The sequence below is a fragment of the Carettochelys insculpta genome, chromosome 4 (assembly GCF_033958435.1).
Source record: "Carettochelys insculpta isolate YL-2023 chromosome 4, ASM3395843v1, whole genome shotgun sequence".
In the NCBI taxonomy this organism is placed as follows: Eukaryota; Metazoa; Chordata; order Testudines; family Carettochelyidae; genus Carettochelys; species Carettochelys insculpta.
In genome coordinates this window covers 131,757,817-131,873,790 of record NC_134140.1, presented here as the reverse complement: position 1 = coordinate 131,873,790, position 115,974 = coordinate 131,757,817, and the positions used below count along the sequence as shown (strand labels likewise).

The 115,974-nt window shown below is 48.4% G+C and overlaps 2 protein-coding genes and 1 long non-coding RNA gene across 6 annotated transcripts; 2 read left to right on the top strand and 1 right to left on the bottom strand.

Annotated features, from left to right (window-relative positions):
* Nucleotides 1-6,084: 6,084 nt before the first annotated feature.
* Nucleotides 6,085-8,943, top strand: LOC142012214 (uncharacterized). The gene is made up of 3 exons (XR_012645287.1): nt 6,085-6,218; nt 6,697-6,796; nt 8,832-8,943. It is a non-coding gene; the product is annotated as an uncharacterized LOC142012214 (long non-coding RNA).
* A 24,636-nt stretch (nt 8,944-33,579) lies between these two features.
* Nucleotides 33,580-80,348, top strand: CSGALNACT1 (chondroitin sulfate N-acetylgalactosaminyltransferase 1). 4 transcript variants are annotated; one of them, XM_074993851.1, is made up of 8 exons: nt 33,580-33,855; nt 43,021-43,925; nt 65,748-65,964; nt 67,991-68,092; nt 70,053-70,231; nt 70,725-70,819; nt 75,510-75,591; nt 78,303-80,348. In XM_074993851.1, the coding sequence occupies exons 2-8, from the start codon at nt 43,292-43,294 to the stop codon at nt 78,584-78,586; spliced, it is 1,593 nt and encodes a 530-aa protein (XP_074849952.1). In that variant the 5' UTR covers nt 33,580-33,855; nt 43,021-43,291; the 3' UTR covers nt 78,587-80,348. The 4 variants fall into 4 exon arrangements, with proteins under 4 accessions (XP_074849952.1, XP_074849956.1, XP_074849955.1 ...); XM_074993855.1 differs by lacking the exon at nt 78,303-80,348 and adding an exon at nt 77,704-78,265; XM_074993852.1 differs by lacking the exon at nt 33,580-33,855 and adding an exon at nt 38,112-38,195.
* Nucleotides 80,349-80,484: 136 nt separating this feature from the next.
* On the bottom strand, nt 80,485-107,130 carry SH2D4A (SH2 domain containing 4A). The gene is made up of 9 exons (XM_074993856.1): nt 106,501-107,130; nt 103,060-103,210; nt 101,452-101,617; nt 97,030-97,110; nt 95,652-95,787; nt 93,893-94,109; nt 91,450-91,580; nt 88,967-89,187; nt 80,485-84,333 (listed from the first exon to the last, which is right to left on the bottom strand). Exons 1-9 carry the CDS (start codon nt 106,673-106,675, stop codon nt 84,241-84,243), a joined length of 1,371 nt encoding a protein of 456 aa, XP_074849957.1. The 5' UTR covers nt 106,676-107,130; the 3' UTR covers nt 80,485-84,240.
* Between the last annotated feature and the right edge of the window lie 8,844 nt (nt 107,131-115,974).

The following is a 115,974-nucleotide window of genomic DNA, read 5'->3' as shown; positions in this document are numbered from 1 at the left end:
GATGCTGAATTCGACAGATCCTTTAAACTATTCAGGATTAGCTGATTAGTCTGGCTGGTGTCTAGTCCACTGTGGTCATTGGATATTACTACATCTGCCAGCCTTGATTCAATACAGTCCCTTTCTTCAGCTCATTGTGCTAGGACATAGGTGTTGCTGACAGAGTTCCCAACGCCAAAGCAGCCTGCAGTGGTATCTGCTAAGCTCCACCTTTGCCAACTGAGGTGTTCATTAATCTAGTTTGTTAGTCTGGTAAAATTAGAGCATTGTTGGCCTACAGTAATATGCACCTCAACCTTATAGGTGTGAGACATCACCAAGGTGAGGACTGGTGACACTGGTCCTATCATTACTAGCCGTGGTTCTAGGACAGAGGTTTGCTCAGGGCATGATATACACTCAGGGAGTTCTACTCTATCCTTTATAACTTGGCCGATGGTTTCCAGTTGAGGGCACTTCAGAGTGGGCCATCATTTAACGAACGATTGTCATGTCTCTGGGGCTACTTCTGTTTGGGCTTTATGCGGTAAACCCCAGCGGGAGTCAGTAGGACCTACTCCTATAGGCACCAGGCCAGTGTAATTGACACATGATCTGGTGCTGGTATTGGGCTTCTGTCCTACAATATCCCACACAAACTCCAGCATTGAGGACTGTGTGTTTCCCTCAGTGCCTGTCTCATTGCAATATGCAAAGTAATTGTGTGTAAATGAGGGGCAACCCAAGGCTTTATGGTCTCCCTCACTGTTAGTACGCAACTGCCTCTCCGTGTAAGTAATTTGGAGGCTTGATGCATTCATTGGGGTTACTGTTCCCCTTATAGGACTGCAGCGGGGTTCGAGGGTGTCTCTCCTTTGGGCTGAAGAGCCAGTGCAACCCATGATTTTCCCCAAATATTTCCCTCGGGTTCCACGACTTCTGGCACCTGGCACCAGCGAGTAGCTGGACACGTGGCCATTATGGAAAAGGGGATGTTACTAGTTTCTCTGTTTATGCGTTATGTTCATGCATTAGTGTATGATTTTATGTGAACCCTTTGTAATCTACAAGGATTAGTCGATTAGTCTGGCTGGTGTGGTCATTGGCTGATGTGGTCCTCTGTGGTCATTGGATATTACTCATGTCCCAGCCGCAGGTTGACCTTTACTTCTGGCCAGGACTTTGTAAGGATTAGTGTGCAAGTTCTACAAAAGCTAAGTGCTTTGTTAGTATAACAAGTAAAAGGAAGCAGTTCCAGCAGAAAGGGGTTAGTGTCCCTTTTCCAGTTCTCCTCTTCACATGGCACACTTTTTGCTTTCTTGGTCATGTACCACAGGGGCAGCAGGCACCTCAACAGGAACAACTTTAGGATTGTTCATTGATCCTTTTTGAGTATCTGGGGAGACTGGAGAAACATTATTAGTATTTGCAGTTGCTGGTTCAAACATCTTTAATTGATTTTGGTGCCTTCAAAACGTCCCCATCTTTTCCCCAAGTTTAGCACGTGTGTCTGTGGTTAATAGGACCCACCTGAGACCCTATCACCATGGTTTTAGGATTCCTTTAATCTCAGGATAAATGTTACTCATTACCAAATGCCCAATTTAAAATGCTGGTTTATCTAGGCTGAGGCTGCTATTATCATCTTGCTGGATTTGGAAAGAGAAATCTCTGAGCTGCAATTTATTTGCAAATTTGACTCCATTAACCAAGGATTAAACAGAGATTGGGAGTGGCTTGCATCTTACAGAAACAGCTTCTCTGCCCTGGGTGTTAATATCTCCCCATTAGACTCTGACAATGGCTCATATCCCCATGTCTGATCTGACTTGTTTTTTCCTCTTTTGATACGTACTATTGATCATGGGCCATTTCCACCGTGCTGAACAGACCTTGTGGCTCTGGCCTTCCCTTTTACTGGGACCCCATTCTTTAAATACCCCTCTGAAACCCACATCCCCCACTCATGCATCTGATGAAGCTGGTCTTTGCCCACAAAAGCTGATGCTCCAAAATATCTGTTAGTCTATAAGGTGCCACAGGACTTCTTGTTGTTCTCGAAGCTACAGACTAACACGGCTACCTCTCTGATACTTGTCATAATTTGTTGATCATTTTGTCCTGATAAAGTACATAAGGCAACATTGTTGGTAAAGATATAAAATTCTACTGTATATCATTACTGAGACAGGTTCTAAATTGAGTAAAGAAGGCATAAACCATGCCCCAGCAAGATGTCACATTGACTGTCACCTGGTTAAGCAGCAATTCTTTGGCAGGCAAAAAGGTGTGATGTGATTTTCACAGAAAAAGAAGACTATATGAAAGTAAAATGGATGCCCCAAAAGACTCCTCCCTTTCTCTCTGCTCACAGCATCACACGGGAAGGACGAGGAAAGTAACATTCAACAGGAAGAGGCGTTTTAACTGAAAAGGTGTGGTAAGAGAAACTGTTACTTTGAATTTGTTTGTTAGATATTGTGTTTTTGTCTTTATTTATCGTGACCAATTCTGACTTTTATGCCTCAATATTAGTACTTGCTTAAAATCTATCTGTAGTTGATAAACTTGTTTTATCTATACCATTGTGTGTTTGGATTGAAGTGTTCAGAAAACCTCATTTGAAACAGCATTTGTGCATATCATTTTGTTTTATGAAATGATGGACTTTATATGAGTTTGTGTTGTCCTCAAGGGTGCTGGCAGAAAGAGACACTGTGCGAAATTTTGGGACAGGGAATTTGCTGGGGTTGCTCGACAGTGTAATTCATGGGTGATTGGCCATCATGCTCAAACAGTATAGTCAGGAGTAACTCACACAACCTCCAGTAAGTAAGAGCAGATGAGGAATGGTTCTTTGCACAGAGACAACTGAGGGGATACAGCTGTTTAACAGTCCAGATTGTCCCACAGAGAATGTTACACTCCCTTACAGGATCCTAGATCTTAGCACTAACCTAAGCCCAAACAGCTACCCATTAGTTGTACAGCCCTATGTCACCTGACCTGGGCCAGCTGTTGGTGTTTAATTGATGGGTAGATATACCCTTAGAGACCATATGAGACTCATAAACCTCTTTATTTGGTCTGGTTGCTAGGGAAGGACAAAAAACAACGTTAGTAACAGAGAGGTAGCCGTGTTAGTCTATATTTTCAAAAACAACAAGATGTCCTGTGGCACCTTGTAGACTAACAGATATTTTGGAGCATAAGCTTTCATGGACAAAGACACGCTTCATCCGGTGCACCTGATGAAGCAGGTCTTTGCCGATGAAAGCTTGTGCTCCAAAATATTTGTTAGTCTACAAGGTGCCACAGGACTTCTTGTTAACAATGCTAGTGTAATTTTGAATAGCATAGTTTCATCATCTCTTCCCAGATAGCTGTATCTTCTTTAGTCTTTCTCTAGCTGTGTTTCCTCCTTGTTTCTTCTTAATTCTACGATCAAACTTCAATGGGCACTTAAATAACACACCAAACAACAATAATAAGCAGAGCACAAATTGTATGCTACCTAACCCCTCTTGTCCATTATGTCTAATCCCAGTTCTCCTTTGTTCACATGCTATTCTTTATCCTTCTTGAACTAATTCTTTTTTGCAGTTAACTGTGGTTCCAGTAGCATTACTCATGGATTTCTCCAAATATTTTTTTAAAAATCTATATTGATTTCACAGGAGCTGTCAATTATTGTTTTGCAGCACACTGCTGTTCCCAGCTTGCTGGTGTTATACAATCGCAGCTTGCCCTGGCCCATCTGGCTCTCATGCAGGTGCAGCCTAGCAGGTTAATTGTCCTAACAGCCTGCTCTGCCTTGTCTGAGATAGGCACCCTATTACATTGCCCTATTTACTTTGCACCCTCGTGCAAACAAGCTGTTCATTCCTACCCTTTGTTTTCTGTCTTGGAAGCAAGTAACTGGTCCATGAGAGACCTTCCTTTTTACCCCATGATTACCTGCTTTACTTTAGAGTGTTTTGTGTGGAACTTCATGAGAAAAGTCTGAGCTGCCACACAGAGGAAACTGGAGTTTGAGGTTGCCACGGAGGAGTTGATGGAGATGTGTTGAGTCCAGCAGATATCCAACTCTCTGTCCTACTGTTACTATACTATCAGTGTGACAGCCTGGGGTGTGTGCACGAATAGCAGTTTGCCATCATTTATAACTTAGTCCAGGGCTGAGCAAAGTGCAGAGGGAGCTACAGCACAATTGGCTGCAGGGTCTCAGGCTCATCTGTCTCATTAAAGATGTTGAAATATGTGACTACTTTTATGTATGTGTATTCATATTTATATGCCAATTAATGAAGCTTTTACATTCTACACACTTATTTTCTTACACATGCCAAAAGTGGGGGGAGGTTTTCATATGAACACAACTGAAATTTGTCGGTTTGAATTACATTAGACTGGTTGGGGTGCCCTGCTAATTACAGGGGTGAAAAGTGGGGCCTGACATGAATAGTTTGCTCACCCCTGACTTAGTCAAACCTGGATGGATTTTCATGGAGGACAAAAAGGCACCTCTGGCCCCACAGCTGCCTTTCTCCTTATTCTCAGGTCTCCGTTCCAAACCCCAGTTTAAAAAAAAAATTGTGTAGTCCAAAGTACTGATTTTTTTCATTGATCTCATGCTCAAAAACAACTAAATCTTTTTGGATCAAACTTATAAAAATTCAGCCTCATGCAGATACTAGATGGATTGCATTTCAGTCATTGAGGCTGGAATTTCAAAAGCAAAAGGCACCTGAAAACTGCTTTATAACTGGAAGTGTTAGGCAGTCTCTGGTATGTGTGGCTACTGCCCATCCTTTAACTATAGCACTCCTTCCCCCGCCCCCGCCCGGCTATTTTTATTTTACCTCTTTCTGTTCCACCTGCACACAGTGTTGTGATGATACAATTGTTAATTGATGTGTGAATATTCTCTGCATAACTATTCCTGTGCAATACCACTAAAGGCAGTTATACCTGGGCTACCTCCCTGCACACAATGAGTTGGCCAGGTATAACGAAAGGCAAACCACTAACAAATAGTCTGTGAACCACTATGGAATCTCTGTCACTAAGTAAGAGAAGATTGTATAAGTACAGCTCCTTCCTAAAACTAAAAAGGCTCTCCACTAACTCGCGTTAACACCTGTGATTAATGCAGGGCAGCTTTAATGCATTTAAAAATAATGCATTAATCGCAGGAGGGTTAGATGACAGCCCTGCTTTGAAGCGTGCTGGCCAGTGGTACTTTGTGCTCCAGCCAGCTTCCAGCCCTGAAACTGCTGGGGTTCCCTGCACAGCCATGTCCAGGGATGAAGCTACTGGTGGGGCTCCAAGCCCAAAGGCTGCCAGGATTTCCCCAGCCGGGTTTCCAGGGCTGGAGCTGCTAGCGGGGCTCAATGCCCTGTCTTGCTCCCAGCGCAGACCTGACCCAGGTCCCATGTCTGTAGGGGCCCCAGCCGAGGCTGGGGAAACCACAGCTGCTCCACAGCTGCAAGCTGCTGGAGCGTAGAACCCCACTGAGGGCAGCCCCACAGTGGCGGGGACCCTGACTGGGGCAGCCCCACAGCCATGGGGACCCTGCCTTGAGGGCAGAGACCCCAGCAGCCCTGCAACTAATCACAATTAGCTTTTTTAGTCACTTGATAGCCCTGTTTTCTAAGTGTATGTCAAATAACCTGAAGAGTGGGTTAAGCAGCCAATACGGTTCTCTTGACAAGTTCTGGTAATGCAGTGACAAGATTGCCAGTTGGTATATGCATAGATGTTTTCCCACTTCCTATCCATAAATACACACACAAGCGGTATCCAACTATCCTCACGCTATCAGAAAGCCAGCTAAATGGCAAGCGTACTGAAACTGTCCTTCAGTGGTTGTCTCTGGTAGCAGCATGGCTGTTCGGTAAGAGGACTGGGACTGATTCCAGCCTTCCCTGGGAGAGGATGCTGGAAGCATACTGAAGAGCTGTCTTCAGCCAAGGCTCTCCAGTTTAACAACTCAGTTCACTGTTTCTATTGCACTCTGGGCTCTTTGACGCAACAGAAAGCTGCCTTTTTTTTTTTCCTTCTCTTAAATCTGCCTGGCCAATTTAAAGCTCGTGGATTCTTTTTTCCCCCCTCAGGGACAGCTTATGTGAGGATTTTTGGTTTTTTAACAGTTCATTCCATGAAATCGGTTTTTTTGCCCCCTGTAGATTGTTTGCTGTGAGGAAACGTTGAAGCTGAACTCAAGGCTCTCATTACAGGTCAGTGTTTGAACTCCCAACCAAAGCATTTAATATTCAAGTGTTGCTATAGCAAGTAGCGGAGTTTGCTGGGGAGAGACAAGTTAGCAAAGTTATATGATTCCAGCCAATGCAAAGCTGCCTTCTTAGTGAAAATTTTAGTTTAACTCTTCAGTGGTTTGCAAGATCAGTCTGTCATCTTTTTCTTGGAGACAAATGGGCCAAATTGATGCTGTCAATTTGAGAACACGGGTGAAATTCTAAGGGTCAATCTGGCTCTGTGTAATTTAATTCATTTATGGCTTTGTTCACTTAACATTTAATAAGACCTACAAGGAATTTTCAAAACAGCAATCTTCTTTTTCTCTTATTTCGTAAGAATTATATTTTTGAGTTGTAATTTGTTCACTCTGCTTTTTCACTGGTGTTCCTTTGAAAGCCTAGAGCTACTTTGTATAGGTACTCTGCAGGAAAGACACTTATATGCAACTGTCTTTAGTATTTCCTTTCAGATTTCTGTCAAAAGACCTGAAATTAGTTGCATCAAAAAGGAAGGATGTAGGTGTATTGTTGTTTCCTCTTTCCAGTCTGTAACTGAGGTAAGTCACTGGTTCATCTTTCCCTCTCTGAAATTAGTCTTTGAAATTGACTCATTGTTCTCCTCTGTACTCTATTTATGGGCATCCTGATTTTATTTGCTGTTTATTTTTCTACAGTTTAATTAAAAACAGATGGTTGATTAAAGTCAGAATTGTAAAATTGTTTCATTAAATCCTAAACTTTTAATTTCAATGCTATCTACTAAACTGCTTGTTAAAGAGGCATGCACGCTCAGCCTGGCTAATCTTTCCTCCTCCCTCCCTCCCTCTCCACCTCCCAGTATCATCATGATAAAGCGTGAATGTGTGTGGATATTGTGCTGTGCTGGTCCATTCTCACATCAGCTTTGCAAAATGAAAAATATTTTAATTTTAGTATTCAGTACTCTTCTCCTGTGATGATTTTCTGGGAGTGTGTAAATTAAACTGGACTGTTTCAGAACACATTGAATGTATTTCCTACCAGGCATGTTTTTAAAAAATAACATCTTGAAGCCAAAGAGGCAACCCACAAAATAATGATTTCCATCAGGCTGTGGATTTTCATTCCCCTCAATATGCCCTGGGATTATGAATAAACATATAACTTTCCAAAACATCAAGTCAATATTGGTAGGCCCTAGTTTAAGTTGTGGTGTTTAAGTTGTAGTTTAAGATAGTGTGATGGTATTGGTGCTCCACAACTGCTGAAAATGAAATTGTAGCGAAGGCTACTGTTAGTCTGAGTGAATATTTTCTGAGGAACTAAAGAATTATTAATTTAGTTTTGTTTTTCAAATGAATTGAACATTGGTTAGCACTGTGGAGAAACTGATTGTCCTTCTAGAGTTAAGATTATAGCAAGCTTCGGTTATTATGAGTCAGATTTTGACACAGTCTGTAATTTTATCATTAAATCAATCCATTGGGAACTGTATGTGGCACATTTTAGCCAGGGAGTGTAGTGTGAGGTGAACAGTGTGGTGTGTGGAAATGGGTGTGTGTGCAAACACTCTCAGTGTTTCAAATCCTAGCCCTTTCTTTTGGCTCCCCACAGCTCTGAGATGGTTTGCCTGATGATTTCCAAACTGGTCTGGTCTGGCTGAGGAAAGGTGCTTTTTAGTGTTTTATGGGACTTGCAGTGCAGTCAAGATGAGTGGAGGAATTACAAAGCTACAGAGAGATGTTTTTCAAGTGCCTATCACAAAAGCCTATAATTTATAATATTTCCACATGAGTAACTTAAGAAAAAGATACTTAAAGCTCAATAGATTTTAGAACTTTCTTCTACACCGAGCCGAACCTTTACAACCCTCTCTCTCAGATACTTCGGTAGGAGGAAAAAAACCATATATCCTCTAAATTGAAAGATTAGCAATGCACAGCGAAGCCTTGCAGCAGTAAACTGCATATTCATTATTGCACTGACCAGTTTCCAACATGCTCTTGATTTTAATTTTGCCTTAAGTCTTGAAACAATTTAATGAGCTGGTGTCAAAATATCATACACCTTTTCTGAAATGCATTTTCAACAGAATAATTATGACTCTCCAGTATATTACACCGCTGGAATTATACTGCCTTTCCCATTGCACCTGCTCTGGAGTGGGGACTGTACCTCACTCTTTAAAGGGGAACTGTTGGTGGGTGGGGCAAAATGGGGAGGTTAAATGAGACCAGGGTTTCAACACCAACGCAGAGCCACAGGATCACTGCAGGGGAAATGGGTGGGGATTTGCAATTCATTCTCCCAGGGGCCAGATCCTGCCTCTCCTACACAATGCTTAGGTACAGATTCTGCAGAGCTGGTCTCTTCCATGGGTTTTGCTACAGGGAAATGATTTGGTCCAAATGGCTATGCATATGATTCTGGCTACATTTAGTTCCTGTTGCTGCATTTGACTACTATAATCAGTGTCACCAAGACAGGAACAGCTAGTTAGGTTTGATCTTCCTTATATAAAACAAAACCTTTACCTGTTTGCATCTGAAGAAGTGGGTCTGTCCCATGAAAGCTAATCACCATATAAATTATTTTGTTAATCTTTAAATTTAGGATACAGACTGACACAGCTACGTCTCTGTTACTGCTTGGATGAGAACAGCATCAGTATATCTGCACTCTTGGATAAATACCTATCTCCAGCTCAGTGAATTCTTTCAGAGGTTTGTGGATTCTTTTGCATCTTACACTTCTTTGTGATGATAGCAGTAAAAATGACACAACTGGCTGGTAATACTTCATGACTCCAGAAAGACGTTATCAAGTACTTCAATCTTACTGTACAACTGAATTTGATTAATGAAGGACAGCATGTCAAGGCTGCTAACCTCAGGGCAAAGGTGAGCTAATGGTCAAGGGCAAAATCGTTTATTCAGATGCTGATCCTGGTCTCACTAGAATAGGGAGACTGATCAAGAAAGTTATAATTAAAAAGTTGAACCAAACCGAAGCCAAAACCACATTGCCTCTTCCATTTACTAGGAGTAATAGAATAAATGCATGGTTCAGCTTGTAAAACAAGTACCTTCCTCGCATGTTCCTTTAGTTAGAGCAAGACATGTACAGTCTCTGAAAGAAGAAAGGATTGTGTCTCTTGTTCTTGTTAGCCTTGCAGACACAGAATAGCTACAATTTACATGAGCTGAGTTCTCTTCCATTTTGTGCATCATCCAGGGAATTTATCTAGTGCAAGCCAGACTGGGATACTGTGAGGCAAATCTGCAGCTGAACCAGGCCTGCTCACTCAGTTACAAGACTCCTGCCCCTTCTGTGGCATGAAGGATACCCTGCACCAGAGCCCAGCAAAATATGGCCCATGGGCCATATTTGGCCTGCCAAGCCTCCAGATGCGGCCTGCAGATGCAGCAGTGAGCCCCAGGAAGGCTGGCTCTTACTGGGATGTCCCTTGGACCATTTGCATATCAGAGCAGTTGTGAGGATCTTGCCTGTTGTGTCTAAGAGATTGGGATTTTTCTAAGCTATGCTTACCATTTCTAAGATAGGCTTTCTTGGTCTTCCTCTTTGTCTGGGTTGTATCCTTTGGACTTGGTCTAAGATCGTTCTGTGCCACCAAATGTGGCAGGTTGCATTCCTTAACCATTTAAAATCAGTGGCCTCTGGTGAGGGGGACTCTAAAGGAGGCCCTGGCTGCGTACTCCCCCACCACAGCCAACTTCTGCTACAAACCCCTCCTCTCACTGCCCTTGCTCTGCCCCTGCCTTGCCCTCTCACTGTTTCTGGTGAAAATGGGGATGTTTCTGTCCCTCCTCCAGAGCAGCACAGCCTGAGAGAGAGGCAAGCTCACCCCACACTCACCAGCAATTGCATGGCGCTGATGGTGAGTGTTGCAGGAGCAGGTTCTGGGGGATGCCTGTGATGCCTTCCGCACACTTTTGCTTTGTCCCTGATTCAAATGCAGGCCAAATTTCAGATGGCCCCCAAGGAAATCTGAAGGGGAAGCAGACAAAAGAGAGACTATCCATGTCAGAAATAATACCGATCAGAGATCAGGAGAGACCGTATTTCTCTCACAAATTCCTATGGCAAAGGGACAGAATTAATCGATCCTGTATTCCCTTAGGAAGACTCATTCATTCATACTTTCAAAGGATTATATCAGAGCAGTGGTTGCTTTGGACTGTCACTCAGATCCAGGGCAGGATTTTCAGAGGTTTGCCCGTCAGTCAGAGTTGAATCTAATCCCTGCTCAGGGACTGTTTTTTTTTAATTTATAGTGCAACAGCTCCTCAGGAGTGGTCTGCTGATGATCCTGGTTCTGCCCCACTGGTCTTCCTTGACATTTGTCTCAGAGAAAAATGCTTTTTTCTTTGTAACCTATTTTTTAAGTGCTGGATGGGTGAAGTCTATAGCTCCAGTTTACTCTCAGGTGAAACGGAAATGTGTGGACCAAGATCTTCAGCAACAGAAGCCTTTGGTTAGATAATAAAGCTATATTTAGGGACTTTAAAAACAGCTTGATTTTTCAAAAGTGGTAAGCGCCTAGCAGTGTCCACTGATTGGATGGGAGCTCTTGGATTATCAGCACTTTTTTAAAGTCAGGTGAAAGATCTGAGTAAAGATTTTAGAGTAAAATTTCCCAGAGGACCTGAGTGATTTAGAAACCTGATTGCCTAGCTCCGTTGCAAATTGGGTTAGACTGCTCAATGTAGAAAATGTGAACTTTAGAAAATTTTGTCCATTGTGCTTAGGGCAGGATCAGTAAGTATTGTATGTGCCTGATATCTGTGTCAAGCACTTAGTAGTGGAGAGAGGATTTAAATAGCCATCAGTTCTGGCAGATGCGTTGTATGGGTTGGAGTATCAGAGGGGTAGCCGTGTGAGTCTGTACCCACAAAAACAATGAGAAGTCCTGTGGCACCTTATAGACTTCCAGATATATTGGAGCATAAGCTTTTGTGGGCAAAGACCCACTTCGTCAGATGCTCTAATATATGCTGGGGACTGGACCAAGCTCTAATTATTCCCAATATAAGGAGATCACATATGTATCTTACCTCCACTTTTGCTTCTGTTCCCGTCCCTGCACCCATCTTGCTGTGCTGGTGCAGCTTGACCAGACCAAAAAAAAAAAAAAGAGAAATCTGAATTTGTATCCCTGAAGAATGGTCAGCATTAGGAATTTTTGCACGGGTATAGCTATACCAATACATTCCCTCAACACTGGGTGAACATCTCTGTAGCTACATTAATGTAAAATTCCTTAATGCAGGTGAGCCCTGGGAGTTTCCTTTATGCTTAACTGTTGACTTCCACACTGTTCCCTTGCACTTCATTTAGGAGTAATTGGAAACGTGTCTGCCCAACTCTGCCCTGCTTCACTTTGGATATTTTTGCTCATTCCAAAGACTCTCCGATGCAGAGCACATTTTGAGTCTATGTGTGTGTGTGTGTATATAACAAGAAAATGAAACCTTTGAACATCCAGCAAAGCATTTTTAAGTGAAGTAGTGAATTATTGCAAAGTTTAAATGCAGATATTGACAAGATCTACATTATTGTTTAATGTAACGTAAATAACCTACATAATTTCTTCTCATAAATTGCATTTAGATAAAGAGCTTCATAAGGGAATATATAACACACTTGAATGGTGCTTCAAATGCTAGAAAATTAGAAATAAATCAATGAACATTTTAGGTTAACCATTTTACCACAACTGTGGCGTCTGGTTTAGTGCAAAATAAAGTAGGCTAATTTTTGCTATGGAGGCACAAAGACCCTAAAGAAGATGTCACCCATGCTCTTGCTTGTATGACTGTGCAATGTGATTTTTTTCCCCCAGTGTTCAGACCCCATGGTTTTCTAACAACTACCCACATCAAATATACCTATGTTCCTGGGAATAAACTGACCAATGAATATCACAGCTCTCTCACAGCATTTGTCAGGAAATGGAAAACACTTACTTAATGCAAAAGGAATGAGAGGAAAGTGTCTTGAAGTCATAGGGGAGAGAGAGAGAAACAACATTTCAGGCTAAAACTCCCAGCGGTTCATGTTACTAAAGTACCAGCATTAACTCCACAACCTTGGAGTGGCAAGAAAGGGCTTTTAATGAGTGGTGGTGTAGAGCACATCTTAAGCCAAAGAACTATTGTACAAGTTAAATCTGGGCTGCTAGTCTTTCTATAGCTGAGTGGTTTGAGTATTGGCCTTCTAAACCCAGTGTTGTGAGCTCAATCCCTCAGGATGCCATTTAGGGGTCTGGGGCAAATAGATTTAAAAAAAAAAGGTTAAGGATGGTGTTTGGTCCTGCCGAGAAGGCAGGGAACTGTACTGAATGATCTCTGAAGGTCCCTTCTAGTTCTATGAGGTAGGTATATCTCCATAAAGATCTTACAATTCACTTTGGCTCTAAAGAGGGCTTTAAATCACCTTGGTGCTCCCTTGATCCCAAGGCAGCTCTGCTCTCCAGGCACAGCCACGTATCTTGGTTGGCATAGATTTCAAGAAGCCAGTATGTTAGCCATGAGTTGCTGAGGCCTCTGGGAGCCCTGAATATGCTCCTTACAGCAGTTACAGGGATGGGTTTGTACAGCTTTGTGCCACTGGAGAGCCCCCGGTGTGGGATGATTCTTGTCTATTTGCATTGGTGTAACCCCCAGCAGAAAAGAGGTTTAAAGAAGGCTGGCAGGAGTCTGTTCAGAGCTCTGGCCAATTGGAGAGAGGCTTGTAAGGAGGGTGGTTTGCTGGGGCAGCCCTGTGTATATAAGGAGCTGCTCCTCAGAGCAGAGGCAGTTGGGTCCTGACCAGGGAGGGAGCAAGACTGGCTCCTAGCAGAGAAGAAGCACCCGGACAGAGCAGTGCTGGGCAGGCTGAGGGGAGCAGAAGAGAGGCTCCAGACGGACAGCTGCCAGACTGCTTGCCTTGTTATAAGGACCAGGAGGGTGCGAGGGCACTGGGGAAGTAGCCCAGGGAGTGAGAAGCAGTGAAGAGAGATGGAAGGAGAGTAGGACATGATTGCTTCCGGGGGTTCCTTGGCTGGAACCCAGCATAGTGGGTGCACCTGGGTGCCCTCCACTTCTCCTTTGCACTGCACCTTGCCTAAGGACAGTAGCCGATACAGACTGCAACCTTCACCTGCGGCAGAGGGGCTAAACTTTGGCTGCAGTTGGCTACAGTGGCAGATGGGACTGAAGATTGCTAATACCCCTGGAAGGGGGCACAAGAGACTGAGTAGTGGGTAGTGTCCTGAAGAAGGTGGTGTGATCTGGGGAGCAATGTGGTTCCAGAGGAGAGTGACAACAGGTGACACACTGGCCAGGAGAGGGCGTCCTGCTCAGGATCGAGCTAATTCGCAATGAGTCCAGCAGGAGGTGCCACAGCAGTGAGTCACAACCTCTGTTACAGCTGGTCTTAGGGCCACTCTCTACTAATGGAGTGGTACCAGGCAGCTCCACCCCAGGCAGAGCGTGGCCCTGGGAGTTAGACACATGATGTAGATGTGTGTGTACAGTTTAGTCTGCAGATATGGTGTCTGGGTTTCTTTGCGGGTCACCATTTGTTCCATCTGGTGAGTCAGAGAATCTAGGTCCAAGTGGGGAAAAGATTTTTGACTTGGTAGGATATAGTGCAGTCCATTGGTTTCTTACATGCTGGGCTAAAATCCTGCTGGCATGGAGCCACTTGGAAGATCAGTGCCTTTCTGGCGTGTGTAGAGCTTGGGCCGGCTGAGAAACTGGTAATACCATGATCCTTTCTCTCCCCTCCACACTAAGTCTGTGTGACTTTTTTCACTAGATCTAGGAATTAGTGCTCATGGTAGTCTTTGTTTATAGACTGAGCACCTGTCGGAGCAGAGTTTTGAAGAATACTACTGCAGTCTTTCCTTTGGGCCCTGTGGGAGTTTGAGTGATGTACATGTGTTTATACTGATCCATGAGTTTAAATCTTTGAATTTCTCTGAAGTGCAATCTTACTCTCAGATGACTGGGCCACATATTTCTCCATGCAGTGCAGAGTCCATCAGTTCCTGAATCTATTTCCACCCCCACCAAACTCTCTAATCGGTGCTTAATTTCTGAATGCCAGCCCTGGCACTCTAGCTTTAGCTGTTCATAACCCTGGCATCTGTCCTCTTGCTGCATCACTTACAAATGTAAAGAACTGCTTGAGCCCAAGATCTAATTGCTTGAGCCCTCTTTCATGGCAAATTAAGTGCTGTCTCTAACCCTGGAGTCGACTGAAGCAATCAGTTGGCTGGATTTCCTTTCCATTAAAGAAGCAATCAAGTCCAATAGTTGTTACCATTTTTTTCATAGAACAGAGCTGTAGGTGTTGGCATTTGCAATAAGGTCTAGCAGTGCATCTTTGATGCAGAGGCCTTAGGCATCTTTCTTACTGTTCCTGCTTCTGGTACTTCCCAACAGCACAGGGTGGGCTTTTTCCTTAATATCTTTGTTGCTATAAGATGTAAGATTCAAGTTTTAGAGGAGACTGATCAGTGGGCAGACACATTGAAGGGGAAGGAAGGCTGAGTAACAGTAATGAGTGTACAGATAGAAGCCTGCACTGAGGTTATACAGGTTTTGCTGAGAACATAACTTGAAGACTATGGAACTGCACTGGTGTAGCTAAGCTTCTAAGACTCATCGTGATGCCTATGATGGTAGAATCCAGCATTGTTCTAACTGTGCTTGTGCAAACAAGAGCACCTTGGAGGCTAATGGATTTACCAGGTATAAGCTTTCATGTGTAAAACCTGCTTTATCCACGAAAGCTTATGCTTTAATAAATCCATTCACCTCGAAGGTGCTACAAGGAATCCTCTTTGTTTTTACAGATATAGACTAACATGGCTCTCCCTCTGAGACTTTCCTTGTACGCTGCACATTTTGATTGGGAAGTCACTAAGAGATGATAAACTTGGGACTCATAACGCCATTTTATAGAGTCACTTTTCAGAGTAGACCCATGCTTTAATATCCAGCCCCTTCTCTTGCAGGAGACTGTTCTGCATTCATGGGAAGATGGACTCTATAATCTAAGAGGATTCTTCTGTCTCTGAATTCTGGGACATCAGTGGAGTGAGAGGACTACTCTACAGGGTATCTTTTGATCAGAATGCTCCCATATTCCAGTTATCAATAACTACCAGATGCTATTGCAATTATTGGCAATATAGTTGACTGTAATTTCCAGACTGCCTCCATCTCAGTTGGTCGGGCAAATGCATTAAGTTTCTTCTTCAACTGGTATGGAAAGAGCACAGCCCTCCAGGAGGCTAAATTTTAGTAATTCCCTTCTTTCATTAGTGTACGAAGGCACCAGTGGCCTCACCCTGTTCCCATGGAAGTCAATGATGAAAATCCCATTGGCCCAGTGCAGGATCAAGCTCCAGCCTTCCAGGAAGTGAGATTAGCATCTTGTCAAGTGATATATCTACTGTTGGGCTTTGGTCGATCTTCTCTGCTGAATTTTACTCACTCGAGAGAGTTATTTCATAGTCAGTGTTTGGATTTGTTTTAAGTGTAACCCTTTAATCTTAATTTTCTAGACTTGCAGTTCTTGGTTTAGGAGTAATTGCAATGTGCTTGCACTGGGTTTTTTTCTACCCTTAATTTACTGATACATACTAGAGCTGGTTGCCATCTTTCAAGTTCTGAAATTCGAAATGATCAATTTTGGCACACACCCCAAAAAGAAGGATTTTTTTTTGAAAGAGGCAAAATTTTCAAAACTTCCAAATCCCCACATTCAAAAGTGAGTTATACACACAGCAAACAGCCCCACTGCAAGTGGAGGTGTGACTGTAGCACAGGCAGACATGCCTGCGCTAACTTTAATTGTAGCTTTAAACAGTTGTGAAGACTTAGGTTGTGCTGGCTTCAGCATGGGCTAGTAACCTGAGTAGATACCTAGGGTCCCAGTTGGGTTTGTATTTGGCTGGTTAGCCCAAGTACAAGCCCATGCCATCACATGAGACGTGAGCATGTCTACCTGTACTCCAAACACATCTTTACTTTGCTGAAGTTTGCAAAGTCAATTATGGCTTAGGTGCTTTTGAAAAATGTGACCTCGGATCTTCTATCTGTTCTCATCTTTAACTCTAGTGTGGTGTAGCTTCTTGCTGTCTTGGAATATTTCTAAAACCATGTGGAGCCACTGAGCTATGAGATGTAAAGAACTTTCAATACATGCAAAATTAAATTCAATTAAGTACTGTTAGTGTAAGTCGTTAGCACTTCCCTCTCCTCATCTGCTGCACCAGAACGTTGGAAGGAGGTGGAAGAGGAGAAATGGAGACATTATACGTAGGAAGATAAAAACTGGCCTAGTGAATTCGCCCCAACTGGTACATGCGAGTATATATCCCATCTGCCACAGTGGGCAGTCAGTCAGTAATGCTTCAGAGAAAATCAGTCACCACCCTGCTTCACATAGCTCCTAGCCCTAGTAGGCAGTTAGCCAGAGATTTGACTGGTGGGGTTGTGGTACAAGTTGAGGCTTGGGGTTGGGAAGGGGAAGCTGTTGATCTCAATTTCTCTAGTAAAGGAAAGGGCCACTGCACTTGGGGGGAGTCACCTGCTGCCCTGCAGAAAGCTCAGATCTAGGGGAGATCCTTCTTCTTCCCAGGGAGATGGGAAAAGACAGCTGGGCTACATCTTCTCATCAAGAGGGCTATAAAGTACAACCCTCCCATGAAGATGAGGTGAGAGCTAAGGGAAATTCTGCTGATGGAAGACTTGGAGCTTGGGGAACAGCTCATAGATTTGCTGTTTGTTAAGCCTCTCCAGTGCATCCCTTTCTGTGGTCAATACTCTTTGGCCAGCCAAGCATGAGCTTTGCATAACCACTAGGGCTCATTTGTGGAGCCAATGGGGCCAAATTCTCAGTCAGTACACTTTGATGTGGCTCTGTTCAAGTCAGCGATCCTAAGTCAGCTGAGGAGCTGACCTGGCCTATTTAGTTTACCATGGGCATATCTCTAGCAATCAACAGGTAAATCTTGCTCAGAGGAAGGTTTTTGTTTTTGTTTTGTTTTGTTCCTAAGCAATTCTGCTGTGAATTCAGACAGATTAGGGCCGAGGCCTGGCTACAATTCCTTGTTTCTTACGATGCAGAACTGCAAATGTTATTGGTGGTATAATTATCAGACCATTAAACAAAGCCAGCTGTGAATATTTGATTCTGATTTACAGTGACAGACTAAAGACTTCAGTTATTATCTGACTGGCTTACGTGTCTTCTCTTGCTTGCTCCATTGCAGCTGTGACTCACAAATCCAGTGGTTGGTTGCTAATTGTCTTTGTCTCAGGCAGGGAGGCTCACAAAGTACAAACCGTGGAAAAACTGAGGTTTCTTTTTGTTATTTGCCATGAACCTTTTGGAGTTGCAGTGTCCAGCACGTTAGTTCAGGCTCTACCAGTTCACGATGCCAGGGGAACTGGCTTGCACAGGCTACCAGACGTTTTGTGACTGGGGCTCAGGTCATACGCCACAACTGTCGCTGCTTTTTCTCTGATCTGCCGATTGATTTAGGCTGTCATCCAGACTAGTTTGCTGACTTCTTTGCCCTGGAGGAAAGACAGAAATCTGTGTTGCTAATGCAGCAGGTACAATTAATGCTTGTTAGCATTTCAGTAATGCTCTGACATTCTTCACCTCAAGGCCGACCAGTGACTCTCCCCTCTACCACAACCCACTCTTGATCTTCTATCTATTCCTTACTCTAGCGACAAGTGTCTCCAGCTGAACTGGTTAGTGTGGTCAATAGCAGCAAATCTATGTGAAAAATGTAGGTGTTATAGGCCTGGTTCAGCAAAGGTTTTAAGCAAGCAAAAAGGACAATTAAAGCCAGTGTTATTATTGACACACTTAAACTGACACATGTTTAAGACCTTTGCTAGCTGGGGGCATCAGATGCTAGTAGGTGAGATTAGGCATGCTGTTTTGAGAGATGCTAAAGTTTTAAATGTGGGAAATGAGGTGTCTTGTATTTAGGTTTGTATATGACTCTGCCTTTGACAGGTCTTTAGATGCTCTCAAGCTGAAAGGGTAAATTACTTTACAGAAAAATGAAAGTGAAAAGTTTCCTCCATATATTCCACTAGATAACTTCACCAGTTTGACAGCGAACCATTCATAACCTCTTTCTGGCCATGGGCTTTCCAGAGCTGTGCATATACCTTGTAATTTCATATTCTTCTAATTTGCTGGTGAGACTATCCTGTAGAGAAGAACAAGAAGTCCCGTGGCACCTTTTAGGCTAACAGATATTTTGGAGCATGAGCTTTCGTGGACAAAGACCCGCTTCATCAGATACATGACCCCTCCCCCCACTCACGCATCTGATGAAGCGGGTCTTTGACCACAAAAGCTTATGCTCCAAAATATCTGTTAGTCTATAAGGTGCCACAGGACTTCTTGTTCTCGAAGATACAGACTAACACGGCTACCTCTCTGATACTTATCCTGTAGAGCTATCTCAAAAGCCTTACAGCAATCAAAATTTATCACATCTATAGCTTCCCCTGACCATACATTAGGCCAGTGGTTCTCAACTTGCATATCCCTGGGGGTATACAAGGGTCTTTCATGGGGTACATCAATTCAGCTAGATATTAGCATAGTTTTACAAAACAAAAGGTAGTAGCACTGTCAGTGCCAAATGAGAATTTCATACAGGCAATGACTCCTTTATACTGTTCTAATGTAAGGGAGAGGATTGCTTCTGGAGTCTTTTCTTTAAAGCTGGCATTTCGTGAGCTGTCTTCCACTCACCTGGTACAGAGTCTGAGTTAAGCAATAGATACGTACCACAGTGAGTAGCTCTGCAGTTTCTAATGCAGTTCCATCAGAGGTCTTGGGTGAAGATCGTCTGGTCCTGTTGACTCATTGCTGTTTAATTTTATCAGTTTGTTCTGAAACTTTGACAACACATTGTGGGACAGTAGCTCAGATTTGTCACATAAAAATTGTGTCTCAGGGAAGAGGAAGCTGAACTGGAGAGGTCTGAACCAGTCACCTGGCCTTAAGCAGTCCCTTGAAATATGTGTTACAATCTAGTCTACCTTATATTTAGCTGTGATGCTTTGACTATCACGGCCTGATGAGGAGCTCTGGGAAAGCTTGTCTTTCTCTCCAGCAGCAAAAGAAAATATTCCCTCCCCCTTCTTGTCTCTCTAACATCCCATGACTGAAACAGTTACAACAACACTGCATTAATCTTCATAGACTGAACGAAGTCTTTCTAATGAGCAAACCTGCCGTCTGTGAGCCATTCCAGCTGACTGCTTGCTTAATCTCAGGCAAGAGATGGGATTCCACTTTTCCAGCTTATCAAGTGTTTGTCGGCAGCAGCAGGAATTATGCACCACTGCAATTAGTTAGGCATATTTTCTCTTTTGCACTACACCTGGCCCTCTGCAATATCATAGAGCAGGAACATGAATGTTCCTCGTGCAAAATGGTAAAACGCATTTACAAAAGTGGTGTTAATTTCAGCCATCACTACTGTACCACTGGCCCAGGTAAGGAGAGAAGGTGCTGCACTATTCACTCCTCTGGACCTGCCCCAGGAGTACAGCTGCTTAGGGTGGGGTGGAAACAGGGCAGCCTCCGCCTGTAGGGAGTCCTCCAGCCTGTGGGCTCCTGTCGCTCACCTCAGAAAAGCTTCCCTGCCCCAGCTCCACCTGCCCCCTGCAGCTCTGAGCTGGCTGCCCCGAGAGAAGCTGCCCCCTCTGGGAGGCTGCAGGGACAGAAGCTACATCGGGCATGGAAACTGGTGACTTATGATTTCGTCTGGCTAGGAGGTAGACATGCTGTGCAGGCCAGGATGTGAAATTTGCATTTAGATCAGTCAAAGTTAAGTGACTTCTATTTAAAAGATAAAATCAATGAGGTAATGTCTTACCACACTTGCTTCTTTAGAAGAGCTCTGTGTAAGCTCAAAAGCCATCTTCACTAACAGAAGTTAGTTCAATGAATGAGATTACCTCCCTACTCTTTCTCGTAACCTGGCAGTTTCGTTGCTTCTGCAACACTGCGAACAACATGTATTTCGCCATCAGCGTTTCAGATTTTGTTCTGCTTCTTGGTAAAGCAGATTATTGTATGGGATATTAATGTAAAGCAAGTTTGCATCCTTCTGCATTCAGAGGGCCGTTGCAGTGATGAGCACCTAGCATTTTAAAATCATATGGATGAGTCCGGGGGAAAGGTCTGGTTACAATAACTTCTGATAACCCTTGGATAACCCTAAATAATGCTGGCTTTTGTCCCTGATGTCTTTTTAAACTGTCTGCTGACCAATCAGGTACTACCAGTGCAATGGTATGTAGGGTAGACATGACACTTTGCTGTGAACGAATGCCAAGATGCAATGTGCAATTAACTTTTCAGAGTAGATATGCTGCTTTGAATCAATAATAGTCCTTTTCAATTTCATTTTTCTTTAAAATGGAACTGGGACCTATACCTAATCAATGACATTTAATAATAAAATGCCCTTTTAAATGTTTTCTTTCATACAAGATGCTGTCTGTGATTTGTAGTAGCACCCTGCATTGTTGTATTGTTGTCCTAAGCTTTTGGAAAATGAATATATGGTCCTAATAGTTGCGCACAAAAATAAGTGAGGTTCAGCTCATTAGAATTATGACTTTTCCAGGCTGACTGTCCACTGGGAAAAACATACTGAGGATGGATGTGTTTACAAAAAGAAACTAGTAAGAGCTATGTCCACCTTTTATGCAGTTTCAGCATTCTGTATGTGTTTTTAGTTTTGTGTGGTACCTGCCAAGGGTTTGAAATGTAAGTGCAAGGCATAAAGGGTAAATACTGGAAACTTTAAGTCTATTATTACAACTGACTCTTTATGTTTTCAGGTGGAAGTTTGTAATTTTTAGAGGCTCCCTACTCTTGCTGACTAGGGTTTATTGGAGACAATTCGTTTTGTTCTTTGCCTGCATGCTCTCCTCACACAGAGTGTTGTCCTTGTGCTGTCTCAAGCTATCCTCTCCTTCCTGTGACACCTGTTCAACCAGTGACTTTCAACCAGGGGTACAAATACCAGTGGGCGTGCTCGGAGGTTTTCGGTGGTACATCAACTCACCTAGATAGCTGCCTGTTTTATAGCAGGCTACATACAAAGCACTAGCAAAGTCAGTGCAAACTAACATTTCATACAGACAAGGACTCGTTTAAACTGCTCTATATACTGAAATGTAAGTACAATATTTCTATTCTAATAGATTTACAATTGTCTGGTAAAAATGAAGAAAGGAAGCAGTTGGTCAGTACTGCAACACTTCCGTATTTTCATGTCTGATTTTGTGAGAAAGTAGATTTTAAGTGAGGTGAAACTTGGGAATGCGCAGGACAAATCAGACTCCTGAAAGGGTACAGTAGGCTGAAAAGGGTGATAGCCACAGTGTTAAATCATAGGCACTGGCACTAGGGCGGTTGGGGGGAGCTGCTGCACTCACTGTCTTGAAGTGGTTTCCATCATACAGAGTTTACAGTTTGGTCCAAGGCTGTCAGCACCCCCACTGTACAAATTGTTCCAGCGCCCCTGCATTAGACCATAAAAACTCCAGCACAGGGAGGATGAGCAACATGTGGTTTGTTTACAATGCGTTTTAGGTCATCTTCGTCGGTAACTTGTTTTCTCTGCTAATCAGTGGGCTTTGGGTCACCTGTGTTCCTTGGTGCGTGTCTGTGCAGCGACAGCAAAGGGCAGGGGCTGGACCCTAGTCAGACCTGTTGGGATAAACATGCACAGGGACACGTGTAGGGTTTAGGGGGCCCTACGCTGCACTATTAAACTGCATATTAAATTTTAAACTAAGGTCCTGTAGACTAAGACGGTAAATTCAGAAAGTGGCAATGTGTACCTGAGTTGACAAATGCTTGACTGGCTCTTTGACAGGTTGTGTTCTGCTAATAGGTCTGGCAGGGTTTCCCACTCCTCAGCTTACTAGACCGGGGATTCCCAACCTTTGGGTGTGGACCCAAACATGGATCACGGTTAGATTGGGTAAGGGTCGCCGGCTGGGCGGCTCCGGGCCATATGTGGCTCTTAAAGGAGATTTCCGGCTCTGCCTCTGCTTAGTCCTCCGGCTCCACTCCCTGCCCTGCTGCAGTGAAATTAAACTCAGTGTAATTGGTTTAACAGCTGGCAGTAGGGATCAGGCCACTAAACCAATTAAACCAAGTCCCATCTCAGCGCAGCAGGGCAGCGAACGGCCCGTGCTGCAGGTGGGGGAAGGGAGTAAGAGGGCCGGGAGGAGACGCACAGAGAAGGAGGTGGCAGCGGCCCAGCGGAGGGAGAGCAGCAGCAGCACATGGAACTCGTGAGGTAGATGGGGAAGGCAGCGGGGGGCTGAGAGGGGTTTACGTCTGAGGATGGGGGCACTGAGAGCTGGCCGGGGCTCCGTGCTCCTGCTGGCTTCCAGCCGCAGGGCTGAGGAGTTCCCCCCGACACCCTCCCGCTGGCCGGCAATCCTGCAGCTGGCACTGCTGGCCAGGGCTCTGCATCCCCAGCCGGATTCCAGCCATGGGCCTGCGGGGTCCCCCTGCCCCGCCCCCACCGGGGATCCCATGGCTGTCACTGCTGGCCAGGGCTCTGCGCCCCAGCCGGCTCCCAGCTGCAGCTCTGCCAGGGTCCCTGCCTGCCACCCTGGGTTTTGGAAATCTTACGCGGGACAGGCAGCCCTGAGTGGGGATCCTATGGGTGCCAAACATCTGGCAAGCCTAGCCGAGAGGGGGTTAAGCCGGGGGCGAGGGGGCTGAAAGGGATGTAAGCTGGGGGAGCGGGTGGTGTTTTGGGGCTGAGAGGGGTTTAAGGTGGGGGGGGTGCAGTTTTTCCAGAGGAGGAACCACCCCTCCAGTTTTGAATTGCCTTGGGTCACAAAGTCTTCCTGAATTGTCAAAATGGGTCCCTGTCTGGAAACAGCTGGGAATCGCTGTATTAGATCCTCTCCGGAGGAAGCAGAGCCCCAGATCAGGGACGGGAAGAGGTGGGTGAGTAGATTTTAAGACCCAGTAGGGCCCTATGCAATTGTGTAATCTGTGTATGTGTAAGGACAGGCCTGGAGCTGCAAGTCTAAATCCCTGGTGTGGAGGGAGAGGGCTGCAGGACCTTGCTCTGAGAATGGTGATGGCTAGAGGCTTGGGAGGGCATGCCCAGAGCAGAGCGTGACGTATGCATGCAGTAAAGGTGAACACACCCCTAGCCCATCTCTGACAGGCATTTGGCTAATTTGTTCTTCAAATCCATAATCTCCCTAGTTAACCTGTCCCAGTGCTTTCCTGTCGCATGTGTGTATAACCCTGCTGCCAGCTAGAGCCCACAGCAAGGAGGGCTGGGTTCAGTATTGAGGGGTTCCTCATAACATTGCAACACAGATAGGCTCAGGCCCCAATCCCTGTTTCACTGGAAGCCAGCTGTCTTCGGCTCTAAAGAATTGCTTACAGTTTATGAAATACCTCATGTAACTTACTGCTTCTGCTTTGTGTTATGCTAAGGCACTAGACAACAACTTCAGGCACAGCCCTGAGCAACGAGCCATGTCCCCCCCACACCCCCAGGAGTAATCCTGGGAGATGTGCTCTGACTCTGAGGAAACTTTGAGTCGTCATATCCCCCCTGCTCCTGCAGGCTAATTGTCTTGCGCTAGAGATACACGTGTGAGCTTGGCTATTGCAGTGCTCAGTATCAGTGCATTCAGCTCTTAGGCGCCTAGCAAACCCCTGGGATTCAAAAGCTTGAGTTTGGTGTTCCCTCGCGTAGCTTTTAACCTGCTTGCTAGAGTGCTCACCTTGGATTTAGGAGAGCTTGGGTTTCAGTGCCCCTCTTGCCTTAGGGGGAAGGGGTTTGAAAAGGTATCTTCTACCTCTCAGGTGAACACTTTAGCCCCGGGGTTTCAGGTGTTCTGATGCAACTTCCCTCAGTCTCTTCTGCGGAGGCTTTTATATTGTGGATAAATAAATGGTCATTGGACCAAAGGGAGAGAGTCTGTGGCTCGGTGGACAAAGCATTCACCCAGGGTGTGGGAGACCCAGCCTCCAATTCCCCTATTGCAGCGGCCCTTTGTTGATCCACGGTGGAAGAGTTTCCAGCGAAGGGATTGAGGGTGTCCCATAACTGAGTGCTGAGACCACTCACCTGAGAGGTGGCAAATCCCTTCTCCCCTTCAGGCAGAGAGCAGATCTGAACTCCTCCGTTCCAGGTGGGTCCCCTAAGTACTGAGCACAAACTGGAGAGAGAGTTGCTGGAGATCCTCCTCCTTCTCCCACAGCTCTCTGGCTGTTTTGTGCGAGTTTGTATCTGGGCCCTGGTCTGATAGGTCGTCTCCGAGCCTGCCTACCAGATTGGGCCTTGCAGACCAGTTTGGTGGACGACAGGCATTCCTTCACCTATCTGTGAATAGCTCTAGGGCTCAGGAGCCTGGAAGCTTAGAGGGAGGCAGCTGTGCATATGCTCAAAGGCAGGAGCATCAGCTTCTAGGGGATTTTACTGCAAAAATGTAGGCACCAGGTGAGTTTAAGCTCATACAGATTTTGGCAGCAGCTGAGCGGGGTTTGGTGAGTACCGCTAGTGTCTGACTCTTAGCTTTTGGTGTTGAAAGTGCTAGTTATGCACCTGTGTCCCTTTGTGACTCTAGCAATTAGTGCTGATCTATACCAGCAGCAAATTGCTGTTTGTCCCCACTGGTTCAGCTGCCCAACTTGTGGCATAAACATTTTGAAGAAGCTGAAACAAAGGGAATTCATCAAAAAGATACAAGTCCCTAGGAGCAAATGTCAGAACCTTAACGGCGCCTGTGCTGAATCTGGGAACTAACCTCGCAGCCTGGGTCCGTGGACTTTGTGTTAGTGGGTCTCGTGACAGTGCTCTAAGACTGTGTAGACAGTCCCTGGACATTGCAGCTTAGGCTCTCAAGGACAGAACTCAGGTTTTTGGGCCCCTCCTCTGGGCTTCAGAGCCTGAACATTGGCCAAAGCAGCAAGGCTACACAGCACTTTTTAAAGTGCGAGAGCAAATCCATGGACCTGGGCTGGGAGGCTCCCTTCAAAGCAGTGTAGGCAATGCCCCAAGAGTGGGCAGGGAGCTTACAAAGTTACAAAAATATGCAATCCCTCATTAAAATCTGCTGCTATACTGAAGGATTGGATGGTACCAGGTATTGTACCAATCTTTAAAAAGAGCGGTGAGGGCGAACCTGGTAATTATTTACAAGAGGAATCAAAGAAAAATTAAGCATTTATATGGGTAATGCAAACATCCACCATTTTCCTACATAGGCTGGTTTGTTTATGTATATATATGTTTGTTTGTTTGTTTTTAATCTGTAGAGATACAAACCTTTCTACTTCAGGCACCAAGTCAACCACTGGGAGATTGAGAAGAAACTTTCCCTTTCTTTGATTTGTCTAAAGTCTTAGAAAGGGAAAGGTTTTTTCCTAATTGTCTGCTCCAAGAGCTCCTCCACCTTCCCCTTGTAGTACTGGCTACTAACAGAAATGAGATACTTTACCAGGTGGATCACTAGTCCAATCCAATGTGGCAATTGTCTCTATTCCAGTATAGAGTCTTCGTCAAAAAAAGGATTATTTATTCACTCAAAGGTACATAGCAGTCAGAGGAAAGGGTTACACCAATAGGTCTTACCTGGCTGGGTCTTACCAAAACTTGCAAGAAATGGAAGAAGTTTAGATATCCACTTATCTCAGGTGCCCCTACATCTTTGCTGGAGGGTCAGACTGTCTTTCTGCTATTTCTGTTTACCTCCCACAGAGAACTGCTTCCCATGAATGCATTTCCCCTTGCCCCAAACACCCTCCTCTCTTGGCAAGGATTTTTAGCAGATCAGTGTCCTTTGGATCTCAAGGCACATCTTTGCTACCAGGAAGATCGATGCTGCCACAGTTGATTTTCGAGAGTTTGATTTCGCGCACCTGGTAGGAACACAGTAAATCAAACTCACAGGGTGCCCCCATTGGCGCTGGTACTCCTGCCCCTCCTTAGGAGTAAGGAAAGTCACTGAATCCCATTGACCTCCCACAGTGGAGATGGCACAGGAGCCCAGATTAGGATATGTTGACTCCAGCAATGTAGTTAACATAGTTGGAGTTGCATACCTTAATTCAACCTTCTCCATTAGTGTAGGCCTGTCCTTAGGCCCACAGTCCTAGAAAAAATAAACTGGGCTAGAGCCAGGCAGGTAGGCATTTCCACTAGATAACACACCTGCTGTTCTCTTAAGGAAGCATTTTCTTCAAGGATATCTCATCTTTAACCATTTTATTCCCTACCTCCTCTTACTAACAGCCGCTTTTGAGTTGATTTTACTCTGTGCAGGCAGGCAGAATATCAAATAGGTAAACTGAGGTTCATATACTATTCAAGAAATCCTTGTGTACCAATCAAAGATTGTATTTCATGGGAGTCAGATTGGGGAGCCCGTATTCACACCTACTTATCAGGTGAGCACTTATTTATTCAGACAGTGCTATTGAAACCAGAGGACTAATTGCACGAGTAAGTGATTCCCAATGTGAGCAAGGCTTTTAAGTGCTTTTTTTAATAACGAATAAAATTCTTCATAGCACTTATAAACGCCCCCAGAAGAACCAGTGATTCAAATATCCCAATGGATGCTTTTAACACAATCCAGTCACACATTTTGCTTATTGTTTAGAAAGCAGGCAGACCAGTGCACAGATGAAATCCTTCAACTGACTTGAAGAGAGAGCAGCTATTAGTGATATCATTTTCTGACTTAAATTGAACTGGCTTTGCTTTTGGATTGGGGTGATTTTACATTCCGCAGAAACACTGTATTGAAGCAGGAGAAAAAAATCTATCACCGTGATCGCCTCTTTTCGACAACTCTAGCATGCATAGCTGTGCCAGCCCACATTCTAGCCAATCCTTGCTAAAATAAAAAACATGCTGTCATTCTCCGGCAGGTTTCCATATGAACAGAAACAAAAAAATTTGCTAGCATAACCCTCTGCCTTATAAAGAAATCTTTCTCTCGACAATTCTGGTAGGCAGCACTTATATTTCTGCTTTTCATCTATGTCTGAGTTTTGGAAACAATAGCTTATGTATATTTTATTTCAGGAAACTGTTTTAGAAAGATAACTGCTCTGAAAAAGTTGGCATTCTGTCCACTTTGAGTCTGACTTCTTATACAGCACCAAGTCAGTTACCTTTATGGTAGAATTACAAATGCTGTGACACTTTTGATTGTTGCCGAAGTGTATGTTTGCAACTTTGCATATAATACAAAACATACATTTTTATATGTACTTTAAAGTTGTTGTGAGGATGTTGTATTTTTAGGAACCTTTCAGGAAATGTTGCTTTCATTGTTGGTCATCCTTGTCCTGTTTTCCACAGCTTAAAAGAAAAATTAAAAAAAAAAAAATCCAGCTGCTTCTGAAGAAGGGAAGCTGACTCTCTTCCTTTGGGGGAGGAAGCCTTGATTAGTAAAGCAAAATGTCATCTGGACAAATTATTGGTATTTAATCCAGATTCTAAGATGAATTATTTAAAAGCTTTTAAAGCTTTTAAAAATTCATTTGCATAAACTATAGTTACAAGTTGTTTTTTTTTAAATCTGGAGACTGATGAAACCTGGGAACTCAGAGAATTACCAAATTACTGGTACTTAGCTAGAATGCAAGATATTTATTTGACTGTAAATTAGTATAATAGGTTATGCATGTTTGATCATGAGTAAAATTTTCAAAATTACCTAAATGACTTCATGGCCCATGGCCCATTTTTTTTAAAAAGTGACTTATACCTCCTAAATAAGTCTAAATACATTTGCCGTCCAATACTTAGACTGCTAAGGGACAGATTTTCTAGTTATTTAGATCCATTGAAATCAGTTGGAGTTAGATGCCTAAACACCTTTAAAAACCAGGCTGTTAGTGACTAAATTCATTTTGAAGATGGGACTTAGATGCCTAAGCTGAGCTGGCTGAATATGTCACGGAAATATATTTCCTCCAGAAAATGCTGCTTTGTTAAGATTGAAGATTTTCCATAGGAACATGTGGATTCGGATACGTTCCATTCAGATGTCAAAATGTTACATTTTAATTTTACACTTTGACTTTTTTTTCATTTAGATATTTATTTTGAGATTATAATTTGTAAAATAAAAAAATTGAAACATTTTGTTCCAATTTCAATTGACTCAATGCAATATTTTTCTTTAAATGACACCCTCCAAACCAGTATAAAGATAAATTTTGACATGTTGGAATTTCCCATCATCTGGAAATTCCAAGTGTTGACCAGTTATACTCCTAAATCGCTTAAACACTTTTGTAGACTTTACCGCCAGTCATGCTTCTGTTATGGAAGTGAACTGTCAAAGAGTTCATGTACCTAAGGTTGGAGTTGGGAGTGAGAGAGGGAAAAAATTGTTTCTTTTATATATGCACAAGTGACAACATCCTTTTTGGAACAAAACAACTCTCCCCCTTCCCACAAAAAATTATCAGATATGCAAATACAGAATTTTGAATATGGAAAACTTCCCTTTGTCCTCCTCACCAGCCTTTTATAATAGGCATTCTCTGGCCATCTCTGAGGGTCATCTGGTCCTTTCTACAACTATTATGAGCTAGTACAGCTCTCCTTTTTTAGATTGTCATGAAAGTGAGCAGATGAGGTCTGATTATTATGAGTCTTGAAAATAATCTAGAAAAATGAACCAGATGTCTGAGATTTAGGGCACTCAAGAAAAAGACTGCTGATCTGAAATAATGACAAGTTTTAAAAAGTCCAAATTTTAGTGGCTTCTGCCCTCCCTCTACATTCTGCTTGCAGTGGAAGTGGCAGTGGGAGGCACCTGGGATAGGAAACAGCTACAGTACCTCTAATGACTGTATCATCAAGCAGTCCCACTATGCATGGGAATCTCCAGCTTATTGAAGCATCCTGGAGAACCCATCCCTTTATCACAATCCTGACTCTTCTTATTGTTCTTTAAGGGACTCTTGTTATTGTTATTTAATTGTTTGTAAAAAGGATTTTTAATGAGTATCTACTGTAGAAGCTTTTTTCAAGGCAATTACTTTAATTCCATGTTTTCAGCTGCAGGTGAAATGTTGATTGTGTGATGTATAGTTGAGTGCAACTCTAAAAGCGTACACAGTGTTCCACTCAGCATGTAGGGACAGTCTGTTTTTTCTGTATGTGGGCATGGCTTCTGACATATAAGACCTATTCATTTCCAGGTACTGTAGGTGTCTTGTTCATCAGTGTATGCAGAAAGGCTCAGATCTGTAACAGCCTCTTCTATATTTTATCTTCCATTCCCAAAGACCACAGAAGTCAATGGGAAGGCTTAAAGTTAGGTGTGTGCTCAAGTACCTTGCTGAATCAGGGCTTAAACCCTGGCATTAGATGTATAATCATGGTCAATATTTCATCCATGTTCTGGCACACACCCTTGTACACTTAGCTTCTGGTACCTTATCATGTAAATTTGCCAGAATGTCTAGAACCTCTGGCATAAAATGCACTGACTCAGCATATGCAATGTAAAGTACTCATAAATTAGAATTGCTTTTACAAAGCCATCTGCTACAAGGACAGCACTTGACTATAAACCATGAACAACAAACCTACTTCCCCAGGTGAACTTTAAGTCCCTCATTTTCTACAGATCCTGCTTCTACTAGCTGAATTATTTCTAGTCAGTCCACCCTGAATTCTGGGTTAACATCACTCCTGGCTCCTAAAGGGGCCGTAAATTTCCTTTCTTGATTGAGTTCATTCAGTCTTTCCTTGTGCAAAATCACACTGCAGAGGCAAATAGAGTAGAACAAAACCAAAGAACATTTATAATTGATGGATGCCTTTACAAGACCATCAGAGACCAAACTAAAAATATACTCAAAACCCATTCATGATGATCATCCAAGTCATGTTAGAAACCGAGTTTCACTTGAATTCAATCATTTTGTAGATGGGTGGCCCCTGATTTGAGTCCCAAAAAGGACTGGATAACAAAGTATTCTCTTTTAACAGAGTGAGAATGATGGAAACCCACCTCTAAGCCTCAGACTTCTCAGGTAGCTCGTGGATACATTCGTGATGTTGTTCCACGAATATTGCTGTATGCTCTTCCTTTTATGTGGTGCGGGTTACCTTGGACTGGTGGCCCAGCTCTTCTTCTTGGCATGCAGATGAGTCAAAGTCACACCCACGCATTGACTCCACCATGTGAAATCTAATGAAGGGGTTGGGTCTGCAGCATTCCACTAAGGCACATGTTAGTCAACCATATCAAACTGCAACTTGTTAAACTTCTGGCAATTGCCAACATAAGAATGGCCATACTGAGTCAGACCAAAGGCCGATCTGGCCCAGTGTCCTGTCTGCTGATAGTGACCAATGCCAGGAGTCCCAAAGGAATGAATAGAACAGGTAATCATCAAGTGATCTCTCCCCATCTCCCATTCCCAGTTTCTGACAAAAAGAGACTAGGGACACCATTCCTATCCTTCATGAATTTACCTAGCTCTTTTCTGCATCCTGTTAGAGTTCTGCTCTTCACAACATCCTCTGGTGAGGAGTTCCACAGGTTGGCAGTGTATAGCGAAAAAAAATACTTCATTTTGTTTATTTTAAACTTGCTACCTATTAATTTCATTTGGTGACCCCTAGTTCTTGTGTGATGGGAGCAATTAAATTACTTTTCCTTATTTGCTTTCTGCACACCAGTCACGATTTTATAGACTTCTATCATATTCCTCTCTCCAGTCTCCTCTTTTTCTAAGCCGAAAAGTCCCAGTCTTATTAATGTCTCCTCATATGGCAGCCATTCCAAACCACCACAAAGGCAAGTTTATTAATTTACTCTGGGAACAACTCCAGCCAAATGATTGAGCTAAATTCCAGGTTAGTCCAAACCCAGATTTTGAAAAGTCAAAATGATAAATAATGACTTATCAGAGTCTGGAAACACTGTAATTCTTAGAGCCTCTGATGAGAGGCTGTGAATCGGAAAAAGGCATTTTATAGAAAGGCACCATCATTGTTCCATTCCCATATTTGTTAAAGCCTGCAGTGAGAGGCATACCAAGGCAGACAGAGGCACTTTTTATGTATGTTGGAGAAGGGTGCTCCTTAGAGTTGGGCAGAAGGTGTGCTTTCGCACATGGCATAGTGTGAACAGAATGAAGAAAGTGGCTGAAACTTCCAGAAAAAAACTTTTGAGTTGAATGCAATGGTATCGTGCCACATATATTGGCTGTGGGTATTGAACCTCAGACCTTCAGATGTTAAGATATGTGGTAACCAACACACTGTAACAGACATGTCAACCTCTTCTTGTTGCTTGAACTGCACCTGAAGAGGACAGAGCAATACATGGAGTGGGCTGTACTGAGCTTGGTTTTCAGCTGTCTGTGGTTTACTGGGGGGAGCAAGCTGGCTGAGGCTTTTCTTTTGCATTGTGAGCAGTGTTCTCCTCACCTCCTCCATGTTGCAAACACAACTTGGAATGGTGCAAGTGCCAGGCACTTATCAAGGAACACCCAGGAAAGTATGGGAGTTTCCTCCAGGATCATGGGCATTTGACTCCTTTTTCCCCTTCTTTTAAAAGAATCCCAGTATGCCTGTTGGAAATCTTCCAAAATGCAGCACTCCAAAGATCGCTGGTGAGACTTGCAGGGAACGTACCCAGTGGGTACTAAAGCTCAGTGAGTTTTGCAGAGTAATAGTGTGGACGAAGGACAAAAATCCAGGTTTCTTGACCACAATTCAACCTGACAAGTGTGAATGTGCCCAATTGTCTGGGCTTTGAGCTGTAAGAAAAACAGCTCAAGGCTTTACAAATGGCAGCGTTCTGGTTTGAAGGGTGTCATTAAAATAAAACTTTGTTTTGTAAAGTAACAGGTATGTTGAATTATTTGGGGCAGAAGGACTACACAAAGCATCTAAATGGAGAAACCTTCCATCTCAGAGGGGTCTGCTTAGGATCTGGGAAGTCTTTCCCCTCAGCAGTTGTTTTTCTTAGCCTTAATTGTGAGTGGCTTGACTTTCAGACTTGCTTGCCTTATAACATTCTGATAATGTTATTTTACCTGGGCAAAGTAAATGCTGCAAAAAAAAAAAAAAAGAAAAAATCAAACAAAAAAAACTCTACAGCTAGAAATGCTGTAGCGTGTCACCTTCTAGGCCAGCAACATCTATGGTGCAACATGATTTTGGTTAGACAGATGTCCAGTTATGGGTGTGGCCAAGTTCCCTGGGGTCCCATGAAGTTTTACAGCCACCAGTCCTGGCTCTCAGTGTTCTGTGCTGTTATTTAGCTCTAATTTGCCCCTAACTGTCTTCTAAAACCCATTAAGCTGTGGAAGTGTTGGTAATGCTGCTGGACAATATTGACCCCCCTCTGGTTTGGCAAATTCTCTAGTTTGGCACTGGCCAGGTCCCGAGGGTGCTGGACTAGAGATGTTCAGCCTGTACATAGTTTGTAAAATCACTGGAGCAGGGACTCCTTTAATTAGCTGTACAGTGCCTAGCATGAAGGGAGGGCCTGGTCTTTCACTGAGGTTCTGTAATACTCTTTCATATCTGGCAATCCATCATCCAGAACTCTCAAATAACCAGCATTGTAATCATAAGTAAATGTTAGTTACATTTTCCATAAGTACAGTATAGTGAAAGTGAAAATAAATATGTCAAATAAATACGAATAAATACGTAAAATACAGTATAAGTTTATAGTGTGCAGTACTACTGTTGCTGGTAGATAAAGTACTCTGCATAGATTTTTATTTCTTGTGTTTCTTTAGTATTATGCATTGCTAGGTATACCTTTCTATTATCCAGAATGTTTGAATATCCGGCAACTTCCTATTTCTGGGGTGGCTAGCTATCAAAGAGTTTAGAAAAAATAACAATGATTTTTCGGGGAATTAATTATTTTTTGCTTTTCTTGTGAAAAATGTTTTTGATATTAAAAAGTTGGCTTACTGAAGGGCATCCAGAATGGTTGGCACATTTTCCAGTTGCCACTTTGTTGCCTGTGACAGAGAATTTCTTCAAGAAATGTTTAGGCTGGATCTAGTCTGAGCAGAGTACACTTTTCCTCTACAACTCTGCAACAGACAGTCTAGTTATGGTAAAGTTACAGTCCTATCTCACTAATGGGAAGTCAATTAAATTAGTAGCACAAGGATATAAAGTGTATTGATGGAAGGAAAAGCAGCGTGTTCTACAGTGACTTTTTGTGCCTATTAGAATTAGAATCCCTTCGCAGTATGCTGAATTTAAAACCACTGTCTTTATTTCCAGTTTCTGCCATGGGCCAAAAACCCACAATAATACTTTCATGGTCAAGGATGCACTTTTTGGATTGTTGTGAGAACTACCGTATATCTTTATTTGAGAGGAAAAGATCTGACTTTACCTGTTACTTTGTTTTCTTCCTGTAAGTAATTGTTTCTCTGTGGGAGGAGTCATTTACAGAGCATTTAACACACAGGCACAAGCAGCAACTTCTCTTTCTCCTTGGATTATGAAGGGCTTTTGGTGAAGAATTCTGGCTTCAAAGATTAAGAAGACTGTACAGTAAGATTTTCTTTTTTCTGCAGGGTTATGGTCTGTGCTGTTTTGTACTCCACTCAGGACTGTTAATTTTCACAACTAGGCTTTTTCTGCATTTCATTACTCTGTTGATTCCAGACCAAATGTAGCACAGTTTGAAGCGTCTAGGTGATCAGGGCTGCGTTCACCAAGATCAGTATTCGTGTGCATAATTTATTTTAGTAACTGTACTTCTTATCTAACACGTCCTACTGCTTTGTGACTAGATCAGTTATTACTCCAGGGACAAAATCTCTCAGGAAATGAAGTATGGGATAGAAAAGAGACTTTTTTAAAAAAAAAAAGTTATTGCCTGCAATTGACCAAACACAGAGAATCTGGAATGACTGACAAAACGCTTTTTAAAAGGCATGGAGGCACTTCCATTTTACGGTGTGATAGCAAGTGTTCTGTGCTACATGTTCATGTTATATGCAAACTAAGCATTATCTGTCGAGTTTTATAAATGCACATGTGGCTTCAATAGCTTGTGCACTAGGAGAAAGGCCCAGATCCTCAGCTGATGTAAAGCTGTAGCTCTCTGACAGGCCCACCGACAATGGGGACCAAAGAGGCAACTGCATCAGGGCCCCGTGGATTTAAGGGGGCTGGGGCTGCAGCTGCCCCCGTCCCTTTAAATAGTACTGCTCTAGTAGTGTGTTAGGACTGCAGGGAGCCTTGGAACTCAGATCCATGTAGCTGCAGGGTGGGAGGGGGTGTCAGAGGTTGTAACTATGTGAGTGAGCAGGGAGGGGGAAAGCTGGGCTGAGAAAAGAAGGAAGGAGCTGAGCCCTGGGGTAAGGTTGGGCATGGGCTGCAGGGAGCGAGGACCAAGCTGGACAGAGGAATCTGGCTGGGAAGGAAAAAGAGCAGAGAGGTGGAGCAGAGGTAGACATGGATGGCTGGGAGAAAGGAGCCAGTGGGGGCACGGGACGGCTGGGGAGAGCTGTGCAGGGGTGACTGCGGTGGCAGAGATGAGGCACCTTCATGCAAGTGGAGAATGGGGTTGCAGCTGACCAGGGGCCCTCTGAAGGGTAGTGCTGGGCGGTAGGGCAGGGCTTGTGGCTTTGTCCAAAGGAGCAGGGCAGGGGGCCCTTGATTGTGCTGTCCCGAGGCCCAGAATTGCTGTCAGTGGGCCTGCTCTCTCTCTTAATCTCTCTCTCTCTTAATCTCTCTCACACACACACGCACACACACACATGTTGCCCCTCCACAAATAGAGATTAAGCGCAGCTTCTCTTATCTGGATCCCTTTTACTGGGATTTCCAAAGCTTTAGGAGGAAAAAGTGAGCGGTTACTTGGCATGGTGCCAGGGCAGCCAGGACCTGAGAGCTGTGGAATGAGAGACATTCACTGGAAGAATTACACTACTGAACCTGCTAAAATATTTAACATTCTCTGTGTCCCAGGGGCTGGGTGTCTGCCCTGCCCTGCCCTGCAGATAATATTCAATTGGTCATTGGATCTTCAGTGAAACAGCTACAGTTTCACTGGCAGCTTTTTCCTCTGGGCTGGCTTGACAACTTCACAGTGATAACATTAGATCATGTGATAAATGTACTATTCTCATAAGAACATAAGAATGGCCATACTGGGTCAGACCAAAGGTCCATCTAGCCCAGTATCCTGTCTGCCGACAGTAGCCAATGCCTGGTGCCCCAGAGAAGGTGAACCGAAGACAATGATCAAGCGATTTGTCTCCTGTCATCCATCTCCTGCCTTCGACAAAAGGCTAGGCACCATACCTTACCCCTTGCTAATAGCCATCTATGGACCTAACCGCCACATGTTTATCGAGCTCTTTTTTAAACTCTCTTAGAGTCCTGACCTTCACAGCGTCCTCCGGCAAGGAGTTCCACAGGTTGACTGTGCGCTCTGTGAAGAAAAACTTTCTTTTATTAGTTTTGAACCTGCTACCCATAATTTCATTTGGTGTCCTCTAGTTCTTATAGTATGGGAACAAGTAAATAATTTTTCTATATTCACTTTCTCCACACCATTCATGATTTTATATACCTCTATCATATCACCCCTCAGTCTCCTCTTTTCTAGACTGAAAAGTCCAAGTCTCTCTAGCCTCTCCTCATATGGGACCCGTTCCAAACCCTTAATCATTTTAGTTGCCCTTTTCTGAACCTTTTATAACGCCAATATATCTTTTTTGAGGTGAGGAGACCACATCTGTACACAGTACTCAAGATGTGGGCGTACCATAGTTTTATATAGGGGAAGTAAGATATTCTTTGTCTTATTCTCTATCCCTTTTTTAATTATTCCTAACATCCTATTTGCTTTACTGACTGCCCCTGCACACTGTGTGGATGTTTTCAGAGAACTATCCACTATAATTCCAAGATCCCTTTCCTCATCTGTTGTAGCTAAATTTGCCCCCATCATATTATATGTATAATTAGGGTTATTTTTCCCAGTGTGCATCACCTTACACTTACCCACATTAAATTTCATTCTCTGTACTGCAGTAGTTCCCAGAGAGGCAGATTAAGGCCTCTTGGTGCTAAGGGCTATACACCATAATGAGAAAGAGGTCTCTGCCCCAAAGAGCTCACAGTCTAAACTGAGGGAATCCTGCTCACTGGAGGGTGCGTGTGCCCCAAACTTGTGGAATTAGAGGTATTTGTGCCTCTCGTGGGAAAGGCGTTTGGGCCATTGTAGAGACGAGGTAGAGTCAGCGGCCTGTCTCAGTATATCTGCTGGGAAAACCATGCAGAATCTCTCAGCCTCCAGTGTGTTCTCACAAATAGCCACTAGTGTGGTCCACTGGCCCTCTTTGGAGCTGCCTTTGTTTCTGTTCCATGCTCCTGGGACCAATCCGTCTGCTTCAGCAGTAAGTCCCACTCAGATTTCCACTGGGAATCTTGCTTTCTGAGGAGAGAAGGAAGCCAAGCTGCCCTCCCATTTCCATACTTAGAACATCCCTCTGGGCCCATGCAGCCATGCAGAACGGGACAGCAGAGCTGTGGCTGCTCACTCTTCCCTGTGACAGTGTTCACCATGCGGCTCTGTGTGGTTTTCTTTCTGTGATTCCATGGTTGGTATTTGGAGTCAAAATGCAGATCTGAGATGCACGGCTCACTACTTGGGTTTTTACCTCCTGAGACAAATGCCTTGTCATTAGAACTGCTTCTAAAACACCATGTGCTGGGAGAAAGCAGCAGGGAAGGGTTACCCAGAATTCCAGGTGAGCAAAATGTGGCCCAGAAGCTGCTGCTGAGCACTGCCTTGTGCCATTAACAGACTTATTGATTATAGAGAGCCTAAGTGCAATATAAGGTCCTACTCACATGGGTGGGAGTGACCACATCTGGCTCTGTGCTGAGAGCAGTGCTGTCCGCTGCTTTCTGCATGGCAGGCTAAGTATAAAAAAACATCCAGTAAACTGTGCTTAGGTAAACTCTTCCAAGCCTGGGCTAGCTACACAGAGTAACAGGGGAAAATTTTCCTGCACATATTGGGTTAAATTAAATTAAAGCATCAACAGTTTCATTGGCTAGCCATGACCATTGGGATGTCGTTAGTGCTTCTTGCTTTGGCTAGACTAATACTACTGTCATGCTATCCGGTGGGGCTGACCACTGCAAGTGCCTACTTCATGGCAGACACCCCAAACTGATGGTATGCCCTATAATTAGATATCCAGCCAGTAACAAATGTGAGCACCTGCCAGTCTTACCACAGAGTCTCAGACAGTCCCCTTAGATTCTTGGGTCTAACTTATGCTCCAGGCAAGCTGGACTGTGGGAAAGATGTTTATTTACACTAAAAATCACATATAGTTGTTTGTCCCCAGTCACAAGAGACCGGCCACATACTCCAGATCAATTGGTACCCTAGATCTGACCCCAAAGACAACACTGGTAGCCGGTTCTGTAGTAAACTAACTAAAGGCTTATTAGCTACAAAAAATACAGCATTATGAGAGGATAAAGCAGGTAAAATATATGTACATGTGAGTCATAATCCATATTTCCAGATGGTAGCAGATATGTGGTAATCTGCCATTAGTCTCTCAGGCCTAACCAGAATAACCCCAGGGTTCTCTGTCTTTTCCTTTAACTAGGATCCAGACAGTCCAGAGATGGAGCATCTTTCCCCGAATCCATATGTACAGCTGCTTCTTCCAGAAAACAAACTGACAGGGTCATTACATAGCCTTTGACAGAGAGCGAGGAATGAATAAAGAGACTCTCACCTCTAATCATCGCTTGCTTTAAAACTAGTGCTTTTCTGTTAAAATTCTCCATCTGCATTCCACAAGGCTGCTTTCTCATTTAGCGGCAATTTAGTTTTAGGGACATATATACAGGTAAATATTTGCTGTTACATTATAGTGGGATACAGATAAATGAAAATAATGCCAGTAATACCCTGTTAGTTTTCTTGAAGTTTAAACACCAGTTATACTCTTATACATTTAATAATCACTTTGATTTGTACTAATACACAAGTAAGCTGGCCTGGGGTTTTGGCACGAGCTGGTATCTGGTCTGCTGGAATCGCAAGTACTTAATGCAGTTTGATACTGAGCACTGCAAAACACATACATTTTTATGTCATCTTATGCAAAAACTGTGATTGTATTGCATGTGTGCTTCAGCTCAGGCCCTCAGCTGGTGCAAATTTGTGTAGTGCCAACAAAATCAGTGGAGCTCCTATTATTACACCTGCAGAGGCTATGGCCTACATGTCTAAAGGTGTGCCTCCACAGCAGTCAGAGGTATGTTTGCAAGAGAGGGGAGGAGTGGCCATCCTTTGGGTACCTCCTGTCCATATGTGCATGTTATCTCTGCATACGCTGGAGACACTGCTGCTCCCATTAGTGAGGGAAGGTCACACTTCCCCAGTAGATTCCTAGGGTCTTGATGCCTGCACTGAGGTTCACCTGATCTTTTCCCGGGCTAAACACTCAGCATATTCTGTGGTCTATTAGGCTTGTCCTCGCAGAGCTCCCCCTCTAGCTCCTGTTCTAAGCTTGAGAGCTGCTCCCCAGAAAATGGTACCCTGACCCAGAGAAAACTGTGGATGCTCATTTTATTTCCTGGTGGCAGCTGTACAAGCAAGGCAGCAGAAATAGATCTCCTGGCCTGCAGCCCTTGACTGATCTATGAGAGCTGATCAAGAAATTGAGCTAATGAAAGGAGCTGCTACATTGTAAATGATAGAGGAACCACAACTATTGTGTGTTACCGGTCCCACACATACCCGCTTCCATACAGCACGGGTCAGTGTGATACTATGGTGTAGTTGCCGTGGCATCCATTTCTCGCCTGCCCTTAGAGTGCTAGTTTGGTGAACAAAGCCGTTCAGACTATATTGTGTTCTTGAAGTGCAAGGAAGGATGGATGTTTGACAAATGAGATTAAAAAAAAAAGGAAGATGATGACTGAGGAGGAAAGACACCCCCAGACGAAGAGTTGCATATTCCAGCAAGCAGTGCTGCAGATGCATATTGGAGCATCAAAGCTGGAAGGGCTCTTTAACTTAAGCCCTAGTCTGCTGTCTCTTTGAGAACTAAAACGGTGTATTTATTTAAGCCATGGAGATGTAATTTTGGTTTATGCTCTGTTAGCACAATTAATCCTTTCACTGAAGCTCCGTGTATGCCAATGCAGTCAATGGACTGATTGTGCAAAGTGAAGCGTATGTACACAGCACTGTTTTATGTACTACATTCTACCACTTCCTGCCCTCGCCTCCCTGCCCTCTCCCTTCTTGCAGTCCTTTGACCATGTATGTTGGAGAGTTAAAAATGCCCAAGTTAATTTCCATGCCTTGAATAGCTCCCTTGCATTTCAAGAGACTGGCTTTCACAGTGCATTGGTAGGAAGCAGCTGCCTTACAGCCTCTTGCAGAACAAAAGACAAATTGAAGAAGTAGGCAGTTGACAAATGTGAAAGGAATGAAGAGGTGTTACCATGTTGACAGCACCTAGTACAGTATGTGCATTTTCAGTGTGGGTGACAAAGTCAATTAAAGAAGAGATGGCTGTGGCCAAGGAAGGATTAGCTGGAGCTGGGTGAGCTCTTTTGAGAGAAGACCATTGAGAAAAGGCAAGGGGAGTGAGTTTGATCCACAAGCTCCTCTCTCCGCTCTCTTCTTACTGCTGTGAATATTTTCGTCTGCTGCAACAATTCTCCATTGAAATCACTGGCATTTTGTGGGAAATCTTATAAATATTTTATCAGCAGTTCACTGTCCCTGAAAAAGTAGAGCTATATTCACAGTCTTCCCCGCAAACAAACCCACATGCCTAAGTGACACCTCACAGCTGTTAAATACTGATAAAAACTAAAAAGCCAGTCACTCCAGTGGAGAACTGCTGTAGAACAAGGCTCCAGGCACAACAGAGAGATGGAAAACCAAGGTTCCGACTACAGGTAGCTTTTATATATTTGCTTGTGGCTGTGCTTGCATGACAATTTGACATCTGTCCCATCTGCTTTCTATCCAGGAATGAGAGTGTGGGAGGTGGCATGAGCCAACCGTTCATAAACTCTGCCTGCTGAAATTCATCTTGAACCTGTAACATTTTCCTCCATTATTTAAGAGAAAGTGTATATCTAGCCCTTTTAGATGACTCCTCCCAGTCTGACCAGGGGACATATGTGGGGCCAGGCTTCCATTCATCCTCTGTAGTATGGGGCGTGGATCACATGCTGGCATATCTCACCTAATCCATTCCCTTCTGTGGCATGGACCTCCAGCCTTGGTGGCACCTTGATCCTTCCTGTTCTCTGTCTGTGGAGCACAGTTTTATTTCCTGGGGATTGAAATGTTTTGGTCTAACTAAAGCCCTTGGGTTTAATGTAGGGCTAGGAGGATGACCTGTACCCTGTGATATGCAGGAGGTTAGACTAGTTGATCTGATGATTCCTTTGGTCTTAAACTCTGATTTATGAAACTGACCTCCATGGCTTTTTACTTATTGAACCTTAAAGACACCTAATCCCCTTCTCCATTGTATGCAGTGGCCTGATCCAAAGCTTGCTGAAGTCCACAGAAAGAACCCCATTGTTTACAGCTGGTTGTTGGGTCAAGACCCAGAAATGGCCCCGACAGTTCCATGATTCTCATGAGTAAATATGTTTATCTGTGGTCCTGTTGCTGTGCAGATATATTTGTAGCTAGATTGATGCAGCTGCAAATAACTGAAGACTGTATCACAAGGCAGGCATGCAAGAGGGAAGGATTAAGAATAGCTTTATTTCATGACTTCTGAGAGCTTAACAATACAAAGGTACAGTGGACTTTTCAATAGCTGTCAGCTCTGCGCCCAATAAAGTCACTGGTCAAATACCTCAGGGGCAGCAGAGTTTGGGTCAATACTGAGTGAGTTTGCAAGTCCCTTCCATAATCTTCTCTGGATGTATGGCGTTTCCTAGGTTATTTTTAAAGAACAGAATAATTAAAAGATGCCCCCATTACTTATTAGACAAGTTTCTCTAGACGCGACAGAACGCCAAAAGTGAAACAGCTCAGGAGCTGCAGCCTTGCCATTGAAAATGCTATGTACCCTGTACATGAAATCTGGCCATTCATATCATAGTAGGCTCTACTAGGTCAGTGGTGTTCAGAAGAAGTTGAATGGCTTGCCATATGTCCCTTCCGCCTCCCTGAGCCAGGCATCCCCCCCCATCCCCCTGTAGCTTACTCACCAGAGTCACCACTGTGCAAGCATCGTGCGGCTGGAGCTGCTGCTGCATGAGACGTGCAGGGCCCCAGGGGTCCACAGCTTGGAGCTGCCTCCACCGCTGCCACCACACACTTGTCCCACCAAGTGGTGCAATGTGTGTGCGGAGTGGCAAGAGGGGTGCCCCACATGTGCGGTTCTCCTGAGCCCCCTTTTGCCATACCATGCTGCCCTGTTCGCTGTAGGGGATTGGGGAGCGTATTGGACACCGTGGTACTAGGTGCTGAACCCTTTTGAAAATCTCTAATTAGGAACCTGTGTGGGAGCTAAGCTTGCTTTGAAATCTGGGTCCACGCACGGGTGATGGGGAATTAAAAAGGTGAAAATCTGGACATCAGATGGCAGCTGCAGACTTCCTTGTGTCTTTGTAAGATCTAATAGACTCTTAGGACCAGAACTCTTGTCTGTAGTCAGTGGGCTTATCCTGGGACTACATGTCACAGCAAGACCCACTACTAAAGAGCACCAGTGTGTTGTATGCAAACTGGCCTGCATAGACCTTAATTGTTCCTTGGTGTGCTAGTAACTGGGCTACTCCGTACATCTGGAGTTTCGTAGATTTTAAAGCCAAAGGGGGCCGCAAGCCCATTAGTTCGCTGCTCTGCATGTCCCAGGCTGTTCCATTTCACGCAGCTAACCCTGCGTCAAGTCCAGTGACTTTTCTTTAAAGCACTTTAATCTTCGGGAGACACAGAACAGGAAAGATCAAGGTTCCACCTATGCTCGAGGCCCCTGCATGGTAGCAACCTCATGAGTGAGACCTGCAAAGATAATCCTAGCCAGCAATCCATGTTCCATACTGCAGAGGAAGGGGTGGGGGAAACCACAAGATACCTCGTGTGTACGTGAGCACCCACACAGGTTGAGCATTGTCCAAAGCTGAAGAGGACCCCACAGCATTCCACACTGCTTAGTAACAGAGAGGAAGCCGTGCTAGTCTATACACTATCAAAACAAAAAGCAGTCAAGTAGCACTTTAAAGACCAGCAAAATGGTTTATTAGGTGAGCTTTCATGGGACAGACCCACTTCTTCAGACCAGAGCCAGACCAGAACAGACTCAATATTTAAGGCACAGAGAACCAAAAACAGTAAGCAAGGAGGACAAATCAGAAAAAGATAATCAAGGTTTATCTTTTTATCTTGATTATCTTTTTCTGATTTGTCCTCCTTGATTACTGTTTTTGGTTCTCTGTGCCTTAAATATTGAGTCTGTTCTGGTCTGGCTCTGGTCTGAAGAAGTGGGTCTGTCCCACGAAAGCTCACCTAATAAACTATTTTGCTAGTCTTTAAAGTGCCACTTGACTGCTTTTTGTTTTCACACTGCTTAGGTAGCTCTGACAGGCACCGTAGGAAACGCCACTGCACATGTCTCTTCTTGATCACGGCTCAGACTGAGTAGCGTAGGGATCCGTAACTGGTCTTTGTTGCTTGCCTTCCAGGTCACCCGTGGCCGACGGCAGCAAGCTGATAGGATAACAATGGGAGTGACTGTGGGGAGTGGCAGGTGTCACTCAGCTCACAGCTTCTCTGCAGCTGGACTCTTTGCACCGCCACGTACATGTGAGGCTGCACCTGCTACCCAAGCAGAGCATGCTTTTTAGAAGGAAGCTGCCAGGACCATTCATGCACACACATGTATCTGGTTAGGGGTGCTGTTTGGACACACACAGCAACATAGAGGCTGATGTGCCCACTCCTGCTCCCAGAGAGATGATGGCTCGGCGAGGGCTGAGCGCCTGGCTCCCCCGGGTGGTCATTCTGCTTGTGGTGCTCTGCTCCACCGTGTCGGTCTTGTACATGTTGGCCTGTACGCCGAAGAGCACGGAGGAGCAGCTTGCATTTCCCCGGGCCAACAGCCCAACAGGCAAGGAGGGGTACCAGGCCATGCTGCAGGAGCGGGAGGAGCAGCACCACAATTACATCAACAGCCTCAAGAAGCAAATCGCACAGCTGAAGGACAAGCTGCAGGAGCGGAGTGAGCAGCTGAAGAGCCTGCAGGGCCATTACACTGACTCGCTGGGCCCAGGGCTGGTGCACAGCAACCCACAGAAGGCCCCCGCTGACCTGCTGCAGTTCTTGCACTCCCAAATCGACAGAGCTGAGGTGCACACCGGCGTCAAGTTGCCCACGGAGTATGCGGCCATTCCCTTCGAGAGCTTCACCCTGCAGAAGGTGTATCAGCTGGAGACGGGACTTACGCGCCACCCGGAGGAGAAACCTGTGAGGAAGGACAAGCGGGACGAGCTGGCGGAGGCTATTGAGTTGGCCCTGGAGACTTTGAACAGCCCAGAGAGTGACAGCAACGTGAACAATCCCATGTACGCAGCCTCAGACTTCATAGAAGGTCTGTACTCATGGGAACAGGGCTCCTCGTTAATGAGGGACTTTGGCACTGGGTGAAGGACTTTGGTGTTACCAGCTGGGTGTGTCTCCACCCTCTTTCTGTCCCCAGAATGCACACGGTTCACACAGCTTCAGCCAGAGCTTTCCAGGGCTATCTCCAGCCAAGGGGCCTCACCCCTGACCTGTAGGGTGACCTCTTGGGCTCAGGGGGAATGTGAAGGGCCTTTCTACTCTGACTGGATAAAAATTGCACCATTTTCCCCATCACAGATCTGCTGTCTGTGTTTAGCCACAGGCTTCTGCTCAGCAAGGGCAAGTGAGCTGCACTCGCTCCCAGCTAGTACAGAGTCAGCGGTAGAACTGAAAGCTAAGTTTCAGAGTGTAAGGGTGGGAGGGACAACCAAATCGTCCAGCTTGGCCTCGAGCTCATCAAAGGCAAATAAACCCCACCCTGCGCCTCTGACTAAATCCAACAAGTAGAAATCAGGCCCCAGCATTACAGGCCCCAGCAGACTAAGCTAGTGTGTGCCGCAGGCAGGGAGCAGAAGGGACCGAGGCGCACCAGACCTTAGCTTAGCCCTGAGATCCCAGGCTGAGCTTGCAGGGCTGGCAGCTAGAAATGGCATTGTACTCATCAATTTGAAATGGCGACTGTTGAGGTCTGTGTACATGGGTCGCCATAGTTAGCTGAATTTCATGGTGCATTTATCTGAATGCACCCTCCCGTTCGGTCCTCAGCCCCTCTGCTGACCGTGCCAACAAGGGTGCCTGCTCTGGTGGCAGAAGTTTTGTGATGAGCCCACCTGTGTGGTTGGGAGGTGGGAGAGGAGCTCCTGGACACTTCTGCAATATAATCAGGCTCAGGGATATGTTGTTGCTATGTAGCTGCTGCAAAACGAGAGAACTATATATGATCCCTGCCCTGACTCACTTCTGTTCAGCTGAAGCAGCATTTCTCAAACTGGGGTCCATGGGGGAACTCCAAGGGTCTGTGGGCCCCCTGATCAGCTCCTTCCTCCTTCTTCTTTCCCTCCCTCTGCCTCCTGGGGCCCTGCTCTGGTTCTGCATGGCTCCTGGAAGTGGCCACCAGGTGCTTGTGGTCCCTAGGCACATGGGAGGTTGCACATAATGCCCCTGACCAAATGCTGGTTCTGCATCTCCTGTGGGCCAGGAGCTGTGACCAGTGGGAGCTGCAGAGGCAGAGCGTGTGGGCATGAGGGTAGCATGCAGAGTTTCACTGGCTGCCCATGTACCTAGGGGTGGCAGGGACCTAGTGGCTGCTTCTTAAGAGCCATGGTAAGTGCTACTAACACCCTGAACCCCCTCTTATACCCAAACCCTTCATCCGTGGCCACATCCCACAGCCTGCACACCCAGCTGGAGCTCTCACCCCTCAAACACACCCAACTCTTTGTCCCAGCCTGGATCCCCCACCTCTGAAACCCTTCTCACCAGTCACAGTCAGGAACCACACCCCCAGCTGAAGCCCTCGCTGCTTGCACTCCAACCCCCTTCCCCAGCACGGAGTCCCCTCCCACAACTAAAGTCCCTCCTCGAGCTTGCACCCTACATCCCCTTGCACACTCCAATCCTCTGACACACCCAGAGCTCCCACCTGCACCTCGACCCCTTCATCCCTGGTCCTGCTCCAGAGCCTGCATCCCAGCCAGAGCCGTCACTCCCCCTTGCACCCCAGCTGTCTGCCCCAGCCTGGTGAAGGTGGGGGGAGAGCGAGCAACTGGGTGAGGAGGAAATCGGAGGGGCCGGGAATTCTAGGCAGACTAGGAGATTTAAATCAAAGTGAGAGTCCTCAGGCTGCGAAAGTTTGAGGATGGCAGCACTAGAGGAAGTGACACGGGGACGCTGGAGGAGGATTTTGATGGGGTCCAAAAAAGATGCTGTCTGAGATGCCTGAGGGAACATGATGGAGCTGGTTACTGTAGGGGGTGGTCACCTTGTTCCAGGTGAACAGGGGCTGAGCCCTGCCCTGCAGGAGGGCTGGGATATGGAGCAACCAGCTAAGGCAGGTAGCAGCCGATTAGAGCCCAGCTGGAGCAGTATAAACAGGGCCTCCTGCAGAGCAAGAGCACACACTCGTGCTCCAGCTCTGGAGCAGGAAGAACCTGGCTGCCTAGTAAGCTAGAGAGGGTACCTGAGGCAGAGCAGTGCTAGGGAAAAGCAGGAAGAGCCGGGGAGCTCTGGCCAGGCAAACTCCCAGGCTGAGGCCTCGCTCTCAAGGTCTGAGGGTACTAGGGCTGCAGGGAGGCAACCAGGGCAGTGGAAGGCACCAGGTCCACACCCCCGTGCAATTTCAAGTGGCCATTTCAGGCTGCAGTTGCCCCTGCGGCGGGGCTAGATGACAACTGACAACAAGGCAAGATGGGTCTCGGGAGTTGGGTCCCGTGGGAGGGGAGGACCCCAGAGTGCCAGGGTACTGCTGTGGGGCGGTGCTGCGAGGAAAGGTGCATCATAGGTCAGGAGAGATCTGGGGCCTGACATGGGACTAAGGGCAAGATACTGGCCAACAGGGGGAACTCCCTGGCTGGAAGAGCTGATTCCCAGACAGATCAGCGGGAGGCATCGCACTGGTGAGTGCTCGAATCATTACAGTACCCATCTCCCTTGGAGCTCAGCCCCTGGTGCCCCTGGGCTCCTTCGAAAATCCCGGCCTCTATGTGCCATGCAAATGAAGACGTTATAGACCTCCTCTGTGTTCCCCAGCTGCCTCTGCGGCTCCCTTTCGTGTTGGGTCGGAGGTGAGGGCAGCACCCACAGAGATGAGTCTCTGAGGAGGGTTCTCTGCACTGGGGACAATGTGCAGGAAGGAGGGAGAAGTAGTCAAGGCAGAAGTCCTCTTTCCTGTCAGCTGTGGAGTTCCAGGGTGACCTGGAAATGAGTAGTGAGAGAGAGAGAGCTGTGAACATAAGAACTGCCATACTGGTGAGACCAGTATCCTGTCTCCAACTGGGACCAGTGCTGAAGCTTCAGAGGAAGTGTACAGAACCAGGCCCAGCAATGGGGGAAGCAAAAGGGGCAGTTGCTCACAGGCCCTGAGACATGTGACTGCAGCACTACTCCAGCTGCGCATGGCTGTGAGGGAGCCGGGGGAGCCCAGTGCCACAGGCCTGGAGGCACTGAGAGCTAACTGCTCATGGCCCCGCCCCTTCCGCTCTTGGACCTGCCTTTTCTGGGGTGTGGAGTTGGGCCCCCCTTGTGCATTGCCCTGGGGCCCGCAGTGGCTGTCAGCTCTGCTGTACAGAACAGGGCAGTTGGAGGGATCCACCTCTGTCTTCGCCCCGGCTTTGGAAAGACAGAGATCTAGGGTCACCCCAAGCATGGGGTTGTGTCCCTGACTGCCTTGGCTTATAGCCATTGACGGGGCCCGTCCTCCATGAATGGATCTAGCTGTTTGTGAACCCAGTTCTGCTTTTGGCCTTCACAACCCCAGCAACAAGTTCAACAGGTTAATGGTACATTGTGCAGAAAAGTACTTCCTCTTCTTTGTGTTAAACTGACTGTGTTTTACCTTTGTTGGGTGGCCCCTAGGAAAGGATAAATATCACTGCTCTATTTGTTGTCCCACACCATTCCTGATTTCATAGAAGGGCCCTGCAGTCCAGTGAAAGGTCTGTAGCTAATGTACCTAGTCTACGCCCCAGCCATTGCAGGGCTGGTCTATGACTGCAGTTGTTTAAAACTAGAGTGTAGCTTATACAGCTGTGACTTGAGCTCTAAAATCGATTCTGCTTATGCTGGGAGTGAGACCCAGGTAGCATGGCAGGGTCTGTTCGTTACTAGGGCTGATTGGGCTCCGTAAGTGTACTCTGTCCAACTGGTTTTTGCAGGTGTAGCATCTGCACACAGCACATGTCAACACACAGATGTTCTTGTAGGCACTTGGATTCTCTGTCAGCCTCCTTCCCATCTGGTCTCCACTGAGCACTCTCCATCATCTGGAGTAATGCTGGCTGGGTAGGCCATCACTTTTCTTTTTTGATTACTGCCCTCTCTGTACCTTAGAGTAGCATTTTAGTCCCCTCTGCACTACAGACGTCGCCATGTCGGGGGACTGCTCGTAACAACACTAAACCAGCAAGAGCTTCTTTCTGTTCTCGAATGCAGATGGCATCTAGCCAGGCTTGAGAGCCATGCTGTGGTGGTGAGGGGTGGGATCCTGGGAAGCTCCCCTCTGCACTGAAAAGCAGAACAAAGCTTTCTCTCCTGCCTTCCTTTCCTTCAGGCCAAGTCCTGGTCTCTTCCACAGTCTCTCAAACCTGGAGTCAGCCCTTTGCATTCAGTGGAGTTACTCCAGCTTTCCACTGACAGAGACGGCAGCAGCCTCTTGTCCCCAGTGGTGAACGTGGCGGGAGTTTAGCTACACATGCAGGAGGGACGTGTAGGGGATCGCTCGTGCTGGTGTGCGCAAACCAATTGGAGGCCTGCCAGAGTAGCACAGCATATCTCAGAACAGAGGGTCTCATCCGGCAAGGATCTGCATTGGTGCTTTGGGCTGGGCTGGAAGCAGCTGAGCATCACTGTGTGTGTGACAGTGAGGCATGGTAGAAGAAGAGTTGGCAGTGCAAGAAGACAGCAAGACTGGTAATACTGTAGCCCTGGATTCACTTTATTCATGTGCCTTCATTCCCCATTTTCTGTTGAATGCCAGCAGCTATAAAGGAGATTTAAGCTGCACAGCTAATTAATCCACCTGAATTTCAGCTAAAGGAGGAAATTTATCTCCTTGCTCTTCTGGTGGTTCAGCTGTAGCCTTCTAGCAGGCATTTGTCGAGAGTGCCTGCCTTTTCCAGAGAAACCACTCCGTCACCACAGGTTGAACCTCTCTAATCTGTCACCCTTGGGACCTCTGACGAGAGAATTTGCCAGGCCACAGAAGGTCAATATTGCCTAGCATCAGCATTACCAACACTTCCACTGCTTACTGGGCTCTTAGAAGACATTTAGGGGTAAATTGCAGCTAAATAACAGCACAGACCAATGAGAGCCATTACAGGTGGCTGTAAACAAACTTTCTGCGACCCCCCGGGAAACTTGGTCACACCCGTGATAGATAGTTGTCCAGCTAACTAAACTCGTGCCAGATTACAGATGTTGCCAGACAAAGAGGTTCAACCTGTACATTTTGCAGGATGGAAATACAGATTCAAGAGAATGTTTGTGGAATCCCTGCCTCTAGGTTTAATAGCTTTTGAACCCTACCATCCTTGGGCACGAAGGGATGCTTTCTTCACCTGTTCTCGATTCGCAGGGCTAACAGATTCTTTGGGGATGATGGAAACAAAGCATCTCTGCTTTAGTCACTGGCCAATTATTACTTTCTTTCCCTTCTGTCACTGATAGAAATGGTAGAAAGGCTATATCTATCTACTCTGCAGGTTTTTTCTGCATTACTTATTTCAATGTTCGAATGGCAGAAAATCACATTCACACAGCCACAGAGTTGTGAAATGGAGTGTTCTCATTTACAGCCACAGTTTACAGTCAGAGCATTGCAAAAGGAGCTTTCAGATGAGCCAATAATAGCTGTGCTTTTTTCATATACAGTCCTTTTCCATGTTGAAAGTTGTTTGCAGAGCTGGAGTAATTATTGCAAGGGAAAAGCCCTTTTATCTCAAATTATCCTACTTCACTATGTGACTGTTTTGTGTTTTTTCTCAGAGAAAAGGGTGTTTTCAAAACAAACAAACAAAAACCCAACCACCACCAAGCAGTATAGACAAGCCTGAAGAGTAGAAAGGGAGGTAGGACACTGGATAACAGCAAGAACTTACTCAGTTCTCACTGGTGCCATTGTGGTCTAACCCCTTGTAAGGGACATGGAGGGGCTGTATCAACTTCTGGGCCAAAATTTATCAGGGAAGCAGCGTCTGAATGTATGGTGGCATGTAACGGCCGGGTGTTTCATACCACAGTGAAGGCAGGGAGTACCCACCCTGTCACTGTGGTGTGTAGCTGTGTGTCATGGGGAAAGGCTCTGACCAGAGATCCTTTCCCTGATGCCTTCCCACTGCCAGAAACTTCCCCCACAGACCTTTTTGCTGCTGCCTCCTCACTGCCCGAGCCTCTTCCTGCAGCCAGTGTCTTAGGGAGATGGGGAAAAGCTCCAGCAGTGGGGAGGCAATAAGATATACAGTACTAAAAATAACAGTGTAGATGTGGGACACACTCCTTGGGCGTGTAACGTGCTGTGTAGGAGATATTCCCTGGGGTCCACGGCTACGTCTACACGTGCCCCAAACTTCGAAATGGCCATGCAAATGGCCATTTCGAAGTTTACTAATGAAGCGCTGAAATGCATATTCAGCGCTTCATTAGCATGCGGGCGGCAGAGGCGCTTCGAAATTGATGCTCCTCGCCGCCGCGCGGCGCATCCAGACGGGGCTCCTTTTCGAAAGGGCCCCGCCTACTTCGAAGTCCCCTTATTCCTATGAGCTCATGGGAATAAGGGGACTTCGAAGTAGGCGGGGCCCTTTCGAAAAGGAGGCGCGTCAATTTCGAAGCGCCGCTGCCGCCCGCATGCTAATGAAGCGCTGAATATGCATTTCAGCGCTTCATTAGTAAACTTCAAAATGGCCATTTGCATGGCCATTTCGAAGTTTGGGGCACGTGTAGACACGGCCCACGTGTGTAGGGCATCTGCTTTAATCTAGTCGGATAAGGCATCCCTCACTGTCAACAGTGGTCTCTATACCCATGCTTGCTGGGAGTGCAGTGTCTCTACTCAACATGTTGCCGTATCTGTAGAGGTATCCTGAGTTACTTGTTTCTCATCCTGCACTTCCAGATCCATAGGAGGTTACTGCTTAGTAATGTAAGTGATTTATTCTTTGTATTGCCACAGTGCCTAGGAGCTCCAGCCACGGACCAGGACTCCGCTGCGTTAGACGCCGTGCAAACACAGAAATAACTAGATATCAGTAACATAGTTCATGTACTGTCCATGAGATAACACAGAAAAAGAGAAATCAAGAGCCAGCCTATTCCTGGGCTAGGCTAGAACAAACCACCATGAAACTGGTTTGCCAGAAAGCAATATGAGTGAAAGATTCAGGCTGACCATAGAGCTCATCCAGGCAATGGCCCAGAGTCTCTGCTGATGTGAACAGATGCAGCTGCACTGTTACCCTGGGGACCAAAACCATTTTTGCCTGCTGTGGATTAATCACCTGGCTTATTACTTCAGCATGTCAGTGGTTACCTCAAATCCCAGAGCACGTGAAAGCCGCCGGGGAACAGCCTGTCTGCTGGGGAGGGGGAGACGATTATCAGTATTACTAGCGCATCCAAGAATCCCAGCCGAGGGCCAGGACTCCACTGTACTAGGCAAAGAGATGGTATGAATTCACCGGCCAGTGGATGGGCCCAGTTGCAGGGGTGTCAGTAAGACTCAGGGCTTGTGTGTGTTTACCTGAAGGTGGATGCGCAGATGGTCAGGGTTTGATTTAGTGCACCTAGTGGAGCCGTGCTAAAGCAAACGACCAGGGCTCTTCACTGTTGACCTTGGTACTCCTGGCAGTCGCAAGTAAGGGAAGCTGACAGGAGTTTCTCCTGTCAACCTCCCGTTTTGGGAACGGCAGCAAAAATTTACTTAAGATTGGCTGACTCCAGCTACACAATTTTCATAGCTGGAGTTGTCTCTCTCAAGACAGTTTTTTTTTTCCTCCCTAGTGTAGACCTGGCCTCAGCCTGGCCAAGGCCTTGTGCTGGCTCTGTGGTGGATTTTGTCCCTGTGGCCAGTGTCATGTTTGGTTGGTGCAGGTTTGCTTGGCCCTGGTACAGGCTTGTGCAAGACTGGGAAGGCTCCCTCTCCCACACTGCAGGGCAGCAGAAGGACAGACTCGAGCCCAAAGCAAGTAACAGGGGAGCTAATGTACTGGTAGCATCATTCATTGTCCCAGCTAAGCCCTGAATGAGCCCACTGGCCAGGCCATTTCTCAGGAGCAGGAGCCCAGCGTTGAAAAATACCTCTTCTTCCTGCTTCCTAGTGGGACAGCAGTGTGTTAGCTTGCATCTCTGGCACAAGCTCACTGCTCCAGGGTGCTTCTGGGGCCTGGCTTATTTGGGTGCAGAACTACTTGGAAAATCCCTGATATCTCCCGTCTCTCTCTTTTTGTTTTTTCACCCTTTGAGAATTAAAAAGTACAGTAGAAGCCACCCGACCATCAATGGCCCTGTGTGTTTTAATGGGGGCAGGAGAGAGGATCTCGTGTATCACTTTTCCATTTCAAGTTCCCGTTCCAGTGCCTTGCTACAGAACTTGGTTTGGAGGCAGCTCACCTGGCTGGTGCTTCAGGCCACAGATGACTTCAGTAACCAGCTAGATTCACTGGCACGTTCTTGCTGCCCTGGGCTGTTCTGGCTGCACAAACCAGGTTTACCTGGCCATTTAAGCCAGGTTCATACCTACTTTGCGTTCTCTAGAACAGCGTTAAGCAGCCAGAGCCTGCCAGTGAATCTGGCCCACAATTGTACTAATAACATGTAATGCTTGTCAACTGCAAACTGCTTTAAAAACACCAAGGAATGAACCTTCTCAGCACCCTGTGCAGCAGGGTAAGGGGTTCGTAACCCTGCCTCACAGTGGTGTAAATGGAGGCAGATAAGTCAACCTGTCCAAGGCAGGAGGGTGAATTGGTGTCAGGTCTGCGATTAGAACTGTTTCCTTTGTGCTCTGGCCTCTGGATTCCATGGGGAAATCCCAGCCCCCATTAAAGTCACGGAGAGCTTTGCTATTAGTTTCATCAGGGCCAGGGTTTCACCTCTTGACTTTCTCTAGGTTCTGTAGGTTCAGTTTCAGGAAATCACGTTCTTAAAACCTGCTGATTTAGGTACTCTGATGACTCTGAACTTTAATGGCACCTCAGATGATTTAAATAACCTTGAGTCATTGCCTTTTGGGAGCTGTTTTACACCTGGTATCCATCACCTTGGGTGGCCACACAGGACCCAATCAATGATTTACAGCAATTGCTTGCCTTGTGTGATGAAACGTGATGACTTCAGCAGGATGTGTCTCTCTGTTCATTCCCTCTCCTCTCATATTTCATGTGCTGTTACCGAAGGAGAAAGTTTGTCCAAGCACCTCATTAAATTAAAGCATTGGCTGGAAATGTTTTTGCTGCAACATTTGGATGTTTTAAAATAAATCCATACAGCAGCCTCTTCAGTTCCTAGACACAACCACTTGTGTTTGGAATTGTGCTTGAGTTAAACTTCTCTGCAGCTTTGCTGTAGCCCGAGGACTTTCTAGACATCCAGACAGTAGGACTTCAGCAGTGGTTTTTGGCAGGGGTGGGAATTTTCCATTTTTCTTGTTCAAAAATGAAAGACAGCCACACTTCTCATCTTCTGCTAGTAATTTAGCCTTCATAGTTCTGTCTGCTATACTCATCTTTTGACACAAGGACTCGTGCTGTCTGCTTATTATCATTCTTTTTTCTTGGGTTTCTGCCGTGTTTTGGAGTTCTAAAAGGCGACAGTGAAAGCTACCATATGGATCATAAACTTTTAATGTATGTAGCATACACATGCACAGGGGCCATTTCGTTTGGCTCTTGTGAGTCCAGCCAATATGAGTTAATGTGAAACCTGTTGCTCAATAGGGCAGGGCAAAATTCAGGTGGGCTTGTTAATTTGCGCAGTGGGAAGTGAAGCTGAAAATACAGTAAACCCTCCATTTAACGGCCCAGTGGGGGAAGGGGTGTCCGTTAATGACAACAGTCCGTTGTAACCGAATGGTTACACTGTATGTTGATGCACTGACCTTCCCAGCCCATCACTCACTCCTGTCTTCTGCTCCCACTTCCCTTCCCCCTTCTTCCCCTCCAACCTCCATCTCCCTCTCCCCATTACCAGGAGAGGAGCTGAATGCTGGCCTGGCTCCTTCCACCTCCTGCAGCTCTCAGTTCTGTGGTTCCTCCAGCCACCATGTTCCAAGCCACCCGCGCAAAGGTGGCCATCCCCAGCCTGCCAGCAGGCAGCAGCCTCCGACACCATGGCTGCTGCTCAGCGCCATTGCAGGCAGCAGTGGCCGGGCACTGACATGCTCCACGCACATGGGGCTGGGGAGAACCACTGTGCCTCGCCACAGCCCCCTATGGCCCCAGCTGCTTTGGTGGCCCCTCCAGTCCTGGCAGCCCCAGCCACTCTGGCAGCTCCTCCCGCCCTGGCGAGTTGCTGGCATTTATTTAGGGGGCTGGGGGGCTGGCAGACAGAGTCTGTTATTTCCAAAGCCCTTTATATCAGGGTCCATCAAATCAAGGGTTTACTGTATTTATAAATCAGTCACGTTCCTGGAGGAAGCAGCTAAGAATACACATGACGCCACCTTGAAACAGTGTGAATGCTTGGGTCCAAAAGAAGAAGTACTAAGTCAACGGCTGTGCTGCTATCAAAGATGGCAGAGACAACGCCCTTCTAAACAAAAAAAATCCAGAACTTCGAAGGAGTGGAGCATTGTGGCTTTAATCTCAGTCAGAAAGGACTTAAGGCTGCATCTGCACTACAGTGTAAATTCAGATTTAAGGCAGTTAGCTCAACATTACCACAGGACTGTCTTCACTGTAAATACGATTAGCTCGATTTAGGGAGCACTAATATCGAAATAACATCATCGGTACCTGCTGGGTGTAGTATCAAGATCAAATTTAAAAGTCAATTAAAGGCTGGTGTGGAAGCGCCACATCTTAAAATCAAATTTGTTAGCCTATAGAAGTGTCCCGTATGTATCCCACAAGGCCCCTCAGTGCTCCACTCTCGCCGCTGCTCTCCACGTGCGCAGGATTTAGGTAACAGAATGACCGTGAATTTAAAATTGGGACCAAGAGGCCTGTGACTGTGGGGTCATGTTTGTATGAGAGTCTGAGAAACGTCTTTCTTCTCTTTGCTGTTAGCACTGTGAGTGCATCTACCCCTCACTAGTAGCCCCAGCACGGAGTTTGTGGTTCTGTCTCTACACTTGGTATTTTTTTCTGTGCTGCCTTGCGCCAGCCACTGCCCTGTCACACCACGTGGCAGCCAGGCTGCTGTGGGGGCTGTGCTTGCATAAGAGGCCGAGAAACTTCTTCTCAGTGGTTTACATTTGCATGACCCCACCTCCACAGGTGCCACACAGTCGGGGTCTTTCCCACTTCCAGCCACATCACATGGGTAGCCCCCGCCCCAGTTAAAGGACGTGCCTGCCCTTCAGTTCTGACAATGCTGCCCGGCAGCACCATGTCCTGGCTTGCGTGCGGTTAGGGCGCCAAGAGCAGGAAAGAATTTCAGGGGGCTTGCAGCTGCTGAGGAAAAGTCTCACTTGGTGACTAAGATTTTCTGTGGCTTGCTGCTGCCTCGGGGGACTATTTCAACTGGCTCCCCACCAAAAATATTTCTGGGGCCTTTCTGCTGCCGGGGGAAAGTTTCCGCTGTTGGCTAAGGTATTTGGGGGCTTGCTACTACCAGGGGACGGGGGTAGTCTTCCCCGGTGGCTCAGATTTTCAGGGGTGGTGGAACATTTTAACAGCTTCTGTAGCTGCAGACCACAGCCCCCTTTCTCCCCCGCCCACCAAAAATATTTTCAGGGGCTTACTGCCTGTTGCAGACACCTGCTGCTTTTTGCAAAATCTTTGATATTTCATTTATAAGATCTTTTCCCTAACCTTTCTATTCTCTTTCGTCATGCTTTGACCCCTCCTCCCCAAAGTGTAGACGCAGCCTAAGTGATTGGCTATCCGCTAGTGGTTGGGATTTTACGCAGGGAAGAGTGGGTGGAAGACCAGCTGAGATTCCTGTTTCTGCTATAAGTACAGTGTATGAGATTTCGCTGCCATCTCCCATTATGGCAATGTCTGAGCAAGGAAGAGGGAAGACAAAAATCTATTTTCCTACCCCTGTCTATGCTCTTTCTTCTAACTTTGCACCCTTCATGCAGGACAGAGTGGGTGGAGGACCAAGTGGAAAACACAGAGTGTGCACAGAAGCTGTGTAATGAAGCCCAAGACCTTCCCCTCAGCAACTCTCTTTTTTTCAAAAACTTTACTGTCAATTCTTTCTCCAAGCTTTTCAGGGTCTCTGTATTATTTCCAAGGATTGGATGAAATCACAGGAGGGGGGACAGTTAGTGGATGGCCTGTTGAGAACACAGACTGTGCACAGAAGCTGTGTAATGAACAGGAAAGCCAAATACCTTCCCCTTAGCAACTCTTTCAAGTTTTTCAAGGTCCATGTGTTGTGTTCAGGGATTGGATGCAATTAGAGGAGTGGGGACAGAGAGCAGAGGACTAGTTGAGAAGACACACACTTGCTGATTTTTATGAAATCCTTGATAATTCAGTTACAAAAGAAAGAGATTTCTGTTAACTTTGCCATCTTTGTTGATGCTCTACTTTTCCTTCCTTCCGATGGGAAAAATGGACATTTGCTGACCGTGAGAGGGGAATGAGGACAAAGCAATGTGGAAAGATGATGTCAAAGACCAGCAAACATACCCAGAATAATATGGGGATAATGGAACTGTGGGATAGATTCCCACAATGCACTACTGCAACCCACAACGTTTGCCAATTGCGTGTGGTAACAATAAGTTGACTTTGTGAGGAGCACATGGGGAGGTGAGGATAGTCAAGTTCGAATTTATAGATTCCAGAGTTACAAAGTCGATATTAATAAATTAGACGCAGCCTAAGTGATTGTCTAGCAGTTGGGTTTTAAAGCATGGCCCTGCCAAGTCACATTAACTTTACATTCACTCCAGAACAGTGGGGAAGTCCAGGCGAGCTCGTGACAATGCATGGCAAACACTCTGACCCCTATAGAGGGAAAGGAGTGAGTTTTGCCACACGGCAGTGGAATTTTGTCTGACAGACACTGAGTTGAAGGGACATGTGACAAACATACCTAAGGTTAGTAACCCTTCTGAAAACATGTGTAGGGAGACGTGATACGACAGCCCCAATTATCCAGGCCTATTGACAGCAATTCCAAGCCCTGGAGCAGAACAAACAATGGGCCTCCCCACGACCCGTCTGCCTGACATGGGGCAGTGCTGCGTGAGCACCATTGGCATGTTCCCTCTCACTTGCTCATCCATGTGAGCAATACATTGGATTGGGTACATCGCAGTATGTGCACCACCAGTAAAAAAAAACCACGCAGTTTTGTATATTTTTAAAAAGTTACCCAAGGGATAATAACTCCAACCAGGACAGGTGAGGCATTTTAGAGCTCACCACTCAAAGGGAAAAAAACAGTAATCATGCAGCACTTTAAAGACTAACAAAATGTTTTATTAGGTGATGAGCTTTCATGGGACAGACCCACTTCTTCAGATCTGCAGAATTTCCAGTCCAGACCTAGTTATATAGCACAGAGGTCCAAAAAAATTGCAGTAAAAACCAACAAATCAAATATATGAACTGAAGGAGGCGGATGAGGGATGAGGGATGTGAAGTGTCTTGCCTGGGATAGTTGAAAACATCAAAGGAAGGGAAGCCATCCTTGTAATGCGTGAGATAATTGCTGGCTTTGTTAATACCAAGTGTTAATGTGTCAAAAGTGAATATGAACCCCAGTTCACAAATCTCCCCGTGCAATCTGTTTTTAAGGTCTCTTTGTTGTAGGATGCACATTCTCAGGTCTTTAACAGAATGGCCCACTCCACTGAAGTGCTCACTGACCGGCTTATGCGTGTTGAGATTCCTGATGTCTGCTCTGTGTCCATTCATTCTTTGGCAGAGTGTTTGCCTAGTTTGTCTGATGTACGTTGTAGAGGGGCATTGCTGGCACATAGTGGCATAGATAATATTGGTCAAGGTACATGAGAATGAGCCCCTGATCTCGTAATTAACGTAGTTAGGTCCAGAGATGGTATCTCCAGAGTAAACGTGGACAAAGTTGGCAACAGGGTTTGTTGCAAGGAAAAGTTCCAGGATTAGTATTTCTGTGATGTAGCCTATGATTGCTAGTAAGAGTCTTTCTTAGGTTAGGAAATTGTCTATAGGAGAGAACAAGCCTGTCACCTAGGGCCTTCCGGAGTGTAGTATCATGATCTAGGGTTGTAGGTTTTTAATGGTGCATTACAATGGGTTTGAGTTGTGTTCAGAACATGTGATGTTCTGTTACTTGACCTTCTTGGGCCTATCTTGAAGTGGCTGGTTTCTGGGTATTCGTCTGGCCATGTCAATCTGTTTTTTAACTTCTCCTGGGTAATTGAGTTTCACCAGTGCCTGGTAGAGATCTTGAATTTTTCAGTCTCTGTCAGGAGGATTGGAGCAGGTGCGAGTGCATGTAAGGCTTGACTATAAATGATGGATCGTGTGGTGTGTGTTGGATGGAAGGTGGAGACATGTAGGCAAGTGTAGCAGTCAGTCGTTTTGTTAGGCTTTAAAGTGCTATGTGACTGCTATTTTGTTTGGTTAGAACACAGACTAACGCAGCTACCTCTCCGTTACTGCTCAGAGGATAGCATCTCACTGTAAGAGAAACAGAAAGTATGAAATGCACAGACCAGTCAAAACCCTAAAAGGGCACACTTTGCAAGAGTACAGTTACAGAGAGCGCATGCACATTGCAGGAGGTACCAAGTAGTAACAGCAGCAACACAAGTGTGTGTTGGGAGGAAAGTATAACACAGACAGAACAATGTATGTGTTAGTGTGTGTGAATGAGAGACACTCATAGGCAACTAACACATCTAATTTACTGGGTCTGTGTCACACTCACCTCCCAACACACACTTGTGTGGGTGGTGTTACTACTTGAGAGAAGGACACATGCAGACCGAACTGTGTGCGTTCAGGGCCGGGCTCCCCTGGGAGGGGTGAGCGGAGGGGACAGAGAGGGAAGTGGCCTCCCATCAAGTAACGGGACTAAACACAACCCATTCAGAAGAGGCTCTGGGGATTGGTCCAGGCTAAAATGAGAGCCCAGAGCGGCGAGGGGAGGTAGGAGCTGGTTGGGAAGGGCTGGCTAACCTAAGCGCAGGGTTCCAAGCGGCAGGGAGCGCTGTCTCCCCCCTCCCTGCCCTGCCACTCTGCAGACCTCGGCAGGGGCGCAAAGCAGCAGTGGGCTCTTGCCCCCTCTGCTGACTTGAGCTGGGCTTAGAGCGCAGGGAGCTCTGTTCCCCGCCCCCCTTCTCCCACGCAGACCCGAGAGCGAGAGCGTGGGCTGAAAGCAGCCGGGAGTGCTGCCTCCTCCCCAACCCGACTGCCTCCTACATCCGAGCTCCAGGACTTTCACTGCAGTAGCAGGACTGTTGAAAAGAACAGGGCAGTGGCAGCTCCTGGCTCATCACTTCCGCGAGGCCCCTATGCATTTGCCCCCTTTGCTCCCCCTCCAATTATGGCTCCAAGGCCATGCAACAGAACAAGGAGTAAGCGCAGGTCCAGAGGGAGGTAAAGCCCCACAGGTCTTCATTGACACCAGTAGGACTGAAACCCCCTGTAAGTGCTTTGCTGAGCTAGGGATGTAATTTTCTTTGTTAGGGCTCTGTGGTTATACTGGGCTTCACCCTTGAAGTCAGCTCCCTGACTGCTGGCTGTTAGAACGAAACCGAGTTTGTCGGAGCTGCAGTATAGAGAGCAGGTCCTTTCCACTTCCATAGCATGTCTGCAGGGTTAGTTCACATAAACTGAGATTTTTCTCCACTGACCTAGCTTCTCACAGCCCACTGTTCCGGGTTTTTTCATCATCCCATTTGTTACTAATTAGATTCCACTTTCTCTCCCCGCCCCATTCCCCCCAAGCTCCTATTTGTCCCGTCCAAATGAGGCTTCGAGGCTCCTCTCTGAGACCCCATGCTTAACAAAGCGGCATGTCCTTTGTCTTGAAACACCTGGGACTAATTTTCTTTGGCAGGTTACGCAAGCGTTCTGGCAAATCTCATCCATGCTGCTTTGGAAACCAGTGGACCTTCTGCAACTAATTAACCTACTGACAGAAGCAAAAGTGGATTATCTTGTTCTGGTACCATAGCTACTGTCTGTCTTACGAAACTTGTTGCTTTCTTAGGGAAACTTTTAAAGCAATTATTTTCAGCAAGACTTGTTTGTAGGCACAGCTTGTTTTTCAGTAAATTGAAACCCACTTGAGGTACACTTCTGAGTCGCCTAGCTTGCTTGAAAGGCTTTTGATGGTTTTAGGCATGGTGATGGCAAAGAAGGAATTCCTCTGGGAATTTGACAATTCTCGGTACGGAGGCAGAAGGGTGTCCTCGCTAGATTGTGACTTAGGAGAGAGAGGTTCAGCTCCCAGCCCTCCCACTGTGTGAACCAGGCCGATTACTTCCTCCCTCTGTGAACTGGTTTCACGACTATAGAATGGGAATAATATTTCCTTCTTCTGTTACTCCTGGGGTGGGGGAGTCTGTGAGACTGCCCCCAGTAAAAGGCTCCCTCCCCCGGCAGAGTTCCTGTGCTTCCCTGCCTGTGGACAGTTTTGGGGGTTGCCAAAAGAGTGGGGGGCACAGGGGTTATGTATTGCTGCCTCCCCATGTCTGCAAGCATAAAGCTGCCCAGCTGAAGGAGGCTGTGTCGGGGGGGATCTGCTGCCCCTAGGTCCCAGTGCCAGTTGTGCCCCCCTTCTGTGTGCTGGGAGCCTTCCTGCTCTCTGAGGAGCAGCCTGTAGCAGGGCTGGGGAGAGAAAAGAGGGAAGGGGTGAGGGGCAGAGAGAGTAAGGGAGGGAGGTGGAGAAGAAAAAGGGATGGGGCAGTCATGGGGTGGGGGGGAGGAGAACAGGAGCCTGGCATGCGGTATCCTCCAGCCGCAGCTGCAGTTCCCCTGTTAAGCAGGCCCACTGAACCCCCACCCTAACCCCCTCGACCTGCGCCCCTCCAACAAGCCCCACATACTCAAACCCCCACCCCACTGAGCCTCAACAGCTGTACCTGGGCCCCCAGCCCGTCAATCCCCACTCCTACAACCCTTGTATCCCTTATTGAGCCCCTGCACCCCACCCTACTGCTGAGCCCCAGCCACCTTCACCTGGTTCCCAATAGCGTCCCCTTGCCCCTTCACCCTGAATCCCCCCCCCGAGCCTCTCTGCATCCAGACAGCCCACTGAGCTGCTCCCAGCCAGACTGCCCCACACAGAAACCTCTCGTCACACGCCTGTGTCCCACCGACACTCAGATCCTGCTGTGCTGAGCCTCTCTCCACCCACTCCCAGTTCACCTGGCACGCGTGGGCAGGACTCGAGCAGTTTCCGCGACAAGCTGAGCCCTTGCACTGTGTCACGATCAGTGCAGCCCTACAGCTGAGCCTTTTTAATGCGGGTGACGGAGGCTCCAGGGTGATCTCCGACCTCAGTGCAGGAGTAGCCTCTGCTCTCCACTGCCGTGCTGGAGCCACGCTTATTTAGTGACAAAATTTGCAGAATTTTAAAAATATTGTGTGCACAGCTTTTGGCACAGAACTCCCTCTGGCATGATCTATTTAACCTTGGAGGTAAAGGACAAGCAGTTACCATCACTTATTATGATGGGACTTTATTTTTAAAATGTGATTAAATTTTTTTACAAGAGGATGTCAAGGAAAGCAATCACGGGGGCGAGAAGCAAAGAGTCATGCATTAGGGGCTCGATTTAACCTACTGTAATTAGTGCCATTGACTTCAGCAGAACTACTCTTATGCATAATTTTTGCTGACGGGGGGAACTTAGATTGTAAACCTCTTAATATCAGGCTGTATTATACTATGTACAGCACCTAACACAGTAGGGCCCTGCTCTCCATTAGGGCCTGTTGGTTTTATTGTAATACAAGTCATAAACAACAACGAGATATGGAAATTGACATCTAGTTGCATGATAAAGCATCCTTCTTTCCATATTACTGAACTGCTTACTCAGGAGAAGGAAATAGCAGGTAGTTACTGTTTGGCTGCCGTAGAAAAGCATGCAAAGGTCTAACGGAAAATTTTAGATGGCTAAATTGTATTAAATAATCTAATTTAGGCCTTCTCTAGCATTAGAAATATATATTTATTTTTCAAGAGATGCAGTGCGCAGTCAGTGTCTCACTAGATGCATAACCAAACAAACTAATTAAATTAACATTACATTAACCTGAAGAAAAAAACCAGACAGTAAAGGACCACCTCCATTCTGATTCCTAACAAAAGCTTTCTCTCTCAAGCCACTCGTTCAGAAAAAGCCTAAATAATTAGATGCACTTTGCAGCATGCTCAATTCATGAACAAACTTGCCATCTGAATAAAGAAGGAAAGAAATTCCAGAGACACAGAACCTCCGTTGATTCCACCTGAATCCCACCCAGACACACACACACATATCCAAGAATGATGTGTAGGAGATCCCTGAGATATGCACACACAAGTTGCACGTATCTTGGGTTAACGCCACTCAGAGAAGCAGGAAAACTACTCCTGTCAGTGCCAGCATCTTGCTTGTCAGAAGCAGCAAGAGTCAGGTGGCTGCCCCTGACGAGCAGTTCCTGACAAGAGCCACTCGGGGAAATCTCTCCTGTCAGTGGCCGAGTCAGCTGCCGCTCCTCACGGGAGCCAGGAAACTGGTCGGTTTCCCCGCTCCTCGGTGTGGGATTAACCAGTGATATGTGCAACTTGAGTGCATGTATCTTGGGGGACTACTGCGTATTGTCCTTGGACAGTTTCCTGTATCCCCTGAATTGCACAAATTTTGATGTATGCAGGGTTACATGAGAACGCAACCCCCACGTAAGTTGGGGGTCTACTGTATTCAAGCCATTTGCTTGATCTCAGCTGGTCAGCTAAAGCCCTGAGAGAGAAGAGAGGCATTTTATAAGATACCCAGGGCCCAAACTAAGCAAGACTTTACAGGTCGAAAGCACACTTTGAAATGATTAACTTTGTGAAATCCTGAGTTGTTAACAAAAAACATGTTATTTCTCATTTAAATCAGCTACTGTCCTGGATGGGAACAAATGCTGAAACTCTTTAGGGGGTTGAGGCGATTTAGGGTACTGTAGGCCAGTAAGTCATTCTTAAGTAGCCAGTAGACTATCTTAAAATTAAAAATACCATGATACAACACGACGATGATGATAAAATGGGGCTAACCAAGCACAGCTCCTGCAATAGAAATTCACGCCTCACAAATCTATTAGAATTTTCTGAATGTGTCCACAATATCATAGTGAAGAGACAAGCAGTTACCATAACTTATTAGGGGATTTAAAAACTAAACTAAACAAAACAAAAAAAATGGTGACAAAGTCTTTTACAAGAGGATATCAAGGAAACTAAGTGGTCCTGGGGTGAGAGGCAAAAATATCATTTTTTATGAGTCAGATACTGGCTAGTGATAGAAAACGGGCAGGGCTAAGAAATGGTCATTTGGATAAGGTCATTCATACCAAGACCAAAAAAGGAAGGAAACCCCTTTTCCTTCTTGCAGACCTGCATTGACCTGTGCCTTGTGGTGGCCCCTGCAGTTCCTGTGTGTGTGAGAGAGAAACCCTATTATTCTCTTCTGTGAGGTATAATTGCTAGGATGTGTGTTGTAGTTTTCACAGTGTATTTAAGAAATGGGTCTGAGTCAAGAGAAGAATTAAAATGCCAGTGGGGAGCCAAGGGGGGCAGTTGCCTTTGGCCCTATGATTCCAAGGGACCTGAGCCTCTGGCTGCTGCTGCTGCTGCTGCTGTGGCTGTAGCCATGGTGGTGCCTGGGGCCGTAACCCCTTTAAACTGCTGCCAGAGCACCGCCGTGGCACACCAAATGGCTCTTAGGGCTGGCTGGGGAGTTGAGGGTGTTACATGGCAAGCTCCAGGCAGCAGTGAGAGGGGGCACCATGGTCTGGGTGGCGCTGAGAGCTGGCTACCCTCAGCCCCCCGCCTTTCTCCTGAGGCCCTCCCCTTTCCAGGAGCATTGAACTGGCCCCTCCTGCCTTGCACAGGGCCTGGCCTGGGTGTCTGCTTCCCTGGGTAGGATGAAGTGATTTGCTCAAACACCCAATGTGGGATGGGAGAGTCATTCTTAATGGATGAATTCTAGGGCCTGTGGGCCACCTCAAGCCCACAAGTCATTGGAAAAGGCCTTTGAGTGGTGCATTGGCTTTGTGGTAGCCCCTTGGCGCAGACTGAATTTCACCCATTAAGTATATAAAAAAAGACACTTTCCTTCAGGAGCCTAACAATACACTCCCAAGCATTGGGAAGTTGTCGCATGATATATGGATGGTGGTAGGAGCAAGACTGGTTCTTTGGCACCGTATGTACTAGTTTATTGAGATGCACCAGGTGAGGAATAAGTTCAGCAGCACCATCCTATGGTGCAGCAAAAATTACACCTGAGCTTCATGAGCTTGATGCTGCACGCACCAATGCCTGGTGTAAAGCCCACTGGGGTGTGTGGAGACCTGTGCTACTCATTACAGGAGCCTGTTCTGAAGCTATTAATAGCCATAGTGATACCCCATCCATATAGGAGTTAAAGCCACAGAGCCCCTGTCCAGACATGTCTGCATTCAACCATGGGACATGTCTGCCTGCCAAACTCTAGCTTTTGGCCTCTCTCTTCAAGGGACCCGAGCAATTAAGGAATACTTTGCCTTTGAACCTGAAATAATCCAGGCAGAACTCTCTACTCTCGCCAAAGCATTGAAGGCCCATCACAATACATATAAGGTGGACTTTTCCTAGAAGGCTAAGGGTAGAAAACACCTAACTCTGGTTGCATTTTCAGTAGGACTTGGGTGTCCAGCTCCCCTAGGCTTCTTTGAAAACCCCAGCCTTAATCAGTCTTCAACGTTCTTTTCAGTTCCAAGGAAACCTGAGCATTTTAGATTTATCCTAGATCTAAGATGGCTGAAATAATTTCTGAATTAGCCGCAAGACAGAGTCCCTGAGACCAACTCTGGCGCTGTTCCACACCCAGCTGGATTTACTGGCCTCCATTGTTTTGAAGGTCATTTCAGTCACACAAGCTCAGTCATATTAGAGATGTCTCAGATTCATAGCTGGTTCCCTGCATGCCGATGCAGCCAGGCATACTCATCATGGATGGTTATAGAAGCCCAACGTAGTGATTGCTACTCCTGTATGACAAGAACGGGGCCTTCAGGATGACATGCTTGGTCACCCTGCGTGCCAGAGTGAAATCCTCTTGGTGAGCATCCCAAGCAATCTCAGCTGTTCATAAGCAAAGGGCAGGGTTCTCTAACATCCTTGCAGCTCCAAAAGATGTTCCCACCCTTTAGGGAGAGAACTTCCATGGCTCTAGAAAGCATATAAAAGTGAGAGCTGACCAGAGTCCTTTCCTCACACCCTGGTTCTGCAATTTGACGATGAAGAGGATGGTGTCTACCAGGACATTGGACACTTTCTGTACAGGATTTTTTATGTGTCTAGTAAAACCTTTACTAGTTTTCCACCCCCTCTGGAATGCTGTTTCAGATACTTGCCATTGTCAGGAAGTTGCTTTGCTGGCGGACTAGATGAATCAAATGAGTGGGGAGAGCTCCTTTGCAAAATCCCACTGCCTCTCCATCCCAGTGGGCTTAGTGTTCGGGCTGCTTTGTGCATCTGGATCATTCTGAAAATTAAGGAGGAAGCATCTGACAAGTGCTACTGTGTGTGCACATTCTCAGAGACATGGGTGGGGTTTTATGGGAAGTATAAAAGTTGGCTTCCTAAAATCTGGGACTGTCTCCCATCAGATTTTGAGTTCTGATTGCAAGAGTTAGTGCACTTACTGACTTTTCTCGGGGAGGCAGAGAGTTGGGGTGGAAAATGTCTCATTTTATGCTGCTAAGTCTAAGTTACAAAAGCAACCTAATATTGTAACTTCTTCCTGGGGAAACTAATTTTTCCTCATTCCATGTTCTTCTAACAGGTATCTACCGAACAGAAAAGGACAAAGGCACGCTGTATGAGCTGACTTTCAAAGGAGACAGGCCGCACATGTTCAGACGGATCATTTTATTCAGACCCTTTGGTCCCATCCTGAAAGTAAAGAATGAGAACCTCAACATGGCCAACACTCTCATTAACATTGTAGTTCCACTAGCCAAGAGAGCCAGCAAGTTTCGACAATTTATGCAAAATTTCAGGTTTGTTTCTTTTTATGGATCTAAAACTATCTTGATATTTTTATGCAGCATGAGGCAATTTCTGCAAATGCCAGAGATTTTCCCAGTTTTTATTTTTACATAAAAGCATCAGTTTATCATTAAAAAATCCAGTTGTGTTTGCTTGGCTCAACAGATATTTCACATGAACAGCAATGAGCTCTAGCCATGGAGCCCAAGGGAAGGGTTACATTGCAGTCATCAGTGTTTCTGAAGTTGGCGCAGCTTTTTGTTCTATCAGAAACTCACTATTTACACCTTTTGAGAGAGATGGTGCCAGAACCACTTCAATGAATGCATCAGTTTCACTCCCCATGTAGCACAGGAAGGTTTCTAGAAAATAAGTCATTGTATTGTCCTTGGACTGGTTGCACAGCCCTCAGGGAAAGGCTCGATGGGTAAAAGACCAAGAGGCAATCAGAGATGTGCCTGAACTCAAGAGCATTCTCAGCTGGTTATTGTTGATCAAGGCTCTTTATGCCCTTCTTGCCTGATGCAGCAGCCGCAAGTGCAGGAATGGATTTAATCAGGGTGCAGTTCCCCGTGAGAACTAAGAATAACCTGCCCCGTGTCAGGGCTGGCATTCTGATAAGCTTGTGACACCCCCCATAACTTACCTTTGCCATTGCCCAAGAACAGGGGTGGGCATTAAGTTTTGCAGGGAGGCCACGCCACAGATCTTGGTAAGTCACCAGGGGCTGGCTCTGGATCCACGGAGGAGGCGTGGCTTCAGGCTGCAGGGGCAGAGCAGGGGGCTAGAGAGAGTGTGTTTGAGGGAAGAGACTGTGCATGTACGTGACACAGGCTTTGTGACACATGCGTGTGTGAGTGTCTGGCATGATTGTGAGAAAGTGCGAAGCGCAAAGACAGTGTGTGACAGAATGTGTCTGTGTGGCACAGAGATTGTGTGTGGCAAAGACGCTGTGGGGGTGTGACTATCTTAGCGCACTGCCTCTTTAAGACTTTGCAGCTGATGAAGCAGGTCTTTGCCCACAAAAGCGTATGCTCCAAAATAGCTGTTAGTCTATACGGTACCACAGGACTCTTGTTGCCTCAAGCACCATTCACATCTCAGACAGGAGCAGCTGCCCTTTGTGTGCTCTCCCTGACCCTGGGCTGCAGAGGTGGGGTGCAGGCAGAGAGACACTACTCTCTTGTCATCCCCCTACCTCTGCACTGTCAGCTCCGGAGGGTCCGGGGAGCAGCTCGGCTGCAGGTGGGGGGAGGTGAGCAGCTGAACGCAGGCTGCTGGCTGCAGAGCTGCATGCTCTGCTAATCACCTGGGTGGGCCAAAGAGAAGCGTTGGGTGGGCTGGGTCTGGCTCGTGGGCCATATTTTGCCCACATCTGCTCAAGGAGGACGTAGCACTTGACAGACACGCGGATTCTTAGGCCAAGTGATTTGTTCTCTCTTAGAGAGTTGAGGTGGGTGATGTATCTTTCATCACACTCACTTGGGTGGCTGCAAGAGACAAGCTTTTGCAGAGCTCTTCCGCGGGCCTCTCTGGAGCGTTCCATTTGCGCGGATACCCTTTACACAGGTGTCAGGGACCTACGGAGGCAGCCTAGTACAGAGGCGAGACCAGTGTTTTATTTCCCTCTTCGAATCCCACGTTTCTCACTGCCTCCCGTGCGCTGAGGCAGCAGGTGCCGGCTTCAGTAGGTTGCCGCACAACTCACACAACTGCTGGCGTTTCTGTCTGTCGCCCAGTAGCGTGGCTGCCATAACCCAGGTAACTCTGGGGTGACAATTTACAGCCTGCTCATGCAGAGCTATGAAGTGTCGGCAGCCACGCTCTGCATGCATATTTGAATGGCGCCTGCGTAGCTCTGAGTGGGTCCACGGGGGCAGAGCTCTTGCTGGAGCTGTATGAGGATCTCAGTGGAATGATGGCAGCAGAGTGTTTGGCCTGCAGAGTCCAGGACCATCCTGCATTCCCAGCTAGGAGGAGCTGGTAGGAAAGCGTACGCCAAGGGCAGTTCGTGACTTGTTTTGATGCCTGTTCCAGGGAAATGGGCATTGAGCAGGATGGGAGAATTCACCTCACTGTTGTTTACTTTGGAAAGGAACAAATGAACGAAGTGAAAGGAATCCTGGAAAACACCTCCAGGTGAGTGTGGGTCTAGATTGGCGTCTAGTGAGAGTTCTGTGTGTCTTGCCACCCGCAGCCCCACAAGCCAGATTGCCTTTTCCTAGCACTGTCACCCAGGAGACAGGTCATCATCCCCGGCCTCAGGCCTGTGAGAGATGGCGTTACTCGGATGCTTCCTGCTCCATCCTCCTGAATACTGATATTTAGACCCAGGGACTCCACCCAGTGTAACTTTCATTTGGCACCTGTCACAATGGTCGGGCCTGAACGCCTGTAACTTTTGCATGAGCAGCTTCTCTCTGTGGGCCCTGCAGCTTAACTTGTAGACAAGCATGGAGGCATGGGTTTTCAATCATGCTTAAAGGCATCTGACACCTAAATCTACTGGATGTTGAAGGGATTTGGGCACCTAACGCCATTGGGCCTTTTGAAAATCCTGGCCTGAAATACATCCTGCACATAGTGAACAAGTCTCTTCCCTTTTCTCTGGCTTTATTCGGACCTGACGCTTTTATAAGCAAATTAGGAGATACGTAGATGAAATTATCATCAGGTGGATGCACAACTGGTTTGTAACACTTACTCAAAGGATAATTGTTATCAGTGGTTTGCTGTCAGGCTGGGAGGAAGTATTTAGTAGGGTCTGACAGGCCTGTCCTGGGTTCAGTAATATTCAGGGCTTAAATTCAGCTGGAGCTGTCTGGAACAGAGTTCTAGTAAATATTTTTAAATCTGCAGGCCTGACACCCTGAGCCCTGTCACCACCCGTCGGAGCACTGGGAATTACTGTTTGAGAATTTAAGCCCTGCTACTAGTCAGTGTTTTCACAAGTGATTTTAATAATGGAGTAGGAATGCCCTTTTAAAGTTTGTGGCTAACAGTAAGCTGGAAGAGGTCTCCAGCACTTGGAGGGACAGGATCAGAATTCAGACTGATCTTGGTAAATCAAAGCATTACCAAGAACTGCACTTAGGGGACGAAAAATCAAATGTGTAACTGCAAAATGAGGAATAACTGGCTAGATGCTTGTACTGTTGACACATTAAACCAGGTTTGTGTGAGAGGGCAGATCTCAAAGCCCAGGCTCCAGCCTAAATCCAAATGTCTATTTTTAGGGCAGTTCATAGCTGTTTTTAGCCAAGCAGCCCAACTCCTGCAAGCCTGACTCAACTGACCTGAGCTCTGACACTAACGTCTTTTATTTCAGTGTAGCAGTCATCTGAGTCTCTCAGTATCGTTATCCGTAGCTAAGCACTGCTTACCAAGAGCTCAGTTTGCTTCCTCTCACACCTATCCTCTTTCTCACCTGTGAGCTGTTGAAATAATCTGTTTTTCTGTCCTAAACTGAAAGCTATCAGACCTCAAGCAGTAAATCCATGTTTGGTGTCCCAAGAGAGTTGCATTTAATCTGGGAACAGTTTTAAGGAATGCAGGGTATGTTAAATGGATGTGTTCATGAGGAGGCTGATCCAGAGTCCCTAGATGGCTGCAGAAGGAGTCCCATTGACTTCTGTGAACTTTGGATCATGTCCTCTTTTCAGTTTTTTTTAAATCCAGCTGCAGCACATTTTATTTTATTTTTAGGCAGTGGTGATTTAAAGAACATTAATGCAAGCACAATGATCTCTCTAGAATATGAGTGTACTGTACAGCTCTTTAAAATATTGGTTTTAAAATGTGTAAATTAGACACAATATAGCTAGATGCTTGTTTGTTAAAATGGGATAGTACTCTTTCTCTTCCCGTTAGCTGGTTTCCTTCACTGTCTATCAATATTTCCCTAGAAGTATTACAAAAGGCCATTCTAAGCATAAGATTGGAGTTACAGATTCCATTCCCATGTTCTCTAGAGCATCACAGGAATACAGCCCTTATTCTTTTACGTATGTAGCATTCGGTAAATGCAATGATACTAATGAAGACTTGACTACCCATTTGATCTCTTAAACCTCATCTCATGTAATGCTGCTCCTCCTAGATCAGCTAACTTCAAGAATTTCACCTTTATCCAGCTGAATGAAGAATTTTCCCGAGGGAAAGGATTAGACATCGGCGCTCGCGTTTGGAAAGGAAACAACGTTGTGCTTTTTTTTTGTGATGTCGACATATACTTCACAGCTGAATTCCTGAACACCTGTAGATTGAACACCCAGCCAGGTATGGTTACTCAGGGCATTTACTCCTTTCAACAGATTTCTCTGTAACAACCTTCACCAATTTGTTCCTTCTTTTGGGTGGGTAAGCAAGTTATTGTAAAGCGCTGACATTCAACCCAACTAAGGCTGGCCTAGGACTACAGGTCTGCATTGCAGAGAGTTATGATTTAGACAAAGTGAAAAGAAAACCAAACTGGCAGTTTCTACTGTGATGGAATTCCTGGCCTTTCTCACTGTGTGGTTTTGGCACTCATCCAGACCATTTTGTTCAGCTGCAGTCACACGTTCACAATCTCCGTTCAAAGCTAAAGCTCTGAGACTGCTGGCCTTATCTAAAACCTAGGGAAAGCAATGGAAGTATTTCTGTGGTCTTGAATGGAAGTTGAATTAAATCTGTTTCCAGTATCAGAGAAGCACAAGCATCATCTAATTTTAGAGCACCAAGCACCTTTATCAGTAATAACTTGCTTTTTTTATTCTCTTGTGCTTTCTAGGGAAGAAAGTATTTTACCCTGTTCTTTTCAGCCAGTATAACCCAAGTATAATTTATGGGCACCACAATTCCATCCCACCCTTAGAACACCAGCTGGTAAGTAATGGGCTCTGAAAATCCATGCTTTTAACCATTCATGAAACATCCTGTTCAGGAAGATTAGTAATGGAGAGGTAGCCGTGTTAGTCTGTATCTTAACAAAACAAAAAAGCACTCAGTCCTCCCAAGGCTACGTGGCTGCTTTTTTGTTTTATTCAGGAAGAGGTGTCTGCTCCCAGCTAGAATTTCACTATGCCACGTCCACAGAGATGCAGAGTGTGGAGCACGTCACTGATTGAGTCCAGGGCACTCCATGGTAAAGCGTCGCATTCTCTAGCAGCTTAACAAACACTTCGTCCTAAAGCATATTTGATATTTGCATTTGTAAATTAAGAATTTAGATGTGGGCTGTTGTTTGACAGAAGCTACAGTACATTGACCACTTTCCGCTCCAAGAAGTATAACGCTCTGGGGCTACCAACACCTGTCATTGTTGTAGCTTCCTCATCTGTCTAAGGAAACAAGACTCTTTCCCTATCTCTTGTTTTGTGAGGCCAAATGATGTCCATGGGGAGTTTGGAACGGCTTGGACTGATGGTGCCGGAAGGTAATTAATCATTGAAACAGACTCCCAAGAGCTGGCGTGTGGATGCTCTGTCACTTGAGGTTTAAGGTGAAACATCCTGTCTTTTGAAAAGCTAGACTGTAGGTCAACCCCAAGGTGGTGGACTCAGTGTAACAACTGCTGCATGAGGTTGTGTGACTGTGTAGGAAGAGAGGCTACATATTAATCTTAATGGCCCCTTTATGCCTTAAGTTGTATGGGGCCAGGACCTCCACAGGTGTAAACCATTGTAGCATCATGGACTTCAACCCGACCCCATAATTGACTAAGGACAAAAAAAAAATGCTGTTTGTGACAGGTTCTGCCTGGATTGCCACTTTACTGGGGTATCACCAAGCCCTGCTGATTCACCAAGCTAGGTTCTTTCCCCCAGACCGGTAGGGACACACCCAGCTGCAGTTACAGGCAACCGCTGTTATCAGCCCAGCATGGGAATGCTCTAGCTCTTTCGATACACACCTTCTCATGTGTAAACACAAACTTATGCCCTCTTGCGCTGCCTAAAGAACAGTACAGCATAAGCTCATTCGATTTGTCCCCTCCCTCAATATGGAGAGTCATGTGCAGCAGCTTTCTGCCATGAGTTACGACCGCCAAACTCTGGTTTTAGCCAAAGCCAAAACAACTTTTGTAGTTAATAATGATACATTCTAAGTGACTATAAGGGGTATCACACAGGTCACAGCAGCCTACCGAGCAAACAGAAAACATAAACTATGCTCAGTAGACTAAAGCACTTGGCAAGGCATAGCAGATCCTCACACTATGAGAGAGGTAATTTAGAGAGGAGCAAAATGTAAGGATCGGAGCAAATGCCCTCTCCGGAGCAGCTACGTTGCTCGGGACAGAATGATTGCTTTGCAGCACTGCCCTGGAAATAGGCAGCAGCTGTCTGTCTCCTGGGCAGTTGAGAATTTGCTCCATTTACACACATTAACAGTCACCCCACTCTTGCTTCTCTCTAAGGATTTTATCCTACTGGATCTCCACCCTTCGGGCCACAGACCCATGTTCTGGCCGAAGGAAACCCTGGCAGGTCAGAAATTCAGAGCTATAGAATGCAGGGATTAATGAGCTAAATTATCTTTAGCTGCGGTGCTTTCTAACCACAGCTGGTAAAAAGGCCTCCGTTGCTTGCCAGAGGTTACCCTGCAGCTTGTCAGGCTCAGTGTAGCCCCCTGGTGCCTTCTCTTGTACAGGAATTGTTTGAGGTGTATCAGCAAGAGCCCAACAGGAGTTATAGGGTGGGCTTTTCCAAAGAGCCTAAGGCCAGCTTTGCAAAGCTGCATAGGCAGTGCAGCACTCAGTGTTGCAATGCCCGATGGAGTTAGGCCCCCCAAGTCATTTTCAAAAGTAATTTAGGCACTCACAAGCCTAAATCCCATAAGCTGTCGATGAGATTTTGGCTCAGGTGCTTAAATCCCTTTTGGGAAGTGAACATTAGGCCCCTAAACCCATTAGGCATTGCACTGCATCAGCCCCGTCACAACTCTGGGCTAAGTAATTAAAGCGCACATGCCTCATTGAGTTTGCCTTTTGAAAATTCTGCCCCAGGCATTATAAATCTTTTCTTGCTATTACCAGACTTAACCCCTCAGAAGCATTGAGGTGGCCAGCCATAGCCATCTCTAGCAGAGTCGGAAGCGTCTCCTCTCAGATGAGAAGACGATAAAACAAAGAAGGGCTTGTTTGCAAAGCAGATGATTCGTAGACTGAACAGGAAAAAGCTTTTTCCTCATGTACAGTGAGACCAGAGACCAGACCACAGATTAGTGGAACTATTCCGTGTCAAACATCCTTGTTCTTGTCAAGATGAGCACTGGGGAAATCCTTTGAACAGTTTATTCCTGGTGAAATCATTCCTCATACCACTGCTGCATTCACACGAGCGCTTATCATTCTGCTGCAGCCTGGCCACACAACCCCATGCTCGTAAATCCATTGTACAGGAAAGGAAACAAAAATGTCCTTTAGACTAAAGTTAAACCCCACTGTTTGCTTTGTTAGGACTGCACAAATATTTATAGCCAACATCTGAACTGTGCAATGGGCTGCCTGCCTCCGAGAAGCGGCCTTAAATCAAAAAGAGAAATTGCCAATACATTTTTATTCATTTAATCATATTTTCAGCCCAGATTTCTTCCTGGGCAAATGGCCAAATCAGGCCCATTAAAACAAGAACACTGCTGGCCGCCGACCATGCTGCTTGCGCAGCTGAGAACGTAGCCTTCGTACAGCTTTGGGAGACATTGATCTGGGCTGGAGCTGCTCATTCTAATGGGAAATTAGCGTGCTAATGCATACAAATAACCTGCTGTAAAGCCAAGGCTGTGGTGACTTCCTGTCACAATGCAGCCTTGCACCAAACTGCTTCTTAGGGCCTACTAATGGCTTTGCCATTATGGATTTTAAAGGGAAGCCCTGATCTCAGCGACGGCTGCAGTCATGGCAGGAAAGTCAAAGGAGCGGGCCCAAAATTAGGAAAGTTTAGCACTGAACACGGACCCTGGAAGGGTGGGCAGTACACACGGTGCGGCTTGAAGTCGGGTGAATTTCCAGCTGTCACAAGCAGACATCCCTTCCCCAAGCCCCTGCTCCACCTCCACCCCCTTGCTCCCTCCCCCGAACAATGCAGCCCAGGTGATTTCAGGGCCTGAACACAGTGGCAGCAAGGGGTCGTCCCTTCCCCCCCTTACCATGCGGGCAGCAGGAGTGGGAGTGGCATAGCAGCCAGCGCCACCCTTCCCCTCTTTCCCCCAGCGTTGCCACAGCCGCGTGAAGCAGAGCACCCTAGGGCTGGAGCGCTCTCCTCCCTGCTGCTGATGAGAAGCCGCGCACAGCGGGCTGGGAGGGCGGTGTGGCAGAGCGGAGCAGGCTGCCAGGCCGCTCCTGCCCCTGCTGCCCATGTGGTGAGGTGTGTGGGGCAGGTGATCCCTGCTGCCACCATGCGCCAGGCCCCATCATCCCCCAGGTCTTCCCATCTCTAGGGGTGGCTGCCATAGGGCCCCCCCGAAAGTGTGAGGCCTGGAGCAGCTGCTCTGATTTGTCCTACAGGACAGCTCTGGTCACAGGCTTTACATTCAACTTGCGGCAAGGTACTTAGGCCAAGCGTTAGGTGCCTAATGCCAGGACCCGACACCCATATTTAGGTGGCCGAACAGATGGCCAGAGTTATTTGAAGTACTGAGCACCTGGTAGCTGTGCTTGAAGTCCGTGAGCACTGCAAGATGCTCAGCAGCTGATAAAAATCAGGCCATTCACTCAGGCAACTCAGTGCAGCCTTAGGACCATTACTTTAGACACCTGCTCTTAAAAGCTTGGTCTTCACCAATCAGGACAACAGCACCTTGGTTTCTCTTATCCGTGTTGACCGTTAGCTCCTTGGAGGCAGGGGCTGTGTATTGTCTGTCAGTACAGGGCCAGGCGCCACAGCACCCTGCGCTTCATTAGCTCCGCTGGTCACTGCTGTATCCCGGTCTCCCTGGCTTTCCCATGGTTTATGTCCATTAGTCACAGGTTTTGAGTCACTTTGTTCTGCCAGCCAAAATGTACCTGTAAACAGGATCCCCTTAATTCTGTGTCATGCTAAAAGAGCCCTGAAGTCATTTTGCTAACGCTGTACTCTTGTAAACTGTAATCAAAAGGTGCCACACATCTGTCCCATGTGCGAGACCGGCTCATGGGATGACACGTTAATACAGTGCAAGACAGGTTCAGATCCTGTGGAAAATAAGCCGTCATTTAGAATAACAACCGTCTTGCTTAAGGAGCTAATCTTCAGAAGAGGACTTGCATGACTCAGTCTTTTCCTGACTCTGCAGCCAGACATCCTGAAACAATAGGTCTGAGAGCCAGAGGTTTTTCCCCATTCATTTCAATGGCATGTTAATGCTGATAACTAATGACCACGTTCTCTGTGGATCATGTCAGCAGAAACAGTCAGCTGAAGTTGGACGTTAGAGCTGGGTCAGACCCTTCTTCCCTGTTAGGGTATAACACCATGTGGGAATAGAACAAAAAGGGGTGACTGCCCCGATTCCTCTCCACGCTGTAGGGGTGCCCCTCGTTTGCTGAGGTTACAACTTCTACTGCTGTAATAACAATGTTCCTTTCCCCACCCAGGTTATAAAAAAGGAAACTGGATTCTGGCGAGATTTTGGCTTTGGAATGACATGTCAGTACAGGTCTGATTTTATCAACATAGGTAAGAACATGCACTTAACTAAACCTGCTTTGGAGACGCCAGCTGAGAGTCTCTTTCCTAGTCCAGTCCCTTTGTGCCATGCCCCTGAGAAGAGGGGGTGCTAGTCCTTGCTGCCCTAGGAGATCCTAGAGGCTGTAGCCTTGCCCACTTCAGAGCAGCCCCAAAATTACGCTACACTATGCTTTGGGCTGCCCCAGCCAAGCATTAGTTGTGCCCAGTAGCTGTTGGGCACAGCTGAGCATCTAGTTCCCTTACACCATTCAGGGCTAATTCAGACAGGGCCTCAGAAATGTGTTGTGATGAAACAGCTGTTAAATGTCCCTCAGGCCTTGGCACTTGGAAGAGCTGAGGGCAGAGCAGCAGATAGAGGAATCCCTGAGATATTACAGGACTTCCATCCTTGCCCTCTTCAAAGAGAGATGATGAAAAACCAGTGCCTGAGCGCACCGCTTTCTGCACTGTTGGCCGTCAGAGCAAGCGCCCGAGGCTTTAACTGGGGTGGAACGAGAGGCAATGGGTGTCTGTTTCCTAGGAGCATGGGAAATAGTGGGACCTACTGGCTGTTCCTGCCCTCATGCCCAGGAGTCCAGTCTCCAAGAGATGGGAGTTTAGCCACAGCTGGTGGGGAGAGCCAGGGTTGCTGGTATTTATGCCTCTGAATGGCCCAGGAGCCCACCGCTCACTGGAGGCAGGCGCAGCACTACCACAGGGCCTGCCAGGCCTTTTTCTTTACCCTGCTAACCTCCAGCTTCCCCAGTGGACGAATCCTGCCCCATCAACTGTGATAGCAAAACTCCCACTGCATTCAGCTCTAAAGGCCCAAACTCAGGAGCACCACCTCCAAGCCAATCACTCAGAGCTCTGCTCGTAGAGGCATCCCAACTGGCACCCTGCAGCTAGTGCTGGTGCCGGAAGGAGCTGCATATGCCACACTGAGCGCTTTTCAACTCTGCCTGTGCAGGCCTATTTCAGAATCCAGGGTCCTCCCGGACCTTCCACACTCCTGGTCTTCCATCCCAATTTAGCAGCTAGAGTCAGGCTCTGCCCACCACTACACTCTGACCCTGCAACCAGCAGGGCCAGGCTGACATGTTAGCAGAGTTGAGAGACCCAGTCTGCTACATCAGCATTGGACAGGACCATAAGCCTGGGCCACGCAATCCCCCCAGCTCTTGAGATTCAGTCAACACACCCTTCCCACCCCAGGGCTGCTGGGAGTCCAGAAGGGGCAGGGCAGGGCAGGGGCAGGGGCAGGTGCCTCCTTCCTGCTTCTCCCCCCTTAACTTTTCCCATTTCATCTCCCCCCATCCAGCCCCAAATCTAACTGGCTACCAGTTTCCAAACGGCAGCGGGGGTGACATCAAGCCAGCTGGTTGGTGGCTGCTTGGCTAGGGCTCCCCAGGAACAGTTTATGGTCGTTGAGCATCAGGTACCATCAGTAGCTAGAGATCCCCAAGCACCACTTGCCCCAGACCTTTCCTCCTTCCTGGTACCAAGAGCTCCTCTGCAAGCTGCCAGGGAGAGCATAACTTGTCAGGGGACCCAGCTGTCAGTGTAGTGGAGGGACGGGAACCATCTGTCTGCCTCAGAGTCAGCAAGAGCAGAGCCTGGGTTGCCACCCAGGCACAGCAACGGAAGCAGAACTGGGAGATTTGAAGCTGACTCACAGATCAAAGGGCATTAGCATCAAAGGGCTCCCTTCAGTCCCCGGCTGTTGGGTATAGTGCTTTGAGTTCTTGCTATTTGTGCAATGGGTGGCATCTGGCCAATGCTCTAACATGCTGATGCACCACTAAGCAGCTTCCTTCCAGCAACCTGACGGCTAGCAAAGCTAAACCACTCCCCGTTCCCTCCCTCGCTCGCTCCTCCTCCCACCTACAGTTCTGTCCCCCCACCTCCACAACAGCCTGTGCAAACAGGCCCTGGGGCTCCCTGAACATCAGTGCCCCATGGCTACTTCAGCCTAGCAGGAGAAGCTGGTTCAGCAGCCCTGCATGGAGAATGTTCTGCCCTTGACTCCAGTAGGAGCTTTTGCACAGCAGAACTGCACATCACAGGGTAATTTTTTTTTCTGCTTCCATGGCTGACTTGCATTCTGCCCTGACTTTGCAGAGGTCAAGGCTTATAAAGGAAATTCAACTGCAACCTTATGCTGAGCTCTCATTTAGGAAACAGAGCATGAATGTAAGTGCTGCTCACTGCAAACACAAAGCAGCTTAGACTGTGGTGCCTGCTCAAGGGGAACAGACTTGTAAAAAGTTGGCTATTGTTGGCATGTTTGCAGAAATTGATCTAAATGGAAAGAGCACCTGAGCTGGTGGCCCCAGAGAAGAGCTGGTCTGTAAGAAGACAGAAGAACCCCTGTTGTACGAACTGTTGGGGGACTGAGGAGTTCATAAAATGGGACTAGCCTTAGGCCCAGCGCCGTAAGTGCTGTGAGGTGCACTGCATTGTACGTGCGTTGCCTCCTCTTTGCCCTTCAGATGACTGCCACGTAATTGCCAAACGTACCAGAGGCATCAGCATGTGAAAGGCTGGCAATGCATTGATTCCCACGCCCCCTTGGGCAGGAAGATGGTCATCTAACTGGTCATTGGAAGACTGGTGTTAGAGGTGCTAATGTCTTTCTAGGCTGCCTGCGAGGGACCGTCTTCCTGCTTTAGAGACCATGTAGTTCTTGCATTAATTGTCTCTACCTTTCTTTGCACAAGGTGGCTTTGATCTGGATATTAAGGGCTGGGGAGGAGAAGATGTACACCTCTACCGCAAATACCTTCACAGCAACCTCATCGTGGTCAGGACGCCTGTCCGGGGCCTCTTCCATCTCTGGCATGAAAAGCGCTGCCTGGATGAGCTGACCCCAGAGCAGTACAAGATGTGCATGCAATCCAAAGCCATGAATGAGGCTTCTCACGGACAGCTGGGGATGCTCATCTTCAGGCACGAGATAGAGGATCACCTACGCAAACAGAAAACCAGCAGCAAAACGCCATGAAGCCAAAGCCAAAGCTAAAACCAGCTTGGTTGTACGTTCAGAAAGCTTGTAGCAGGGCCTGAGAGCTGGAGCTGACAGGCTGGAGCTGGCAGCAAAAGGAAACACATTGTCTTCTCCTTCCTTCCTTAGCAGAGCTTTGGAAGATACCATTTAGCCTGTTTCCCATGCTAGCTCATGCCAGGGCATTGGAGACAGAGGCAGGGTGAAGAGAATGGAAAGCAGGTGCTTGTGTTTAATACTTGTGTGCCCTGCCAAAAGGTTCGTTTCATGGGTGATGACAGGGGCCTTCATGCTGCCGAGACTCGTGCCCCTCTGTAACGTGCTCCAGCAGGGTTGTGCTCACACACATTTTGGCCAGACTGGACTTAGCCTGACCTACATATTAAGAGTGAGTGATTTTGCGCACCCCCCGTCACTCTCAAAGGGGGGCCTGACTTTCAAAGACATCTTGTGGACAAAACCCATGGCGCGTCCACACTAAAAATGCATTCTGTCGCCCTACTGTTGCCACACCTCAGCACTTTTATTGACAGCCTCCTGCCTCTCCTCCACAAGGCAGAACGCCTTTCTCGACAGAATCCGTCAACCAAAAAGCCGTGTGGACACTCCAGGGGGTCATTTGTCCACCGACAGGGCTTCCCGGTCACCGGACCGCCCTGTCTACTGTGCTTCCATTTGGCTGTTCTGTTGAGAGAGCAGCTGGGCAGCCCGGCTGCGCTCTGTCAACAGAGTGGATCTGCAGAGCGATCTGCTTCCATCTGTCTAGCGACAGATCGCTGTAGTGTAGACATAGCCACAAAGCACACAGCACCTGCTCTCCAAAGGTGACTTAAGGAGCACACCCAAATCAGTAGTTCCATTTGAAAACGTAGGCCAGGCTCCAGTAAATCTAGTCACATTTCATTTTCTCAAGACACACATCTAAGCCAAGGCTTTCTAGCATCTAGAAAGTGACAGCTCTGAGTAAAATGTGAAATTCCAAAATGCTGGAGCATGGTGCTTGCTATGTGCCACTCTGTAAATTAAACCAAAAATGAAAAGCCACAGTTGGGTGTGTTCTCCAGGCTCGTCTGTTACAACATGGTCTATTATGCTAAAGACCTGTTAAGTGTCTGGCTCAGTTTGCTTTGTAAGTGAACTTTTTTTTTGCATGTGAGTTATTTTGTGCAGATGTAAATTTCTTTCTTCAGGCCTTACTTAGAAATAGCACAGCCTTCCTATATGTTTTGCAAATGGTTTGCCATTTAGATCATAGATCCATTTCGAGCAGGTTTAAACGCACACCTTCTTCACTGGAGACATAGCGAAGAGAATTCACTTAGCAGCAGGAGAACATGAGTACTGAAATGAAACTTTTTTATTCCAATAGGAAAAGAAACATCATCTGCAATCCTAAGTGACTCTAAATAATGAATGTCATAGATACCAAAACAAGTGAAGGACCTCTTTATACCAAAGTATTCATTATAAACCAAATTGAGCACTTTGCCCACTGCATAGCAGACTCTGTAAGTGTGATAAGAAATATAGTTCTGTGAAGGATTAATTGGCGCCTCTTTCTGACAGTGTTCAAGTGCTTCCCTGAAACTGATCTGCTTTTTAATTTCAAGAGTTTTATTTGATAGCTGCAGCCAACATTGTTCAAATATTTTATTGCTATCATAAAATATTTTCTTGTAATGCTGTTTATTTCATCATTTTAAAATGTTATTAATCAACAGACGCATGGGCTGTTTTCCCTACAGTTTTCCTATCTTTTCCTTGTTCAGTAGCTTCACATTCTCTCAAGCCATTTGGGCTACAAAGGAAGTTGTCATTGTGCATTTACCACATAGCAAGCCAGGGGAAGGAAGCCTGCAAGCCAGCAGTGTAACAGTGAATATAAAACGGGGTGCATACAGATAGTGTGCAGCAGGCATGTTACCCACTATCTCTCTTGGAAAGCATTTGTTTGCAGAGGATGCCTTATTGTGAGTACCAGCTTTCATTTGACATCTTTCATTTTAAGGGTTGTGCTCAACTGTTTTAAAACTTGTTAGAAATGAGTAATAGGTTTTGTGTGACAAGAGCTCAGAATTTACAACCTGATTATACTGTAGGACTCCGGAGCAAAAGGGATATCATTCAGAGAGTTTAGCCCTAGCATTTCTCCTGCCTTTAAATGTGTGGTGGAAAAATACCAGCGAGAAGGCTTTGGACTCAAAACAGCTGTTTTACAGAGGGATAGCACTGTAATGTTTAGGGGAAGACTTTCAGAGCCTGCTGTAGGACCTATCAAAGATGTTTGTCTGAGCAAGCTAACACTTCATGAGCAGGTGCCCAAGACACATTGTTTTCATATCCACTAAGAGATGATCAATAAACCAGTGCACCCAATCAACAGGCTTATTTAAATCACACCCCCTCCTCCACAGGCATCATCTCCACCGCACTAGGAAACTGACTTGAGATTAGGTACAGTGCCTTGGAGTGTGCCCAAGCACCTGTCACCCCATAATGTGACTGGCCTGACTGTGCTCCCCTGAGCACTTCTTACATTTTAATCTATCCCTGCCTCTGACACTGGATTAGTGTCTTCACCCAGCCTCTTCCCCGCTACTGCAAGACAAGCTTTTAATGACTATGCTGTAATCGGGCCACACCTTGACCACAACAACAGTTTCAATCACTCTGTTGCTTGCTGCAGCAGCTTACTGCCCCCTTAATGCAGACACTGGTTTGGAGCACTGAATTAATGATGAGGGACGGAAGGCAGCCAGCATGCAGGTGCTGTGCTGTTCTCAGGAAGCTGTAATTAACTGCAGCAGCTGGAACTTGCAGCTTGCCCCACCGGAGAAGTTAGATAAAGCAAAGAGAGGAGCAGGGAGACGAGTGAGAGAACAGCACCTTTGTTAATCACACCCCTATGGGGAATGCCTGCTCTTGCATCTACGGGCTGGACCACTGACCCTGTCACCTGTGTGCACAAACACAAAGCAAGAATTCTCACATAGGCACATCAAACTGGGGCCTGCACTGTCCCAGCGCTAGAAGAAGCTGCTACCTTTGAGCTCAGGTGTGCAGGGGTGGGGGGAGGGAGAGGAGGACGGACAACATCTCAAAAAACGCAAAGCAGCTGACATGCTCATCTCAAGGGGCAAGCTAGGAGGCAGAGCCCCTATTCCAGCTGCCCAGGCTCGTACCTTGTGCAGGAAACCTATTGTTACGCGTATGGTTTTGTTAGAGTAAAAGTCGGTGCAGTTCATGGAACAGTTACAGGAAAAATGTGCAAAATTAGAGTGTGGTGATAAACACTGGGACAGGTTACCAATGACAGTAACAGTTACACAGTGTTACTATCCATCCTCTCTTCCCTGGCAAGGTAAACTAGTTTGAATTTATACATGAGACATGACTGTGCAATTTGCAAACAATTGAACTATAGAGCAACAACTGATTTGTAGCAGTGTCCCTTTTGCTAACCATTGCAGTTTTGGTCTGCCAGGTTAGAGAGAGAGGGAGAGACCGAGGGTTATTTACGCAGCATCTGTTGTATCCAGGCACACTTTATAAGATGAGAAGGAGGGTTGGCACCTCGCCTGTTTCCTGGCACGGCTAAGTGTTGCAGTGCCACTACTGTCAGAGCTGGGAGTTTGGCCATCACGCTCCTCTCCTCAACCAGAAAACATCTTGTTCCTCAAAATACTTGAAGTGCTCCACAATAAGCCATTATCACTGCACTGGGATGTTGTTTGAAAGTGCATCACTGTTTGAAGACACCAGGGTCTCAGGCGTAGCAAGGAGCTTTGCTTCCTTGGGCTCAGATACCCCACCTGCACTGAAGGAAAGTGCCAGGTTGATGAAGACAGGCAGGTGTTTGACTCCCAGAGTGCCAGTTTTGCTAACGAGTGGTGTCAAGTTTCAGAGCAGCTCTCTGATCACAGTGCACGATCACACATGACATGCTGAGTATGGACTGATGGCTCTAAGCATGTTCACGAGTGGGGCTGCAAGAGCTTTAGAGCCCAGCATGCTTCAGCAACTGCTGTGGCTTGGCAAAGCGGCACAAACTACTGCTACCCCACACGTACTCCTCAGTACGTTCAATGTGATGATGCACTTGGCAGGCAGGCAGGCAGGCTCCCTCTACCCTGCGGCAACTGGCGGTGCAGCACAGGCATGCTCATTATGGTCATCTGATTGACCCTCCTGCTTAGCACAGGGCATAAAAACATCACCCAGTCCTGTCTGCATCAAGCCCATCTCTTGTTGCTGAGCTGAAGTGTATTACTTTTAGAACACCATCTTACCCTGGCGACTTGGGGTGATGGAGCACAGAACAAACACAAGGTGTCGGATACTCCTTTCAAACTGACCTGAGGGCCTTTATGTTGATGGGTTTCTTAAGCTGTGCAGAACAACCCCAAGCCACATGGGAGAAGAGAAATGGATGAGTAATTTAACCTGTAACTGGACCGAATTTTTTGTCCACTATTTTGAAGATGACCAAGTTTGTAAGTTGTCATTCACTGTAGTAAAAGGAGATAATATGTCTGGTTTTCATAACGTGCTCCACCAATCCTGGTACTGACAGGACACCTTTTAGAATCTGAGTCTATACCTAGATATGTTATGCTACAGTTCTCGGTGAGAAACAAAGCTGAAATGCTACATCAAAGAGAAGCAGAAGGCCCAGCTATCTCGGAAATGCACCTTAGTGTGATTTGGACAAGACTCGTACACAGGACTTCAGTAAATAGGTACATTATGGAAGAGAGACTAGGTACTTTGTTGGCAGGCATGTCTCCTTGTTCGTATCCTCATTAGGCTTGAGTAATACTGGCGATTAACAGTAAAAGGTTGCCCAGGAAACTGGATGTAAAATAGCCTTGGCTCCGTGCACGGGAGTTAATGTCTCAACCAGATTCCAATTTGGTTTCTTTATTTAAACAAACTAGCTGTTTTCCTCCCATCTCCACAGGGCTTAATTCTTCCCCATGCAAAGGTAAGCCCCACTGAACCGCTCTGTTCAGAGTTAGATAGGTTCATGCGCTATACAGGTCTTGTGCTGACCCTTCTGCATGGGGTGGGTTTTACAGTGGACTTATTTCTGCAGCACGTTGAACGTCCTCTACTCCAGCTGACTCCAGAAGACTGCGCCTCTTGCAGGACTGACCTGCAATTACGCAACTTACCAGTAGGGGCCAAATCACCTCCTTGATCCAGAGGTGACTTCATTCTGAGTTTCAAATACTAATTTCACGGCACATCTTGCAAATTTTCCCACATGCTTGCATTTAATGGCAATTCGTGTTGCAATATCTGAGGGCAAAATGCAGCTTCATCAAAGACAGCCCAGAGGTATTTACACAAACTATTGCTATAAGACAGGGTAGTCTCTTCCTTCACAATAGGCTCTTTCCAAGGCTAGCACTCCTTCTCAGCTTGCTAGGCTGTTGAATTCTGCAGCCTAATGCTGCTAACAAATGCAGCACTCAACCAAAACTGCCCTTTCGCAGCTTCGTTGGTAAACGTTTTTGAGTCCAGCCGGCGGAGTGGTGCTTTCACTTGATCGGTTCTGGCTGTGCGTGAGGGGGCCCAGTCTCTCGAATGACAGCTCGTCCATTCACACGGAAGGCCTGGGTGTTTGTGTCACAAGGTGGGAGTGGAGGCTTTCACTCAAAGAGATCAAGGTAATCAGGTTCTGGACCCTGTTGGCCACATGGGTAAAGCAGTAACTCTTTCCCCACAGAAGTGATGGGCTCCTCCTGTTGGCCAAAGGACTGACATTAGTCTCCACCATTTGAAATTAAACACAGATGTCTTAGGCGCTGATTGAGACATCAGTCTCAAGGGTCAAAGGATGTCTTTCCATGGACTCTGAGCCCCCAGCAGTGACTTTGCTCTATTGTCTTTCATTTACGTTACCGGGGCACACTTCAAAGACTACCAGACGTCTGTGGATTTTGGCTCCAGCCCTGTACTGCCCTGCCAGCTCTAGTGCTTCGGACGGGCTTCACGTCACATTTAAATGACTAAATCCAACACCCTCAGGCTGCCAGCAGCTTTCACGGAATCCTAGAATCGTAGAATCCTAGGACTGGAAGGGACCTCAGGAGGTCATCTAGTCCCACCCCCAGCCCAAACCAGGACCAACCCCAACTAAGTCATCCCAGCCAGGACTTTGTCAAGCCAGGACTTAAAAACCTCTAGGGATGGAGAATCCACTGACTCTCTAGGCAACGCATTCCAGTGCTTCACCACCCTCCTGGGGAAACAGTTTTTCCTAATATCCAACCTAAACCTCTCCTTCTGTAACTTCAGACATTGCTCCTTGTTCTGCCACCCATCACTACTGAGAACAGCCTCTCTCCATCGTCTTTAGAGCTCCCCTTCAGGAAGTTGAAGGCTGCTAAAAAATCACCCCTCAGTGTTCTCTTCTGTAACCTAAATAAGCCCAGATCTCTCAGCCTCTCCTCATAGGTCATGTGGCCCAGCCCCCTAATAATTTTCATTGCCCTCCACTGCACCCACTCCAATGCATCCACATCCTTTCTGTACTGCGGGGCCTAGAACTGGATGCAATACTCTAGATGTGGCCTCACCAGTGCAGAGTAGAGGGGAATAACTACTTCTCTGGAAATGCTTCTCCTAATGCACCCCAATATGCCATTAGTCTTCTTGGCTACAAGGGCACACTGTTGACTCATATCCAGCCTCTCATCCACCATAATCCCCAGGTCCTTTTCTTCTGCACTGCTACTTAGCCAGTTGGCACCCAGCCTGTAATAATGCTTGGGAGTCTTCCATCCCAGTGCAGGACTCTGATAAAGTTCATCAAGGACAAATGCAGATTTCTTTTGGTCCAATCCTCCAATTTATCTAGGTCGCTCTGGAGACAAACCCTACCTTCCAGCGTATCTACCTGTACCCCTAGCTTTTTGTCATCTGCAGATTTGCTGAAGGTGCAATCCATCCCCTCATCCAGGTCATTAATAAATATGTTGAACAATGCTGGCCCCAGAACTGACCCTTGGGGCACCGCACTTGAAACTGACTGACAACTAGACATTCAGCCATTGATCACTATCTGTTGGGCCCTTCTGTCAAGCCAGTTTTCTATCCATCTTACAGTCCACATATCCAGTCCATACTTCCTTAATGTATGGGCAAGAATGGTGTAGGAGACCTTATCAAAAGCTTTGCGGAAGTCAAGGTGTATCACATCCACTGACTTCCGCATGTCCACAGAGCCAGTTCTCTCATCATAGAAACTAATCCTACTGGTCAGGCACAACTTGCCCTTGCTGAATTCATGCTGACTGCTCTTGATCACTTTTCCCTCTTGCAAATGCTTCAAAATGGATTCCTTGAGGATTCTCTCCATGATTTTTCCGGGGACTGGGGTAAGTCTGACCAGTCCATAGTTCCCTGGATTTTCCCTCTTTCCTCTTCTAAAGCTGGGCACTACATTTGCCTTTTCCAATCATCCAGAACCTCTCCAGAGCTCCGTGAGCTGTCAAAGACAACAGCCAAAGGCTCTGCAGTAACATCTGCCAACTCCCTCAGTACCCTTGGGTGCATTAAATCCAGACCCACGGATTTGTGTGTGTCTAGCTTTTCTAAATAGCTCTTAACCTGTTCTTTCCCCACTGAGGGCTGCCCACCTCCTTCCCATACTGCATTGCCTAGTGCCGTAGCCAGGGAGCTGACCTTTTCTGTGAAGACTGAGGCAAAAAACACTGAGCACTTTGGCCTTTCCCCATGATCTGGCACCAGCTTACCTCCATCATCCAGTAACGGCTCCACACCCTTCCTGATAACTCTTATTATTAGGATACCTATAGAAACCCTTTTTGTTGCCTTTCACATTCCCTGCTAGCTGCAATTCTAGGTGTGCTTTTGCTCTCCTGATTACCTGTCAACATTCTCCAGCCATATATTTATACTCCTCCTCCGTCATCTGTACAAGTTTCCAATTTTTATATGCTTCCTTTTTGAGTTGAAACTCACCAAGGATTCCCCTTGTAAGCCAGGCTGGTTGCCTACCATATTTGCTTTTCTCACGGTGCATTGGGACGGTTTGTTCCTGTGCCTTCAATAAGACCAATGTAAAATTTTTCCAGTTCTCCTGAACTCCTTTCCCCATCATGTTAGCTTCCCTGGGGATCCTGCCCATCACTTCTCTCAAGCAGTCAGAGTCTGCTCTGAAATCAAGGGTCTGTTTGTTACTGCTCACCTTTCTTCTTTTTGTCAGAATTCTGAAATCTACCATCTCATGATGGCTGCAGCCCAGATTGCCACCCACTGCTATTTCTTCTATTAGTTCTTCCTTGTGCAGCTTGACCTGCTGCTCACAAACACAGCCCCTGGTCGGTTCCTTCAGCACTTGTGCTAGGAAGTTATTCCCCAGCATTCTCCAAAAACTTCATGCTCTGCTGGTCTCCCAACAAATGCCTGAGTGATTAAAGTCTTTCGTGAGAACCAGGGCTGTGATTTGGAAGCTTCTCTTAGTTGTCTGAAGAAATCCTCATCTACCTGATCTGGCGGTCTGCAGCAGCCACCAACCACATCACCTCTGTTGCTTCCGTGTCTGAGCTTAACCCAAAGACTCTCAGCTGGCTTTGCTCCTTCCATATACTGGAGCTCTGAGCTATCATACTGCTCTCTCACATACATTGCAACTCCTCCTCCTTTTCTCCCCCGCCTGTCTTCCCTGAACAGTTGATACCTTCCCTGACAGTGCTCCAGTTATGTGAGTCATCCCGTTGAGTCTCGGTTATTCCAACCATCTCATGCTGCTTTGACTGTGCCAGGGCCTCTAATTTCTCCTGTTTATTCCCCAGGCTTCTTGCATTTGTGTACAAACACCTTAGATAAGTGACTGGTTGACCTACTTTCTCCTTTTGAACCAGGAGGCCTCCTTTGTTGTACCTTCTTCCTTCCCCACTTACCTCAGCGCTTGTCACCATCCCCCAGCGAACCAAGTTTAAAGCCCTCCTCACTAGGTTTGCAAGCGTGCCCGCAAAGATGCTCTTTCCCTGCTTTAACACTTTGCTCTGACTCCTACTTGGCATCAGCCCCCTACCAATGGTCACCGCTTTGGAGAAGAGTGGGTCTTTTCCCTGTGCCGCAACACAGGTAGGGCAAGGCACCAAGGCTCGCTCGCTTACCAAAAGTGAACCAGTTAACCCCACCCTCCTGCTTCAGCTCTCTCGGCCCCTCCTACACTGTGGGAGCTCATTCTTCCAGCTGCTGCTCTCTCTCACTCAGCTCTCATAAGCTAGTAGCAGCAAGTGGATTCTCACCTGTTAAAGCACCGTGCTTGGAGAGGGGCGGGAGATCTAAAGACAGCTGCACCTCTTTGCTCCCAGCGTGGGGAGCTGTAGTGTTATTTAAATGAGAGGTTTGGGCATGTCTGGTTGAACGTGGGGTGAAATTCACCCTCGGGAGAGGGACAGGATGAAGCCGAAGCAGCATTTGAGGGTCCTGTTGGTGAACGTATATGGAACAAGCAGGCTGGCTTTGTACCAGTCCTTTACCCTTCTCTGAACACCAACTAATTACTTCTCTGCAAAACAGGCTTGGAAACAAGTTTACATGTTAGTACATTCAGCAAGCTGGTGCCTCCTGTCTGGAGGAGCGGTCCTCTCATCAACTGACACTGCAACCTGGGAATCCAGCGGAAACAAGCTCGGCTTGCATTCCTGCTTCACACACTGGATTGAACGTCTTTACTAGTTGGCTGTCTCGTCCGACCGGCACAAGCCAGGAGCCAGACTGCAGTGCCCAGGGAAGGACTCCTCAGAGCAAATGAATGTATTAGGAGCTCTCAGATGAGCAAGGTCAGTCCTGTGCAGAGGGGCAGCACAAAGCCAAGTACCCAGTAAGCGTCACCGATGCATTTACACTAGGGCTGGTGTGGTGTGTGACCTGGGCGCTGCCCACACCCGGGCAACCCCTACCCCAAATGACTAGCCCTCTGCTAACCACTAATGACCTTCATTATCTCCGCTGACTGCTACTCTGGCTCGTGAAAGATGTGGACTCAGAAGCAATGGCAAATGATATGGAAAAGGTCCAGTCTGCTTCCCTCTACCCTGCACTGTCCTACCTTTCCCTCTGTGGTGCCCTGCTCTTATCACATGGAAAAGGGATTTATTGCTGTGTAACCCTATAGTTCCCAGCACACAGTTGGTTCGCAGAAGGGAAAAATCTAGGGAAAACCCCAAATCATTTAACAAGGTTACCAAAAAAGGGCGGTTTGTTGATAAACGTGCCTCTGCCTGCTGGTAGTTCTCATTTGCGTGAGGGTAGCATGTGCGTGGTGCTCTACAACCAGAGGGAGCCTCTGCCCATTACAAAGATAAGTTCTAACTACCAGCACTGGGAGGGGCTCACCTTGTGGTAGTCCACCAGGTCGGCTAACGTAGCGTGCTGCAGCTGGTCCACTCCCAGGAAGCTGTAGGAGTTGCTGGAGGCGTCTATTAGAAAGTGCTCGCAGCCCGTCGGGGACAGGTAGGAGAGCGCGTAGCCTTTGATTTTGTCACTGATCCGGACCAGAAAGCTCCCGGGCACCGATCTGCTCAGCAGCGCCTCTGCTTGGCTTCGGGTTAGAATCCCTGCCAAAACCAAAGCAGAGCCCTTACAGGAGAGCAACAGCTGGGGGCAAGGGGGTGATGGGCTGGGTGCAACAATGCTAAGGAGGAGGCTGTTGTAACCTTCCACCCTATTTCCATCACTGTACGTCTCAGAAGCACATCACAGCCTAACCGCCTGCTCTGGGCCCGATCGTGGCCTAGCTCATGTGGCCGGACAACCAGGGGCCGAGCAGTAGCTGAGGTGAGGTGACACAGCCAGGCAAAGCGGGAAAAGGGAAGCAGATACATCCCTAGTCTAGCTAGACTAGGCTGCTGTTCAAGTCTCAGCCTCCGGAGGCCCTCGAGGGCTTCTGTAATTCCACTCACCCATGATTTATAGTTTCTTCTAACTGCTAACTCCTCTCCAGCAAAAGCTGTCACCTGCCCTGACAGCGGCCACGTGTCAGAAGACAGAGCACACGGCGCCTGACTTGCTTGTGCAGAGCTCTTTTGTACCACAGCCTTGTTGCACCTGCGGAGTCTTTCATCGCACTCCCGGCGTCCTGGCGCACGCTGGCCGTCACAGCAGCCTGGCAAACACCACCTGTTGCATGTGACCAGTGTGCGCAAGCGAGTGACTCAGGAGATGGCCATGCCGCACTCCGAGGCGTGACTGCGGCCCAGGCAGGGCAGACCAGCAGCAGGTAGCCGTGGTTCCCTCGCTACGGTTTTTAGCTCCACTAACAAGATCAGAGCTAGTGCAGCTAGGCCTGCTGGCTGCGGTGTAAGCGTACCTGTCGGTGCCATGCACGTGAATAGTACTGACTGCAGATGTGCTCTTTTTCCACCCTGAATAAAGACTCCTCCCTGCAGGGCTCAAAAGAGGGCCCCAAGCACGTGAACATGTTTGAGTTGTTTCTTTTGCATGTCCTAGAACGCTTGGCTCAGCTGCTCTGTGGCCACCCACCTCCGACACATGCTGGACTGGAGCCTTACTTGTCCCACAAGGAACACGCTGGGCTCATGTCCTCTGCAGCTCCCAGAGCAGTTGCTGAAGACGGGCTGGCATCGCGAACCCCACTGTGCTGGTGGGAGAGGGAGGCAAAGAGCAGAGGTGTCTCTGCCCCAGCTCAGTGGCTGAGGAGCGGAACCAAGGTCAGCTGAGTCCCATGCTAGCACCTTAGCTCTGCTGCCTGCTGTGGTTTAGCTTAAAAGAACAGCAGCTCCTGGACAGAACGTGGCAGGTCTTTTAGGCCAGTCCAATAAGCAGCCAGAAGTATCGAGTTGTGAATTACATTTGCTGTGTGGGCACAAGTGTCCATCTAGAACAGCGAACTACCTGAGGTGCCCTCCTCCCGGGTGGGAAGCAAGCTGCCCCTTTTGCGAGGCTGAGTCCCATTGCTTGTCTTGATCCCATTAGTGGGGTACAGCAACACAGACCCATAGAGCTTGGGTGACTGGCACAACCTTTACAAAACAGTTGGCCAGGCCTGATGTTCTTGGGTTGAAATAATTCTCCTTCTTCTGCATGGGGATTGCCTACCGTGGCTTCATGGTTAGAGGAGCAGAGAGGGGAACCGACCTGGCCAAGCCCTGCAGCGGGTCTCTGGCAGAACCAGGAAGAGAGCTGAGTGCCCGTCTCACACCTCTGCACTGCCCACGCCGCCTCCCTCGCCAGGTCTCCTTGCACAGGGGGAACATCAGCAAAGCACTTGACGGTCACGATCTTTAATGGAGTGGAAGAGGTTGCCCAAATTTATTCCTACCCTTTCTGGGTCATCGCTCTAGCCTGTGCCTGGATTCTGCCTTTCCTTGGTGCGGCTCTTGTTGGTATCGTCGTAGGTCCTAAAACCCCCAGTCCCAGCCCAGTACCTCGCTGAGCTAGGGGCTGCGCACACACAGACCCAGCCAGCAGGCCCTACCCCAAAGGGTTTGCAGTCCAAGGGTCTGTGCCCTATGGGAAATGATCTTCTGGGCCCCAGTCCAGTAAAGCACTTAGCACATGCCTTTAAAACACACGGTCACTCCATGTCCTTCATGTGAAAGTGAGGCTCTGGCTGAAGATTTCCCACTAGTGGGAGGCTGGCTGTGCTGAGCACTGGGGAAGGTGCCGTCTGTCTGCGGCAGTGAGATTTGGTCAAGGGCCATCCGATACAATGGCGAGCTGTGGTTTGGATGTGCTCAGCGTGGGTTATTTTTGTGCTGTAGGGACATGCACCACCTGGAGACATCGCTCCGACCAGGACAGGTCCAGAGGTGGGGTGGCTATCCACTGACTGCTCTCCTTGAGGCTGCAGTACTCACCATGGAACCAGCGTGCTATTGTGTCCGTGGATTTCTCATAACCGGCCCGAAGAGGAAACTGCTCCTCTTTAAACCACCTAACAATGCTCTCCTGGGTGGAAGTGGAGGTGGTCCTCTGCACGCCTGGATTCCTGTGGGGCCGAGAGACACAGGGTTTGTACCAGGCAGTCAGAATTCACAGGCTCTACAGGTTCTTCTATTGTGCTCAGCCCTGTCATGTCTGAGGCCCATGTGCCCCAAGGTAACATCAAAATCAATGGCAATTAGGCACCTTCATGCCTCTGAGCACCTGACTTAGCTTTGTCGAAGAGCAGCTGCTTAGATCTCGGGGCTTTGCTGCTCTCTTGATAGACTGATGAAAGCTAGCCTGATACAGCTCTTTTTGGAGGAGTAATTTGTGAGCATTATATTAATGGTGGGTTACAGGAGGGGTAATTTGTCAGCATAGCATTAACTGGGGTACCCACTGTGGCCTGGCTCTGTTGACAATTCTTAACTACACAGCTGGGACGCAGACTTGCAGCTGCAGCTGCCTCCGTGAGTATTGATTCCCTTCCTCTGGGGAAGACTACAGTAAATTCTTTCATACCTGGCATTCTATCAGCCAGAGCTCTCATATAACTGGCATTTTAACCATAAGTAGATTTTACTCATGTTTTCCTGAAGTACAGTACAGTGAACGTAAATACAGCAAAGACAGTGTCAGTTTACAGTGTACAATTCCACTGCTGCTGGTAAACGAAGTACTTTGCATACATTTTTGTCTGTTTCTTAATATCTAATCTTCTTTTTCTCTAGTGTAATTCATTGCTAGGTCTACCTCTCTGCTATCCAGAATACCGGAATATCCGGTGACCTCCCAGCCCCGGGACTGCTGGATAGGAAAGCATTTACTGTATGCTGAAAACACAAGTTGGCCAGAATCTCTCTTCCCCAGATTTTTGCCAAACCAGAGAGACCCTCCTTTTTTTCGGATCAAACTGAACAATTGACAAAAATGGAGAACAATGGTGAAGATTTTCACTTTGCCACAAAGCCATTTTCCAGCCATTCAAAACGCCAACGAACAACCGCTGGCTGGCTTCACTCTCAGTGTTAATGACATGCCCACAGCGGCAAAACCTGAGTCCCACCCCCAAGCGAGTGCACCCTCCCAGTCCTGAGAGCACAGGGACCTTGCCGCACAGCTGGCGGGCCAGTAACGGGCTATTTCTAAGGGCAGAACAAGTTCCCGCAGTCAGGGGCTCTTGGAGGGCACCCTGCCAAGAGCCCCTCCTTGTGCAGGGGTGGGAGGGGAATCTCTCAGAGGAGGAGATGGGTCCAGGCCATATAGGGCTTTGAAGATGAAACCAAACAAGTTACTTTTTGCCGGAGCAGACCTGGGAGCCCCTGGGGGGGTCCCAGCCTCCAACACCAAATCACTGGCCAAGCTCTGCCCCAGCTGCAGCCCTGGGCAGCATCCCCTGCAGTCCCGCACCCCGAGAGGCCACCCCCCCCACCCCCCGCAGAGCATGCGCTCTTCCCCCAGTCCCAACACAAGCCTGACCGGCCTGGCTCGAGGGAGGTCAGCCAGCCCTTCAGGGGGCCAGGCTGCCTTCTGTGGAACAAGGCAGCCACACCCCCGCTGAGGAACTGGCCCCATGGGCCAGGCAGCCCCCACATCCAGGGCTGGCTGCAGAATCAGCGTGAGTCCAGTCGGGTCACTGCAGGAGAACAGTGTCAGGGGAGCCCAAGGTGCACACTTGGCAGAGACGGGCTGGGCAAGCCGGAGGCGGGGTCACACCCCCGGATCCGGATCCTTCATTAAATGCTTCACTGAGAAGCAGTCGGGGTTAGTCACCGTCTTCCCTAACAAGGACGAGACCCGTCACACCCGCCTTGGCAGAGCATGCGGCATGCGCAGACCCCGCCTGATGAAAGCGGGCACAGCAGCCTATGAAGGTTACCAGTCTCTAAGGCCGAGGAGCCCCCGACCACTCCCAGGTTACAACAGACCGATCCCAGACACTCATCCAGGGCTGACTGGTGTGGGGAGACCCAGGAGCCACCAGCCACACCACCAACCTCCAGCCCAGGCCATGCCCCTCCCCGTTCCCTTTCAGAGGTGGCCCGTGGACTAGCCGGGGCGGGGGCGGAGGGAGGTCCGGTGCAGCCCCCTGCACTTAGCAGCACTGGGACGGGAAGTGGAGCAACATGACCCCAGCTTGCTCTGCCCCCCCAGGCCGCATCACTCTGCTTCCTGTCCCGAGCGACATGGCTGGGAGAGCAGGGGTGGGGCTGACCCCTGCAGCAGGTGCCAGGCCCCTCTGCTAGCCCCCTGGATGCCCCACACAGCTGGGTGGCCCTTTGCTCCTCCCACCCAAGGCACTGGGGGGGCACATGCCCCTACCTGGCCCCCCCCCGCACAACATCCCTGCTTGCGTCACTGGGGGGCAGCTCTTACCTGTTGGGCTTCCCGTTCACGAGCCCAGTGCTCGGGTTTTTCGGCTTCGGTGGAAGGGGAGGTCGGGGGAGCAAGCTGGGCCCCTGGCCCCCAAAGTTCTTGGACACTTCGACCACCTTCCCTCTGCGGATGCCCTGCAGCGACAGCCGGCGGTAGTCGTCCCGGGCCTGCTTCGCCAGGGAGCGTCTCCTCTCGTCGGCGGCTTTGGATTTCCTCACTGGAGCAGAAGGGAGGCTTGTGCGTCAGCTCCCGCTGGGAGCTCTCCTGTAACGCCCCCTGGCCAGCGGAAGCACAAGAGCTACCTGCTGCCCTAAGGACACCTCTAGCTCCAGCTCTGCCCCCTTAACTCTGCCCCCAGCCCAGCCTCCCCCCACCACTCCTCTGCCGAGGAACCACTGGGTGAGTGGTGACGGAGGGGGGGTGGGGTGGCACAGATTTCATCACTGGTAAGCAGGTAGGGGGCATGACGGGAAAAGCTTGGGCACCACTGCTGTAGAGTGTCTCTCGCTCTCACACACACACACACACACACACACACACACACACGGCCCCCACCACAGGCTGGCAGTAAACGGGTGTGGCGGAAGGTTGGGGGCGGGGCCAGCACCCGCACAGCCGGAGTTACCTAAGCGACGTCGGAGTTTCACTAATACGCCGCATCCCGCCGGGTGCCGCCAGAGGCTCGGTATTGTGACAATCAGGCCAATTATTCAGTGGCTTTGGTACGGCCTGACTTTAAGGATCTGGTTTCAGAGCCGTCCTGAGGGTTTATGGGGCCCTATGAAATACTATTAAACTGGTGCCTCTATGCCCAATAGCAACCCGGTGGGGGAGGGCGGGGGCGGGGGGGCGGGGTGGGGGGACAACACGATCGCTTTGTTAGAGATGTAATCTGATAGGCTTCTGAGACTCATTAATGAACAGTTTTAAAACAAAAAAGTTTTAAACTAAGGTCCTGTGGAAAATTCAGAAACTGATGGGTAGGCACATGCCTGCAAAATGGCTTTGTTACCACAGGAATGGCCCTTTCCCAGGTTGTGCTATTAGGGTGGGCAGGGATTTTCCCATCCTTCAGTTAATTAGACCCTCTTCAGCAGAAGCAGAGGCATAGAACAGGGACAGGAAGGGGCCTGTGGTTGGGGGGGACGTTAAGACCCAGCGGTGGCCCAAATTTCCCGGTGCCCAATGCAGCTGCCTTTCCTGCCGATGGGTAAGAACAGCTCTGCCTCGGGTTTTAAAAATCCGAGCTTGCAGTCCGCCATTTGCTATGCACCATCACCACCTCCTGGACACCCAGGGCAGCAGCCCCCAGGCTGAGACCCATAACTGTAGGGCAATGCCACCTTGCCCGGCACAATGGGAGACACCCGCCCCAGGAGAGAAGCCAAGCTCTGGAATCCATAGGGCATGACAGACCTAGAGGGGAGCAGTTCTGCCCAGCCCCAGGGAGCCAGCCCTGAGATTCCCCGCCAGGCACCTTCCAATCCAGAACTTGACAGATGTTTGTTTCACACATTTTTTGGCAGACTGACCTGCTACTGCAGTTCTGAAGGGAAACTGACCTCTAAGCAGCTGTGTTTGCCCTGGCACCCAAACCCCCTTGTCCAACCCCCTCTACTCTTCACGCTGCAGAGCCATGTGCCAGCGGGGCCAGCTTAGCTCTCCAGTGACAGGGCGTTAACGAAGGCCCTGTACATCAGCTCCAGTGCCGCAGAAGAAAGGGGAGAATATAAAGAAGGGCAACACCAGCAACTCTTACAGGATTCCTGCCACTCGGGGTCGTCCTTGTCCAATTTCTGCACCCGGGCCTCCTCCTGGTTGGCATTAAGGTTCAGGGCCTTCTCTGTGGATGTTCCCGGCCCTTCTGGCCTCCTCTGTCCTAGATCCATCGTCCCCTGTTAGGAGGCAGTCTGCATTAATGCCTGGTGCCAGGCCTTGTTTCTACTGACAGCCTTTAGCAGTCTCCAGAGACTGGGGAGTCATTTCTTTAGCATCTCCTGCAAAACAACTGGGGTTCCCCAAGACACAGAACCTCCCAGTTCCCCGCTGCAGCTGGGGCTTCTGGGTCCATTCATGGGCACAGGCTGCACAGATCAGCTACAGGGGTATGAAGGGACATTAAATGTCTCAGCCTCAGCGCAGCCCAACGCAGAGCAGAGCAGCTGCTCTACACACCAGGTCCTCTTCCATTGCCAGCTTGGGTTTAAGAGCCTCTTGAGCCTGTCTCAGAGCTGTTTGTAGAGAAGAGCGAGTGCAGAGTCAATGAAAAGCTCCTGGGAGGTCTCTGCTCTGGGCACAGCTGCCCACAGGACAGGCACGGTGCTGCTTCAGCAGGACAGCCTGGCAAATGGAATACTGCCCAAACGGGCCATTCAGCTCGGAGAGGAGAAGAATGAGAGTAGAGTGTGGAGATGAAGGCTGTGCTGAAAAGGGGGCAGCCCCCACCCTGCTGTGCCAGCTGCAGGGTGGGGCCAGTGAGCTGAGAAGAAAAGGCCCCTCAACAGCAGGGAATTCACTGCTGTGGGAAGGGGGTGTGTGGCTGTGACCTGGGGTTAGATTTTCCAGTGGGGTGGTTACATATACATGGAGATGTACCAATCTCATAGAGCTGGAAGGGAGCTTCAGAGGTCATTGAATCCAGCCCCCTGCCCTCACAGCAGGATCTATCATGAGCCCTTACAGATATTTTTGAAGTGTATTTTCCCCAGATCCCCTAAATGGCTCCCTCAAGGGATCAAACTCACAACCCCAGGTTCAGCAGGGCAGGGCTTGAACCACTGAGCTGTCCCTCCCCCCTTGTTTTACTTGGAGCTAGGCAAGCTAAGACAGAAGGCCCTGGCCAGGTCTACTTCCCACAGAAATCTCCCGTCCGTTCCTGGTGTGCAACCTGGGGCTGAGGTAGGGGCTTTGAAAGCCTTGTCCAGTCAGACCTGGGGCAGGAGTGGGCAGGTCTCTCCCAGAGCATCTGTACAGTTCCAAGCACAGCGGGGATGCATTCATGCCTGTTTGCAGAGGGTGTGGACAATGGTTCTTCCCACCCTGTAACCACCCTGGGAGCGAATATGCCAGTTGTGGGTCCCAAAGGGCGGAGTCTAGCCCCTGCACAGGTTGTACCACCAGCCAGGCTCACTGCTCACCTGCTGAGAGCCGGACCTCCTCGTCTGAGCCTTGGCATCTGCCAGCAGCTGGCGCACATCTCTGCCTGTAGCAAGGGCAGCCTACAAGTTCAATGGCAAACAAAGGCAGAATTAGCTCTGGAGCTGTTCCCAGGCCTCCCTGTTCCTTACACGCCCCTGCCCAGCACTGGGCTCACACATCAGGCTGGAGGTTTCCTTTAAAGTCCCCCTCTTCTTAGCATCTCCAGATGGCCAGAATGTGGCAGCCCTTGTAATGCCCCTCCTGTAGCTGGTCCCTGGACACGATGCTCCATCCTTGGGAATCTCAAACACACACCCCCAGTTTGCTCCAGACCCTGCAGCTCATCGTCAAATGGGATTTTTCACACTGTCCGCGTCCCTGGCGGTGCGTGCGGGTCTGTCTCTTTTGTGATGAAAAGGGGTTTTACATTAGTGCCCAGTGGGCCCCAATCAAGACTGAGGCCCGATTGTGCTAGGGGCTGTATGGTGAATTTACAGCCCAAAGGGACACAGAAGGGCTGAGAGGCAGAACCAGCACGCCCCTCTCAGAGAGGAGGTACTGAGGCAGGCAGATTAGACAACTTGCCCTAACACACACAGACTCTATGGCAAACCCAGTTCCCACGAACGCCACTCCACTGAACCGCATGGCCATCCTTCCTTGCCTGCGGCATCTCAGTGAGGCTCAGGCCTCACGCCGGGTAACAGAAGGGCAGGGGCAGCTTTGACCCATTGACCTCTGACTTAAAGAGAGCAGAAGGGACCCCCTGTAGCCTGCAGGAGCTCAGTGTGTCTTCGAATGAGCCACTTTCTGCCTTCCAGAGCCCTCTCCTCCAAACGCAACTCGCCTTCAACAGGCTGCAAGACCAAATGCAGGGACATGGAGGCAGAACAGCCTCCTCACCTCAAGGCCTGGCCTCCTCCAGGCAGTGGCTGAGTGGAGAGGAGAGGGAGCCCCCAGGTTAGAAATAGGGAGGCCCAGGTTCAAGGGCCTGTTCTGCAACAGATGCCCTGTGTGAGCTTGGGCAGTTCGCTTTGCTTTGCTGTCCTTTGGTCCCCACTCCCACAATGGGAAGAACAGCTGTATAGGAGGATGTGTGTGTTAGAGTGCAAGGTGCTCAGATCCCACTGGGACAGGGACCATGTCAGTACTCCAGACTGATCCCCTGAAACCACCCTTTCTGCTTGCCAAGAACGCTTGCCAGCTGCCCCAGCACATGGGTTTCTTGTGCTTTGAGACAAACACAGCTGGGCTTCTCTCCAAACCCTCCCACCCCATTCTTCAGAACCAACATTTCCCCTTCTGTGTAACACCGGTAGACTGCCCTGCTCTGCTCAGAGGCAGAGAGAGAGATGTGGAAAAGGAAACCTCTCACCTCGCCCCAGGGAGCAACAAAGCAAAAATTAAAAGTCCCCTTTGTTCAGATGTTGTTACAGCTGTTAATAGTTTACACAACAATGGAGGTCTGAAAAAAGGACAAGCCTCAGAAAGGACAGTGCCTGTCCCACATCTTGGCCTATGTCTCAAGATTGCCAGATTTGGGTATTCAAAAAACATTGGAGGGTTCAACAGACCCTGAGATTTGTAAATAACTTGGGGGGTGGGCAGATTTCTCTCTCTTCTTGCTTTTGAGCCTTTAGTGTTCATATTTTTAAGCTTCTCTCTGCACCCATGAGAAATGAAAACCTCCTTCGATGAGCAAAGATAGCCGAGATCCTGACCTAATCCCATGACTCCAGGATCCGAGACTTTAAGAAAACGCCCACATGTTGGAAGCCTTCCATTAAAAACTATGAGAGCTGGCAATAGATCACGCTGGGATGCCTTGCTGTCAACTCAGGCTAAATGGGGGTCAAAACCAAGCCTTGGGTTACCTTGTCTTTGTACATGGATGATACAGCGACGTGTGGACTTGGACACAGGGTTGTCACTATTGTGTACCATTGCAACTAGGGGCCTAACCCAGGGGTCGGCAACCAAAATACCAAAGAGAGCCATTTTTTTCTGAATTTGGTAAAAAACTCAATAATTCAAGAACCGCAATGCATATGAATACGAGACAGTCCTTCGTAAATAACACCAAACTGTACTTTTTGTAATCCCTATTTTAAGAACAGCCCACACAATGATTTGTAATGTGACATGTTTACAGACTAACACAGCTACCTCTCTGAGACGGTTTACCGCAGGCCATTCACAAACTTTTTACATATTCTATTTCCTCACACTTCACATGTGTGTGTTTGTACCACTGCCTTCCTGACTTTCACTCCCAAACCCACTTCAATTATGCCAGTTTTATTTCATCTTTAATTTCAGTTTTCTTTCTTAAAATGCGTGTTGCCCTTCACGGCAGGAATGCCGCAAGCTTCTTCCTTTTCAAAATCAAGACTATTAGCAACACGATCAACAAACAGATACAGCATCACAACCCACACTGCACTGCACGTATTAAAGGTGGATTTATCCAATGTTTTGAGCTCACGTACCATTTGCTATTTAGATAGGAGTCGTTCATTGTTGGGCTTTTAGATGTTCAATGTTTATTGAAAATAATCAGGAGGGTGTTTTTGCACTTTGCAATTATAGCATTGGGAGCCACAAAGAAGTCCTTAAAGAGCTGCACGCAGCTCTGGAGCCACAAGTTGAACACCCCATCCTCACCAAAAGCCCCCTGGACTCACTGGAAATCTTTCCGCTAACTTCAGTGGCCTTTGGCTCAGGCCTTCAGCATGCCAGCAATGCAAGTGGACAACAGACGTGGAACTCAGCAGCCATTTCCTCCATGAATAATGGTAAGCAGCTAACGCTATAACGCATTGATTTCTCTCCAACCACTTTAAAACAATTTATTTGTAACCCCACAGTAAAACTGTCAGAGGAAACATTCTAAACAAGCCAAGTCCTATCCAGCTTTCTAAGATGTAAAGGAGTTTTAGCTTTACAAAAAGAAATAGAAGCACACCCTTTAAAACCACCCATACCGACACTGATCTCATTCCACACCTGAACGCTGAGGAGAAAAATCCAACTTTGAACATGTTCATCTCCAGCTACTTTTAGTCTTATCACAAAACCTCCATCAAAAACTCTGATGTACCAGGGTTCATTTTGCTCTCAACAGAAGCCTGACTCTGCAGGGTTATGCACCTAACCAAATAAAATCAGTGGCTCAAATGCAACCCGTGGAGAGCTAGAGACACTCCAATGGAGTCAAACAGATTTTGGCCCAGAGTTTTTAGTTTAATCTGCTCTAGTTTGGTGCAGGGACATAAAAACCACTGAAATTGTTGTGTCACCTGAAATGTGGCTTTGAAAAATGATGTGCTGGACACCCTCAAAGCAACAGCTCAGGAGGCTCTGAAGATGACTCCTGATAGCTCAGAAACTAGGAAGTTTCAGGGTTCATTTTGATCTCTGAAGTACAGTAGCACAAGGAGCCCCAGACTGAGACCAGCGCCCCTGGACAGACTTAACTGTGAGAGAGAGAGTTCCAGCCCCAAAGAGCTCAGAGTCTTGACAAAGGATGTGAAATCCCCTTTTACAGACAGGAAACTGAGGCACAGAACAACAACACAACGAGGGTGGAATGGCCCAGAACAGAGCTCAGACCCCCAGCACGCTCTAGTTCTTTGGCCAACAGTCTATCCTTCCTCTCTTAAGGACGCTGCTCTGGTAGGCTGCATGGCTTTTCCAAAACCATGCACAAAAGAAGCCTATAAAAATCACATGGTTATTTCCAATTCACAGTTCAATCCATCAGTTCTGGGTATGTCTACACAGCCAAGTTACTCCAGAACAGCTTATTCCAGAGTTATTATTCCAAAATAAGGTATTCCCTAATAATGCGTCTACGCTACAGGGAAGCCCTGGATGACACAGGAGGGATAGCTCAGTGGTCTGAGCATTAGACTGCTAAACCCATGGTTGTGAGCTCAATCCCTGGAGGAGGCCACTTACGGAGTAGGGCAAACAGATGTCAGAGATAGTAGCTGGTCCTACCAAGAGGGCAGGGGACTGGACTAGATGACCTCCTGAGGTCCCTTCCAGTTCTAGGAGATGTGTATCTCCAATTAAATAAGCAGACCTTATTCAAAACAAGATGTCTTCACGTAATAGAGCCTATTTCAAAACAGAGCCCTTGGCTTATTTTGAAATAGCTCCTATTTCCTGTCTACACAGCCTCTACTTTGAAATACCTACTTTGAAACAGGTGCTATTGCTTGTACAATGAGGTCTACCGATTTGGAAGTAAACGGTCAGCTATTTCAAAATAGTGGCTGCGTTGTATAGACGCTTGCAGAGTTATTTCAGAATAGCAGCTGTTAGTCCAAATCACTCTGCTGTGTAGACACAGTCCTTGCATCCCTCCGCCTGGGAACTTTTGACATCTGAGCAGTGCGAGAACAGAAAACGCATACCTGAGCGTGATCTCCACTTCCTGCCCTTTCAGCAGCACTTATCCCTTCTTCCTTTGCCTTCTTTCCAGCTTTTTCCTCCTCCTTTCTGGCAGCTGCCCCTTGCAGAGCTGCTGGCTGAGAGCCCTGGGACCATGGAACAGATGGTTTAAGGGATGTTTCACTTCCTCTGTGAAGACACAAGGAGGAATTTTGGACTAGACGCAACAGCCTTCTGCCTTCCACGTGACTGGCAGGAAATGACACAAGAAGGCAGCGATGCCAGGGCCCAGCAGCAGTTCCCACAGGTGAGCATAGCCTTGGCAATGAATTTTCATTGTGCCTCAGACCACATGCAGAGACGCACCGACTGGCAACACCAATCGTGCCCTGAACACCAGCTGTGGCAGTGACCAAGTGGCTTCTCCATCCAGCATTCTCGAGACCCTCCCATAGCACCGTAAACAGAGGTTGTTCAAAATGGCCGTCTTTTCAGAAGCACCGGCACGGGTTTGGGATTAGCATCCCATGTGGCAGCAGGGCTAAGAGAGGCTCCTTCATGCTGGGGAGAGAGGGCAACCGGAGACCCCACATTAGCCCTAGAGTGCATCTTCTGCCAGCTGCAAACGGCCTGGGACACACCAGCTGCCCACGGTGCAGGGAAAAAAAACCCAACCAGAGCCTTTCCCAGGCACTAGATCCCCCTTGATTTATGCAACTCGTTTGGTAGTAGACGTACTCACTCCAGGGATTTGCTTAGCGTCAGCAGCCAAGCTTCCCCCATCCCACTTCCCCAGGGGCCAGCTGGGGAAAAGGGCTTGGCTGGCGCAGGTCTCATCTGCTCAGACACACACCGAACCCCCTGCTTGGGCGCTACGGCCGAGGCCGGCACCATCAGAGCGCTTGTCCAGGAGGCAGCCCAGGCGCAGGCCTGCTCAGAGGACGGTACAACTCCTAGCAGCTGGTGGAGGATGCTCAAGAAGCCCCGGCTCAGGACCCCAGAGCCAGCCAGCAAACTTGACAGCCAGGAAGGTTGAATAAAAGTTCCCCATGATGCTTTGGCCCAAGGCGCTTTCCTCATGGCTGGCCACTGCCTGCTACCTGCCTAGGGCTTTCCCAGCTTCCCCCTGCCCCGCCTGCCACCTGGAGGGGCGTGGTACCCCCTCCCCAGCAGCGCTCTGCCCACACAGCACTCCCCCTCACAGGCAAGAAGCCTTCCCTCTGGCTCCCTGTAGGCCCTGCACTGAGTCCTAGTCCTGGGCCCTGCAATGCCAGCGCCCCATTTTAGGGCCCAAGTCCAGCTCCTCCTGGCTATATTGGAGCCTGATTCCCCAGCAATCTGTGGGAATTAGGACCCTATTACGGTGAGGCTCTAGGGCCTACGAAGCACTTGAGACCCAGTGCCTCCCTGTGGCTGTAACGTGGGCGGAGAAATCCCAGCAATGCCGAAATCCCCCAGAGCGCGTGGGATAAACACACGGAACGTTGCTGTGGCCCAGCGCTCCTTTTCCCCTCTCATCTCGCACTGATTGTTGCCTATTAAAAAGCACCTTCCCCTCACCCACCGGAGAAGTAACTGCAAACCTGTCCAACCGGCTGCTGGGGCCAGGGCCAGGTCAGGTGCTGCTGTACCTGGGGCCTGTTGTTTCCTGCTGCTGAGCCCTCTGAGCCAGGATTTCCTCGCAGAGCACATCGTACGGCTTGTCCAACACATGCTCGCCCATGACCCACACCCAGACTTCGTTATCTGCACCGAGCTTCCACCTCACCGTCTTCCCATGCGCTGCAAGACAAACCCGGCACTGGCCTCAGAAACCCCCGCGGCTCTCAGACCCCTTGCCCCCCTGCGCCTGAACGCATCCCTCAGGTCACACCCTGAAATACCCATCACTTCCAGATAACACCTCTCAAGGCGAATTTTCTACAAGCCACCCCTGATCGAGAACGCCTGAGCCGCTACGCCAGTGACCCAGGGAAATAGGGCGTGCCGGATTAAAGATCTTGCCGGGCCAGGGAGGGCACTGTGGGGTTGGGACGTGGGGAGGCTGGAGGGGCTTATCTGGTGCCCCCCTCCCAGGAACAGGTGCGACTCTGTGCCCTGCGCCGCTCCCGGGCATTGACAGTGTCTCTACGGGAGTGGTGGAGAAAAGCCGCAGGGGAAGCAGGTCTCTCCACTGCTGTTTCCCCGACAAAGCTGGACTTCTCCTCTGTACCACAGGGGCTCCCAGAACAGGGACACCCGGCGCACCAAGGGTCAAGCACGTGGTGAAGCGTGTAGCAGCGTCACACGGAGACTTCTGTACGTACGCTGAAATTCACCAGACCGGGGCCAAACCTGTTCCTTGGAGGCAAAGGCCAAGCGGACACCTCTACCCATGCTACAACAGAGTTGGCTGAGAATCACCAGTCGAGTGACAGCAAAGTGGGGGAGGTAGGGTAGGGAGGGAACAACTCGATTTGCACTTGAACAAATGATGGGACCTCTTTCACAGCAGGAGGGAATCTTCTCTGGAGGTGACCCTCAGGAAAACACACTTCAGAGGGTGACTGGACTATAAAAGAGAAGGCCAATCTAATTGCATGTTCTCCCTGTCTTTGTCCCCCTCCTCCAGCATCTCTCTTACTCCCTCTTTCACCTGACGGGAGGAAGGAGCCAACCTTGGGATGAGGCTCTCTGGGAATTGAGTCAGCCCTTTGGCTGGGAAATACATATTATATATATATATATATGGAGATACACCCATCTCATAGAGCTGGAAGGGACCTTCAGAGGTCATTGAGTCCAGCCCTCTTCCCTCACAGCAGGGCCTATCACCATCGCTGGCAGATTTTTTTAATCCATTTGCCCCAGTTCCCTAAATGCCCCCTCAAGGGCTGGGCTCACAACCCCAGGTTTAGCAGGCCACTGCTCTAACCACTGTGCTATCCCAGCTGTAGGGATGACCGCTGACAGCAACGACTTTCAGTGTGTCCCAGACCACATGTACACAGACACCTGTTGGCAACACCAACTGCCCCTAAACACGAGCTGGCAGGCAGGCGGTAACAAAGCCTCACCCTGGTGCGGTCTGCAGCCCGGAATGCGTCACCCCTTGGTGGGACCTGTGTCCTGGACAGGGCAGGCAGAGTGTTTGGGGGGAGGATGTGCTCTCAGTTTGACATGATGTGCCCAGCTGCAGGCAAAAAGCCACTCAGTTCAAATGGAAGCAGCCTGGGTCACCTTCAGATCCCCTCCCCCAGACAAGTAGGGCCTTACGTCACAAGCAAACAGACCGTAGTCAATGGAGCTACTTGTGCAGGAGGGTGTGATCCCAGAGGCAGGGTACAGGGGCAGGCCACAGAGGAGACAGCATGGTCTAGCGGACTGAGCGCTAGAGTGGAACTCGGGGGACTTGGACTATATTTCCAGCCCTGCCGCTGGTTAGCTGGATGGCCTTGGATGAGTCACTGCAGCACGGTGCCTCAGTTTCCCTATGCTGACCTGGAACTAGAGATGCTGACCACCTGGGGGAAATGCTTTGAAATCTACAGCTGGAAAGCATTAGATAAGACCGGGGGTTTGTGCTCATTATTATTCCAGCCCTAGTCCTGGGCCTCTCCTTTCCAAATACTCCCAACCCATTCACGCCCCCTTCTCTGGGGGCCTGCTCCCTGTGGATCCTCAAAGCCCATTTCCCCCACCTGTTAATTACAGGAGAGCACCTGGCTGGGCAGGGGAGACAGAGCTGCTTTCTCAGCAGCTAAGACCAGCCTCAGCAGCTCCCTCCCCCTTGAGCGACCCCGAGGCCTATGGGGAGTGGGAAGAGAATGGCAGAGAAAGGTGCTTCTGAAGGACGGTTCCCGCCAATGCAAATCCCCAGGCAACCCCAGCTATGGATCCTCTAACGTTGGGTGTCTCCTGCTGCAGAGGTGCTGCTCCCTGCTGCTGAAGGGAGAGCCCCTCAGCCCAGCCTGGCCTGCTTAAAATCCTTCAGCCACTGAGCTTCCTGGAGCAGAGGGTGGAATGCAACACGCTCTGTTTGGCTGCACGTGACCTGAGGCCCCCCCACTGTGTCAGCCCAGAGCAGCGGTGGCTGAAGAGCCTGGTACCGAGTTAATTATTTCTATCACGGTGGCACAAGCGCCTCCCTTGCCCAGGGGCCCTGCTGCACAGTGCTCACAGGCTAAGCAGACAAGGGGAGGGTTCTGGGTCCTGCAATGGGGTTCGGGGGTCCCCAGGCTCTGCACCCCGGCCTCAGGCAGGAGCGACTCTCACTCAGCAGGAGAACAGCGGGTTTATTAGCTGACAGGACTCAGCATCTTACAGAAGAGTCAGTACAGCAGGCAGGGACAGCCAGTCCAATCCATGCTGGGGAGAGAAGGTCCCCAGGGGCACCCCCCGCCCCCAGAGCCGGGGCCTTGCCCCCTCTTTTATCTCTGTCTCTCTCCCAGCCCAGACTAACTGCTTTCCAAGGCCCAGTTCCAATTCAAACCCCTCAGACTCTGCCTCCTCCTTTGTCTGCAGTGCAGAGGTGTCACCTGGTCACCCCTGTTACCGTCAGCAGGAGCCCCACACCCTCTGCGAGCCACTTGCGTACATACACCTATCCCCCACTCCAGCACAGGTCCCATTTTCACAGGCAGAGAAATTAAGTGATCTTCCCAAGGTTACTGAGCGACTCTGCGCCAAGGCTAGGACCTGGAGACGCTGTTAGGGGTAGGGCTTGACCCCTGCGCCTTGGCTGTGTCACTAGCCATCTCTTCGGAGATGGATTTTTCCTGTGTTAATCCTTGCGCGGTAACCAGTGTTCCCTGTGAGCTCAGCTCTTGGCCAGCCACCCAGAAAAGAGCCAGGTGCTGCCTGGCTGATCAGCAGAGGGCCCACAGCCAGCAGCGTGAGTTTCGATGGGTGGTTCACAGCCGCACATGCCTTACGGCACAGAATAAAACTTATACTGCCCATGGATGGAAAAACTAGAGTGACTCCTGCCCGTAACTCGACCCACTCTCCCAGGTTTGCAACCTGCTGCTCATAGGCCCATTGGAACAGCTGTGCTTCCTAGGCAGCAAGCGCAGTGCTGGGGAGCGAGTTACCTTTCCCCGGGGTGGCTTTCTTCACCGAGGTCTCGTGCGCCACAGCCTCTCTCTCCTTCCACCGCCTGACCTGCTCCTGCCGCATCTTGAGGAAGAGGATCTGTTTTTGCTCCTCACTGAGCTCTGCCAGGAGCTCAGGATCAACGTACATGTCTGCCAAGATCTGCTGCAGCATGGCTCTGGCTCTGGCACGTCCACCCCGGGGATCACAGGCTCTGAAGCTGGAATTCTCCTTCCCAGGCTAGGTACAGCTGCAGCACCTGGGGGGAAAAAAAAATCACCTCACACCCAACAGGAACTCAAACGCACCACCGCATTATACTCCCATCTCTCCACCTATTTGAGCTCAGACTTCCTGCCCAGACTAAAAAAGTAAATAACCGGCTTGGAACCTTTGATGATGAATCATGGAAATCACAGGAACTCTGGACTTTCCCGCCCGAGTTGAAAAAAAAAGAGATAAAGGCGTGTCCTTGATCTTCCGGGACTTAATTACTCAGCTTGATAGTGAGAAAATTCCATTTCTGCCCCAGTAAACTCCCCCGAGAGTGTGTGGATGAAAAAGTTCCCTGTATCACAAAAATCAGAGGTGTGGCTTACTCTGACCTAGGCAAACATGCCAATACCTAGTCGGGAGAGCAATGAACCAGTGAATCCACAGCTCCTAAACTCTCTCACCCTCCCCTGTTACAAAGGAACGCCTCTGGGACCTGATTGGCACACGCCAATTTGCATAATACAGAATGGGAGGGACATGGAGGTTTTGGGAGCCTGCCCTGCCCACAAAAATCGCAAGTTACAACAACTTTTTCCTAAGTAAACCAGCACAGCTAGTTCTAAGGCACAGGGTTGCTGGATTCCACAGCTCTGAGCTCCAGGGTGACTGGTTACTTAGGTCCCCCCTGCACAGTGCAGCCCCAGGCCATCCAAGCAGACAAGACTGGAGAGAGACAGAGAAGGGAGTAGGGAGATAGGGAAGAGAAAGTATCGGAGGGGTAGCCCTGTTAGTCTGGATCTGTAACAGCAATGAAGGGTCCTGTGGCACCTTATAGACTAACAGAAAAGTTTTGAGCATGAGCTTTCGTGAGCACAGATTCACTCCATCAGATGCTGGTGTTGGAAATCTGCAGGGCCAGGTATAAATAAGCCAGAGCAAGGGTGGGGATAACAAGGTTAGCTCAGTCAGCAAGGGTGAGGCTTACTACCAGCAGTTGATCTGGAGGTGTGAACACCAAGGGAGGGGAAGCTGCTTCTGTATTTACCCAGCCATTCGCAGTCTTTGTTTAAGCCTGAGCTGAGGGCGTCGAATTTGCAGATGAATTGTAGCTCAGAAATTTCTCTTTGGAGTCTGGTCCTGAAATTTCTTTGCTGTAGGACAGCTACTTTTAAGTCTGCTACTGTGTGGCCTTGGAGATTGAAGTGCTCTCCTACGGGTTTTTGTATATTGCCATTTCTGATGTCTGATTTGTGTGCGTTTATTCTTTTACGTAGAGACTGTCCAGTTTGTCTGATGTATACGGCAGAGGGGCATTGCAAAGAAATTTCAGGACCAGACTCCAAAGAGAAATTTCTGAGCTACAATTCATCTTTAAATTTGATGCCCTCAGCTCAGGCTTAAACAAAGACTGTGAATGGCTGGCTAAATACAGAAGCAGCTTCCCCTCCCTTGGTGTTAAGGGCAGTAGGGTACCTATTTCTAGGGTTAGGAGTTTTAAGCATGCACCAAGGCATCATCTCATGAAAGGAGCCTGAGTCACACAGAAGAAGGGCTAGCTCAGTGGTTTGACCATTGGCTGGCTATACCTGGGGTTGTGAGTTCAATCCTCAAGGAGGCCCTTTTAAGGATTGGGGCAAATAGATATCAGGGAGGGTGCTTGGTCCTGCTGAGATGGTGGGGGACTGGACTAGATGAGCTGCCAAGGCCCCTTCCAGTTCTAGGAGATGTGTTCCTCCAATTTCATATATGTATAAGCCCGATGCAAGTGCTCAGTCCTCTCATCCCAGACCATGGAAGCACTCGTGCTGCCTTGGGTGAAGCTGGGAATCAGTCCCCACATGGGACTTGAAGGCATTTGCTGGATGGTCCTTTTCTTTCTGGAACACTTGCCAGATGTGACTAAGAACCAAACGTCTCCGCTTTCCCAGCTAGCTCCTGGGATGGGAAGGTGGGCTCGCCGGCAGTGTATCCCAAGGCCATGGGACTCCCAGGCATTCTGCTTTGACTGCTGAGAGGGGTGTTGGTCAGTCAGACACCAGACAACCTCTCAAGGGCCGGAAAGCACGGTGTCCGTCTCAAGCAGATCCAGCAGCGCTGGCAGGCCTGCCTGTCGGTGGAAGGGAAACCACCGCTCAGCAGGAATGGATCTATTTTCCAAACAAGGTGCAGGTCAGCGCTCAGCTGTTCAGTTCCAGTCCCACATGTCTGAGCAAAGCAGAGCAGCTGGACAGAGGAACAGCGTCTGAGGAGAGGAAAACAGCTGGTACGGGCGACACGTGGGGGGAGGGCACAGCACTCCATATGCACCCCTCAGCACTACCCTCCTGCACTCACCATGAGCGCCACTTCTGGTGGCAGCCCCCCCTCCCCCCGATCCCCATCAAACCATCAGCTTCCTAACCTGCACTAGCCCTACACGATGTTGCTGCATGGGAGAGGGGGTGCCCCTTCCAGTGGAAGAGGCAGGGGGGAGGATGCAGCCTCGATAGGGAAAGGTCGGGAGGGACTGGGGCATGTGAATCCCCCCAGGGGGTCGCTTGGCTTGTGGAGCCCAGCAAAAGGCAGGCTGAAGGGCGGCTCATTGCCACATGGCCAGGCGCAGGAGGAGTAAGCCCCAGGCAGGGAGAGGAGCTATTGCCTGTAAAGGGAAACGCTGACACAAGGAGGAACAGGGACAAACGGGCCATGGACAAATGCAGGCTGAAGAATGTGCAAGGGGCTGGACGAGACTCCCTGTGGGAGCGGGGGGCGGGGGGCAGACACCCCCAGCTCTAGGATGGAGCCTGGATGCTTTCTGAGAAGGATTTATGACAGGGCTGCCTGTGAGGGCAGAGGGTGGACTTACTGACTCAGGAGACCAAGACCACTCCTATGGCCTTGTGATGGAGCGCCTACCCTCCACAGGTGGTGAACCCACACGGTGGCACCTGGAGGGTAGGCCAGGACTAATTAATGATGGATGCCAGTGGGGGTGGCTGCGTGCGCTACAAGCAAAGGACGTTTATAGCAGAAGGGTGGCAGTGGAAACCCAGCAGTCAGGCTCCAGATCGCAGGGAGGGAGGAGGGAAGGGGAGATACAGAGATCACTTCAGACTGAGGAGAAAGCCCAGGGAAGGGCTCAGTAGAAAGGAATCCAGGGAAGCCATAGCGAAGAGTTCACTGGTGGAGTGACCCATGACTGCCTATAGCAGAGATCTTGGACTGCATGCCAGAATATGGCATTTTTTATTCCAGAGGGTGGAGAAAGCCCCAAGGGGAGAGGCTGTTCTACATTTGATTTTGACAAACAGAGAGGAACCAGTTAAGAACGTGAACACAGAAGGCAGCTTGGGTGAATGCGATCACGAAATGGTGCAGTTTGTGATTCTAAGGAATGGTGGGAGGAGAACAGCAAAATAAAGGCAAGGGATTTCAAGACGACAGACTTCAGCAAACTCAGGAAGCTGGTAGATAAGATCCCATGGGAAGTAAGTCTCAGAGGAAAAACAACTGAAAACAGCAATTTTTCAAAGAACTGGGTTTGTTTAGTTTGGAAAAGAGAAGACAGAGGGGACAAGATAACAGTTTTCACGTACCTAAAAGGTTGTTACAAGGAGGCAAGGGGAAAATGACTCTTCTTCACCAATAATGATAGGACAATAGGTTGAAATTGCAGCAAGGGAAGTTTAGGTTGGACATTAGGAAAAAAATCTTCCTAACTGTTAAGGTGGTAAACTGGAATAAATTGCCTAGGGAATTTCTGGAATCTCTGTCATTGGAGATTATTTGGAGCCGGTCAGACAAACACCTGTCACAGATGGTCAAGATGGTGCTTGGTCCAGCCATGAGGGCTGAGGTTTGGACTTAATGACCTCTCGAGGTTCCTTCCAATCTTATGATTCCGAGGGAGGACCTGGATTCTCCTACCAGCCACTGGTAGAGCGGCATGAAGACCCTCAAATGGAGAACTGTACCGCAAGGAACAGAATCAAGGGCAGCAGCGCAGTTGGAAGGATCAGACATTTGTTTTCACTGGACTTTGTTACTTTGGAAGGACTGAATCTTAAAGTGACCAGGCCAGGAGGCTGTCGCAAGACAAGGCATTTTATGTGCTCTTCCTCTGCTGTTCTGCCCCAAACTTGGTCAATCAGGCCTCCTCTGAGGCAGAGGGTGCACACTGCCTGTGTCCCCATCTAACTGTGACCTCAGAGCAGCCATGGAGACCTGCTGGATTTAAGCCCTCTAACACAACCCTTCATCTTGCAACAGGAAACCATGTTCTTCTAACCCTAAACCCAGGACAGGGAGCCCCACTGACTCCAACCTCAACTCCAGGCCCACAATGGGAACCCCAGCGCTCTGTAAGTCCATGCTGGGGATTCCTACTGAACTAAATCCTTTGCTTTGTAACTAGTCCTAGACCAGGGTGCCTCACCCTGCACAAATATAACATACACCAAGAATCCTGACCTACTCCTAGCCCTAGGCCTGGGAGCCTGGTGACCCCTCTGACACTTGCAGCCTTCAGACCAACTTCCGAGCGCCTGCCAGGCCCCCTCGATGTTGCTGAGTGATGACAAATGCACTGCTGGAAACCAGCCTGACTCACATACATAAAACAGGCAGAACATTCAGAGAGATGGGTTTAACATTGGGAGACTATGAAATGCTTGTGAGCTGCTGCATGCTTTTACCTCCCTTGTAATCTCCGTATCGCACGTTAAAATGCGCTGTTCAAATGTTTGCTGTGAAATTGGAAACCCAACCCACGCCTCCCCCCAGTCAGGAAAGCAAAGTACCCCATGTTAAAGTCTAGTTTGCCAAGAGGTGTCATCTGCCCGACACCAGGCAGCCTATCGACACCAGACAAACCACCGCAGGTCACCAGTGGACACAAGATTTTATTTTCTTCCCCAGACCCATGAACAGCGGATGCGCACAAAAGCTCCTCCGATCACCCTGTGAATTCTGGGGAAGGGACTTGTAGGAGTCCCGAGACGCCCAGCCCTTGGCCTAGGGCGGGCGGCAACCAAAAAAAAGGGTTATAACCCCAGCCCAGCCCTCAGTCTAGGGTGGGGCAGCAGTTCACAATAGTAACACAGTACAGGCCCAGCCCTCAGTTTGGGGCGGGGCAGCAGTACAAGGGTTTGAGCACAGGCCCAGCGCGGGCTGGCTCTGTCAAGGAGGGGGTAGGGGGTCGCAGGCCCTCCCACTCCACTGCGACCCGGCCCGGGGCCCTGGGGGTCGCTCACACACGACCACGGCAGCGGGGATCCAGGCCGCAACACACCGCCATGGGTTCGGGAGCGTCATTCCCCGGGCCACTTCCTACCTCTCCCTCCACCGGGGGAAGGTCCCAGTCCATCTGGTCAGGGAGTCCCGCGGGGTCGGTCTCCTCCAAATCGTCCACCTTCGGGGGCTCCGGCCAGTCGCTCACGTCAATGTCATTGGGATAGTCGGGCGGCGGCAGCACGGTGGGCCCAAGGCGATCCTGGGCCTGGGGGCTGCAGGGGTCCGCCAGGACTCTGGGGCGGGCCGCTCCTGGGGCCCCATGGTCACTCACCCTCGCCGGTCTGTTCGCGTCCAGGGCTTCTTCCAAGGCAGGGGGTCTCCGCCAGCGTGAGGGTCCTGGCAGGTCTGGGAAGTCCGGGTAGTCCCCCTGGGGCATCCGGATCCGGGGGTGTTCGGGGCCGCTGGGGGCTTGCTCCTCCGGCTCGGCCAGGTGGCGACAGGCCCTCTGCCCTTGGCTGTAGAGAGCTCGTGCAGGCGCCGCCTCCCTGCCCGGAGGCCCAGGCTTTAATGGGTCCCGAGCCCTGCCCTTGGCCCTTCCAGCCCTGGGCCCCGCCCTCTGAGGGGCGGGCCTCTGGGGTTCTGGCTCTGGCCCCGCCCACCAGGGCCTCTGCGCAGCCTCCTCCGCCTCTGAGTCAGCAGGAGGCCACACTGACTCACTACAGGACTCTAGAACCCTCTCCAGAAGTTGTTGTCATCACTCTTCTGTTTCTAACTCTACCCCCTATCCCTTGTAAGTCAAGCCATAGGTCAGAGGGCCACCCTAGCCCTAAACCAGGGAGCCTTACTTGTCAGGCACCGCCTTCCAGTAACCAGGCCCAGCAGTTGGTGTAGAGGTCAAAGCCAGAAGTAGGGTCAGACTGCAATCGAGATCCAGGGACAGACCCGCTTCTGAACTGAGCTCAGACAATAGCAAAGCCCAGGCGTGAGCCAAGGGTGGAAGCCGGGTAGTTCAGCGTCAGAACCGTAGCTGTAGCCCTGGTAGTGGCCAAAGATCAGAGCTGGACGATCAGGGTTGGTGGGTCCAGGGAAGGTCATGGAGAGGAGGAAAGCCTGGAGGGGGTCAGTAAAAGGGCTGGAGTGAGAGGAGGGGAAAGAACAGGACTGGCCCCTTGGGCTGGGCTGATGCAGAGGCAGGTTGGGAGTTAAGAGTCCGATACACTGTCTGGCTGCAGGAGGGCTCCTGGCTGGGTAATGCTGTTCACAGGGGGATCCGCAGCTTTGGCAGAGCTGTGGAAATGCCAGGGCGGGGGGTCACCTGACTGAGGCTCTGCTCTGAGATAGGTTGCTGCCGCATACTGGAGGGCAAGTCAGTGCCAGGTCTGTGGGCAGGGTACAGGAGCCCAGCTGCGTTCTTGCTGCATAGGTGAGAGGCGGCTCAATGCAGCCGCAGGAGCACAAGGAAAGAGCAGGTGGAGGCCCAACTATCACTTAACCCTTTCCCTCCCTGCCTGGGAGTCGTTAAGGGGAGCAGCCACTGGCGGCAGACAAGGAGTGAAAAAAGCGTTATGGGAGTGAAGAGCGCAGGGATACAGAAGAGGAATATTGTACAAAGAAGGCTGGACGGCAGCCTGAGCTCCTTGAAAGCCTCCAGAGACTCTGGATATGGCCTAGAGCAGTGGTGTACAAAAGAAACTTAACACTCTGCACAAATACACCGCCTCCCCCAGCCAGGCCCCCTACCTCCCACCCCCACTACCCTGTGCAAACCACTGAGACTCACCCAAGCCGTGTGAGCTACCAAGCCCCGAACTGCTCTGGCGGCTGTCCCATGTCTGAGTGAACTGCAGACGGAGCCACCTCCGCGGCTACCACCATACGCTTGTCCCACCAAGGGGTGGGGCACATGCATGGAGAGCACTTCCTGTGTGCGGCTCTAACGAGCTGCTTCACTACACCATGCTGGCCAGTTCACCGCCTGGGGCAAACAGACAGTGTATTGCACAGTGCAGGCCTAAAGCAACGCTGCCCGGAAGCACGGCTTCAGGGGGAAGCAGAAATCGGCTGCAGTTACAGAACAGTCACCTGTCCAGCTCCATTCTCCCAGAGGGTGGATGACCCCCCAGCAGAAGCAGGTGGCTGATGAGGTCTTGAGACTTTGTGGGAGCACCGATGGGGTGCGTGTGGACCAGGAGGTGCAGGCAGGACCCAAGGAGAAGGTTCTGGAGGAGAGGGAAAAGGGGCTGCAACCAGGCAGAGGCAAGGGAGATGTGTGCCAAGGTCTCCCTCATGCCACAGAAGGAGGGAGAGTCACAAAGGCATGGTTCCCCTACCAAGTACAAGCTCATGCTCAACTGTTCTGTGAAGGAGCCACCAACTAGCAGTGCTGGTAGGTTACGGAACCAGGGTGGAATACGGACTGGCCTCACCCCCTCACCTTTGCATTCCTCCTTTGAGGCCCTGTGCCTGGGAGTCGAGGGAGGAACGCAAAGGTGAGGTAAAGAAGGGTATGAAACATGAGCTGTCTCCTAGGCATGGTTTGGAGGTGGACTGACTACATACCATACAGCTGGTTCAGGCAGCGTGTTCGAGGCAGCCCTGACTGGAGGGGCACTGGAGTGACCAGCCGTAGTTTGCCTCATGCTACTGATCCCAAATCAAGCCATAAGCTTGGGGAGCCCTACTGACCCAAACACCAGCCTGGGGAGTCTTATCCTCACCTTCATGTTCCTACCTCGACACCAAGGGTTCCGTGACCGACCGCTGCTACTAGTTGGCGGCTCCTTCACGCAGCAGTTGAGCATGAGCGTGCACTTGGCAGGTGAACCATGCCTTTGTGACCCTTGCCCCTTCCTCGACCCGCTGATCTTAACCCTAACCCTACTTGGAGGGCACTAACCCACGCAACCCTACTCCCACGTGACAGAGCCATGCTAACCACAACTCTAAACATAATCAGGGGAGCTGTGGTCCATGTAACACTAATCCTGTGCCAGGGAGCCCTACAAACCAAAACCTTAATGCTGGCCCTACCCTTTGGAGCCCCAGCCCTAGCATGGGTAGCCCTACTGACATCAGCCCTAAACCAGGATAGGGAGCCCATGCTTTGTAATCTCAATCCACGGGCAGGGGGGGAGCCTTACCATTTCTAACCACACTTTCTGCTAGGAAATCTGATGACCATGGGGCAGAGATCTGCATTGTCCCAACCCTAACCTTACACCAAGGCTGCCTACTCACCCCAACCCTAAGCCATGGAACTCTATGCTTTGTAGCCGTAAGCCTAGACTGGGGACCCCTACCATTCCTAACACAGAGGGAGGCCTGCTGACCCCAGCCAGAGGCCCATGTGTCCTTTGGACTTCACAACCAGGAAGAGCTACCTTTTGGAACCCAAACCCTTGAGTGGGGAACCCTCATAACAATCATATCCATAGCTGCAATCCTAGCTGGGGCACCTCCTCTATGTATTCCTAACCCCATGCCAGGGAGCCCTAAAACAGCCCTAAGGACCAGTTGCACTATCCTATGTAACTTACCCATAGCCAGAGAGCCACTGACAATTCTACCCCTAGGCTGAGGATCCTAAAGACCCCAACTGTAACCCAGGGGCTGGGACTGCAACCTAACTTTTGTCCAGGAATCCTTAATCTGACACCAATAGTCCCCACCCTTTGTATCCACAGCCCTATGACAGAGAACTCTACCTTTTGTAACGCTAACTATAGCCTGGGACATCCTACTGACTACCACACTATCCTAGTCTGGGGAATCATACGCTTTCTGCTACCAAAATCTCTCCTAGCCGTAGAAAAAGGGCAGTAGGGTACCTAAACAGTAACCCAAGGCCATAGATCCCTTTCCATTTGTAACCTTAGCCTAGGGACCCCTCCCCTAACCCTACACAAGGGAACCACGCTCACCCAACCTAAGGCCAAGACAAAATACCCTTTGTACTCCTACTGCAAACCCAGTCAGCTCTACACACCCCATCTTACTCCGACACTAAGGAGTCCTACTTTTTGTTATCCTAACTACAGCTAGGGGTT

Excerpts from the sequence above, each read along its gene's own strand:
- SH2D4A (XM_074993856.1), bottom strand. The coding sequence starts at position 106,675 with ATGCTGCAGCAGATCTTGGCAGACATGTACGTTGATCCTGAGCTCCTG. Across the intron at positions 97,111-101,451 it reads GAAGTGGAGATCACGCTCAG|GCTGCCCTTGCTACAGGCAG; the intron begins GTATGCGTTTTC and ends TTGAACTTGTAG. Across the intron at positions 89,188-91,449 it reads AATAGCACGCTGGTTCCATG|GGATTCTAACCCGAAGCCAA; the intron begins GTGAGTACTGCA and ends TGGTTTTGGCAG.
- CSGALNACT1 (XM_074993851.1), top strand. The coding sequence starts at position 43,292 with ATGATGGCTCGGCGAGGGCTGAGCGCCTGGCTCCCCCGGGTGGTCATT. Across the intron at positions 70,232-70,724 it reads TAGATTGAACACCCAGCCAG|GGAAGAAAGTATTTTACCCT; the intron begins GTATGGTTACTC and ends TGTGCTTTCTAG. Across the intron at positions 70,820-75,509 it reads CACCCTTAGAACACCAGCTG|GTTATAAAAAAGGAAACTGG; the intron begins GTAAGTAATGGG and ends TTCCCCACCCAG.